The sequence below is a fragment of the Leopardus geoffroyi genome (assembly GCF_018350155.1).
Source record: "Leopardus geoffroyi isolate Oge1 chromosome D3 unlocalized genomic scaffold, O.geoffroyi_Oge1_pat1.0 chrD3_random_Un_scaffold_47, whole genome shotgun sequence".
NCBI lineage: Eukaryota > Metazoa > Chordata > Mammalia > Carnivora > Felidae > Leopardus > Leopardus geoffroyi.
Window position 1 is genome coordinate 56,517 of NW_025543559.1, and position 144,179 is coordinate 200,695.

General features: G+C 45.7%; 2 protein-coding genes and 2 pseudogenes across 2 annotated transcripts; 3 read left to right on the forward strand and 1 right to left on the reverse strand.

Moving 5' to 3' along the window:
- Positions 1–58,563: 58,563 nt before the first annotated feature.
- LOC123595683 lies at positions 58,564–72,156 on the forward strand (annotated as a pseudogene).
- Positions 72,157–72,883: 727 nt separating this feature from the next.
- LOC123595682 (liprin-alpha-1-like) lies at positions 72,884–83,962 on the forward strand. The gene is made up of 5 exons (XM_045473356.1): positions 72,884–72,902; positions 74,746–74,825; positions 77,945–78,086; positions 82,786–82,937; positions 83,603–83,962. The coding sequence occupies exons 2-5, from the start codon at positions 74,764–74,766 to the stop codon at positions 83,769–83,771; spliced, it is 525 nt and encodes a 174-aa protein (XP_045329312.1). The 5' UTR covers positions 72,884–72,902; positions 74,746–74,763; the 3' UTR covers positions 83,772–83,962.
- Positions 83,963–88,971: 5,009 nt separating this feature from the next.
- LOC123595684 (liprin-alpha-3-like) lies at positions 88,972–108,429 on the reverse strand. The gene is made up of 9 exons (XM_045473357.1): positions 108,318–108,429; positions 107,939–107,967; positions 107,698–107,766; positions 92,329–92,430; positions 91,947–92,057; positions 91,165–91,302; positions 89,498–89,644; positions 89,211–89,267; positions 88,972–89,101 (listed from the first exon to the last, which is right to left on the reverse strand). The coding sequence occupies exons 1-9, from the start codon at positions 108,427–108,429 to the stop codon at positions 89,087–89,089; spliced, it is 780 nt and encodes a 259-aa protein (XP_045329313.1). The 3' UTR covers positions 88,972–89,086.
- Positions 108,430–112,095: 3,666 nt separating this feature from the next.
- On the forward strand, positions 112,096–112,214 carry LOC123595685 (annotated as a pseudogene).
- Positions 112,215–144,179: the final 31,965 nt, after the last annotated feature.

Here is a 144,179-nt window from a genome sequence, read left to right on the forward strand (position 1 = left end):
TTGCATATAAACAAATGTGTCCTGCATGCACCTATACATACATGCACATATACTTGCACACACACACACAGACATATGTAGATATGTGAGTGTGCATAGTACAGGAGTTGGCCTTACTTGGTTGCTACTGGCATTGATTTTTAGAGAATATGGTAATGGTTTTAGTAATAAAATCATCACTGAGTTATGTTACCATGACCTGTCCTGCTGGTAAGTGATGTACTAACAAATATCCACAAGCTGCCTCTAAACATACATTTATGTTGATTAATTAATCAGTTAATATCGTTAATAATGTCAACATGCCCGGTTTCTCTAGGCCTTTGAAATGATTTTGTTTTTATTGGAATGGAAAAGGAGCTCTTTTATATAGCCATCTACCCAATCAGGATATTGCTGTTAATAGGATGTGATTTTGTAAAATTATAATTGGGAGAACGAAATGAAAAAGGAGTTCTTTTTTGTAGTCCTGAGTATGGCTGTAACTCTCCGTGGTGCTGAGCACAACACAGACCTGGGTTCATGGCCAGAGGGACCCAAAGAAAGTTGTTGATAATTTTATGTTGGTTGACCACCTCTGGAAGTTTGCAGATCCGTGAAACGTCCCTCTCAAAATGCTCAATGTCCCGTTCTATAAAATGCTGAAACAGTGTTGGCATTGCCACCAGTATACGGACATGACCCCTCTTTGTGAAGCGTAAATTTGCATTTTCTTGCTTAAATCGCTGTGCTGTTTGCATTAACAGCTTTAGCCTAACGTCTCCACGCCTTAGACCCTGCACTAAGAGTTTTGTTTTCTGGGAGAAAGTAGAGGAAAGGGATGGGTGTTGGCAGGGCCCTGTGCAGTTGCAGGTACACTCCTCCTGTGATTTGTCGCGTCTTTGATTTTAACAACCAACGTGGTAGAAATGTGTCTTTCTGATGGCAGACCTTTTGCTTTTCATAGAGATTCTTTTTCTCCTTCGCTCACACGGACTGCAGTACTAGGTTCAAAGACCGACCCTTCCTTACTTGCATTTTAATACCACCTAAATATCATTGCATTGAATGTCAAATACACTTTGATCAAGTTATGCCATGCTGAGTTAGTTTCTCAGGAGGTTTATAGAGGATTGCTAAATAATGTTATGTTTAAGGTGTTTTGAGAATTCTTTTTGTTTTGTTTTGTTTTGTTTTGTTTGTAAACTCAGAGAGTCCAACTTGTCAGGAAAGTACCCTTGATTAAGCCCAGGGAGGATTGATTGATTTCTGCTCTGCTCTGTTAGAAGTGGACGAGTGGAGTCTGTTGAGAGAGCTGGAGGCTGCCTGTGGCATCATGGGGACGGAAGGCTCTGGGGCACTGCCTGAGCCACTTACTTGCCACCTCTGACTGAGTCGGATAGGATGCCCTTTGGAAATGCAGCAGAAAGTGCTCAGTTGCCCAGATGCTATTTATTCTATGATAGAACTTAAGATTTATTATATGCCTTAAAACAACTTCAGATGGAGTCTATAAATATCCTAGTTAAAATGTCTCGTGCTTATATCCCACATCTGTAGTCTTACGGATGTATATTTGTAGATTAAAGATGGTATTTTTGAATGTAGGTTAATTTTTTTTTCATATGGCTTGGTCTATTTTGAATATGGTTTATTTTATGGGGAAAAACCATATTAGTGTAGCAAAAGTCAGATTTCATTTTTGTTGGTGAAATTGTATTTTTGTCCTTTATTAGTGATTAAATAAGATAGGGATATATTTAAAAATTAATAGCTTGTGTCTTGTAAATAGAAAGAAAACAAACACTGGACATTTTTGACAATATGAAAATTAAAAAAAATAGGTTAAGTAAGGCCTTGATGTGAGATGTGAACTTTCTTTTGCAGGTGAGAAGAATCTCTATGCATATAAAACACAAAACTGTACTTACTATTTATAGATGAAAGAGTAGTTTATATTGTATCTCTTGGACTCTATTTGCACTGACTTGTCTATGAGCCAGTGTCCTTGTCAGCTACTAAAGATCATTTTCTTGCTTTCTTTTCCCAGCTAACAATTAGGGCTAATGTAGACGGGAGTGTCGAATTCTGCGTGTCTCTCCATATCTTCCTGCCTATTCAGTGACCTCAAGTACATATGTCTCCATGCCTGTGGCTGATCATGATCATGGATGCTTTGGATTATGATGTTGGGTGGTTATATGTTTTAAGACAAATTAGGTAAAATGAATTCCAATCCAGGAATTCTTTAATATCAGATCTTTATAGAATTATCATTTTTATTGGATTTATTTGTGGGCTTGAAAGATTTATTTGAAAGATTGGTAACATCTTCTGTATTGCTCTCTTGTCTTCCTCCAAGCTTTCACTTTTGTTTTGGAGACATCCTAGGAATTACCTTGATTGTTTTCTTCGTGAAGACGGTGATTTGCTCCTGATTGTGCAAATATCTGTAATAAATTCTTAAAGTTAACTGTAAATGACCCCCATGGCTTTCAGGCCTGGCAGGGGAGATGATCCACGTTCCCTGGATCTGGTCAAGCCAGAGTTCTGTATATCATGTATTGATTGGAATGTTCATTTGTTCCTTTGTTTACCCATCTCTTCGACACGTGTTTACTCAGTGCCTGATGTGTGCTTGGTGTGGGGTTCAGCTGTGAACAGAGCCAGCCGTGTGTCTGCTCTGACAGAGCCCCCTCATCTTTAGGAGGGTCAAAATCAACACGACCCAAGACCATGTAAGGGGGAGTGTTCCGAAGTAGTGTCACCTCTTTGGAGAAGCAGAAATCGGGGAACAGGATTGAGAGTGGGGACGGGTGGGCATGGTAATTTTATTTCAGATGAGGGGACTACTGAGTCTGGTCCCTGCAAGGCCTACAGGGGCAGTGGGGGGCGGAGAGGAGGCCCTCTGGCACATGCACCTGGCCTTCACTTGTAGCCTCCAGCTGTGCAGGCAGATGTGTTGACAAGTTTAGTGTCTTCCCCCCAAACCATGCTGTGGATTCCACGAAGACAGAGACAGTACTTGTTCTCTTTACTCAGTACGCTTCTAACACTTAAGAGTGAGTTCCTGGTTGGGGCGCCTGGGTGGCGCAGTCGGTTGAGCGTCCGACTTCAGCCAGGTCACGATCTCGCAGTCTGTGAGTTCGAGCCCCGTGTCGGGCTCTGGGCTGATGGCTCGGAGCCTGGAGCCTGTTTCTGATTCTGTGTCTCCCTCTCTCTGCCCCTCCCCCGTTCATGCTCTGTCTCTCTCTGTCCCAAAAATAAATAAACGTTGAAAAAAAAAATTAAAAAAAAAAAAAAAAAAGAGTGAGTTCCTGGTAAATAGTGTCTAATAAGTGGATTTTAGGTACCTTAGAATACCTCAGTATTTTAAGAAGTCAGGGTGTCGTGGGCTTTTTTGAGGAAGACTTCTCGTCCTTTGAAAACCACATGGTGCCCTTTTTGTAGTGGTCTGATGCGTTTACACATTTAACGTGACCTTCTCTGCCTGGAATGGCTGCCTTCTGGGGGGTGGGCGGAGCCTGCTTTGGGGTGTGTGTGTGTGTGTGTGTGTGTGTGTGTGTGTGTGTCTCCTGCACCTGGTGCCATGCTGCCCGTGTGACGCATTCCATCGTACTTCATCACTGCTTCAATGATGCAAATTGTCACAGCAAGCTAAATGAGTGTCCAAAACCAGCCTGAGTTCAGGTTCATTGGGAAAAACCTTTCTAGTAAAAATGTTTAAATGTGGATACTACATCCACTTTTACTGGCACCATCTCTGTTCTTTCTAACTTTGAACAGTTTTCTTATTTCTCAAATTACTGTTGTGCATGATGTTACCTAAAAAAGGCGTGAAGGTTTCATCATGGTGAAAGAAATAATAGAAACAAATTAAAAATTCCCAAATTAGTGCTGTTTTTTTGATAAAATTTTTATAAGTATGTTTAAAGACGGAGTTACCGTTTTTAGTAATCTGGCACGAAAAATCAGTTTAAATTTATATGCCACCATATGACTAATAAAAGGAAACAGTGACTTACGCTGGCTTTTAACAGATGGTTGTTTTACCGATTATAGAGGCCTTTTGTGGGCATTGCGTCCTATGGCACACGGGCATAGAGAGATTCGTTTCTGATTTTCTAGTAATCCCATAGTTATTGTGCACTGTGGTTTGACAATCTTGCTTCAGAATTGCTTTTTATCTCTGTTTTAAAGCCTGTTTATAACCTAATTGTGACTTCTGCTTATAACTGTTGTGGTTTTAAGTAAATGAGGGGTGCCTGGGTGGCTCAGTCGGTTAAGCGACCTGCTTCGGCTCAGGTCATGATCTCACAGTTCGTGGGTTCGAGCCCCGCGTCGGGCTCTGTGCTGACAGCTCGGAGCCCGGAGCCTGCTTCGGATTCTGTGTCTCCCTCTCTCTCTGCCCCTCTCCCCACTTGCACTCTGCCTCTCTCTCTCTCTGTCTCTGTCTCTCTCAAAAGTAAATAAACATTGAAAAAAATGTAAGTGAATGAGAAGCATGTTGCTTCAGGTGTATTCCTAGGACTGGTAAAGAATCACGAGTTGTGGCCCATCAGCCTTCTGCCTGTTGACCTTTTTCTTTTGGGGCCCCCTGATCAGTTTTGAAAGGGAGAGCTGGTCACAGCCCTTTCTGGGGGAGCCTGCCTGGTGTGATGGCAGGTTCAGATCAAGCCCAGAAGTGTCTTCTCGTCCTTCGTTCGCATGTTCTGCCAGCTTGCTGTATGGCTGCCACAACAGTAACCCCGCACGCGGCCTGATTGGTGAGGATTTACATGTGTGCTAATTAGAGTGGAATAAATGAGTGGCTGTTTGCTGCATTGCCATAAAGGGTGCCCAGATGTACACACTACATGAACATAATGTGCCCGGGCATAGCACATCAAAGTTTGTCAGCTGCATTACCTCAGCAGGCTCGGGGCCTGTCGCAGAGAATTTGCTGATCACCGTCCCCTATGATTTAGTGTCTTACTTGGTGAAAGTGAAAGACCTCAAAATCAAGTCTTGGCAACAGAATGTTTGATCCTTTAGGAAAATAACAAAATATGCTCAAGCTTAACTGGGAATAATGAAGAGATGACCTTAAGCAATGTATATTCAAAAGATGATTTATTGTATTTTGAAATATTTTCCAGGAAAACAAATAAAATATCAAGTAAATTGGCATAATTGGACAAATTGAATTTTTGAAAATTGTACAAACATCAGTCTTTTAGGTTGAATCAAGCTATGTTAAAATCACCCATGCATAGATCTGATGAAAGATGTAGCAGGGAATGATTTCATTTAAATTTCAAAAACACACTCGTCTAGAACTTAAACATCACTGGGCATAAAGTGTCTCTCTATGTGTTTATAAATCTGTAATATCTCTTCTTTGTAAGTGTACAATTAATACGCAAAATCCCCCATGTTGCATTTATGCACAAAATCTGTAATATCTGATTACCTTGACAAGTAATTTTGTAGTTACATGTTCATGATATTGATAATGTATTAATGTACAATGATTAAATGGTTAAGCTGCCACATTAAAGTTATGAGCAGGAACATTTATCCAGCACAGCGAGGCAGGAACAAAGCCTGTCCGTTTACAGATGGCGTTATTCAATCTCTGTGTCACTCTCAGATGTTAGCCCGAGAGCATTGATTCTTAGCTTTGATACTGGGCTGCACCCGGATGACCCAATACAGTTCAGTGATAAGGTTAAGTTAATTACCGGATCTGGGCTTTGCAGCTTCCGCATGATTACTGCCGAGAAAGATTTTGATGCCTTTTGCTTTAATTAAGCAAAAGGGAATGAACAGATATAATTGGGTTTTGAAATAATCCTGTCACTATCAACAAGCCTTCTGCCTTTCCTCCAACTTTGTTATATGTACGTCTAGAGGCAAAAATTCTGAGGAGGGAATGAAGTTTCTCCACTATTGTCTGCATCGAAATGTTACTCTATTAACATTAATGGAGACATATGAACAGTTCAAATAGTATATCTTAAAAGAATTTCGACCTCAAAGTCTGTTTGTAACTTCTGTTCAAAAAGATAATTATTTTGCTGATTCATATAAAGACACTAAAAATGTAACTGTCATTGAAATTTTGTGCTTTTACATTTGGTGATATTTTTCAGTCAGTTTTTAATGAGGACAGGTAAATTTTAACTTTAAAAAGTTTACTGCAGTATTTAAGCTTCCAGGGCTTTTGCACATAATCTCTGTTGATTTGATTAGTCCTGCAGAGTTTACACAGAATTAGTAGAAAAGTAAAAAGAAAAAACTGCTATAAAATTTTCATTTTTTCCTCATGTAGGAGTGTTGATTCTCGTGTTAATACTCTCTTTAAAATTCTGATTGATTTAGATTTCTCTTATTGTTTGAGTAGAAGTGTATAATTACACATTTTCGTCATGAATTTTTTCTAATGAGCATCTCTAAAATATGTGCCTCGTGTAGTCTCGGGAAATGTTGTGATGCTTTTACTGAATTTAGGTTTTTCCCCCTCTATCCTTAATAGGTACCGTTCATTTTCCCACAGCCATTCCAGTGTTGTGAGTACGGTCCTCGTGGGCTGACGCAGGGCGCGTGCATTGTGGGATTGTCCACATCGCCTCTTTTCTCTGGCTGTCATTGAAAAATGTGAGCAGTATTTCTCTCAATGTACCTCACAGTGATGCCAGAGTCCAGTGAGGTTATAAGAATACATCTTAAGCAGGAAAGAGCTATAAGTTTTAGTCGTTTAGTCTTATCACCTGGTACTTATTCACTGATGTTCACTAGGTTTAAGTTGACCAAGTGAGTTAATCATTGTCTTTGACCTTCACCCTGTGCATTTTAAGTAAGTAGGTGAACCTGAGTGGGGAATGGAAAAACAGTCTCTGCAAACAAAGGTTAGAGCAGTCACACTTAGTCTACGCGTGAAGTCATAGTTACAGATAGAATGTCACTGATTCTTCATTTTGCTCTCTGATTGTAAAGAGTCTTTTAAAGTAAGATACTTTATTTTTATATTATAAAAATATTATACTATGATTACTAGTATACTGTTATATACTATTATAAAGTAAGATAGTTTTTCTAATGTCCAATTGAGACAACGTTTTAAAATAAATGAATGGTCTCTGTTCTCCATGGACCTGGTTTCATGAGGAGTGGGTGTGAAACTTCCAAATTAAGTTTAAATTTTAATTAGTATCCACTTAAAAAAATTTTTTTTAATGTTTATTTATTTTTGAGAGAGAGAGAGAGAGAGAGAGAGAAAGAGAGTGTGAGCAGGGGAGGGGCAGAGAGAGAGGACACACAGAATCCAAAGCAGGCTCCAGGCTCTGAGCTGTCAGCACAGAGCCCGACATGGGTCTCAAACCCACGAGCTGTGGGATCATGACCTGAGCCAAAGTTGGATACCCAACTGACTGAGCCACCCAGGCACCCCTAATTAGTATCCACTCTTAATCTGGGTTGTTTTGGTTTGTAGAATGATGCGACTGTCTTTCCCCCTGCTCCCCCAAGGCAGATGATGGCCACGTAGCAATCCCTGGAAGCTGTGACTGGATTCTGTTACTTGGCAACGGGGAATTAAAGTTTCAGTGGAACTCATGGTTGCTGTTAGTTTACCTTAAAGTGGGGAGAGTATAGTGGATTTGGGGTGAGCCCAGTGTAGTCACAGGGGTCCTTACATGTGGGGGTGCCCTGACGAGGAGGTCACAGTGATAGAATGTGGGAAGCACTCCCCCACCACTGCTGGCTTTGTAGATGGAAGAAGGGGCCCTGAGCTAACAAGTGTGGGTGGGACAAGAACAGGGATCCTTCCCTAGAACTCCCAGAAAGGGTTCTTCAGAAGTATAGATCTGGGAGATAATACATTTGTATTATTTTGAGCCACTAAATTTGTTGTAATTTGTTACAGCAGCCCTAATGCATTTATTTATACTCCAAAGCAAAGTTATCCATTAAGATTTTATTTATTTACTTATTTATAAAGTTTATTTATTTTTATTAAAAAGATTTTTTTTAATGTTTATTTATTTTTGAGAGACAGAGAGAGACAGAGCATGAGCATGGGAGGGGCAGAGAGAGGAGGAGACACAGAATCCGAAGCAGACTCCAGGCTCTGAGCCGTCAGCACAGAGCCCGATGTGGGGCTCGAACCCACGAGCTGTGAGATTATGACCTGAGCCAAAGTTGGACACCCAAACGACTTAGCCACCCAGGCGCCCCAAGTTTGTTTATTTGTTTGTTTATTTATTTTTTAATGTTTATTTTTGAGAAAAAGGGTAGACAGAGCATGAGTGGGGGAGAGGCAGAGAGAGAGGGAAACACAGAATCCAAAGCAGGCTCCGGGCTCTGAGCTGTCAGCACAGAGCCTGACGTGGGGCTCAAACCCACGAACCGTGAGATCATGACCTGAGCCAAAGTCGGACACTTAACCGACTAAGCCACCCAGGCGCCCCAGGTTTATATATTTTTAAAGTCTGTTTATTTGAGAGAGAGAGGATGTGCGCGCACGCACACGTGAGCAGGGGAGGGGCAGAGAGAGAGGGAGAGAGAATCCCAAGCAGGCTCTGCACTGTCAGTGCAGGGCCAGAAGTGGGGCTCAAGCTCACGGACCATGAGATCATGACCTGAGCCAAAATCAAGAGCCAGATGCTTAACTGACTGTGGCACCCAGGAGCCCCTCCGTGAAGATTTATTTAAAAGTAAAACATTTTATTAATGTTTATTTATTCTAATGTTAATTGTAAACTCGAGGAGAAGTTTAATTGTAAACTTAAGGTGTGTGATTTGGCCCCACATGCATTAGACATGTGATGTGTCTCGACCACTTCGTGGCTCCTGTTCTGTGGCCTTGTGTTGGACACCTTTAAAATGTGCTTATGAGGGAGGTAATGTAGTTACAGTTAGAAGTCTTGGGTTCATGTTCCAGCTTGTACATCTTAGTTACAGGAAAATGCCCTTAGTTTCTTCACCTCAGAGTGGAGAGATGATGTGTGTTTAAGTGTTTGATGAGATAATATATGTGTATGTGGCTTCGAAACTATAAAATGCTGTGTCTGCACACACCGTTCCTCAGTTTTCCGTCTTTCGTTGTAGACTTAGCACGGGAAACGGGAGAGTTCTGCATGGCAGTGGTCAGGAAATGCGAGTTCTCTGTCTTCGGTCCCGTGGAGCTGGCATGACTTACCGTGTTGGTTGCCTTTACTTGAAAAACCAGAGAGGTGCTCCCTTCCTTCTCTTTGGTCTGATTTGTATGACGGACTCAGAAGTGAGAGTGCAGCTGTTGGTTTGCCTATTCCCAGAAGTAATTTGCTACTTTTCTTTTTCATGCTTGTCAAACATTTTAAGTTTAAAGGAAGTGATTATTTTCCATGTATACAAGTTCCTGAAATGCTTTATCTTCCAACAAGCTCAGTGAATTTAAAATTAAAAAAGTTATTGAGCAGTGGCTGTACTGGGCACAAAAAGTGATCCATCCCGGTCCGCGCCCTTGTGGTCCTCAATGACACCAGCAGTCAGTCCCAAGGTCCTGGCACTGACAGAGCACGTATCAGGGCCAGTAACTGGCTTGGCCTGGGCAAGTCACAGACAATATCATAGACACGCTGAAGACACACGGGAGCTTCCTGTGTGCAGGCAGGAAGCAAAGAAGGCAGCAGGTTGGAAGGCTCGGCTGTGTGAGAACCAGTCAGCAGCTTAGTGTGTGCGGCCCAAAGGACGGAGAAGCACAAAGAGGGAGACTCTGTCAGGGGCTCTGGTGACACAGCCTGCGTGTGGTGTGTGTTTTACTCGGTATTTTTCCTTCCAGTCGTGGTGAAGCCATCAGAGTTGTCTTATCTCCCACCCCCGGGGGTCTGTACGTGAGGAGCCCCCCTGACTGGCCCTGGGGGCCGTTATGTACGTGAGAAGCCTGCCTCGCTACCGTGGGGGCGGTTGTGTCCGCGAGAAGTCCGCCTGCTGACCATGGGGGCTGTTGGAGGGGTGGCCCCTCTGGGGCCAGCGCCAGAGGCTGGAGTTGAAGGCACCGTAGGAGGCAGCAGGGATAGAGTACGGGGACGGAGCCGAGGTGCATGTTTGACGTGGTACGTGTTTGCCGTGCTTGAGCGCCCAACCCAAGGAAGAGGGGGATGAGGGAGAACCGAGAAGAACCCAGAGGACGGACTGGGAGCAGAGAGCCGCGGACTCGCTCCACAGAGGCAGGCTTCGGAGAGGAGAGCAGGACGGATTTGTTTCTGGCTCTGTTGCGTGTTGAGGTTCGTCCACGAAGAGGTTGGAGGTGGGGAGAAGGGTCGGAACGGAGACGCAGGCAGGAGTGACTCTCCGAGACCACCGAGGGGGTTCAGGGCCGAGAGCCGGGCATGTGGAAACACGCACCTGGGCCCCAGCAGGTTCCTGCCTAGTACGTGGCCAACGTGACATCTGAAACGTCTGTCGTTCCCTCCCAAGTGGTGGGGATTAGAACGCGGGGGGCCTCACGTTTGCTGTCTTGATGGCTGCGTGTGCACGGCCGGTGCCGTTTCTCGTCTCCTGCAGCCAGTCTTTGCCTTGGTGATCTCGAGCGCACCTGCCAATGTAAAATCCACGTCTCGTATTTTATTCCAGAGTAGGAAAAAAAAAAAAAAACACGCGAGGGATTTGAAATACGATCTCCCAGATTCTCAAAACTCTAGGCCTTTTTATTGAAGTAAGTCTTGAATATATATTAACACCCTCACAGACCCCTTCAGATCAGGAACCGACATGAGGGCAGTGCTCGTTAAAAAAAAAATCAATCCCATTATTTATTTGTTAGAGTCCTGAGAAAAGCTTACCAGATTTAACTAATGTGCCATTTTTATATAATGTGGTGAAAATGTACATTACGTGAACATTATTATGTGATTAAAACATAACCTAAGCTAAATTTTAAGGCAGTAACTAATAATTTAACTATTTTTAACTCTTAGCTGTTTTTCAGACACCCTCCTCCAGTAAGCAAATTTGACCTAGGCATTTGGGAAATGTGGCTCAGGCTGTTTTGTCCTGATACATTAACATTCACCATGAAATAACTCTTTGGGCTTTAATGTGGGGGATGTTTACTAAAAGAGAAATGTCCTCCTGCTCTCTGTCTTTTAATGAATAAAACAAAACATAATAGCTCCCAAATTTTGTCGCATTTATATGAAGATACTACTGTGTTATGGGGAATAGCTTATGTTTTAACAATGCATGACGCCCTACTGTTTTATTACTGTTGGCTGTATGACAGTGACGGTCATTGCAAATATTTTAAATTCAGAACAATTTACACCTTGCAGATAAATTATTGTGCAATAGCCATTTCTTTTAAGTGACAGTTATAGGACTTATCCTTTGAGTGCTATGTTTAGCATAATATAGCAGAAGAAAAAGTAATGATCAAAAGACTAAGGTTGGTATGTGACATTTCCTAAAAGGCTTGAAATACCTTGGCATTGTATACTAACATTCAGAAAACACAGTCATGCCTCCACACATTAAGCTGCTTATGTATTTCAGCTGAGGCGGTGATTTTTACTTTTGGACATATTTTAGAAAATCGATTTGAAAAGTTAACTTTCTTACACCAACTGACGCCTTTACAAGAGTTTGATTAGTTTATTGTAAGAATATTTTCTTGCCTCTTTTTAATAAGATAGGATAATCATAAGCAGTAGCTTCATTTATTGTTGGAAAAAGTGTAATTGCAAAAATTAACTTGTCATACACCACAGCTCGGCAAAGTAACTTTCTTATAAGTCCATGGTCACAGTATGTTTTTGCAATTCAGCATCTGGCTCTGTGGGATACTGATGGCTTCTATGAAGAAAAGTACCAGGGTGAGCAATTAAATGCAAAATGACAGCATAAAATATGATCATTATGGTTATACAAAAGACACATTTATGAATTTTGCAGATAACTGTCATTTTTCTACTCATATTTTCCCTTGCTTTGTTAGCTTAATAATTTTAGTACAATTTATTTTTTCTTTTACAAAGTGAATAGCACCATTTTTATTATCGTGGCGCTTGTTTATATGTCTGTTTTGTTCGTCAGCTGTGAAGATTAATGATAACTCTTTCACTGTCTTTTGACACAATACTTTCAACTTTATTTCAAAATTGAAGAATTTGACAAAATTACATAGCAATTGTATTATAAGAGTAAAATTTCTTAGGATTGTTGAGTATTTTATTATATGCAGTTTGAATAGTATTCACCCCCTGGAAATAGGTTTGCCAGTATTCCCTCATGGTATGAGGTAGTGTTTTGAAGTATTTTTTACAGGATCCCCTCTTTCATTTGGTAGGGGGTAAAACAGTGTTGACATCGGGAGTCGTGTGGATGTGTGGAAAACCGGAATTTCCTTTGCTTTTACTTGCAATACAGGGAAACCACTGGCCATTGGGAAGAGGGGTCACTCTTGGAGGCAAAGCTCCCTTGTGACCCTGGGGCGCCCCGTTGTTACCCCCGGCTGCTCCCCTGCAGCCCTGCCCCCCTTTCCAGCGATACGTCTCACTCTCCTTCATAAAAAGATCTACCTGTTAACTAGCTGCCTTTACCATTGATGTCTGGGACCCTGCTCTCTCATTTGCTTTTACTTCCATAGTACCCCTATTTCCCGGGATATTTTTTTTTTTAATCATTTGGTTACATTCAGCCTGAACTTGAAGGTATGGTTCAAACCCTACCCTTTCTGTGAAGACTTTGCTAGTCTCGGCAGTCAATGGGAACTTCTTTCTTTGTGGTCCTGTTATATTTTGTGTGTTTATTATTGTTATTATCAAACTGTGCTTTGCAGACAGAACATAGCTTGTGGTTTTTTTCATTCATTAAAAAAAAAAAAATTCCATGTTTATCGAACTCCTGCTCCATGCTGGGTATCGTGCTGGACTCTGGGATATTGTGGTGAAAGTTTATTTCTTCTGCTCCAGACGGTCGCGTGGTCTGGTCAGAGGCAGTGTAGTCAGCACCGTGGTGGGGGGACTGGGCGTGTGGGAATGCCTAGCAGAGCACCTCTCCCGCCTATGGCTCTTCAGCGTGGAGGCTTGGAGGAGGCAGCACAGCCGAGACCGAGGACAGGGGAGCACAGCCACGGAGCACGTGGGCCTCCTCTGCCAGCACACTGAGTACGCCACTTGGCTAAGGGACCAGAATCCTTGAGGACTTACCTCTCACAGCCTCCCTCTCCCTCCCTCTCTCTCTCTCTCTCTTAATTTATTTTGCATGAGAATCTTTGAAGAATTAACTTCTTAGTTTTCGGCTGTTAGAACGTTCCCGTAACGCGATTTAATATTGCCTTAATGACTCAGCATTATTATTGTGTACATTTCCAGGTTGGGCTCTAAGAAATCATGTCCTGTGGGCATTTTGACCTGGAGAACTATGTTTTTAAACACTGAGTGATTCTTGCTTTTTTGAAAGGTTTTCTATCTGCTTTTTCTAGTTTTTCTTCCCTTTTCTAGTTTTTCCCACTTGACTCTTCTCAGTGACCTTGTCTGTTGTGGTACAAGCACTGCCCATTACTTGCCCTCAACAAGAAGTCAGGGACTCAGGCTTATCAGTATCCGGAGGGGGTGATGGGTCTGGAGAGACAACAGACTTGGCTTCAAACTGAGTACCTAAATGCAGACATTCTCTTTAAATGTATGTTTTGCTGCTCCAGGCCCTTTTGACATGTTTCTTACTTTTAGCTAAGTCTTGGTGGGGATGTTTTTGCCTTGGTGAGTTTTTGATAGCTGAGTTGTTATTTTCTCCTCCGACATGATTCAAGTCATTTTGTTTTCATTGCTCTCCTGACATGGTCTATCTTGTTTTGTCTTGCTACATAAATACTCTTATATGGTTTATGTTTTGAGAATTAATAGACAGGGTTTATTTTATCCATTTGTTCTTATAAGCCTTTTTTCAATGATGGTATCACAGCAGGCATTTTTTTATTGTGATCAATTTTGAATAAAGTATATCAGTTTCATTCATTATTAATTTTATTTATTAATGGAATCAGGTTCATGAATGATGAGTTTAGGAATGAGTGCCACCCTGTGAATTAATTGCTCTGTTAATTCCGCAGTAACGTATCGCCAGGACCCTATCATGCATATATCACTGTGTGTGTATTTTAATACAGAGATATACTGTCTGTTATTAATGTCATTCTTGTCTTTACCTTTTTCTGAATTTTTATTTTTTAAGTTTATTTATTTTGAGAGAGAGAGAATGAGTGGGAGAGGGGCAGAGAGAGAGGGACAGAGAGAATCCCAAGCAGCCTACATGCTGTCCGCACAGTGTCCGATGTGGGGCTTGAACTCATGAACTGTGAGATCATGACCTGAGCTTGAAACCGAGAGTCATACAGACACTTAATTGGCTGAGCCACTCAGGTGCCCCTTGTCTTTACCTTTTAAAAACATATACATACACACATATGTGTGTGTGTGTGTGTGTGTGTGTGTGCGCGCGCGCGTGTGTACTTACATATCTTTTAGCATTTTCAAATTGGCCCAGGTGATTCTAATCAAATGTTTTTGCCAGAATTTTAGGAATGTAAAAATGCTCTATAAAAGCAGTAATTGAAACGCAGTCATTCTGTTTCATAGTGCAATTACTTATTGTGACAATTCCTATTAAGGAGGAGTCTGTTTTCGTCAGCATTGCTTTGGACAGAAAGATTGTAAGTCTAGACTGTACCCTGAGTCTGTTAGGTAGTGACACTTTTTTTTTTCTGCTTAAATGTTAGAGTAGCTTTGCATTCTGTGATTCTTTGGAGTACACAGACATGAAATATTCAAGGTGAATCAGAGAATAAAATTTACTTGTTTTCCATATGATAACAGGTGCTGTTTTCAGTCATAAACTGAATTCTATATACAGATCTATGAGGTCATTTTTTTCTATAGTCGTAATTATATCATTTGTTTGTGTGACTTGTTTTTATAGTAAAACCTATGAGGCATTTACCTCTTACACTCAGCACAGATTCAAGGTTCAAAACAAACAAATTAAAAGAAACAAAACTAGAGCTCTTTAAAAAAGTGTAACTTGTTTACACTTAAAATTTTCCTCTGCGTTTAAATTTTATTACTTACTTTTAAGCAGGTGTGTAAGGCTTATTTACTTTTAAAACCCTTGTGCATTCATTCACTTATTCTTTCTGTTTGTTTCTTTCCTTGATGGCCCTATTGCAGAATGACTGTAGTGTGGAAAGCGGCACCCATTTACAGTGCACAGTGCGATGTGTTTTGACCGTTGTCTATTCCTCCAAAAACATTGACAGAAACAAGATAAAAGAGCATTTCTGTCACCCCCAAATATCCCTGTGCCTCTTTGCAGCCCACCATCCTTTCCTGGCTGCCACAGGGAACTAGTGACCTGCTTTTTGTCACTGTAAGTTAATTTGCTATATCGTTTAGTATGGACTCTTGTGTAAGTCTTTGTGTGGACATATGTTTTCGTTTCTCAGGCGTAATTACCCTAGGAGGGAAGTGACTGGGGTGTGTGTGACGACTTTTTGCTTAACGTTTTTACAAGCTGCCAGTGAGTCGTCTTCAGTTTCTCTCAGCTGTGCTCTGTGCTCTATAGCCTTTAGTGTGTGGGCCTCGCACAGGTTTTGGTTAAATTTATGTTCGCCCTGTTTGAAATGGAGTTGTGCGTTGTTAATATTTTAAAGTGTAATTGATTTTTGTACATTAACTTTTCTCTTGTGAATTTCCTAAATTCACTCATTTGTTGCAAGGTGTTTATAAATACAAATATAAATAAATATATAGCCCAGACTGAGGATTTTTGTATGTAAATCACATTTTCTATGGATGGAAATAGTTTTGCTTGTATTTATCCAGTACTTATGCCTTCACTTTTTTGTCCTGCTTCATTTTCAGTAATATCTTCTTCGTGAAGTTGATTAGGTGTGACATTAATATGCCCACTCTAGCTGTTTGGTGGTTACTTGATTGTATGGAATGTTTTTTCCGGTCTTTTATTTTGAAAATATTTGTCTCTGAAAGTGTGTCTCTTACAGCACATAGCTTTGGTCATTTCCTTTCATAGAGTCTGATAAGTCATTCTTTTTAACCATGGTGTTCATTTTACTAACGTCTAATGTAATATACTGGTTGGATTTTTCCTTTGTGTTTTGCTCTTTATTCTTGTATGTCTTTGTGTCTTTTTTTCATCTGTTGATCCTTTGCTGCCTTGCTCTGCATTGAGGTGAGCCCTGTTCGTTTTTTTTATCTGGAAGTGTCTTTGTTTCCTCTTTGTTATTGAAGTATAGTTTTGCTGGATATAGAATTCTTTATTGATAGTTTTTCTTTCAGCACTTTCATTATATTGTTCTTCTAGCTTTTAGCCTCTTGATTCTGATAAGTCAGCTCTTTTTTTTTCTTTCCACTTCTATGTGAAGCAGTCACTTGTTAAACATGTAGCTGTTCCCTTCATGTGATGAATTTTCTTTTGTTCTTTGATTCTGACGTTTCCAGGTGTGAGTATTTATACTTTGAGTATTTATACTTTTTGATGTTTTCAAACTTCTTATATTTGTAGGTGAATGTATTTCATCAAATTTGGGAAGTTTTCAGTCATTATTTAACAAAAATTTTTCCTGCCCCTTTCTTTTCTCTCTTAGTAGGATTCTTACTGCACATTTGTTGAAATACATCATACTTCAAATTGTCATAGAGGTCTCTGAGGCTCTGTTCATCTTTCCTAACATTTTCTTTTATTTTTAATCTCTTGATTAGTTAATATCATTCTTTCTTCCATTTTCCTCTTTCCTTTGCCTTCTCAATTCTCCTGTTCTCCCACATAGTAATTTTTTATTTCTGCTAAGTACTTTTTATCTCTAGTATTTCTATTTAGTTCTTTTTTTTTGTAATTTCGACTTCCTTATTAATATTCCTTATGTAGTGAATTGCTGTCATTATATTTTTCTTTAATTTTTGAACATTAAAAGAATTCTTGGAGCATCTTTACAGCAGCTAGCCGAAGACCTCTTCTGCCTCTGGGCATTGGCATCATCTGAACCAGTTTTCTACTTTTCTATTAACTTTTTTTCTTCCTGAATCTGGATCACAGTTTACATTTCCTTTCAAACACATATTGTGATTTCTTTTTATTGTCATTGTTGCAAATGGACATTTTATTTAGTGTGGTGTGGTAAGTTTGGATTTTGATTCACTTTTCAAAGAATGTCTTTTTTTCCCTTAAATTGCATGATCCACGGCCTTAAAACCATGGAATTTTATCTCCCCATGGTGTATAGCCTCCAGTGTTTCTATTCAGTTTTTAAATGATTTAAATATTTATTTTTATTTTGATTTTTTGGGTGTTTCCTTTGTGAATGTGAGACGAAGTGGTCAAACAGTGATTTGGGCAGTGTTTGTTTCAAACACCTTGAGCCTAGTAAGGTCTTTGCTTTCTGCCCTTCTTTTCTTGTGTGCGTTGAGGCACATTCAGAGTTTACCTCTTTGTGAAGCTTTTCTTGGGGCTTTTGCTAACTGCTCTGTTCCTTTGGGTTTTCTTTGCGCCTCTGCTTAGTCCACCAGGAATGTGGGGTGAGCTTCATCTCGTCCTCTCATTGGTCTTTCTTTTATTGGATCTCCTTGCTAAATTTCTTGCGAGTCTTGCCAGTTCCCCAAACTGGGCTCATACCTCTCGGTATCTGTGTTATAAAATCGTAGTCGTTTGCGTCCTACCAGTTCTGTCACTTTGATCTGACATAGCTGTGTGGTTTTGCTTCCTGCTTGAAATCGTTTCCTCCCTCCACCACCTTGGCTCACAGTCACAGCTCCTGTGTTTTAGTAGCAGACATATGTTAGCAGGACTGCCATGCTCCATCACCACGTCAAGGGGTAGGTCGAAGGAGCAGTAGCATCCCAGGCAGGTGTCTTTCCACTTGTCACCTGAATCTGATGTTCAGAATCATGAATTATGACTGCTAATAATGGTGTGCAGTTCTAGTCTTGTTTTTGAGGAGAAGGTTTGGTGGCCTCTTTTTAATTGTCAAAGCTGGATGTTCCTCTCTGAGCCCCATTTTCTTCCTCTCTCTCTTTTCCTTCCAGGACTCTAGTTACTTAACTATATGTTAGATCTTTTGTACTTGTCCCTTAGGTAGGTCCGTAAGTCTCTCTTGCCTTTTTTTTTTTAATTCTTTTTTTTTTTTCCTTTCTCTTCTTCATATTGGGTGCTTGCTCTTGGTCTGTCCTCAACTCACTAATTATTTGTCATCTCTTTTTTGTTACTAAGCCCATTTTTTAAAAACCTGTATTTATTTTTGAGAGAGAGAGAGAGAGAGAGAGAGACAGACAGACAGACAGTTCACGAGCAGGGAAGGGGCACAGAGAGAGGGAGACATAGAGTCCAAAGCAGGCTCCAGGCTCTGAGCTGTCACAGCAGAGAGCCCAATGAGGGGCTCAAACACACGTACTGTGTGTGAGATCATGCCCTGAGCTAAAGTTGGATGCTTAACCAACTGAGTCACCCAGGCTCCCCTTTAGGCCCATTTTTAATTCTAAATATTTTATATTTTGTTTCTAAAATTTTCTTTTGACTTTTGAAAAGATAATTGCTGAAATTTCCTTTCTTTTCATTTGTTTGAAGCGTATTTCCTTTACCTCATGTAGTATAGTTATAATAGCTACTCTGAAGTCCTTTTAAAATAATTACAGCATTTTGATCATCTTATTTGCCATATATCTTTTTACTTGAGGTTTGGTCACATTTTTCTGCCTATTCCTAAGTCAAGTAATTTCTTATTGTATCCTGGACATTTTGAATGTCATGTTGCTTGGTCTCTGGATTTTGTTTTAGTGCTGCTGATACTGTTGGTGTTTTCATTTTGGCTAGCAGTTAACTCAGTTACCTTCAAAATAGCGTCTTTCATGTTTGCGGTGGGCAGCTGCTCGAATCTCATTTCTGGTATTTAAGTTTTTATTGTTTTTTTAAATTATTTTTTATTGTTCTTTTAGATGTTTATTTTTGAAGGAGAGAGAGGGCACCGAGCCTGAGCTGGGGAGAAGCAGAGAGAGGAAGACAAAGAATCCTAAGCAGGCTCCAGGCTCTGAGCTGTCAGCACAGAGCCCCGTGCGGGACTCAAACCCATCAATGGTGAGATCATGACCTGAGCCCAAGTCAGACCCTTAACTTGACTGAGCCACCCAGGCACCCCTCTGGATTTAAGTTTTAATTGCAGTCTGCTTGAACTCTTCCTTGTTCGTACATGGTTTCCTTACTCCGGGCTTTTTCGTAGAATCAGGTGTTCCTTTGGCTACCCTCTCTTTTGGTGTTTCCTTCTTACTCTTCAAGTCTGTCCCTGCATTGAGACACCTCCTGGCTGATCCAGCTGCTTTTCCCACTGAGCGCCTCGCTGCCTACCTGCCTTCAGGGGGCTCTGACTCTGGCGTCCTCTGGGGAAAGCTGCCAGGAGGGAGTGGGGCTGGGTTCACCTGTCACTATCTGCTTGCTTCGGGCCTTATCTCTGCTCTAAAACTTCTAGCTTTCGGGGTGCCTGGGTGGCTCAGTTGGTTGAGTCGACTTCGGCTCAGGTCATGATCTCACGGTTTGTGGGTTTGAGTCCTGCGTCGGGATCTGTGCTGACAGCTCAGAGCCTGGAGCCTGCTTCGTTTCTCTGTCTCCCTCTCTTTGCCCCCGTCACTCCCTGCCCCAACTCATGCTCTTTCTCTTTCTCAAAAATAAAATAAACATTAAAATAGATAGGTAGATAGATAGATAGATAGATAGATAAAAAATCTAGCTTTTGTGGAGTCTCCAGAACTATTAAATGGTTATTTATTTATTTATTTATTTATTTTAGCATTCTGTCTGGACTTTATAGCTGTTGTTTGTAAGAGATCTGGTTTGCTAGAAGCTTATTACTTCATACCAGATGCGTATGAAGTTAAAAGAAAAACCTCTAATTTATTTAAAAAAAAAAAACTCTTCTAACTTTTATTCTCAAGGCATTGTGTACTCATTGTGGGAAATTGCGAGGAGGTAATAAATTGTAATGAATGTGAAAAAAAAAATCCCCCTTAATCCACTCTAACATTTTTGATGTAATTCTTTTGGTATTACACAATGGAATGCTATGCATAAAATTTTTAAAATCTGCTTTTGCTTAAAATTACATGAGAAATGTTTTCCCATGCCATTAAAATATTCTTGATAGGTGTTTTTATGGAAGTATAACATTCCATATATATGCCTAGAACATTTTATATTCATCTTTGTGTATACGTTATGGTGCCCTTTTCATATTATTTCCTTGGCATGCCTAGGAGTAGAAACATTGGATTTCAAAGTGACTGATGCTATTTGAAGTCTTTCTCACATACGACTAAATTGCTTTTTAGAAAGTCTTATCTGTTTAACACTCGTGAGAGTATGTCCCTTACTGCATCTTCCAGCCATTATCGGTAGATTTTTGATATTTTCTCATTGATGGATGGGAACTTTCCTAACCTATTTTTGGTGGTTTTTGATGAACTGTTTGGTCAAACGTTTTCACGCCATTTAAGAATATTTACATTTACCTATTTTATATTTAATTAGAAAATATTTGTATATTTATTTATTTAGAAAGAGTGCATACACTTGAGTAGGGGAAGGGCAGAGGGTGAGGGAGAGAGAGAATCGCAAACAGGCTCCATGCTGTTGGTGCAGAGCCCGATATGAGGCTTGAACTCAGGAACTGTGAGATCATGACCTGAGCCAAAATTAAGAGTTGGATGCTTAAGTGACTGAGCCACCCAGGAACCCCTCTACCTATTTTTAAATGATTTACTTGTATTCAGTGCCTATTAAACATATATTTTGTTCTACTTTAATAACTGATTCTAGAAATATTTTTCTGGTAGGTGAAACAGAACCTAATCTCATACTTGTAATATTTATTAACAACGAAATACCGATGCTCCTAAGTTTGTGTTTGCTGTATCATTTACTCTCCCTAGTATTCTGAAGTTTACTAAACCTGATGGAACATAAGCACTAGACTCTAATTGAAAACAAAATGATTGGACTTGGGTTGAGATTTAAAAGCAACTTCAGCCTCTTATAGTTTTTCATTAGGGTTTAGAGAGGTCATTTTCCATTGTTATAAAATGTGAAAAGCTGCTTTCTTTTGATTTAAATGTTTTCATATGTGCTTTCATATTTGAGTAGGTGGTATTTAACTGAAAAATAATTATAATATTTCAAATAGTGTCCATTAATTTTTTGGTGAAAATATGCTTTGTTAATGATACAAAATTCATGCTGTCTTTCTACATGAGGAAACTTCTTCTGTGGGACAGTCCGTTGGCACACTATTTGATGTTGGTTTTTACTTGGATCCTTCTATGTGTGTACAATGTTTTGGACATGTCTTTGGGGGTTGGGGAGAATTAGAGGGGTATTTTTACTTCTCTGTTTCTCTGGACAGTTTGCGGTCAGCTATTTGGAGGGCGGTAGTGAAGTAATGATAATACATTTTATACAGTATGTTTTTACATAGAACTCTTGTTCAGTGACATGAATTGAGACCTCTTTTCCCTTTTACTGTTTGACCGTCCGCCCTCGCACTTAGCACTCACTGGAGATTCGTTGCACCTCATCCTCTTGGGTCCATATTGTTTGCCACTGTGTTTTCTTTGTCCAAGAGTCATGTCTAAGAGTGTGTTCAATTATAGACACCATGATGGATCATCTCATTAAACAAGAGTGATTGCAGCTAATACCTCACACAGTATATTTGCTGTGTGGAGAATTGTACAGGACCGACCACCACATCTGAATCATTAGAGCCAATAATTTATGTATAAGCCTGGGGATGCTGTGCGTGGAAAGAACAACTTTACCTTTGATAACAACATTGAAAAGTAGAACAAAATATGAAGATGCGTAAACTAAATTACATGGAAAAATGAAGCAGCAATGTACATTGGGTTAGAATTTCAGAATATGTATAGATATATTGACTTTAATTTACTCATCAGGGAATTTTGTTAACATGCCTAGTTTTGCTACCACTGACCCTTTTTCTCATAGTATTGTCAATTATAGTGTACCGTGCACATGGAATTAAAGTGCGGCCCACTTAGAGGTCCTAATTTGGCTGGACCTTGAATTATAAATCATGGGCTATTTAATTAATGCACATTAATTTTCATATTCATAGGGAAATACTCAAATCTTAATCCTACAGAAATCTCCAGATTCTAGATTCCCTGTACTCCATATTGGAATTTACCATTTAACTGTTACTTAACTATGTAACTGTTCCTTAAAGGAAAGGCCAGTTGTGACTATTTTACATGGCCCTTAGCATTTGTGGCGTCTCAGTCCATGTTTTGAGGTGAGTAGAAATTCTAGTCATTTTATAAGTCAATTCCTGGAGAAACCTAGGAATTTTTATATTTTCTACGTGTCTCTTAGGAACTAAGGATCATTTCCTAACTTCATTCATCAACAGTTAGGATTAATTTACTCCATTCTGCTCTACAAACATTAGCTTTCCATTATGTGCCAAGCACTGAGCCAGTGCAAGGGATATCATAATAGATGCAGTATGGTTTTGTCCTTCTGAATGGGACCTAGAGAAGCAACATTTAAATCGCCATGAAAAGGGGAGTGAGGTAGTAGATGCCTCAGAAGGGATGTTAGACCTGAGGTCAGGTTCATGCCCCAAAACGGAGGTGAGGAAGGCTCAAAAGGAGAGTGAGGAGCAGTGCCTCCTGGAAGGTTCAGGACGTCTCAGAGCTCCAGGACTCTGTGTTCTGCTCGGGTCTTCTCCTAGCCGGGCCCCTGGGGACAGAGGCGCTTTGGCAATTCACAATTGATTGGATTTTAGGAAGTGTACAGGTTTTGTGTGCTGCATCGTAAATAACTCCAGGCACTCTCCAGGGTAGCATTCTGATCTGATTATCAACAATTTTTCTATGGTTACTGAAGCATATTCAACATAGGTGGGGTCAGCGAAGCTTCTGAACAGCCTCGTGTCAGTTCCAGTCTGGTTTCCCCCCCAGCTGATTTTAAAAGATGAAACTTTCAGTTTTTATATTACTTTTCGGATTTCAGAATTGTGGCTAAGGGATTGTGAAACTTCCCAGAATGTACACTGAAAGGGTGGTAAGAGTAGAGATATAGACAGCAAGTTACCCAGCGGGCAGGTAAGTAACTTAGAATTCACCCTGTGGGTGTTGGGGAGTCAGTGAAAGCGCCAGGTGGAAGATACACTTGAGGACAGACTCATGAAAAGTTGATGAGCAGAGGAGTGGAGAAGCTCAAGCAGGACCTCTCTTAAATTACCTCTCATGAGTGGGCTCAGTGTGGACAGAAAAGAAGAGGTTGAAGGGCCAGGCAGGGGCTTTTTGCTGCTGTGTTCGGGGGAAGATAACGAAGGACAGGAGAGCGAATACAGCGGTGAGATATAGCACATGCACTGAAGAAACATTGGAACAAACTCTTAAGATCTGGCAGTTAATTTGGTGTGGGAAGTCAAGGAGACAAACAAGTCAAAGGCAGTCCTGAAGTTCAAAGTGAATGATTGAGAGAATGCTTAGAAAACCAGGCGTGAGGGGATTACCCTGCGAGGTTTTGAAAATCTGAGGAACGAGAAGCCTTGATTTGTGAGATGGACCCTGAGCTGTCTGAGCATCAGGAACGAAGCTGGTTGGTGGCTGTGTGACACAATGGGGAGAGCACTAGTCTGGGATTAGCTCCGGCCCCTCGGCCACTGTCTTTACCTGCTTTTTACTTAGTTTTCCTAACTTAGGGATTAGTACATGCCCTCTAAGATCCCTACGCATGTTGATTCCTGGTGTGTTCGGTTTTATGAATATATAAATAAGTATGTTGATGGACCATCCACTTCTACTTAATAGGGGGAGATGTTAATGAAGCGCCTAGGAAAGCCGCTGAGATTCGCCTGAAAGGTCCAGACCTGGAAAGCATACTTCGTTCTTACCTCATCGAGATGGTAGTTGAAGTCCTGGCTAGTGAATGTGGTTGTACATATGGAGAGTGTAGTGTGAGATAGGGGGTTTGTGGTGGTCACTTGGGTGATGGGTCAGTCACACACAGGGGTATCAGAGCAGGGCAGAAGAGTGAAAAATGGGGAAGATGCCATGTAGACGTAGAACCAGAGAGGGCCCTGAAGATGTCACTCTAGCCAGCAGTAGTGACTGATGTTCAAGTTCAAAGAAGATAAGGAGGAGGGTTTCTCCCTAAGTCTCCTACTTGGCATTGCATTTACAGCATGCTTCTGTTTACTGTTCTTTCAGGACTTTGTGTTCACTGGTTTGTTCTCCCCGTGCTGCTTCAGAAGGTAGTACATCCAGCGTTTTCTCGCGTAGGTGCCAAGACAGGTTTGGATTTGAATATATAGACTCTAATCCGAATTGCTGGTTCATACAGTAGCTCTTGGTGTCTTAGTATTATGGTCATTGCCCACTATTTACTTTAGAGGTAATTTGTTGCTTCTACTGAAATGAGGGCGAGTGAATAGCTATTATGAAGGGACCATCAGAGGAGGAGAACCAGCAGCAATTTGGTATTAATTATTTACTATTAGCTGGTAGTTATTGAACATCTGCCCAGGACTTGGGGAAGGGCTAGCTGTTGGCACACTGAGAGATGAGAAATCACTTGGACACTCTCTTGGTCTCTCTTATAGCTTCTATCTCCCTTGTTCTTGGTGCCCACGAATTAATTTTTCTAGAGAGTCTTTTCCCAACTAGAGGAATGGTTTGGATCATATGGATTCTTCTGTTCTAAATGCGCCAGGGAAGAAAGATGAATTGTGAATTTGCATCACGTGTCTTATTTCTCTCATTTGTTCATGAACTCTGAGTTTACTGTGTATTTTGGTAGAGGACTCAGCATGCTTATAATATGTCAGATACCGTGGGGATAGGGAGTAGGGATTAAACAAAGTCATTAGTAAGATATGGATTAATAAATCCACTGTGGTATACAGAAGCCATATATATAGAAACTATATATATGATATGGATTAATAAATCCACTGTGGTATACAGAAGCCATATATATAGAAACTATACTCTTAAAAAAAATCCTTCTGAACCTGTTGATTTTATACGTGGAGTGTTTCCTTATATTCAGTGTAAATCTGAGCACAGTGAAAAGAAACATTTTTTGAACTAGTTTTAGAAGTATGCATAAGAGGATAAAATTCAAAAAATGATTATCATTGTGATATTTTTGGTGGGCAGTGTTTGTAGACGTAGTTTAATAGCGCGTGTGTGTGTGCGCGCGCGCACACGCGCGTGCGTATGATGCTTTGAAGTTCTGAGTGGCCTCCTAGAAGGTGACACTTTTTAAACAAGTGTCATCTCTTCCAGTAGGGTTGGAAAGACCAGTTTGTTGTGGTATGATCCAGTATGCATTCAACGGATGCCTACAGAACACGGGGTACCCGGCAGTGTTCTAGGTGCTGGGAGACAGCATCTGTTAGATGATGTGCAGGACCGAGGCATCTACTACTCTTGGGTGCAGTGGTAGGAAATGATGCATTAGAGATGACGTGGAATTTTCAGTATTTGGGAAGTTCTATGCATTCCAGTTTTAATATTTTCCCTCAGTTTTCTCATTTCTTCTTTTTAATGTTCTCTCTATAGCTTCTCTAGTGTGAATATTTTCTGAAATGCAGATTACTTTGCATTCCTGGGCAGGTTTAAAATGCAAGAAATGCTCGTTTTCTCTGAAACGTGTGCACCGTGATGAATCATTCAGCTCATTCCCGTTAATACGTCGACGTTTCTCAGGATGCCGCAATCCCTGCCCTGTACTCTTCGCTTTCTGAGCTAGCTGTTGCCTTTCATGACGACTTGTCCGTCTAGATCTACATTCACTTCATTTGTGGTTGGCTTCACCACTGCTTTTAGTTTTGTGGTCACTGGTAACTGTCTTTTGACCTTGTGCTTTAGTGGTATTGTGATGAGCATTGACAACGTGAGATGGAGTTTGAGCATTACCTTGTAGTGTATCGGACCACCGGCAGCTGTGACGTTTGACGAAAATTCTTGTTAGTCTGTGAATGTATTCATGTTTTCACTGTTCTCTAAAGGACCCTTTGGGATTATAGGAGAAACGATGTATTATGTCAAAAGTTTTTCCAATGTAGATACATCAGAAGGGATCGTTTAAATAAGGATTGGTCACTTGTTTGTAAAGTGAAAGTCGAAGGAGAATGTAAGTCATGAATATTTCCCTTGAGTCATTTTTTGATCTTTGTTGTTATATATGAGGTTTGTTTTCCTGACTAACCTGTTCATTAGCCTGTTTAATTGTGAAAGAACTTACATTTCAATCTTAATTATGGGATGTAACATCTCTCACTCTCTTTCTTCCTCCTCCTCTATGAGGTGAACAGAATGTTCTTGATGATTTTCTTGATGGCCTATAGGACAGTCTTATTAATGACATACTTTTTTTCATACCTAGAAGACCCCAAAATGTTGCATCTTCTTCTGCACAGTATAAATTCCCATCAACTATTATTAGTATCTAGAATCACTGTATTTCTTGGCATTGATTTGGCAATTCATGAAAAAAATAGTGGAATTATAGAATTTGGGTGAATAGAACTATATACTCATTAAATTTGTTCGAAAGGGATGGGCTGCTTTACACAGTACGTGTTTCCTGTAAGAGGAAGAGGGTGCCCTTGTTAGATGTGATTCAGGGGTGTCACTCATGGAGCCAAACTAGTTGGATAAGACCCTATCTGGCTATATGATCTGAGAATTCTGTAAGTTGGTTAGTTCATTGAGTTTTTCTTAGGTAAATTTATCAGATTTCACTAAAGCCCAACAAAATCGTCACCTCCTTGTAATAAGTGAAGAAGAATAATTTTGATTTTATTTTTTGGGGTGAAGTTTATCAGCCTTTTGAGGCTAAACTCACTTATGAAATGCAAGCACGTGTTCAGTTACTAATAAGAAGGAGTAATGGAGTCAGAAAACTCTGACTTCGGCATCCTGTGTTTTGGAAAGATGACTGCTAATTGGTGTTCAAGTTCTTCCCCCCACTCCCGGTGTTTCTGTTATGTGGCCTTTATTTCTGATGGTCAGAAGTTTATTACACACGCTCTTTTGAGAGAGCAGAGTCACAGGGGAGTCACTGTCCACCTTGAGTGTGAGGCATCAGTGCCTGCGGAATGGTGCCGAACGTCTCCATGATTCAGTAGGTGCAGATCTGGATCCCAAACCTTGGGTGACCCAGACGTTACCGAGGGACAGATAATGTAGAACAGGTGCTGCCTCCCAGAACGGGAAGAAATCTTCAAGTTCACGGTCACCTGGTCTGAATCTCTCACTTTACAGATAAAGATGCTGGCCCTCATGGAGGCAAAAAGGGCCAACATCACCCACAAAATAACCCCGGTGGGCAGTGCCAGAACTGCGGGGTCCCCACTGTGTCAGAACCTCTCAAGTGCCTCCCTCGAGACTTCCATAGTTAGCCGTATTTGAATTCAGATAGGTACGATTTGGGAATTGACTGAAATCTAAATAACAAGCCGTTTTGTGGACATCTTATGAAAAGAAATGGACCTACTTGACACTTTTTCAACATTCAGAGTCTTGTTGAAACTACTCCTGCAGACTGTCTCGTGTTTCCAAAGCAACGTTTGTTTAGTTTTACTTTTCCTGTGCTCTTTAAGAACAGACTAAGCAGAACTACTTCTAAAAGCTCTCACCTAGCCTTTGGACTTGATGCTAAAGACTCCCGGTACTGTCTGGTGGACATGAACATCATGCTTCGAAAGCATCTGCAGAGGCTAGTAATTAAGGAAACAGGTGTTAACCGTCCACTGGAGGGGACTGTCTCCGAGCCACGATTAAGGCAGCCTTCCTTCCTTCCTCAACAGAACAAACAAGGTGTATGGATGGCAGTTGTCGAATTAGAAAGCAAGGTTTCCCTTGGAGGTACACCAGTTCATGTTATTCCCCAGTGGGTAGTCAGGAGCCGATTGTAAATGCGTTCTAATTCTTATAGAATTTAATGGAATAGTGAACGTTTTTATTTTAAAGTACGTGGAAAGGATTACTCTGCTTTTGTTTTTCAAAGTTAATAAAAGTAAGCTGTCAGGTATTTTTTTTTTTTTTGTCATCACACTGTTTCCTCTTCTCCACGTGTGTTTAAGTCATATTTTCACTTTTTAAAAAGAATCTGAGTGTTTGCAGTATGTAACATTTAGAAATCTATTAAATATGGAAAGTGAGTAATTATAAAATCTCCTGTATGACTGGGTTCAATTTTAATCAGTTTAATTTTCTATACTGTTTCTATGTAGATCAGTCCAAACATTGAAATAGTTTCAAAGTTAAACAAGATTTACAGTATTTCCATTTAAATACAGGAGTTACACATAGGCTTACGGTTCACCATATTTTTCTGCTTCAAGTAAAAAAATGTTTAACTGTTGAATTATCAATTAAAATACTAGTTTTTATCTCCATGGCTTTTTTACAAGATATAATAAGCAAGGTAATTTAAAGTTACTTAATGTAGTTTTGAATTACTGCATCAGAAATGTGCTTTATGCACTTGATTAGCTTATGGAAGAATTGAAATGCTGCAATAATTGTAACTTACAATATGTAATACTCAGACCTGTTTCTGTACTAAGCACTCTTAACAAATTGAAACACTTTAGCAACATTAAATCATTCATGGAGTACATACGACAGAAACTTAATATTATTCCTCAATTTTTTTATTGTAAGATTTTTAAGTTGATGCAGTAACCGCATCCAATTTCTTAAAAATCGTATTGCCAGTCATTTTCTCGGTGTCCCATCACTAGAATAAGAAAAGCTACACCAAGAAAATAATAATGAGAAACACTAGGCTGTTGTACTCGAGGTTTGTTATTTCCACTTAAGAAGTACGCAGCGTGCGAAGTGTCTCTTCGGCGCGTGCTGTGCGGTGACCCTCAGGATTTTCGGTCTTTTGTGATCTGTGAATGTCTTCTGTCATCTCCAGTCACGTTACTGCCCGTGAGCCTGCACTATGGGAACTGAACTGTGCTGCTTTGCTGCAGGTCAGCTTTCGTGGACAATTAGTGTCGTAACAGGACTTTGGTCACAAGTTGTCTTAAGTGTTTACCGTGAAGACCTCATCTCGGCGTTGAGCGGCAGTGTTCCGAGAGCTTTATCTTTTGTGAAGCGTTTCATGTTAGCCTTTTCTTTGAGACAAGTCAGGCACCTGCTCCCTTTCCATGCCCGGCATCATTTGTGTGCGTGTGTGTGTGTGTGTGTGTGTGTGTGAGAGAGAGAGAGAGAGAGAGAGAAGCCTGAGGCCCTTCCAACTTACTGGATATTTTTTTCTCCTTTCGCTCATCTTGTTTGCTCTTGTCCCCTCGCGGTAACTGTCAGAGCCCGCATCGGTTTGTTCTTCTGACGAGAATGGAAACCGCCGTCTTCCTGCCGTTTGGCTCCGTGTCAGTATCGACAAGTCGCGCGTGTTTGACGCCGTGGGAGGTGACTGGTCCCAGCAGTCTGCGGAAGCCAGCCAATAAATCCTCAACGTCGCTCCGCTTACTGCCACTTGATTGCTCTTTTGACCCTGATCTCACCACGGAAGCAAACACTTCGAAACGAGGTGCCCCCCACCCCCTGTCCCAGAACACTCCACAGTTATGCGGGTACTCGAAAAGGTCGACTCCCCTACCTCTGTTGGCCTTCTGACATTATCAGGGGGTACCTGTGAAGACCTGTGTACCCGGAGTATACCTCAGTTTGGTTTTACCATTCTTGCGCCTTTGTTTCGGAAAGTTGTTTCTGTGCGTGGTTACAGAGTCAAGACAAAAATGATCTTTAGTGTGGTAGTTTTCTTTCCACACGCACCTAATCTTTCATAGAGGACCTTAATTTAAAAAAGAGACTGCATCTCATTGATATGTTTGGGATTTAAGAATGATGTTTTTAGGCACCGGGAAGTGAACTGAATGTCCTCAGAGAAGATAAAAGTACACACACACACACAGTTATGAGTCGGTGTTTTACAGGTATGTGTAGATACATAGAAATATCAGTCATGTAATGATTACATATATTCACCCCTGTAGTACTCCTCCCAAGTAAATTCTTTTTCTTTAAAACCAGGAATTCCTTAGCAGGCCGAGGTTCCAGTTCATAAAAGGTCCTGGATTGTGTAGATTGAGGGGAGACATGACTTCGTACGTGGGAGTTTGACAGACACAAACAAGGCTGGCATTCGGTTCTACCGGTTGAGTTGAGCAATCTCAGTGAAATGATTTGTCTCAATATTATTATTTTCTTTTTTTGGATAACTTCTGAGATACCATAGATTCATTTTCTTTCTGGCATAGGAGTGGCCTCTTTTTTTCCTCTCATACATTTTCATAAGTGAGTGTTGAATATATTGTCCTTCACATGTTGGCCGAGTTCAGCAGTAGGACATTGGTTGATATGAAATTAACATTTCTGTACTAGTAACCGCAGAGGTATTTTCCTTCAGTCCTTATTGTAAATTTTGAAAACAACCACATTAGGGAAAATACTATAGATTTTTTAATAGTCTGGTTTTCTTGTGATTCACCAGCCCTTAAATTGGTACTTGTTTTTGAGGCCCACTTTGTATATTCCAAGGCTTTCGGTTGTGCAGTATGTGTGGGATATTTTCTGTGACCTATTATGTTTTTGTTCCGTGCCTCCCGGCTAATGCAATTAAGATGGGCCAGTGGGCCTCACTGTAGTTTAGTAAATACGCTCGCTTCAAAATGGATATGTGCTAAAGGAAAAGATAATTCATTTCAGTTGTGAGAACTGTAAGCCATGATAAATGATTTTCCTTTACAAAATTCCCCATCTCTGAGACAGTATTAGTTTTTACTTTAATTACCGGCTGCCGTAATGTTTCCTATCCATAACTGTCGACAGAATAGACTGTTCCCGAGCAGAGGGTATGGCCTGTTTACTCAACCGTTGCGAAGAGTGCCCAAGTTCTACCAAGTCTGAACTGCTGCACAGGAGAGTGTCCTTCATTTAAATATTTAAATATTAATGTTTAATTGTATAGGCAGAAAACTTCCATGTCATTTTAAGGAGACGCAACTTTACCCCAGAGTCTTTGTCCATTATAAACTTTGGGGCCCTGTCTTGTATCTTCACGTCATTTGGAGGGATGCAACTGTGCGGCCATATTGGAAAGTTTGAATGTTTTCGTCTTTTTATTTTCTTTTTCACCTCATTTTAGAAACAACAACGGAAGAGCTGTTGTCAAGGGTGGCTCTCTCAAAAATGGCTTAGTTGACATTAGCTGAAGATGAGCAGAACGACACTAACTACTAATTGATTACAGTAATTACCAGTCTTTGGCTAGTTTGTATTGGCAAACTCTATGTACTCCTGGAATAAATGTGAACTTGCAGAACGCAAGGAAAAGGTCACTCTCATTTGCATGATAGGCTTCATTAGAATATGCTAAGGACGAGACCTAGTGTTTTATGACTTCAGGTGATGAATAGCTACCATATTACTCTGCTAGATGAAAGCATGTTTCAGTCACCTTAATTTACATGCTTCCCCCCCCCTTTTTTTTCTTTCTTAATTCCAAGAAAAATCTTTTAGGTTATGGCGAGAGAGGAGCTCATTGTGTTTTGAACTGAATTATTTTGTGTGTACGTGTGCTTTTGGAAATAGCAGAATCTTGTGGGTAGAATTATTTTGAAGGATACTTTTAATGGCACGATTAGAATAATTATAAAGCTTTTTCTACATTAGATCTTCTAGTGTTATAACTTTTGTCAGTCATAAAAGAAAATGGTTTTTTAGTGGTTGTTTGAATAAAATATAGGTTAACTCGTTGGAGCCTAGTTTTAGATTTTAGCCTACAGTCTTTAGTATGCAGTGGACTTATTACCTGGTGAGCTTTACTGAATCCTAGGATACATTGATTTTCACTTCAAAATAATGCAATTTCATCACTTCATTAATTTTTTCCTCTTAACATTTATGCTTACTTAGTACTGTTTCTGCACTGAGATTTTGTAAAATATAAAGTGTTGGGACCACTGTTGTATAAATGCCCATTTTTACTGAAAACCAGGGCACACAAGATGCCTTTGTCCGTTGTTCTCATGGCATTTGTTTAGGGAAAAGTTGTGAGGGTTTATGTAGAAGTAAAAATGATTCTCTGCAACCTATATTTTTAAAGTTAAGAATTATGTTTCCCATTATATAAATGTTCTCATTTATGGCCTCTGATCATATACTGATGGCTCCTATTAGCTGTCATTATCCTCATATTCTCATTATGAGAGAAAAATACTCTTGGCTCCTAAAAGTATCTTTATAAGAAGTATCAGCTCCTAATTAGCAGTGACTATAATCTGTTGGAACACAGGGTTAACACTTCCTAGATCTGTTGCTATTATAAAGTTTCTTCATCTTTGAGAAGCTATCCCTGCTAGTAAAACTATGTAGAGGATGAAAAAGTGGACAGTTTTTTTCTTTTATCAAATGTGGTTTCGTAATAAAATTGTACAATGAGCTTGCACAAGCTTTTTAAAATATCATTGCTGCCACTGAATAGGTCTGTAATTTATTTATTCAGGAATGTTGGAGGCATTTTTGATTTATTTGTTTTTAGAGAAGTTTTGTTAAGCGAGATAATGAGCAGAGCTGGTGTTAATCATTTACTGTGCAACTCTAAGGAATGGAAATTTTGCATATCTTTAGCACTGTTGGGGAAAATAAATTCACTCAATGCTAATGGTCTGTTGGTATAATTTTAAAAAATACTATCTTCTCTGGAGAAATGCAATATACTCTTGTGTTTTGCTAAAAGCTAAACTAATCAATATGTAATTATACACTTATATGTACATATGTACTAAGCAATCATGATTATTTGTTATCTGTAGAGATGAAAAATTCATTTGTTGTTGGTTAGTGTCATAGGTGACTACCGTACTTCTCGTCTATACCTTTAGGTATACATTTGCAACAAAGAACCACAAGTGCATGTGTATGAGGGTGTGTGTTGTGCGTGCACACATGTGCATATGTGTATGCTCTTACATGTGTATGGGTATATATGAGAATCGCAGGCAGTTTTTTTGTGGATATTACAACTGGGAGTAAGACTGATTTTTAAATTCTTGGGGAGTGGTACATATTCTAGGTTTAAAACCATCATGGTAAAATTAATTGTGGGTATTTATAATACTAATTATGCATGACAGAGTATCCCTTGTTATATTTGAGAGCATTTAAATATCTGCTTAAGAAATGCAATGGTGGGGGCGCCTGGGTGGCGCAGTCGGTTAAGCGTTCGACTTCAGCCAGATCACGATCTCGCGGTCCGTGAGTTCGAGCCCCGCGTCAGGCTATGGGCTGATGGCTCAGAGCCTGGAGCCTGTTTCCGATTCTGTGTCTCCCTCTCTCTCTGCCCCTCCCCCGTTCATGCTTTGTCTCTCTCTGTCCCAAAAATAAATAAACGTTGAAAAAAAAAAAAAGAAAGAAATGCAACGGTGGTTTTCTAAACATACAGAGAGATTTATTTCAAAATCTCTAACTTTATTTTATTTTATTTTTTTTTTTTAATTTTTTTTTCGACGTTTATTTATTTTTGGGACAGAGAGAGACAGAGCATGAACGGGGGAGGAGCAGAGAGAGAGGGAGACACAGAATCGGAAACAGGCTCCAGGCTCTGAGCCATCAGCCCAGAGCCTGACGCGGGGCTCGAACTCACGGACCGCGAGATCGTGACCTGGCTGAAGTCTGACGCTTAACCGACTGCGCCACCCAGGCGCCCCTCTAACTTTATTTTATATTGAAATTCATGAGTTTGTTGGATTTCCTTAGACACTAGTCGAAACTATGAAGAAAAGTGTACAATAAAAAATTGAAGTTTGAAAATGGATTAAAAATCAGATACCGTGCAATGGTAACCATGTCTTACATAGAGTCGGTGTCTTTTTTAATGTTCAGTGTTTGATTAAGAAGGAGAGTTTAGGCATTGTTTTCCATTTGAGTCTCTGGATGAATAGAGTAGTGCAGAAGAACACTTGGAAGATGAATACTGCAACTTCTAAACCTAGTTGCATAGAAAGTATAAGTTATTTTCAGGAGATTTGAAAAGGTATATGAACTTCTCTGAAGTAGAGTCAAATATTTGATATCTCGAGTTAACCGTCTCTTGGTCAACTTATAATTTAAAAGCCCCCTCACATTTGCATGGCACTTTTTACGTGAGAATATTAATAACTTACCTGAATTTTGAGACACCCATTCCTTGTCATTTTGGTATACGCCATATGGTTCACTGTATTTATTTAGACTTACTGTAGAACAAATAAAAATCATATGTGATGCTCAATTATATTAGTGGTCGTTAACATGATAGTTTGTCCTGACCCTGTTATCTTCAAGTCTTTTTCTGCATTTCAATGAGATTAGTAGAAGGTCAGACCTACTTACTGTTAAATGGAAAGCGTTTTTATATCTCAGTGTTTGGAGCTGCTCACTTCTCATTTCTTTAGTGCCAAATAAGTTTTTTTTTTTTTTTCTCACCACGAAGTGTATGATTTCACTGATTAATATTTCCTATTGCTAAAGTATTCATATCCCTGAAGCTATGGTGTGCATCAGATTACTGGTTTGAATATTTGAATTTAGGGTTATCTGGGAGGGAATGCTTAGAACCCTAACTGTTTCATTAGCAGTGTCTCCTCCTTGACATGCCCCCCTCCCCGGAGGTGGGGGCTAGAAGGGAAGAGAACCAGGTAATTGATTGAGTTCTGAGACCTCTCAGCTCCAGTTGCTAGGGGATCAGCGGTCAGACATCGTGCACAAAGGACATGTTTCTGTTGGCAGCAACTGAAAAGTAGGGGCTCTCTGAAACAGATATCTTCCTTCCAGAAAACGTCCTGACATTTGGACTCTGCCTTTTTTTTTTTTTTTTAAAGCTCATTTCCAGCTTAACTTAGAGGGAGAACATGTTTCTGACCACCCTTTTCCAGTCTAGGCTAATACTCCTGGAAGGCAGAACATGATTGTAAGAATACTCACTGAACTTAATTAACTCCAAAAATACACTCTGAAGTAGGACTCACACCAATTATAAAACTTTATAAAATGGTCCAGCATGTTTTAATTTTCTAGGATCAAAAAAAAAAAAAAAAAACAACACCCACATGCTTACTTATAAATAAAAATGAAAAAAGTAGAATGTGAGGGCTTAAAAGAACTAGCTTTTATGATATTTTTTACACTGAATTAAAGGGAATTCTGTACATTTAAAAATGTATGTAATGCCCAGAATGTCATTAAGGACTTTATGTTTGTTTATTTAACTTTGTACTATGATACGTTTTTATAGAGTTTCAGTTTAGAATATATCCTATAAATACTCTCGGCAAAATACGAATCTCTCTCGGCTTCCTGTGGATACTGTACCAAACTACCAGATACTTGGCGGCTTGAAACAACAGAAGTGTATTTTCTCTCAGTTTTGGAGGCTGAACGTCAGACATTGGCATCACTGGGCGAAAATCAGGATGTGGGCAGAGCCACACTCCCTCTGTGGCTGGCACGGTTCAGCTGTGGGGACCTTATGCCAGTCCCCACCTCCCTGGTTCCTGCTGTCTCCTCTTGCCTGTCACATCTCTCTTTGCCTCTTATACAAGGACACTTGTGATTGCTCTTAGGGCTCTGTCTGATAACCCAAGTGAATCTTCCCAACCTAGACCCTAATCTAATAGCATCTGCAACTCCCCCCCCCCCGCCCCTTTCATATTGGGTAACATTTTCAGGTTTCAGGGATTAGGACCTGCTGTCTTTGGTGGTGGCCCCTCTGCCCTCTACAATGTGTATGGATACCTCCTTTAGGTCTTGCCCACCAATCATTTCTCCCTTATAGGTTCAGTCCAAAGAACTAAGGTGCTGTGTAGGCTCTTCTGTCTGACATGCACAGGGGATCGTAGCATTTGGATCGAGGACAGCTCCATTACTGCCTGTGTCCAACTGCACTGTGGAGTTCAGGGCTAAGCGATAGCATTGTCCAGAAGGGCTTTTGGGAAATTGATTCAGGTACTCCTTTTGTGTTGATATCTTGCCTCTTCTTCTGGTCCCCGAATCTTCAACCCAGACAAAGCTTTAGATCTCCCTGTTGGGAGGTGAATGGTTACTAGAGCAGACTCAGGGGCTTCCCCTAGTAGTCTGGTCTCCCCTCCCTGGTATCAATGCTGAAGTTGTAACCCAGTGAATTCTCTTTTGGCTTTTCTTCCATTGTACAAAGGTGATTATTGCTGGGGCTTGTGGATTAGCTCTGTACCCGTCTATCACTGTCACTCATTTTCCTGGGAAAGTTGGCAGATAACCGGTGTCTTTTCTCACTAACAGATGACAAGCAGCTTCATCATAGGAAGGTTGAGCTCATCACTGGTCACGTGATGTAAAAAGGAGTGGCTGTTTTACATGAGGTGGGTTAGGAGAGTCAGTGGGTAATGTCTAAGATGTTAGGCAGTAAATCCATTGAGAAAAGTGTAGGTGGGATAAATCATTAAGACCTTTCCTGCAATCATATCTGGAAAGTTTTATATGCACTCGTATACACATACATGTGTGTAAATGTATATCTGTGCATGTGTATAGGTAAAGTGTACAGGTATGTATAAATGTGTATATTCAGGTGTACACGATGCATGTTAATGTACACATGCATGCACATGATTTGGATAGTTACATAATTACCTCTAAATTAGCATCAGACAGCCTTAGAATTTAATTAAAGTGACTGTTTAGGACCAGGATGTAATGAAAGGTAGCTGTAATCTAAGTCATTTATACTATAACCTCTCTGAGTAAGAGTCATATTGGTAAAAGGACGGTAGTCTACATCAAATCCCAAACCAGGTAAACACAAAGCCAAGAGTTTTTAAAGCATTGAAATAGGACACTGTAGCGATGAGGACCATCATGTTGGGTATCTTTATTACCGTAATAAGGAAAGTGGCTCTTTACTCTGTATCCTCATGAATCAGCCTTGTAATTATAATTTGACTTCCCATAATTAGAGCATGCTAATCAGTCAAATATAAGGAGTCTGGTTTATTTAGTGTTTTTTTAATGGTATTTATCCAATATGACAGTACCCTGATTTATTCATCTTTTAATAAATTTTTAAAAATCATTTGGTCAAATCTAAACACAGTGTGAAGTCACATTATTGGGACCCCAGAGTTGGAGGATTGGTTCTTGGACTTGAGATTTTCTCTGACATTGACTTTATCTTTGAATTCAATAATATATACCTGATTTTTATCCACAATAGATTCTATATCTTTTCTATGTCTGATCTTTCTTTCTTTTTCTTTCTTTCTTTCTTTCTTTCTTTCTTTCTTTCTGTCATTCTTTCTTTCTTTTTTTTAGAGAGTGTGAGTGGGAATAGAGGGGCAGAGAGAGAGAGAGAGAGAGAAAGAGAGAGAGAGAAAGGGAATTTCTTAAGCAGGCTCCATGCGCAGGTGGGAGCCCAACACAGAGCTTGATCCCACAACCGTGGCATCATGACCTGACCTGACTTCAACAGTTGGATGCTCTACCGACTGAGCCACCTAGGCATACTTGATCTGTACATTTCAAATGCTAGTAATTGCTCTTTCTCTTTTTTTAAAAAATGTTTATTATTTTTGAGAGACAGTGTGTGCATGTGGGGGAGGGACAGAGAATCCCAAGCAGGCTCTGTGCCACCAATACAGAGCCCGATGTGGGGCTCAAACCCACAAACCGTGAGATCATGACCTGAGTAGATATCAAGAGTCGGCCGCTTCACCGACAAGCCACGCAGGCGCCCCATCTAGCAATTGCTCTTGGTTGTCAAATTTACACACCTAGGTCTATATAACAGTGGACAGTGCCAGCCACCGGCGTGAAAACAGCCTCTCTAATACCCTTGATGGAGGCTATAAACACATGGAAAGTGCTGTCTGAATAAACCACCCAGCTGGATCGCACAGTTCTTTCCAACTCTAGAATTAGGAGTGAAAACCTGGAATGAGGAAAAGTTTACGACGCAAGAGCAGTGTAGTTCTCCTCTGGAATTCCACACCTGATGGGAAAGCTGACATGACAATTAAAAGAATTCCTGAAGTGCTTTTTAAATGTCCATTACATCGTGGGACAGTTCTCTCTATATTCCTCTCTTTAGCTCATTAGTTGTGGATGGTAATCAAAGCCTTGCTTTTTTATTTTAGTGGAAAAGAAAGTTGGAAGACTTTATTTATTTTTAAGATAGTTCAAGAGAAATGAGAATATTCACAGAAAACTTTTTTTTTTTTTTTTTTACAAAAAATACCCAGATACTATTGGGTAAGGCAATCCTATCTTTCCCCTTACTGTAATATTTAGGAGGACATATTTTAAGTGCAAAAACAGAACTCTGCTAAGAAATTAGCAGTCTGATCGAGCTGTGAAGTACTTGTCCTTCCTAAATAGACAATGAAAAATAATTTAAAGAGAGAGGAGACCAGTACCTTAATTAGGTTGAGATACATGAAATTGCTGACTTTGACTGCATTTTTCCTATTAAAAAAAACACAGTTTTATTTTGTTCAACCCAACATTTTTCAGAGATGTCCTGATTCGTGCTTTGTTCTGTTTTGAATACCTGTTGACATAGTACTCAGTTGTACTCTTTGTTTGCTGTTTTGTTTAAAGTCAGAAGTCAGAAATGAAAATAACCATTATTTTGGTGGACTCTTTTATATTATTTTAGGAGGAGCGATAGGGTGTTCAGATGTTTTCTTTTGTTTCGTCCTCATTTGTAGAACATAGCTCATGGTGTCTATTCTCGCCAGGTTTTCTACTGAAGCGACAGAGAAGCTTCGTCTCTGATGTCTTAGCGTCTTGTCTGGTGTCCCCTCTTTCTGTCTCATAAGTGCTGTGGTTTGGATAAAATATAATGTTGTTATCCCGTACATAGTATGTCTTCAGGACACTGAATTTAGAATAATTATAGGCATCGAGGCCGGTTAGGATCCTTAGTTTAATTTGTTCAGCAAATGGATGAGGACGCCATTAAGTAAGGAAACACAGACTGATGGCGGAGGAGGTACACCCAGGAGGCGCACAGCTGGGCCTTGGTAAGTGACAGCGTGGGTGTGAGTTGGCGCAGCGATAGTTGACTTCAGATTTGTGATCTGGATGCTTGGCTACAAAATGGTGTTTCTTTAGCCAAGAGAGAGAACACTGGAGACGGGGCAAGTTCCAGGGACTTAGGGATTGCAGTGTGGGAGACAAGAGGACATGTTCAGCTTTATTTGTGCTGAATTTATAGTGACCGAGTATTCAGGTGCAGGTACATAGCAGGCGGCGGAAATTAGATTGCAGCTGCAGAGAGGGAGTCAGGCTTCAAGTATGTTCGTCTGTGTGTGTGTACATACAAGTGAAAATGTAGTTAAAAATCATTCTTACTTGGTTGTGGAGCTGTGGCCGTGATATCACCAGATAGAATAACTACTATAAAATGGGAACACAATTTGTTTTTCTCTTTGATACTCAGAAGGAACACGAATGTGTTGGTCAGGATTATGCTGTCATATCAGATCTGTGTGTGTGTGTGTGTGTGTGTGTGTGTGTGTACGTACAGGATACCGCAATTCTTGTTTAATGTTTTGGTTCAGCTTTAGTTAACTGTAAGACAATATGATACTACGAAGCTTTCATATTTATAAAATAGGAGATTCTCTCTGAGTTTTTAAATTACTAAATAAGATAAGGACCATCATAAGGTTTATTTGAAGTATATAATATTCCCTTTAAGGATGGGTAGTGATAAAATCCTAATGAGTTGTCACTGTTTTAAGATCTGTGAAGTTGCCTAATTGGTATTCATACAGGTATTTTTTAATGGCAAAAACCTGTAGCAATGTAAAATGTGAAAGAAATTTTACTATACTACTTCTGCCTTTACCTGGGACGTTTTGTTTATTTAGATATTTATATATTGTGTGTTATTGTGTGTTTATTGCCTCTAAAAGAATAGGTATATTATGATTTATTACTTGATTCCTGCTTATGACAAATATGTTTTTTCATATTTTAACATTTTGAAATTGCAATGTGTTTATAGAGTTCATTGGAGCATTAATTTGATGTTTTTTCACCTTTGGAAAAGGTGTTAGTAAATCAATTGTGTATCTCAAAATCAATACCCACAATCAGAATCAAGTAAATACACTAAATTATTATAATGCACTGTAGCGGGCATTTACTGTCGTCAGGGGCACTTGGATGAGCTGATTCCACCTCTGGCTCTTCAGTTATTTTATAGTACTGAGTTTAGTGTTTAACCTCTGGCTGGAAACGCAGTACATGAACACTGAGAATGTCTTAATGAACTCAGTATTCCTCTAACAATCTTCCCTCGGTCTGTCACCTACTTAGGGGAGTGATCCCCCCAGTTGTTATGTGCTGACTCCCCTCATGAAGCTGTAAGCCTTCCCAGTGTTTTGGTTATTTTCATTCATCTTTGTATTTCCAAGGCTAGGGTCTTGACTTAGCACATGCTAAGTGTGAACCTGAAAGTGGCTCACGACCTTTGACCCGACCGACCCATGGCCCAGTACCAGCTTTGCTTTGTGGTGGTCCAAGATTTCTGTGGACTTGCTAGGTCTCCACCTCCATAGTCGGTGGGATGAATTTTGTCACTCAGAATGCACTCGTGTGGATGATCTTCTGTTTAAATAGCATGAGAATGTTTGAGGAGATACCAAGAAAAATGTACTTACCTGTATTTATTAATATAATCTTAGATTTCAGATTATTGCATTGAGGACATCAATTAGAGACTATTTGGAAATTAAAGAAAATCTTCAGCAAAAGTTCTGTCGTAGTCTTACTGCACAGCAATAATCAGGGTGAATTTTTTTTAAGTATCTATTTAAAAAAAAATTTTTTTTTGAATGTTTATTTTTGACAGAGAGAGAGAGACAGAGCATGAGCATGGGAGGGGCAGAGAGAGGGAGACACAGAATCTGAAACAGTCTCCAGGCTCTGAGCTGTCAGCACAGAGCCCAGTGCGGGGCTCGAACTCACGGACCGCGAGATCATGACCTGAGCCGAAGTCGGATGCTCAACCGACTGAGCCACCCAGGCGCCCCTTTTAAGTATCTATTTTTGAGAGAGAGAGAGAGAGACACGGGCAGAGAGAGGAGAGAAGGAATCCCAAGCAGGCTCCACACTGTCCATGCACAGCCTGATTTAGGGCTCAGATTCAGGAACCATGAGATCATGACCTGAGCTGAAGTTGGGTGCTTAACTGACTGAGCCACCCAGGTACCCCAAGGGTGAATTTTTTCATATATATATTTATATTTATTAAATTTATATATTTATTAAATTATTTTGTCTACATTTATAAGTGACATGCAATTAAAGACAGTCAGACCCCTCCGTGCGGGTGGGGTGCCGGTGTGGGTGGTGTGTCAGGAAAGGTGCAAAGCTGGGCTGTGGCTTCCAGTGGCTGCAGTGGGATTTGGCCGGGTACCGGGAGTTGGGTGCATGCCCCTTTCAAGTGCCATGGGGTGTGCGGGCTTGGGGGTGGGGCGGGGCGGCGAGGCCAGGCGGGGCCAACCAGGCACAGGCAGCCTTGCTGGATCCCTGGGAGGCTCTGAGGGAGCAATGGCTGGGGTGTGTTTGGCCCCAGCAGCGGCCCTCCCCGGGGAGACAGGGACACAGGCAAGGAGGGGGGAGGGGCCGCGGGCGCCTAAGGAGAGGGGAAGGAGGCCAAAGGCTTAAAGAGGCAAAAGCCTACAGCACCCGGTATTCCCAGGCCGTCTCCCATCCAAGTGCTAACCAAGCCCGACCCTGCTTCCCTTCCCAGAGAAGACGGGGTCGGGCGCGTTCAGGCCACTATGGCCTAAGAGGCCAGTGGCTGCCGCTGGGCGCTTCAAGAGCTTGCTCCACGCGTCCCAAGCCAAGCGGGTGCCACGTTTCACCCATGCACGCACCTGCCTGCCTGCCTGCCTGCCTGCCAGCCTGCCTGCCTGCCACCCTGCTGCCGCCCTCCGCCGCGGGCCCGGGCTGGTGGCAGAGGCCGCACAAGAGGACCCTGGCAACGCGCTGTGGCGCAAGCCCGGGCGTTCTCCAAACCCGGGACTCTTGCAGGCTGCTCCTGGCTTGGCCCCACGCCCGCCTCCTCTTCCATCCCGAAACGCACCACAAGGCACCTCGCAGCCCGGCACCACACCACGCTGGGCCGCTCACTGGGAAGTTGGTGGAGCCAGCTTGGGGCGTCAGGCCGCTCCTGCCTTCCGGGCCCGCCCCACCAGGTTCTCAGGGCCTCCTCCCCAGCCCTAGGGCCAGCGCAGCCAGCCACCAGGCCCTTCCCTCTGGTCTGCCTCACCTGGTGCAAACCCACCCCGGAGCCCCCAGGCCAGGAGTGCATGAAATATACGCAGATAGTAGGCTATTAGAGCATTTCCTATCCGGAAAACCTACTCTAACAAGATAAAACGTATCATTTTGCACACAGAAACTGACCGTAGGTACATGGTGCCATTTGCAGTCAAGAGAAAGGCAAACACCTTCAATGCAATCCCCATCATAATTGTGCCACCATTCTTTTCAAAGCTAGAACAAATAATGTTAACATGTGTATGGAAGCACAAAAGACCCCGAATATACAAAGTAATATTCAACAAGAAAACCAAAGCAGGAGGCATCACAGTCCCAGAATGTAGCCTCTGCTACAAACCTGTTATCATCAAGACAGTGTGTATGGGCACACAAACAGACACATAGGATAATGGAACAGAACAGAGAACCCAGATTCAGACCCACAAATGTATGGCCCGGCCCACTAATCTTCCACAAAGCACGAAAGAGTATCCAATGGAGAAAAACCAGACTCTTTAACCACTGGTGCTGGGAGAACTGGACAGCAACATGCAGAAGAATGAAACTAGATCACTTTCTTACAGCATACACAAAAATGGACTCAAAGTGGAGAAAGGACCTGAATGTGAGACACGAAACCTTTAAAACCCGAGAGGAGAAAGCAGGACGGAACCTCTCCGACCTCAGCTGTGGCAATTTCTTACGTGACACGTCTCCAAAGGCGAGGGAATTAAAAGCGAAAATGAACTATTGGGACCCTATCAAGATAAACACCCTCTGCACTGCAAAGGAAACAAGCAACAAAACAAAAAGACAACAGATGAAATGGGAAAAGGTATTTGCAATTGACGTATCAGACACAGGGCTAGTATCCAAACACCTATAAAGAACTCACCAAACGCCACACCTGAAAACAAATAATCGGGTGATGAAATGGGCACAAGACACGAATAGGTACTTTTCGAAAGAAGACATCCAGATGACCAAGAGACATATGACAAGATACTCAGCGTCACTCCTCATCAGAGAAATACAAACCTAAACCACACTGAGATTCCACTTCACATCGGTCAGAGTGGCAGAAATGAACAAATCAGGACAAAACAGATGCTGAAGAGGATAGGAGAAACAGGAAGCCTCTTGCATTGTTGGTGGGAAGAAAAACTGGTGCAGCCGCTCTGGAAACAGTGTGGAGGTTCCTCACTACGTTAAAAATAGATCTACCCTATGACGCAGCAATAGCACTGCTAGAATTCAGGGGATTCAGGAGTGCTGATGCACAGGGGACTCGTACCCCAATGTTTATAGCAGCGTTTTCAACAATAGCCACATGCTGGAAAGAGCCTAAATGCCCGTCGATGGACAAATGGATACGGAAGATGAGGTTTCTATATACAATGGAATACTACTTGGCAATGAGAAAAGATGAGATCTGGCCATTTGTAGCAACGTGGAAGGAAGTGCAGGGTGTTCTGCCAAGTGAAATGAGTCAGGCAGAGAAAGACAGATACCATATGTTTTCATGCATACGTGGATCCTGAGAAACTTCACAGGAGACCAGAGGGGAGGGGAAAGGGGGAAACGAGTTGCGGAGAGGGAAGGAGGCATACCATAAGGGACTCTTAAATACTGAGAACGAACTGAGGGTTGATGGGGGGTGGGGGAGAGGGGAAAGTGGGTGATGGCCATTGAGGAGGGCACCTGTGGGGATGAGCACTGGGTGTTGAATGGAAACCAATTTGACGATAAATTATATGGAATACAAGAAAAAAGAAAAGATGCTCAAAGTCACTCCTCATCAGGGGACTACGAATCAAAACCACACTGAGATGCCACCTCACACGGATCAGAGTGTGCCTGTGGGCGGGCAGTCAGCACTGCTGCTTTGCTGGGACACAGTGTGTCCTCCAAAAGCGACAAGGGGTGGGGGGTTCTCGCGCTTTGGGAAACATGGACAGTCAGGAGCAGCGAGGCTGCAACGTAGCCCAGGGTGTCCCGAAGCTGGCCCAAACGTGGCCCATCAACGGCATCGGGGCTCTTACAGGCTCCCGAGCCCCCGTCGGTGGCCGAGGAGGGGGGTGGGGGAGGGGCTTGGCAAGAGCACAGACTTGGGTTATGATTGCACGGAGGCCCGCCCATGCATATTTTTGGGGGTGGTTTTGGCTTCTTGGCTACTTTTCTAGAGCAGTTTCAGCAAATGTGACAGGAAGCTCCAGAGATTTCACACACATACCTGCCCTTGCTGAGGCCCAGCCTCTCCCCCGAGCAGGTATCCGAAACCCCCACCAGGGCGAGGCCTTTGTCACAGCCCCAAACCTGTGCTGATGTGTGTCCATCGCCCAAGGTCCGCAGCTGAGATCGGGTTCGCCTCTGACGTTGTAACCCAGTGCGTCTGGGCGGGTGCGTGTTGAGGATTCTCTGCCGGTGCAGCGTCCCACCCGGTAGTCTTTCCTCCCTGACGCAGTGGGTTCCGTTGGTGCTGGCGCCACAGCGCATTTGCCAGGCGGAGAGGTGGGCGGGAGGCCGGCAGGTTCTTGAAGGCGGCGGGAGCCCGCATGCGCTGTGGAGGGCGAGGGCGGTGCTCTTCTGAGCCTCCGGCTTCTCCCTTGCTAGAAGTCTTCCACCTACGAGGATGTCGCCGTGGGGCCCCTGTTTCTCCCAAGACCGTCCCGTTCGAGGCAGGTGAGTTCTGGTGGACCCGGCGCCGCTCGGACTCCCGCAGAGGCCGCAGTGCCAGCCGTGAGAGGCCGGGTGGTTCGGGGCGCCCTGGTTCTGCTCACTTGGGGGACAGCGTTTGGCCCCCCTCGGGAGGAAGGCCGGCCTGTCCGTGTGGACGCCCGCAGGCTCCCGGGAGTCGTGGTGGCCGCTCTGTGGCGGTGGGGTGTGTGGGGGGGCGCCTCCCGTGGCAGTGCTGGCTTAACCGCTCGGCAGGCGGTAAGGGCCCTTCTCCCTGCCGGTAGTGGCTTCTGGGAGGTTCTCCGGGTGCCCGCCTCAGCCGCGGCTGTCGTGTAAGGAGGCGTGTGCCGCCCGCCCTCGCAGAGGCTGTCGGAGACCTTCCCGCCTTGTCCGTCCCCTGACCCCGCACAGGCTGCACACGTTCTGTCCCCCGAGGCGGCTGCCACGAACAAAGGCCGCCTTAGGCCCTTGCGTCCTGTGGGCCAGGCCCTAGAGAGTTTGGTGAGCTGGGGAAACCCTATAGAAATTGGGAAGTTGATGAGAAGAAGGGGAGAGTGTCCTTTGTTCCCTGGGTCAGTGTTTCTCAGACTCGGTGGTGTCGGGACACTTGGACATCAGGGGATTATTGAGGGCCCCAGAGAGCCTTCGAGTGTGGGGGTTGTGTCTCTTGATCTCTACTGTGGTGAGGTTGAACCGAGAATTGAAGCGGGCGCCTGGGTGGCTCTCTGTGTTAAGGGTCCGACTCTGGCTCAGGTGGCGATCTCACAGTTGATGGTTTAGAGCCCCATGTGGGGCTCTGTGCTGCCAGCTGCCAGCCTGGACTTGTGTCAGATTCTCTGTGTCCATCTCCCTCTTCCCCTCCCCTCACGTGCCCTGTGTCTCTCTCTCAAAAACAAACATTAAGGAAACCAAGCCAAATCCGAGCATCTCAGATGTGATGAATTCACTTAAAGACAATAAAGTAGTACAGATTAACGTACTCATACCTTTCATGCAAAAAATACGTACATTTTCAGAACAACACCGTGTAGAAGCGTGGCATTGGCGTTGGCATTGGCATTGGCTTAGGGCAAGATCTTTATTCTTCCAGCCGCTTCTGCATTCAGGGTCTTGTGGCCAATTATGTTGAGGAAGGCGACGTGGACTCCCCCAGATGAACAGCTGGAGGCGAGTAGGGTGTGGCGGTAGCTCCTCGGGTGTCCGGATGCCCTTTCCTGATTCCGCACTCAGATGGGTGGGGCTTCCTTGCTTCTCTTGGGGGTTAGCTGCCCGCACAGAGCTGCATTTTTGTGTGGCACGCGGTGGACGTTTGGAACATCCTAGGCCACTACTTTCAGCTGATCTTCCATATCTTTCCCTCAGCGAACACGTTCTTGGAACCACCACCTGGATGAAGAAATGGAACCTTCCCGTGCTTCCTACCTCCTACTGACTCCCACCGAACGTCCCCCAAAGGTAACCACGGTCTTGACTTTCACCAGCGATTGCTTTGGCTTGTTTTTCGCTTCATGTTGAGCCAACCCTTGAGCGCTGTGTGTGCGCAATGCACCTGCTTTCCTTGCGTGGCTGTGCTGGTCCTCCCCTGCTGTCGAAGGCCCAGTGTGTGAGCACAGCACGCTTTATTCTTTCTCCTGTGGGTGCTCCGTTTTGTGCAGAGGCTGCCTGCAGATCCACATGCATCGTATTGGGTTGCCTTGGAGGAGCAGGGCGTGAGTGGTGGCACGTGTCTGTTCCCCACGAGCAACGGCGTGCGGGAGCTCAGGGCTGGCTGATGCCTGGTATTGCTTCTTCTCGTGTGTTAGCTGGTTGCTGGGGCTCAGGTGCTGGGAGGTATGGTGTATTCGTGGGACCCGCCCCTGTGTGTGTCTTGGCCACTCACGTGTTTCTTTTGTGAAAGAATTGCCTTTTGGAAGCCACTTTGTGATTAGGTTGTGTGTTTTGGTTTTTGTTGATTCGCATGAGTTCTTTCTATGTGTGTGGAATACATCTGTGAATGGCAGAGGTTTTCACATTCTTGTGTATGTCTGCCTTACATTCCCTGTGTTGCCTTGTGGTAAGTGTCTTTTGTTTCTATCCAATAGTATAACCATTGGTATGTTTCTTGCCTTGGATTGGCTAGGGCCTCCAGTACTGTGTTGAATGGAAGTGGTGAGAGTAGGTGTCCTTGTCTCCTTCCAGATACGAGAGAGAAGGTTTTCCTAATGTTTTGTATACTTAATATTTTTTAAAGTTTCTTTCTTTCTTTATTGATTTAGAGAGCATGCATGGGAAGGGGAGTGAGAGGGGGGAAAGCGAGTGGATCCCAAGCAGACTCCGCACTGTCAGCACAGAGTCTGATGCGAGGCTTGAACTCAGGAACCGTGAGATCACGGCCTGAGCTGAAATCAAGAGTCAGACGCTTCGCCGACTAGAAGCCACTCAGGTGCCCCAAAGACTTCAGTATTTTAACACTACATATGACACTTTCCGTGGCATTACTGGTAGATAGTTGGATCAAAACATGAAAATTCTCCTCTATTTCTAGTTTGCTCTGATTTTTTAACAATCGTCAAAGAAATCATAATACTAAGTTTTCTGAAATGTGTTTTGTGCATCTTTGGGGACAAGTGATTTGTTTCAATGTTGTGGTTTAACTTGAAACAACTTTTGCCCTTCTAGAATAAATCAAACCTGAGGTCTATGCATTCTCTCTTCACTGGATTCCATTTGTAAATCGTGTGCTTTGGATCCTTGCGTGTGTATTCAAGAGAGAGGTGGGTGTTCCCTTGCACCCTCTTGTGCTGTCCTTGCTGGGTTTGGGTTCCAGGTCGTGCTGGCCTCCTAAAACAACGTAGGGAGAAGCACTCCTTGTGCTTTCCCAGGAGAGTTTGTGTGTGTGTTCTTTTCTTTTGGGAAGAAGTGCTAGGCCAACAGCTGGTGTAGGGTTTTCCTTGTGAGAAGGGTTCTCATCGCAGATTCCTTTCTTAAGTGGAAATAGGATGTTTCTGATTTCCCATATCTTCTTGTGTCTATTTAGATGAGGCATTTTGTTTTCTAGGAATTTGCTCTGACCTCCCAAACTTTCCAAGGAGTAAGTGTCAACTGGTTTCTAATATCCCTCCTATCTGCAGCATCTGGTGTGATATTTGCTTTAGAACTTCTTGATATTGGTACTTTGTGCTTTGTTTCTTTTTCATAGAACCAACTTGGGCTTTTTTGATTTCTGTCATTTACTATTTGTTTCCTGCAGCACTGATTTCTGCCCTTTTGTTTTCCATCTACTTGGTGATTGTTTGCTGTCCCATCTTGTAGTTCTTGAACTAAATCCTTCATTTGATTTTTAGCCTTTGTTCCTTTCCAGTATGTGTATTGTATTTATTTGCTTATTAGTGTGTTGATTCATTTTAGAATGAGAGCATGAGCAGGGCAGTGGGTCAGACGGAGAGGGAGAGAGAGAGAGAGAGAGAGAGAGAGAGAGAGAGAGAGAGAGAGAGAATCTCAAGCAGGCTCCTCACTCAGTGTGGAGCCAGGCTGGGGATTGATCTTGTGGCCGTGGGATCATACCCTGAGCCAAAATCAAGAGTTGGTCACCAAGCAACTGAGCTATCCTATGATATATGTATTCTAAAGCTATGAGCCTCCCTTTAAGCACACCTTTACTGATCTCACAAGTTTTGATAAGCCAAATGTTTATTATCTTTTATGTGAAACTATTTCCTAACTTTCATTGTGGCATCTTTTTCTTAATTCATCACAATGTTTAGGAGCATAACACATCTTGATGTTTCGGGGGATTTTCTCGTTCTCTTTGTGCGGATTTCTAGCTTAATTCCATGAAGGTATCTGTCTCCGTGTTTTGGGGTGGTTGTAACAAAATACCATAGACTGGCTGCCTAATAAGAAACAGAAACTTCTTTCCTACAGTTGAGGAGACTGGGAAGTTCTCAAGATGAAGGCATCTGCAGATTCAGGGTCAGGTGAGAGTCAGCTTCCTGGTTCATCAACAGCCTGCTTCTCCCCGTCCTCCTGTGGTGGCAGGGGTGACGGTGCTCTCTCAGCCGCCCAGGACTGGTCATCACCGGAAGTCTCCCTGTCTTCATCCCATCACTGTGGGCTTGATGAATTGTTGGGGGAATTGAACTGTGAATCTAATGCAATCCCTAAATATGCCCTGCAGTATTTCAGTCCTTTGAGATGAGCTGACTTCCCTAATGGCCTGGCATATATTCGTTTTCATGAACTGTTCCTCGGGCACGTGAAAATAATGTGTGTTGGGGGAATGCAGTAGTCTCTATTTATAGGTTAGATGAAGTTTGTTAATGACAGAATTCAGATTTTAGTAACCACTTGAAACCAAGTAAGGAATAGGCGAGAATGAGTTTAATAATATAACTAACAGGCATATCCAAAATATCATTTCAGCGTATAGCCGGCGTGAGAAAAAATTATGAATGATTTTGAATTCTCTTTGATCACGTTGTCTTTAAAATGTGGTGTGCATTTTATACTTTCCACACGTCGCACACTGAGGAGCCGCGTTTCAAGTACTTGCAGTAGAGCACGTGACCGCATATTGGACAGCCCCGTCCCACTGCCTTGAGGTTTCTGTTGTCGTCAGTTCTGTCAGATACTGAGAGATGTATCGTCAAGTCTCCCATCGTGCTTATGGATGTGGCTCTTTTTCCTTTTCTATGTTTGTCACTTTTTCTGTGTTTTGAGATTGCTTAATTAGGTATATGCAAGGTTGGAAGTCTTGTTCTCTTGGTAGATGGAACTTCCATATCGCGAAATGTGCCTCTTTGTCTCTAGTAGAGCTTTTTGCTATAGAGGTTACTTTCTTGGAGGGTCCCAGTGGCCACATCAGTTTTCTGTTGGGTAGGGTTTGCCTGGGGATCTTTTACTTCCACCTGTCTGTGATCTTACGTTTTAAGGTGTACCTTTGTGACCAGCGTATGCTTAGTTTCCTTCTAATGAATTTGAGAGTCAACCTTTTCCTTGCAGCATTTGTGCACATGTGATGACTGATAGGTTCGTTTACACGTACCGTGTTATTAGTTTCTTCTTTGTCCCAGCTGTTCTGTGTTCTTTTGGTCTCTAGCCTTCCTTTAGAAGTAGGAGGGAGTTTTTAATTGTACACTGATCTGTTAGGTAATTGGAATATATCTATTTCTAGAGGCAGGTGCATTTTAAACTGACCCCTGCCTGATTCAGGACTTGTACTGCTTCCCAGACACTGCTCTCTCCTTTTGTCTTTTCTTTGCTTTAAGATTTATTTGTTTTTTGAGAGAGACGTAGTACAATCGGGTGAGGGGCAGAGCAGAAAGGGAGACACAGAAGCTGAAGCAGGCTCCAGGCTCTGAGTCATCAGCACAGAGTCTGACGCGGGTCTCCAACTCACAAACCGTGAGATCGTGACCTGAGCCAAAGTCGGACACTCAACTGACTGAGCTACCCAGGCGCCCCTGCTCTTTTCTTTGACACTTGAACCACACTGAACTCCTCTTCACCTTTTGTTGGCTCATATTTTTAAGTCTTAGATGGATTTTGGCGTTGTTGTCATTGTTTCGTGCACTTAATGCTTGTGAAGGTTTGTTCTCATAGTTACCCTTTCTGTTGTGACGTTGTTCTGCAAGCCTTGTTTTTTCATATTTCTTTCAGAGACTACATTTCTTTTCTGCAACAAGCTGCTTTAATATTGATTTTAGTTTGTGTCTGTAGTTGATGTGTCGTCATGGTTTGTGTGTGTGTGTGTGTGTGTGTGTGTGTGTGTGTGTGTGTTGTTTTTGTTTGTTGTTTCTGTTTTTATTTTTGTTTTTGCTTCTGTTTTGCCTGAAAAACATCTTTACTTTGCCTTCACTGTGAAGAATGTTTCTGTTAGGTAAAGACTTCCAGGTTGGTGGCTATTTTAGTTCACCTTTCATACATGCCAATCCATCATCTGGCTTCATTTGCTTTTCTTGAAGAGTCAGCTGGTAGTGTTGTTGTTGTTGTCCCATGGAAGGCGGTATCTTTGTCCTCTCGTGACTGTTAACATCTTTTTGCCTCGGGTGTTCTTTGTGGAGTCACTCTCATGGTTCTTTTTATCAGTTTTGATTCTTATCTTTGTAGCGAAGTGGTACTACCCATTCTGTGTTTCCTCTACTTTGTGGGTTCCTATTGGACCTTTGTACCATATCTTCTGTGTCTTTTGGGCTTCTGTATTTTCTGGACGTTTTCTCTGTGTATGGTCTAGGTATATTTTTACCTACCTATCTTTCAGTTCACTGAGTCTATTCACCTGTGTCTAGTCTGATGTGAAACCCACAGACTGAGTTCTTAATGCCATTAACAAGATTTTTTAGTCTTTTAATTATGTTAGAGAGCTAGACAGACTGGGAGCAAGGGAAGAACAGAGAGAGAGGGAGACACAGATGCCGAAGCAGGCTCTAGGCTCTGCACTGTCAGCACAGAGCCCAACGCGGGGCTCAAACTCCCGAATCACGAGATCATGACCTGAGCTGAAGTCAGATGCTTAACCAACTGAGCCACCCAGGCACCTGGAGATCTTAAGTTTAGCTCTGATAATTTGCAGTTTGAGAATCTGTTTTGAGTCTCTGAAAATTTCCCATTTGTCAAGAATGGTTTTTGGACAGTTGACTTTTGCATCCAATAACTCCAGTCTATGTGTCTCCTCTTGGTCTGTTTCTCTTCTTTCTTCTTTGGGTCGTTATGATGTAAAACCTGTTGTGTGTTTTTTTTATGTTTATCTACTTATTTTGAGGGAGAAAGAAAGTGAGAGCAGGGGTGGGGGTAGAGGACGGGGGAGAGAGAGACACTGTTGAGGAGAGGCTCTTTTCTGTCAGTAGAGAGCCCAACACAGGGCTCAAACTCACAAACGTGAGCCGAAACCAAGTGTTGGTCACTTAAACGAGTAGACTGAGCTATCCAGGTGCCTCTCTTTTTTTGTTTGCTTGTTTGTTTCTTTCCTTTTCTTATTAAAAGAATTTTTTTGTTAATATTATTTACTTTTGAGAGAGAGAGAGAGAGAGAGAGAGAGAGAGAGACAAAACTTGAGCAGGGGAGGGGGAGACAAAGTGGGAGACACAGAATCCAAAGCAGGCTCCAGGCTCTTCACTGTCACCACAGAGCCCGATGCGGGACTCAAACCATAAAGCGTCAGATCATGACATGAACCAAAGTGGGATGCTTCCCCGACTGAGCCACCCAGGCATTCCTTTCATTTCCTGGCCTTGCTTTGCCTTGCCTTGCCTTGCCTTGCCTTGCCTTGCCTTGCATTTCCCTTCCTTTCCTTACCTTTCCTTTCATTTCCTTTCCTTTCGTTTCCTTGCCTTTCCTTTCCCTTCATTTCGTTTCCTTTTCATTTTTTTTCTTTTCTTTTCTTTTCTTTCCTTTTTTCTTCTTTTTTCTTCTCTTTTCTGTCTTTTTTTTTTGTCTTGTCTTTTCATTTCTTCTTTGTTTTTATTTTTGTTCTGGACTGTATGGAGAAGCATAGAGGCTCTTCGTGTGGTTGTATTCCTTCAGCATTTCATCCCACACACCCCGAGTGCGGCGGTTATTGGGCCCACTCAGGCGTGAGTGAGTTGAGACTGGGGCTCAGTCTTTGTAAGGTGCAGTGTGAGCTGGGCTCACGCTGTCCCCCACCCCCGTGTAGACCTCCAGGCTCTCCATTTGGAGGCCTGGAGTATTTCCGAGGACCCGTCCTTGATGCTAGGTCCCAAAGCCCAGTTATTTTCTCCACAGCACAATGACATGATGGAAGGGTCAGCTTCTCAGGCAGTGCTTGCCGAGTGCCGGGCTCATTTTCTGTGCCTCCCTGTGCTGTCCAGAGCTCGGTTAGCTGCGACTTTCTGCTGGCCTTTCTGTTAGGTTTCCTTTGCAGCTCGTTGGTATATTGCCTCCAATCCCTGAGGAAATTCAGAATCCTCACATGTCTTGAGGGAGAGAGAGGACTCTGAACATTAGAGTTGGCTCAGCGGGCTTCCCTTTTGTTGGGGTCTCAGTCCTTCCAGTGGTGACTGCCTCGGGGTCTCCTTGATGCCTTCAAACATGCTTCAAATTGAACTCATCTTTCCTAGTTCATGATGTGTTGATTAACAGGCTACTCACATGTATAAGAGCAAGCCAGGGAAGACTGAGAAGTCGTAGTAAACATTTTGGTCATCAGCATTTGTTACAGGAGAAAACGAAACCCAGTAGTCCTTGCCTAGTACCCGTCGTTCTTCTAAAATGACCATCCAGTTTGCCCACGCTCAGCCAGCGTCCATGGGGTGGTGATGGTGTCAGCCTCCCAGCTCCCTATCCCCCACTGCCATGGCCGCCCTCCTCCCCTGTCAGGTGCCTGCCCAGGGCAGGCTTTGTGATGACGGGCTGGCTATGGCAGGGCAACGAGATGAAGTGGATCGCTTAAGTGACAGTTATTCTGGGAGTGTTTGATCGGTGTGGTTTGTTTTCTAATTTTCGTAATGTTTATTTACTATTTAGAGAGACAGAGAGTGTGGCCAGGGGAGGGGCAGACAGAGGGAGAGCCAGAATCTGAAGCAGGCTGGGGCGGGATGCCCCTCAAGCGTACAGGGTAGCCCCCCCAAAAAGGGCTTCTGTGTTGGTGCACCCGAATCATCTGCAGAGACACAACCACCCACCCTTGTTGAGCCCTTTTGTGACTCTGCCCCATTGTGGTCGCCAGGCTCTGGCTGCTGTGCTCCTCGGAGACGGTGGTGGAGGCACATCTGAGAAGAGTGTATCTGGACGAGTGAAGGGGTTAGGAGGAAATGTCGCTTACTTGCGCACTGTGGTTCCGGAATGGCCTTTTCCGGAGAGGTCGCTCGGGAGCTGAGGCTGACCGAGCACTCTCCCAGCAGTCTGACTCCGAGGCCAAAGGCCGGGGTCAAGGAGGAGCTTGGCTTTGTTGTGAGCGATGGAAGCGGAAGCGGAGCCAGGTGAGGCACCGGGCAGCTGGTGTTGGGACAGAACCTACCCCGTAAGGAGTTGGGTTTTCAGATAAGGGCCTGGGGTCGTTGTGTCCTCAGGGGGAAGGACCGGCATGATGTTGTTGAATTTTTTTATGTTTATTTATTTTTTTCAACATATGAAATTTATTGTCAAATTGCTTTCCATACAACACCCAGTGCTCATCCCAAAAGGTGCCCTCCTCATTACCCATCACCCACCCTCCCCTCCCTCCCACCCCCCATCAACCCCGTTTGTTCTCAGTTTTTAAGAGGCTCTTATGCTTTGGCTCTCTCCCACTCTAACCTCCTTTTTTTTTTTTTTTTTTTTTTTCTTCCTGTCCCCCATGGGTTTCTCTTAAGTTTCTCAGGATCCACCTAAGAGTGAAACCATATGGTATCTGTCTTTCTCTGTATGGCTTATTTCACTTAGCATCACACTCTCCAGTTCCATCCATGTTGCTACAAAGGGCCATATTTCATTCTTTCTCATTGCCACGTAGTACTCCATTGTGTATATAAACCACAATTTCTTTATCCATTCATCAGTTGATGGACATTTAGGCTCTTTCCATCATTTGGCTATTGTTGAGAGTGCTGCTATAAACATTGGGGTACAAGTGCCCCTATGCATCAGTACTCCTGTATCCCTTGGGTAAATTCCTAGCAGTGCTATTGCTGGGTCCTAGGGTAGGTGTATTTTTAATTTTTTGAGGAACCTCCACACTGTTTTCCAGAGTGGCTGCACCAATTTGCATTCCCACCAACAGTGCAAGAGAGTTCCCGTTTCTCCACATCCTCTCCAGCATCTATAGTCTCTTGATTTGTTCATTTTGGCCACTCTGACTGGCGTGAGGTGATATCTGAGTGTGGTTTTGATTTGTATTTCCCTGATGAGGAGCGACGTTGAGCATCTTTACATGTGCCTGTTGGCCATCCGGATGTCTTCTTTAGAGAAGTGTCTGTTCATGTTTTCTGCCCATTTGTTCACTGGGTTATTTGTTTTTTGGGTGTGGAGTTTGGTGAGCGCTTTATAGATTTTGGATACTAGCCCTTTGTCCGATATGTCATTTGCAAATATCTTTTCCCATTCCGTTGTTTGCCTTTTAGTTTTGCTGGTTGTTTCCTTTGCTGTGCAGAAGCTTTTTATCTTCATAAGGTCCCAGTAATTCATTTTTGCTTTTCATTCCCTCGCCTTTGGGGATGTGTCGAGTAAGAGATAGCTACGGCTGAGGTCAGAGAGGTCTTTTCCTGCTTTCTCCTCTAGGGTTTTGATGGTTTCCTGTCTCACATTCAGGTCCTTTATCCATTTTGAGTTTATTTTTGTGAATGGTGTGAGAAAGTGGTCTAGTTTCAACCTTCTGCATGTTGCTGTCCAGTTCTCCCAGCACCATTTGTTAAAGAGACTGTCTTTTTTCCATTGGATGTTCTTCCCTGCTTTGTCAAAGATGAGTTGGCCATACATCTGTGGGTCTAGTTCTGGGGTTTCTATTCTATCCCATTGGTCTATGTGTCTGTTTTTGTGCCAGTACCATGCTGTCTTCATGATGACAGCTTTGTAGTTGAGGCTAAAGTCTGGGATTGTGATGCCTCCTGCTCTGGTCTTCTTCTTCAAAATTACTTTGGCCATTCGGGGCCTTTTGTGGTTCCATATGAATTTTAGGATTGCTTGTTCTAGTTTCGAGAAGAATGCTGCTGCAATTTTCATTGGGATTGCATTGAATGTGTAGATAGCTTTGGGTAGTATTGACACTTTGACAATATTTATTCTTCCAATCCATGAGCACGGAATGTCTTTCCATTTCTTCATATCTTCTTCAATTACCTTCATAAGCTTTCTATAGTTTTCAGCATACAGATCTTTTACATCTTTGGTTAGAGTTATTCCTAGGTATTTTATGCTTCTTGGTGCAATTGTGAATGGGATCAGCTTCTTTATTTGTCTTTCCGTTGCTTCATTGTTAGTGTATAAGAATGCAACTGATTTCTGTACATTGATTTTGCATCCTGCAACTTTGCCGAATTCAGTATCAGTCCTAGCAGACTTTTGGGGGAGTCTATCAGATTTTCCATGTATAGTATCATGTCATCTGCAAAAAGGGAAAGCTTGACTTCATCTTTGCCAATTTGGATGCCTTTGATTTCCTTTTGTTGTCTGATTGCTGATGCTAGAACTTCCAACACTATGTTAAACAACAGCGTTGAGAGTGGGCATCCCCGTCGCGTTCCCGATCTCAGGGAAAAAGCTCTCATTTTTTCCCCATTGAGGATGATGTTAGCTGTGGGCTTTTCATAAATGGCTTTTATGATCTTTAAGTATGTTCCTTCTATCCCGACTTTCTCCAGGGTTTTTATTAGGAAAGGGTGCTGAATTTTGTCAAAGGCCTTTTCTGCATCGATTGACAGGCTCATATGGTTCTTATCTTTTCTTTCCTTACTGTGATGTATCACGTTGTTTGATTTGCGAATGTTGAACCAGCCCTGCATCCCAGGAATGAATCCCACTTAATCATGGTGGGTAATTCTTTTTATATGCTGTTGAATTCGATTTGCTAGTATCTTATTGAGAATTCTTGCATCCATATTCATCAGGGATATTGGCCTGTAGTTCTCTTTTTTTACTGGGTCTCTGTCTGGTTTAGGAATCAAAGTAATACTGGCTTCATAGAATGAGTCTGGAAGTTTTCCTTCCCTTTCTATTTCTTGGCATAGCTTGAGAAGGATAGGTATTATCTCTGCTTTAAACGTCTGGTAGAACTCCCCTGGGAAGCCATCTGGTCCTGGACTCTTATTTGTTGGGAGATTTTTGATAACCGATTCAATTTCTTCGCTGGTGATGGGTCTGCTCAAGCTTTCTCTTTCCTCCTGATTGAGTTTTGGAAGAGTGTGCGTGTTTAGGAATTTGTCCATTTCTTCTAGGTTGTCCAATGTGTTGGCATATAAGTTTTCATAGTATTCCCTGAGAATTGTTTGTATCTCTGAGGGATTGGTTGTAATAATTCCCTTTTCATTCATGATTTTATCTATTTGGGTCATCTCCCTTTTCTTTTTGAGAAGCCTGGCTAGAGGTTTGTCAATTTTGTTTATCTTTTCAATTTTTTTTTTCAACGTTTATTTATTTTTGGGACAGAGAGAGACAGAGCATGAACGGGGGAGGGGCAGAGAGAGAGGGAGACACAGAATCGGAAACAGGCTCCAGGCTCCGAGCCATCAGCCCAGAGCCTGACGCGGGGCTCGAACTCACAGACCGCGAGATCGTGACCTGGCTGAAGTCGGACGCTTAACCGACTGCACCACCCAGGCACCCCTTGTTTATCTTTTCAAAAAACCAACTCTTGGTTTCGTTGATCTGCTCTACAGTTTTTTTTAGATTCTATATTGTTTATTTCTGCTCTGATCTTTCTTATTTCTCCTCTTCTGCTGGGTTTAGGCTGCCTTTGCTGTTCTGCTTCTATTTCCTTTAGGTGTGCTGTTAGATTTTGTATTTGGGATTTCTCTTGTTTCTGGAGATAGGCCTGGATCGCAACGTATTTTCCTCTCAGGACTGCCTTCGCTGCATCCCAAAGCGTTTGGATTGTTGTATTTTCTTTTTCGTTTGTTTCCGTATATTTGTCAATTTCTTCTCTAATTGCCTGGTCGACCCACTCATTCTTTAGTAGGGTGTTCTTTAACCTCCATGCTTTGGGAGGTTTTCCAGACTTTTTCCTGTGGTTCATTTCAAGCTTCATAGCCTTGTGGTCTGACAGCATGCATGGTACAATTTCAATTCTTGTATACTTATGAAGGGCTGTTTTGTGACCCAGTATATGACGTATCTTGGAGAAAGTTCCATGTGCACTCGAGAAGAAAGTATATTCTGTTGCTTTGGGATGCAGAGTTCTAAATAGATGTGTCAAGTCCATCTGATCCAATGTATCGTTCAGGGCCCTTGTTTCTTTATTGACCGTGTGTCTAGATGATCTATCCATTTCTGTAAGTGGAGTGTTAAAGTCCCCTGCAATGACCACATTCTTATCAATAAGGTTGCTCATGTTTATGAGGAATTGTTTTCTATATTTGGGGGCTCCTGTATTCGGCGCATAGACATTTATAATTGTTAGCTCTTCCTGATGGATAGGCCCTGTAATTATTATAAAATGCCCTTCTTCATCTCTTGTTACAGCCTTTGATTGAAAGTCTAGTTTGTCTGATATAAGTATGGCTACTCCAGCTTTCTTTTGGCTTCCAGTAGCATGATAAATAGTTCTCCATCCCCTCACTCTCAATCTAAAGGTGTCCTCAGGGCTAAAATGAGTCTCTTGTAGACAGCACATAGATGGGTCTTGGTTTTTTATCCATTCTGATACCCTGTGTCTTTTGGTTGGCGCATTTGGTCCATTTACATTCAGTGTTATTATAGAAAGATATGGGTTTAGAGTCCTTATGATGTCTGTATGTGTACAGTGTAGCCCCCCCAAAAAGGGCTTCTGTGTTGGTGCACCCGAATCATCTGCAGAGACACAACCACCCACCCTTGTTGAGCCCTTTTGTGACTCTGCACCATTGTGGTCGCCAGGCTCTGGCTGCTGTGCTCCTCGGAGACGGTGGTGGAGGCACATCTGAGAAGAGTGTATCTGGATGAGTGAAGGGGTTAGGAGGAAATGTCGCTTACTTGCGCACTGTGCTTCCGGAAAGGCCTTTTCCGGAGAGGTCGCTCGGGAGCTGAGGCTGACCGAGCACTCTCCCAGCAGTCTGACTCCGAGGCCAAAGGCCGGGGTCAAGGAGGAGCTTGGCTTTGTTGTGAGCGATGGAAGCGGAAGCGGAGCCAGGTGAGGCACCGGGCAGCTGGTGTTGGGACAGAACCTACCCCGTAAGGAGTTGGGTTTTCAGATAAGGGCCTGGGGTCGTTGTGTCCTCAGGGGGCAGGACCGGCATGATGTTGTTGAATTTTTTGAAAGCTGGTGCTGGTTCTGTGTGGATAGTGGGTTGGGGGAGGAGACAAGAATGGATGCAGTGTGGACGTCATTGGGTAGAGTGGCTCCTTCTATCGTGTGGGTTGAGCTCTAAGATTCGTGCTTTAGGCAACAGGTACAAGCCCCTCACATCACCCATCACATAAAGCACAGGACAGTGTGCGTCTTTATATCCTTTACAGAACTACGTAATGTGTAAAAGCAGCGTGTGTAATATTTACGTGTGTGGGTACAAGGCGTACACTAAAGCATTCACCTGTTCTGGAGAGCGTGGCAGGCACTGTACTAGGTGCTGAACGCTATGTGCTGCAGTTACCTCGCCCAGAGACGTATGTGGTTTTACGGAGAGCAATAGAAGGGCATGGGAGTGTGTGGTTCGGTGGAATAGGAGGAACGTGTGCACAGTGCGGCCGCAGGATGGCCGTTTTGTCCCATGGGTCGGCGTGGGTCAGACTCGGGGAGGCGGTTTTCCTTGGGAGGTTCGGCTGCCCTGTGTTCATGCACCCCACTCTGTCTCCCGGACGCCTTTCCAAGCACCTCGTAGTGAAGCTCCATCTGGGCGGACTGTGGGCTCTTGAGCTCCACACGGGCCACCACCCTCCTCCCCACACCTGTGCCTCCTCCTGGGAACAGAGCAGCTTGCTCCCTGGTCCGGTGGTCAGAAGCCAGGGAGATGGCTTTGCCTCTTTCCTGCTCTTCCCTCTCCCTGCTGGTCCGTGGGTCCTGTGGCGTGGAGCTTGCCTGTCTCAGAAGCCATCTGTGAGGTCTCTGGAGATCTGTACCCTGTCATCACTTGGGTGGACTCGGGGAGGGCCCGAGTCCTGCGGTCTTCCCTGCGCCGGCCCCACTCACCTCGCAGCAGCTTGGCTGTGGGGCGGGGGGCGCTTCCTGCTGTGCAGAGATGCTGGCGTCCTGCCCCATCCGTGTACAATACGCCTCGCTCTCTGAGAAGACGGCCTTTCTTTCTGAATCTGTGTCCTGCCTGCTGGCCCTTAGTGCCGGGTGTTGCCGAGCAACTTGGTCACTGACTCCTTTGGGGAAACACGTATGCCTTGTGTACGAGGACCGTCTAAACTTCTCCTTTTCTGCTCCTAGGTTGCTCAGTCAGTTAAGCGGCTGACTTTGGCCCCGTCATGAACTTTTTCTTGGCGAGGTAACCCCCGAGACGGGCTCTGAGCTGACAGCCCAGAGCCTGGAGTCTGCTTTCAATTCCTTGTCTCCCTCTCACTCTGCCCGTCCCCTGCTGCTCTCCGTCTCTAAGAAATAAAGAATGACATTAAAAAATTAAAACAGAAAATCTATTTCTAGTTTACTCTTTTCTGTTGTTCACAAAGGTCGTGCTTGCTTCGTTCTTCCCCAAGGATGAGTAGAGCTGACCGTGGAACAACTTGGTGTTCGGGGTTCCACCCTGCCCACGATTGAAAATCCGTGTATAACGTTTGGTCCCCAGAACACTTAACTGTTCAAACTCTCCTGTTGTCCAGTAACCTGAGTAGAAACAAAAACAGTGCATTAGCACCTGTGTCTTGTATGTGTTCTATACTCTATTCCTCGAGTCAAGTAATCGAGAGAAACAGTTTTACGTCACAGGGAAATAGGTGCACAGCTCTGCGCTGTATTGATCCCTAAGTGTATTCTCCGTTTGTTTCTAGAATGAATTGTCTATCAGAACCCACATCAGTGCTGCCTCAGGTGACACACTACGCTGTTGTTACGTGTATCATTAGCACTATGCGTCCGGAATGGGAGGAATTGGAAAGATTCCTGTGTATTCACGGATGTCACAATTCATGCGTTACCAGTGAAGGGTGAATGCTTCATGATGGCCTGGTGTAATCAGTACGATTGCTTCGTCATGGCCTAGGAGATACACGGGGGAATGAATGGTTACAAAGCTTTGCTAGCCTGCAGTTTTACAGCCCTATTCCTAATACAGCCTGGACACATTGTTACATTACAAAGACAGCCTGTGATAGTAGGCTGAGAGGCATCTTCTCTGGGCGGGGACAGAGAGAGGCCTGCCAGAAGGAAATGTCATGTTTGGAAAGCCAGGTTATGGAACAACACGTTATTCGTTTTCTGTCAGATCTTACTGCCCTTATGCCCGTGTGAGGATAGGCTGTCCGAGTGCACACAGTTCTCGCACACGATGTTCCTCCTGATGAACGCTTAGGTGGTGGTGACACACATGCGCCCCGGGCGGCCTGGCTGCATGCTCCCTCGATTTTCACGCACAGACGTGTGCATGGCAGGCGAAGTGGTTCACTGAGCACCTTGGTGAGGATTTGCTGTCTGGAAAGTGGGGGTGGGTCCTCACAAATGTGCTGATATGCAGACCTGCATGGGGTGGGGGGGACCCGCTAGCTGGGGCAGGCTTGGGCCTTGGGGCCCGGCGATACGTATGGGGGTGGAGGCGGGCACTGTCTGTGCAGCTTTCCAGAAGGGCCTTTCTGTTCCTGGCCAATGTTTCCGTAGACGGCTGGCTGGCTTTAGTCCCAGCGCCCTTGTCGTGGAAGGGTCCATGTGGGAAAGGAGCCGAGACTCTGCCGGATCACTCCTGGTGGCAGCGTGCTTTCCAGCGATGACACTTCCATGCCGCCTTCCTCGCCCTCCGTCTGCTTCGCCAGATCTCCTCTCTGTGCTGTCTTCTTCTGTGACCTCCTCTGGGCTTTTCTCTGTGCGCGTGACCTTCTGTAGGATACGCCTTTTGAATCCCTGCATCCCCCAACTCTTTTTCTTTTTCTTTTTGCCATATGCACAGTCTCATTCATGAGTTTCCTGATTGGCTGTGTCATAGGTCCTGGAAATCACGCACGTCGTATGGACAGTCATCTCTAGCAGGGATTTCTTGATTGTGTTGGGCTTGATGGTTTTCCCAGAGTGTTTTGTAACGTCCCTTGGCATCTTCCTGACTTTCATAATGTTCCCTCTGTGGCGGTTCTCTTTGGTAGCATTGACTGTCCTTCTTGTAAAGTGCCTGTGTCATGAGCCTCACAGATCCTCGTGGCCCCTGGTCCGCAGGCTGACTGAGACCCGCTGCGCTCCGGAGCGAGTGAGCCGCCAAGACACGATTGGTGGTGACCCGTGGGGTTCTGGGTGGCCAGGACTTTGTCCGATGTCAGAAGAACTTTGGAGGACAGTCCCTTGCTTTCAGCGTGCTTCCTGAGTTGAGGGACAGAGCCGGGATGGAACTGGTCCGGGGCAAGGGCTCTGGCTGTGCAGCCAGACCACTGGCCACTGGGACTTGTTGCCTTCAGGACCCTGGGGTGAGCTTCCTGCACAGGGCCAGCCGCCCTGATCACACCCCCGCCTGTATCCGCTCGGTCGGTAGCTGCTTCACCCCTTCCCACCCAACATCTTGGTGCTCACTTGTCTTTCTCGTGAATAAATGTCGTTTGTGGCATTTTCCCCCCGACGGGGCACCTCCTTCTGCACGAAAAACCTGTGCAGGCAGCCATGGTCTCCTCAACTGATTTTCTTGGGTTTTCACTTTTTGTGTTGGAGAGGTCGACATGCGGTGGATGGTAGTTCCTTCTTCTCTGCAATCTTCTCTGGGGCGTCTGGGAAACCGTGTGCTTCCTCTTCGTGGTAGAAGCTGCTTCTCCTATCGTCTGGACCATTTTAAAAGCCAAACCCCTTTCTAAAAGCACCAAGCTATCCTGTGCCTGCAGTGAAATGTGCCAGTTTTCGATCCTTCCCTTCCTTCTGCCTTACGTCGTGATGTCAGGTCTTCACTTGTCTTGCAGTTTGAGTTGAGTCTGCAGGTGTGCCCGTCTCACAGCAGTCCTACATCCACAGAGATGCCACATCTTCCACGCGAGACACAAAGATGTCTCACAAATAGCACCAGGTTTTTGCATGGGCTGGGGTAGCTGCAACGAGAGCTTCGAGAATTTCCCTTTCTTTGTGCCTCCGTGGTCCTCACGCTGGCCGGCTGGCAGCTGCAGCTGTGGACCTCGGTACATGTCAGGCCATTCAGCCTTTTCTTGTCATACCACGAGTCTTCTCTGCATCGCGGGAGCACGTCCAGCATCCCTGGGGACACTTCAAACGGGTCCCAGGCTGTAATTCAGGTTCATGGTATTGCCCTTAACACGGCGAAAATGACGCAGGAACCCTGAGAAATCACTTTTCCTGTGGTGCTTGATTTACTGGAGAAAGGAAGTGCTTACCAAGAGCCGAGTAGCAGATTTGTGGATTCGTGCAACACTTGAGGGGACCTCAATAGCAACAGGAGGTGGTGCACACTTCCCCCAGAGGACAGCGTCTGCTACAGCTCGTGTGATGCGGTTAGGACTTAATCCTGCGTCTCCACGTTTGTTTGCCTTTCTCTTGACTGCAAATGGCACCATGTAGGTACGGTCAGTTTCTGTGTGCAAGATGATACGTTTTATCTTGTGAGAGTAGGTTTGTGTATGTTTTCCCGATAGGAAATGCTCTCATAGCCTACTATCTGCGTATATTTCATGCACTCCTGGCCTCCCTTTTACTTACTAGTTTTGATACTTCGTAGCTGCTCAGCTCATCTGCCAGTCTTGCCAAACGTCACACATCTCCAGAAAAGTTTCCAATGTATTTATTGGAACAAAAATCCCCACATAGAAATGGGCCTGCACAGTCCTACATCAAGGATCAGATAGGCTTCTGTGGGTTCACCTTGTCAAGTCAGATTGCAAGGAACGTGGTCAGTTCTGTGGTAACATTCCCGTTGATTTGGAAAGGGCTGATTTATGAAGGAACTTGAAGTATGTCACCAGTTTGTACTTGGATTTTCTAGAATTGCTGAAATCAACCACTCTCTCTTTGGAATGTCAGTTGATAAGTAAACCTTATCCCCTCATTTGTCCTACAGAGACAAAAGCTCTGGGGCGCCTGGGTGTCTCAGGGCGTTAAGCGTCTGACTCTTGGTTTCAGCTCAGGTCATGATGTCATGGTTCACGGATTGAGCCCTGTACCGGGCTCTGCGCTCGACTGACTGCAGAGTGTGCGTCCACCTCCTTGGAGCCCACCTGTACGCCATGTCCTGGTCGGGCGCCCAGTATTGGCGAGAGAGAAGCCCCACGCGGGGTGGTGGGCCCTGGCATCACTCTCCTCAGAAACCCTTCCTCCCTAAGATTTCCTGCTTGACTAAGGAAAGAAGTCGTAAACTCGCCCTTTCGCCAAGAGTCCTACCATCCTTTGTGAAAAGTCCATTGGGTATGGTTGAGTCTGATTGAGCCAGGTGTTCAGGCTAAGACAGCAGCTTTTGAGTACCGTCAGCCTTTCCCCACTGCCGCTCCACAAGCCTGCTTGCCAGACGAGGCCAGAGGCCGGGGACGGGCAGGAGGCTTCTCGGCCTGTTGCTCCCGAGTCAGCAGAGTTCCTGAGTCCTAGACCTGCCAGGCACCTGAAAATGTCTGTCCCCTTGAGTGTCGGTCCCTCCGAAAATCCCCGGGACTCCTGTGGGTGGTGAGGAGGGGACTGGTGTGTGTGATGCTACTTGAGGGTGGTGGGTGCTGGGACTCTGGAGGGCCACGGAGGCCTGGTGTGCTCTGGTAAAGACCCCCTGTGTCTCTCCACTTTTGTCCCCTCGCCGACCCCAGGAGTGTGCAGCTCTCGCTGCAGAGCTCCACACCTGCAGGGAGCAGCTCGTGCAGAGAGAGGAGGAGATCGCCAACCTGAAGGCGGAGAGAAACAACACCAGGGTCAGTAGGCGCACTGCCAGTGTCTTTAAACACAGGACACCATTCGCTCCCCTTGTCCACGTGTCCCCGTGGAGTTGGCCGGGACCTATTGTTCTCAAACCTTGTTTGATCCGTGAGGAGGAGTAAGGCTATTTTAACACATTCGAGGGGGTGGCTCCCTACCTGGGAACTGAATTGAAGGGATTCAGACTTGGTTTTGCATTTGGTGACCTTGAGGCCCGGAATTGAAGGTGTTCTTGAAACACGGTTTTCCTTTTGCCTCTCCCGCCAGCTGCTGCTGGAACATTTGGAGTTGCTCGTCTCCAGGCACGAGAGAGCTCTTCAAAAAACAGTCATACGGCGACAGGCGAAGCCTCCGGCCGGCGTGTCCAGTGAGGCGGAGGTGCTCAAGGTGCTCAACTCCATATTGGAGAAGGACAAGACCGAGGCTGAAACGGTGTGCCTAGCCACGGCGGTCCTCAATTTGTGCACATGCTGTGTGTTGTGGGCACACTTTGTGTGTTTGTGTGACTGGAGTTTCCTTTTCATCTTCTCGAATTCTTGTAAGAAGACAGGTCTGTATGGTCAAAAAGCAGTAGTTGGTGGCAATGTTGTGTGTATCGATTGGCTAGTACAAATTGCATAATGTAATTTCTTTCGGGGAAGATTTGTCTCCCATGTAAAATTGAAAGCGGTTAACAGGCAAGTTTGTGAACAGGAGCATCCGTGAAAACCCTTCCCAGCATTCTGTCATGTTATTTGAGGCGAAGGGGATCTTAGGGTAACTGTATAGTAAGGACTAACGAAACACCTCTGTGTACAAACTCAATCCCTTTGTTTTTCCAGGTAAGAGAGCAGTTACGTGTGGCACTGGAGGGGTGTAGTTTCGTAGAAGAAGAATTAGGGGCCACACGCAGAGTTCAGCTCCAGACCTCATCCCAGGATTTGGTTGGAGGGGGTTTCCTTTTTATCCATTGTTTTTAAAACAACATATGAAGACTAGCAGTGGGGGCCCTCACACGTTGCTTCCCTTTCTGAGTTTCAAAGGTGCAGAGCCAGATGAAAGAGCTCCTGGCTACCCTGTGCACTCTCGTGGCCAAGCTGGAAGAGGACCTGGACGTCTCCAGGAAAGACCTCATCCTTTCGGAAGCAATGAACACCATATTACAAAGAGATGTCCGTGAAGTGAGTGTCAGTTGAAGTGGCCACGCCGTCGTCGAGCCAAACGTGGGGTGTTTGGTTCGGCCTTGCCCAGCGTGTCCTTCGTCTCCCACGGGTTTTGAACGTTTGGAGTTTGGTAGAAGTAGCAGCAGAACGGGACGTGACTCCGGGGCCTGGGCGGGCTGCCTCCCCGTCTGCGTGGTGGCATCTGTCCTCCCTGGGCTCTCCCCTGCAGAGGCCTGGCGGGCAGGCGGCGGAGTGGCCTCGGGTGTGGAGTGTGGGCCACCTGAGCTCGGCCCATGCCGTGCTCTCGGTCCGTTTTGGGAACACACTCGGCACGTAGGAACCAGCGTGGTGCTGCCAGGTCGCTTCCGGGGGCACGACCGTGCGAGGGCGGCTCTGCCGAGGGGCCGTCACGGCCGCCTCTGCCGCCCTGCCCTCCTCCCGGGGGTTCCGTGCTCCTGGTCGTGGCGGTCAGAGTGAGCGAGGGGCAGCCCGCTGGTCCCGGTGTAAGGTCATGGAGGAGTGCGGCCGCTTCTGCACGTGTGGTCGTCGATGGGAATCTGATCATTGTCACAGAAACTAGTAAGGGTAGGATGGTTTCTCTGTGCCTCCTCCTGTCACTGTGAGCTGCCCTTTGCAGACAGTCCCCGCACACCCCACCCCCAGCCCGGCAGTGCCACCTCGGGAAGACCCTGTCAGACCCTCGAGGGTGTACGTGCACGAGCAGTCTGTTTAGTACCTTAGTGTGGGTGAGGTCGTGTCAGAATTTAAAACAAAAGTATTTGCAGAAATTATATAACCCGTTCAGTGAAGTTGTTGTTTGGCAAAGGTGGGGAGAGACCCCTCAGCAGAGTTCAATATGCAGAGAATTCAGAAAATCATTTCTTAGGACTCATCACTTTCACTCTTGAGCCTGCTGACATAAATTGCTTAGTAAACACGGAGGGCTGGAGGAGGAATCCTTCGGGTGGTGGACAAGAAACGCAGGGCAGGACGTCCTGGTTCCATTTGCAGTGTCAGATAGCATGGGATACAATGTTGTTACAGGGTTAGGCTATAGAAGATGACTTCCAGTTATATGAAAGGTGGAGTTTGGCTTCCATTTGTTAACCCTGCTGCTTCAACTTTGTGGTCATTGGATGAGATTTCATCCACCTTTTCCCCGGAAAAAGGATGGTTGTCTCATGGTGTGTGCCTCCAGAGGCAAGTCGCTGTTGTGTGCAAAGCTCAACGGTGTCCGGAGGCAACCGAGGTTGTGACTTCCGGGAGGCTCTATTATCCGTTTGTCTTTGAACACATGGGAAAGAATAAGCCTGGGTAACTGGTCAGAATCCCGAGCAGCCTCCGCACTGTCGGCACAGAGCCTGACGCGGGGCGCCAACTCACAAAGCGACACCGGCTGAGCCACCCAGGTGCCCCGAGGATGCTACTTTTCTGTTTGTTTGGAAAATGAGGACTTCGCCCGGTTTTTGTGTCTGGAGTGTGTTAATGTGGCGTACGCTGATTCTTTCCCTGTTTTCCCTCTGAAATACCTGCTGTAGGCCACGGCCCAGAAGGAAGACATGCAAGAGAGGATCACTACCCTTGAGAAGCGCTGCCTCAGGGCACAGCAGGAAGCCACCTCTCTGCACGACCTCAAGGATAAACTTGAAAACGAGATCGCAAAGAAGGACTCTCTGCATCGACAGGTCGTTGGTTTCGTTGAACTTCATTCCACTTTTATTAATTATTTTTGAGAGAGGGAGCCAGAGTGAGAGAGAGAGAGCGAGCGAGCATGAGCAGTGGAGGGCCAGAGAGGGAGAGAGGGAGACACAGAATCCAAAGCAGGCTCCAGGCTCTGAGCTGTCAGCACAGAGCACGAGGCGGGGTTGACCCCATGAGCTATGAGATCATGACCTGAGCCGAAGGTGGACGCTTAACCGACTGAGCCACCTCGGCTTCCCTAAAAGTCCTTTAACAAAAAATCTCGTGTCTATGTTTTCCACGTTGAAGTTTTCCGCGTTTTTGGTCAAGAGGGAGAGTGTTTTTGTTGAATAATGGTACACTTCCAAAAAGAACTCAACTGGCATCAGGCATGCTCTCAGAAGCTCTGTGCTGGCTGATGTGCCCACCTCAGAATGTCCTATGTAGCGAGCCCTCGGACCACAGTATAAATATGTTTACGAAGGGTTAGGACCGAACCCTTCTCTCCTTAACTGGTCAGGAAGCACGAGCAAGCTCCTCCAGAAGATGGGTTTTCTTTAATGTGTGGGAACTTTGTTGAAGATACTGAAGAAGAGCAAAGAGTTGGGCAAGACATGTTTTGCGTAGTGAAACGAGGACCAAGGCAGTGGGTGACTCCTTGCAGAAAGGAAAGGGTTACTCTGAAGCACCTACCAAACTGTTGGCTTCAGTCAGAACTAACAGTAGATCTCTGCATTTAGATTTTGTTTCACTTTATTGAAAATGGAAACGGAGAGAAGACTTGCTACGCTTTGATGCTTTGCCTTCATTTCCTAGACTGAGGCTCAAAACCGCCAGTTGCAAGAGCGCCTGGAGGTGGCGGAGCGGAAGCTGCAGCAGACCCCGAGGAAGGCCAAGTCGCTGCCCGAGGTGGAAGCCGAGCCGGCCCAGAGGGTGGCCACCCTCTGCAAGGTGGGGCCCCCGTTTCCTTCTGGGTCCCATGGTGGGAATGTCATTTTCATGGCGGTCCGTTCTTGTATCTCATCTCTCACCGGTAACGTCGGCGTGCCAAATTCCACGAACCGGCTGAGATCTGGTTTCGGTGCTACTTTGTCTGAGATTGGAATGCTTTTCAAACGGCAGGCATCATCCCCAGTTTTGTTCCCTCCGGTTTTGTCCGACGTGTGCTGTTTGCCGTTGGTTGCATCCAAGACTCACTGCTTTTCAGAGTTAAGTCAGCGACTCAAAGCTCAAGATAGTAGCCTTGGGTAAGAGAAGGACAGGGGTGCCTGGCTGGCTCAGTCAGTGGAGCTTGGGACTCTTGATCTCAGGGTCATGAGTCTGAGCTCCCCGTTGGGTGTAGAGCTTACCGAAGGAAAAAAAAAACAAAAAAAGCATAGAATTTTTCCGAGAAATGAGAAAATCCTATCCTCTTTTAAACAGAATCGTTTTTATGTGAAACATTCTTAAATGTTCATTTATTTTGAGACAGACAGAGAGAGCGAGCATGGGCACATACATGAGCAGGGGAGGGGCAGAAAGAAGGAGATAGAATGCCATGTAGGCTCCATGCTATCAGCACCGAGCCTGACACAGGGCTCGAACGCCCAAACCTTGAGGTCATGACCTGAGCTGAAGCCAAGAGTCAGAACCCGACTGACTGCGCCACCCAGACACCCCTGTAAGAAATAAATCTTTAAGGAATTCCCTCGGAGGTTCCACAAATAGAGTCGAGGAACGTGCCCGACACAGTCCCTGCCCTCCCAGTTCTCACAGCCCTCACCACCCACAGAGGAAGGCAGCAGTTGAAGAGGGAGTTTCCAGATATGATGTGGTCGGTGCTGGGATCGAGTGATGCACACAGGACTAGGGAGCCCGTGACTGGGCAGCCAGTCCATCCTTCCAGAACCTGGGCTGAGGGAACCTGTAGCAGGGAGCCTGTCGGTGCTTCTGTGTCACCGGTTCGAGTGCAGTGAGGGTCCCAGTGGGAAGGGGGTGGGGTCGTCACGGGATAATGACCCTCAAGGCTGCCATCAAGTCGGGCAGGCGGCATTGGGCGCCCACAGGCCCAGGCTCCAACAGAGCCTCTCCTCCTTGGTGATCTGCATGTCAAGTCTCCGTTTCTTTTCTCGCCTGTCCTGTCTCCTGTTCCTGGTCAGCCGTGTAGCCCGACCCTTTGTCTTTGGACACTCTGCTGCTGAGGAAGCTAAATTGTTGGAAGTAACTTCCCAGCTTAGGAAGGCAGCACGCCTGTTTGCTCTTTCCGCTTGCTGCTTCCTCCTGTCCGTGCTGAGTGGACAGGGGTGTCTCCCGGGGGACGAGGCACCGTCCAAGGATCCGGGACCCGGGGTGGGGACGAGACCATTGCCTACCCCCGGTCACCAGCATGGAAGCCCACTGCTTCCCACTGGCAGGCATGAGGCCTGTAGGGACTGTGAGCAGGCAGAAGGCCGCTCACAGCATGTCGTGCGTAGGCACAGCGTGTGGTGTGGGGCAGCCAGCTCTTCTGACCCCGCTGTCGCCCACAGGCCGAGCAGAGGCGTGGCAACATCGAGGAAAGGCTGCGCCAGATGGAGGCCCAGCTGGAGGAAAAGAACCAAGAACTGCAGCGGGTACGTGTCCGAGCGGAGCAGCCGCGCACCTGGCAGTGGTTGAGGATGAGGCGCAGGCTGGGGGTGTGGGGGTAGGGAGTGGTCCCTTGTTGCCCACTTCTCCCCATGTGGACGCCAGGCCCCTTCTCGATCCCGTCAGGGGTACCGTGGACTCTTGTGCGAGTTGGATGCTAGTGAACACTCCTAGCCTGTGGACAATGTTCTCTGGACGCTGGGGCCCCGTAGGCAGTGCCGCCTAGGGGTGGAGGCACCCGCACAGCCCACCGTGCCCACCAGCTCATTAGCAGCTACTCACGGTTGACGCGGGACCTCGTGGGTGTCCCTTGGCCAAAGCGGAGGTACCGGCCTGGGGTAGGGCAGCCTAGAGGAGGGGTCTCCTTCCTTAGGACATGACACTGAGGTCCTGAAATCAGGTCACGGGCCTGACCTTGGTCCCCACATCCTGAATTTCTACTTGAGGTGTAAAGGCACAGGTCGGGGTAGATGTTCCTAAGAAGAGGAATAGCGTGATCGAGCCTTGACGAAAGGGAGGCCCGTGTCCCTTGAATCCCCTGAGAATTTTCCCTGCGGGAGCTGGTCGGACGTCAACATGAAACACCCAGGAGACAGACCAGGCAGCAGCCTCCCCACCTTGGGACGTCCATCCAAGGCCATCAGGTTTTGTTTTCACCAGAAAACTCAAAACACTCACCCTTAACTTACACCAGAAACTCGTGTGCTTGGCCCTCGGGGTCAGAGAATCAAACATGAGTTTCCGCGGAGTGAGGCTTCTGATGCCAGCGTGACGGCTCGTGTCGGCCGACCCCAGCCTGCCATGACACATGCACACAAGCGAGCACAACCAGACGCTAGCCTCTTGGGCCGAGAATTCGACCTCACCTACTTAGAGAAGCACTTCATTGCCTTTAGGACTGTATGGTAGTTTGGAGGGACAGGTGTTGAGATAAGGATTCTATTATAACTGAGACAATTCCAAGGACACTTTTAAGCTGCTTTGCTGGAAAAATACTTGGGTGCTGATCCCTTCTTGTGGGGTGGCCAGGGTCTTTTCCAAGTGATGGCCGTTGCTGCGTGTGAGGTGTGGTGGTCGTGCTTTCTGTTGCCTGCTCCCAAGGAAAGAGGTGCCAGCAGGTGTGGCTTAGAGATGAGGAAGCCCGAGCCTGGAGGGACTGTCCATTGCCTAGCCTGCGGGTGTGTCCTGTGGGCTCTTCCTCTTCCCTGGGCCCCCCGACTGCAGGGCACATGTGTACTCCGTACCCCACGGCCCTCCGCCCGGCAGGAGCCCCTGAATCCTGCCGGCCTGTCCTCGCCGCTTCTGTTTTGGGTTAATTCAGGATATGCGGTAGAAACAAGTTTTTAAACCATACGATCGATGAGAGTTCTATAAAACACAGACCCGTGAACCTTGCGGTTACGTTCGGAAATTACTTGAGGTAAATACAAGTTTCCATTACAAAACGTTCAGGAGATGTGTGAATTTCACGAAAAACAGGTGAAAGTCTTTCTCACCACTGAATCTTTCCCAAAGTGGATTTTTTTTTTAATCTTTCGGTTTTGTCAATGGATTCATTTCTTTCCCCCTGAGGCCAGATCCGAGCTTCTGTTTCCGCCCCGGAATATTCCTCCTCCCGTGTGTAGATGAGCTGATCCCCTTAAGAATATGCTCTTTCCTGCATGTGCATCTGCCTCCTGAGCCCATCTGAGAGCTAATAATGAGGACATTCGTGAGGGCCCATGCGTGTTTTGTTTCCCAGAAACAAAGGGACCTGCTAAGTGATGACCCCTGGGAAGCAGGTTCCTGCGTTTCTGTGCCCCGCTAGGTCGGTGCTGGCAGTGACGCACAAGCACGCCAAAGAGTGCCGTGGGAAGGGGCAGCCGAGGACGGCGTGCGTGTGGGTCACACCGCTGGTCATTCGCACGCCTGAGCCGGTGTTCGCACTTTGGCTTGAAGCCTGCGTCTTCTCTTTCAGGTAAGGCAGAGAGAAAAACTGAAAGACGAGACTAATCAATGTCTCTCAGACACTATCGACCAACTCCTTGACGACTCGGACCAGCGTCTGAAGCGTCATCTGAAAGAAAGAATGGCTGCCGTGGAAGATAAGGTAGGACATGAGAGACAGCGGCTGAGTGCCCCCGTCCTCACAGAGGAGACGCTCACGTTGTGATCCTGAGGAGCAGCGTGGAGCAGAGGCTAACAGCCACTGTAGAAAGTAGAAATGATTCTTTCACGCGGAAAAACTGCAGGCTGTTAGCCACTGTCTGCGTTAAGTTCCCAGTGTCCTGTCCCTGCCCGACGTATGTGTGCGGGAAGGTGCGTCTCACTGTCTAGAAGAGGAGTATGGTCTGGGGAGAGCCCGAGAGGAAGTATTTTAGGCTTTTACTAACTGAGACGTAAGGAGTAAGCTAGCTTCATGCTAATCAAAGATGGGCACAGAACCAGCCATAGGCAGTATATAACTAAGGGGAGGGGCCGTGTGCCGATAACCCTTTGTTGCTAGGACCCGGCGGTGGCTGGATGTGGTCGGCAGGCCCTCGTTTGCCACCCCTGTGCTGGAACCTTCGGCCTGGTTCTTGTCTGGGGAGCTAATTTCTACCTCTTTTGTCCAGACGGACCGCTAGGAGTGCGCAGTTGTGTCAAGCACTTAACCAGCTGAAAACAGAGTTTCTCCTGTTCCATCTCCTGCCTTCCCTCTTTTCATCTGGGTTGGAAAGAGTCTAAGGCTGGACTCTTACACCATCATAACGGATACACTTGAGGTGTAACGGGAGGGAAGCAGTATCATAGGATCTCTGTGAGAGAAGCTCTGGTGGTGACAGTTGGACGCGGACCTGATACTACCGGTTCTGGTTACACCTGTGTCCCTGTAGATGAGCCCAGAATCTTCCCTCAGATTGGCACTTGCAGACACCAGTGAGCAATGCTAATTACACGGCACACTTGTTTTGGGTAAAACCCATCATGAGGTGCGTTATTATACCCCACGTGAGGTTCTACCTTGATCACTGGGGCCAGCCTTTCGGTAGAATAGTTGTATGTGAGATTGGAAGTATATGTACGAAACTTAGGTCAGGTTTCCCAAGTGACTGAGGCATCACAGACCCTAAAAGCTAGTACAAACCAGTGTACCTGCTGCAAGTAAACTTAGGAACCTGTCACACTTACAGTCAGACGGTGATCCGTGAAGAAATTGCACATGGACAAAGTATGAGTAAAGGCTGTTACTGCAGTTTCACAGACAGCATTTCACTCTGTGGTCATGTGACCCTGTTCGTTGGTATGGCCATCCGCTCCATGCCTTGTCTGTGGCGCTGCGTTATCGTAAAGAGAAACGTAGGCATGCTCTAGCATGTGGAACGTTTGAAAGAATCAACACTAAAGGACTGTCAGTACCTTTCTCAGAAGTCTCTGTTAGGAGAAGTTGGCAATCTGAAACCAGTTAGAAGAAACGCAACGTGAGAAGGTATTTCCATCTCTCACTCATTCAGTGATCGGTTGAGACTGGAAAGGAGCAGGTGTCCTGTGGGGCTCACACTTCCTCCAAGGCGAGCCACCAATGTGCTTTCGAGCGGCCCCACGCTCGCAAGTCTGAATAGCACGCATGTGGCGGACTTGGAGCCGAGCAGCCTATGGGGTTCAGATTTCTGAGTCCCTTCGGGGGTTCGCTCGAAAGCTAAAATGTTCGCGTAAACCGTTCGTTGAGTGCAGCGTTGCCCAGCAGGAAGGTAACAGGTGACACGGGCGTCATCCCAAGGGTTCTCGCGGCTGCATTTGAAATGGTCAAACAGACGGGTGATGTTAGTTTTCATGTAGCCCGATGCAGGCAACATGTTATTGTGTCATGTAAATAGTGTAGACGTGAAGGAGCTACTCTACAATGTTTTTCCACATTCAGCCCTTGCAACCCACGGGGCGTCTCACAGTTCCATCCCCTGTGGTCGGGACCAGCCCCATTTTGGGCGCTCAGTTAGCCACGTGCGGCGGTGTCTCCGGCCTGGGACGGCACTGCCCCTGGGGTAGTTGTGTGACCGAAGCTCCTCGTCGGTTTTGCTCCCTGGGGCTGCGTGTGCAGACGTGAGGCTGGGCTGCAGAGGGTCCACGACGGAGCACGTGCCTATTGCACAGAAGGGCTATTCCCCCACCGCCCAGAAAGTCCTGCTCCTCTCTACATAATTAGGAAGAAGTCCCAGTGGCTCGGTGTTTCTCCTCTGTAACCTTGCTATGCCTGAGACCTAACTGTTCAGTAGGGTTTAGGACGTCCACTTGGTGATCCGGGTGTTTACTGGAGGACTCTCGGAGAGAACGGTCTTGGGGTTTGTAACTGCTGAATTTACCCATCGTGGTTATGATGGTCAGCATTTCAGCACACTTGATGCAACTAGTGCTTTCCATTTTTTCTTGAATTCTAATGAACCTACACTGTTGTATCAGTTTCAAGTAGACAGCATACCGTTTCAACAATTGCACACGTAACTCTGTGCTCGTCACCATCGCTGTGGTCACCGTGTGTCACCATACAGGGTCCTTAGGGTATCACGGACCGTATTCCCTGGACTGTGCTTTTCATCCCCGAGACGGCCTTATTTGATATCTGGATGCTGATGCCTCCTAATCACCATCATCTCTTTTGCCCATCGCCCCTACTCTCCTCTCCTCTGGCCACTACCAGTTTGTGCTCTGTGTTGAACGGACTCTTGATGCAAAGAATCGTTAACCTTGCTTGCAACGAGTGTCGTTGTCGTTTGCTGCTTTGCAGGATCGCCTTCTACGGAAGATGGAAGCAGTGAGTGGTATATTAAAGCGGGCAAGACCAAGAGGCTCTTCACTTCACCACGGGTATGACATTTCCCGGTTCACAGATCTGTTTGAGATGCGGCTGGGGGCGGCTTCCCTCTGTCACCAGTATGACCCGAACCAGCTCATGGTTCCAAAGTAGAACCGTGGGTGTGCTATGGTATGACCCGAACCGGATCAGAGTTACACACAATAACCCTGAGTGTGTTGTAGTCTGACGCGATCCATTTTCCAGGTACCAGCTAACTGATGATGGGGCGGGGCTGGGGGGGACACTGCCCTTCACCATGCCTAACATGAACCACCTCACAAACACATACGTTAGCACCTGCTGTGTATCTTCCAGAGGAATCCCTTGGCCGAATGGGCAGAGTGACTGGATGTAGCTCAGGGAGCCGGTAGCTTAGTAGTTGGCAAGAGGGAGAAGTAAAACCTCATTCCAGACGTTAGGTTTGGAATCTCAGGAGACCGGGAGGCATGACAGAGCTCACAGCCATGGGAGGAGGAGTGGAAGTTAGGGGAAGTTCTGTTCGTGTTTGGGTGGGTTTATTTGCGGCCTCCCTCCACCGAGTGTGGCGGTGATGGTGTGGGGCTAGGAGGGGTCCAGCGTGCCAGGTTCGGCCCAGCATCCCTGGAAGCTATGGTCCCTTCCGCAAGGCCAGTGGGGTCACCATGGGAGTGCACACGTGGCCATGGTTGTGAAGGTCACCTTGACATTGGTGGGGTTAGCGCAGTGCTCGCAGTTTCTTATATTTTTGAAAAGACTGGAGAATGACATGTAATCGCCGTAACTCTGTCGGGACGTTGGTGAGTCGCCTGTGAGGGCGCGGGTCAGCCGGCTTGTGAGCTGCGTCCCGCAGACAGTAATTGTCAGCAAGGTATTAAAAGGTTTGCTTGCTTCTTTGTAGGAAATGGGTACCATGTGAGAGTCATTCTGGTGTGACGGTGCCTCGAGTAGCTGACTGGGCCCCCTTAGGTGCAGGGGGCAGGCTCCGGCTCCAAAGGCAGGCCCCCTCAGGCCTCACTGGGGTCTGTGCGGCTGTCGACGGGGGCTGTCGGGAGAGTCGAGGGTGTGCTGCGGCTGTCCTTGTTGAGCCTGCTTGTAGGAGAGAGAAGTCAGTGCAGGTAGAGTCACAAGCGGTGCTCCCTGTCCATGGAACTACTGGTGGCACAGCGAATGTGTGTCCGGAGAGAGAAGCACACGGGAAGATCCGGGCACAGAGCAGCCTCTTGGGTGGCTGACGGAGATCCTGGCCAGCAAGACACCCGTGTGCTGAGTGTCACCGTTCCAGGGCTTGAAGACGGGTATGTGTGAGGAGGCCAAGGGAGCAAACAGTGGATGCGGTGCAGGCCCCTCGAGTGCATGTTGGAGTTCTCAAGGGAAGGGGCTGTGCAGGCCCCTGGAGGGTGGCACCCTGGGGCAGTTGCCATAAGAGGGACGTCCACGCCCGGCACCCGCCTGAGGTGAGCTGGCCAAGGAGAAGGATAGAGAGGATCGCAGTGCTCCGGTGGTTGCGGAGGCATTGGCCGCGGTCACAGGTGGCCTTGTGGTCAGAAGACCCCGGGCAGGAGACCGGCTGAGGAACAGGGTGTGTTTGAAGCCGTCTCACAATGTGGTCTCTCGTGTGGTGGCAGAAGAGAGGCTGGTGGGAGCTGTGTCACCGTGAGCGGCCGGGGGCCGTGGGGACGAGACTGAGAAGGCGGCAGGCAGGCTGGACAGCTGAGCCCTCCTGGCACGACCTCACAGCCACGTCTTCTGTTTGGGTCCTCCTCTAGCAAGATGACACGGTCTGGGTTGCAGAGGAAAAGAAAGGTGACGGACCAACTTCCACACGCAGGCGGGGCAGATGGGAGAGAGCTCTGGGATAGGACTGGATGCAGGGTGGTGGGGTCGGGAGCCAGGGAGCCTGAGATAGGGTGTCAGAGTCAGGGGACACACGCGAACCTCGGAGGAGCCACGGACCATGCCAGGTCACATGCGGGGTGGCGTGTGTGGCTCTCCCCGATTGGCGATGTGTCGGGGCCCCACAGCGGTGAAGCTAGACCACCTGAGCTCAGGTGAGCAGTTGTTCTGGCAATGGGGGGACCAGAGGAGGGGAAGATGGTTGTGGCCAGTGGGCAGTTCTGACTTGGCTGTCTTAGAAACAATCAGTACCCTGAGGCAGCACGTGTCAATGACGTTTCTTGAAAGGCCGCAGAGAAGAGCTTGAAGCACCACAGAGGAGACGCCCTGTCGTGGTGGCTCTGTCTCCAGGCCACAAGGGGTGACGCCGGGGGCCCCCTCTGTAGTTGATGTGAAGCAGATGGGCGTGTTCTGTCTCCCGAGACCATAAGGATTTGTGAAATGGAAGGCAGCCTCTCTTCTTTTCCAGAGAGCAAGGAGCCACTGGACTCCGGTGCAGGGTTCAAGTGTGGAGGGTGAGCCCGTGGCTGAGGCCGGGCACGTGGGCTGGCGGGTGCTCCTTCACAGCTGCTGACCGCTTCGTGCCCAGAGCCTTTGCTGAGGGGAGCAGCTGACAGCCCAATTAAGTGACTCCCCCTAGGGGCTCGGGGCTCCATGGAACTTTTCTGGAGACTTCTATGGCCAAGGGGGACATTTGTCTGTTAGTCTACCTGCACAGAGGCCAGAGACGCTTTTGCCTCGGAAACACCGGGCACACTGCCACCTCCTGTCTACGGGAGGTGCGAGGTGTGGTTCCCGAGGATCCTGCCGCGGATGCCCCTGGGGCGCCCGATACTGGTTGGAGGAGGGAAACCTGGGGTCACCTGGCATCACAGCGAAGGCCTTGGCACACGTGGTCCGATGGCAGGTGAAGGCCAGAGGGACGTACAGGAGTGCTTTCCGGTCAGTTGGGCAGGAGGTGGTGCAGACACGCAGGATGACAGCTTGACTGGGGGCAGGCGCTGCTCCACCTCGGGGACGTCAGGGCCGCGGGGATGCGTTGCACCTGCTGGGCCCGGGAGACCCTGTCTCCACAGGTCCCGGCTAGCGGGCTTGCACTGGAGCCAGGGGCAAGGATGCCTTCCATGGAGACCTTTTTCTGTAACCTCATTTTCCCAATTGACGGGTTCTGGCCTGGCTGACAAAGTCCACTTTTCTTTAGATGACAACCTTGGTGTGTGTGTGCGTGTTTGTTTGATTGTTTCCGTCCGTATTTCAGGCGGACGCACGTCGGCAGCGTCCCAGCTTCCAGGTTCCGTCTGGCGGACAGCCCCACGGATGCCAGCAGCAGCAGCAGCAGCGCGGTGTTGCGGCGCCGCCAGAAAGGCCGTGTGGCCCGTCTGCGACATGAGCCTTCCAAGGCAAGGACCTCCATCCTCTGGGGGCTCTCATGGGACCCACCTGCCTGCTCCAATGTCACCTGCCTTTTCCTCTGTCTGTGAGGCTCTTCTGGAACTAAAGAACCGATAGGCTGCTTTCTCTTTTCAGCTTCCCCCATTCTTCTTTGGCTGCCTTAGAATTTACTTTTGAGAGCTTTTGTTCTCTCTTTGTATAAAGTAGCAATGTGGATTAAGATAGGACCTAGTGTTAAGCACAGCACAATGCAAATTAGTAAGGGTTTGAAACGCTAATGAAGGTGAAGGGAACACGTGTATTCATCCTTAAACAACAAAGAAGTCACCTTTGGAGTTTAAGGACTTTCGTCCTTTGGCTCTTCAGCCGCGTATATTTTTATATATTTGGGTAAGTTTTGAGCACCTGTAGTCATGGAACAAGTTTGGTGCAGACATCGTCCCAGAGCTAGGGTGCAGCATGACTGAAAAACCCAGATGAGGGGCGCCGGGTGGCTCAGTCGGTCAAGCGCCCGACTGCTGATTTCTGCTCATGTCACGATCTCTGGGTTTGTGAGATCGAGCCCCGGAGCCCAGCAGCCCCGCATGGGGCTCTGCGCTGACCGCGCCTAGAGCCTGCTTGGGATTCTCTCTCTCTCCCTCTCTCTGCTCCTCCCCCACTTGAAATAAAACAAAGAAAACAATAAATAGCTAAAAAGTCAGAGGAGAGGCCTGCACCCCTCTGTGTGCACAGTGTAGTGAGGGGAGACCAGCAGCGAACGGGAAGTAAAAGGTGATATGTGTGTTAGTTCTCTATTTCTGTTTGACAGATGATTGAAAAGTCCCTAGATGGGCACCTGTGGATAGCCCCAGAGTCCAAGGGGGGCTCTCTGGGCACTGCCCAGTGTGGCAGTGGAGAGAGAGAGACAGAACTGTGTGACCAAGCGGTCACAAGGGGGAAGGAGCTCAGTGAGCCCGGTGCTCGGGGAAAGGGAGACCGGTGGCCTGGTCATGCTGGGTGGGGCCAGGCAAGGTGGAGGCCGAGGACCACGGCAGTCTGGTCCAGGAGCCCTTGCGCTAAAGCCAACTCACCCGAGTTCCAGAGTCTGTGTAGACACAGTAGGGGCAGCTTTCTGGAGAACTTGAACTCTGGTTGGGAGCAGAGACACAGTGCTAGCTGGAAGGAGACACAAGGTAAAAGTTCTGCGGTTTGTGTTCTGTTATTTTGTTGTTTTGCCCTGGAGGGTCTGTGGTCAGTCGTGGCTGGCTCGTGTTGTTTCTCCTGTACCTTCATTTGTCAGTAGACAGTGGGGTTTTGCCCCAATAGTGATCAATTGTCGTTAGCGTATCACTGTATAGTACAGGTGGATACGGGTATGATCTAGATAATAATTTGTAAACGAAGCGTTTCTTCAAAAGAGATAAGGCACTGACCGTAGATGAACGGAAGCTCGATACAGACAGCACGCTCTGTGGTGCCGACACTCGTGTTCAGGACTCCAGATCTCATGGGCTTACTGAGCACAAGTACTGCCTTCTACACTGAAACTCAGGACTCCTACAACGTGAAGCTGTCACCTGCCCCTCAGCCCGTTTTTATCACGTACCTGCCCAGGGCACCCTCCTGTAACCAGCACGGCGATTCGTGAGAGGTTGTCAATCAAATTCTAGGTCAGGATTTCACATTCACGTCCAGCAGGGCGTTAACAGAGTGGGTTTGTTTGGTGTTACACAAGGTGTTGCGGGAACTTCGGCATCCCCTAGGGTGATACTGTAAAAGTGTAACTTGGTTGTCAACAAGGAGAACAGTTACAGGAAAGTTTAGAATAGGCACCTGTTAGATGTCTTTGTTCTACAAGATGCCGTGTTTTAATAAGTTGTGTATGTTGTGATGGAGTTTTACGTCCCTGAGTGATCATTGGTAGTGTCTCTGGTCAATGTCGAATAACCTATTACGTTCAGATGTGTGGTGGAACAAAGTTCTGCTTCCAGTCGTGGTTGTTTCTAAATCTTCTCTCAATTGTATCCATCCTGCTGTTCTCTTTAAAATATGTTTGCTCGTTTGGTCTTGGAAATGGTAACTTCCAAGTGTGCAGTAAATGTGATTTCTCTTCCTTCCTTTGCATGCCTCTGTCAGCCTAGTGATGTCAGGAAGCATCGGAGAAAGCGAAAGTGCTTAGGAGTGCAACCTAGCTGTGTTTGTCTGTGGTGTGGGGGAGAGTGCCCGTCTCTTCACAGTGAGCACCACAGCTGGGTAAGGACGAGCGGCTGGCGTGTGCGGGGAAGTCCAGGAGCCACTGGGGGCTCGAGCGTGGCGGCCGGTTTCCACGGTACCTGCGACGGCCACCAGAGCTCACCGTTGTCTCTCGTTTGTCTCTTGCTCGCTGCGAACGTTGTTCCGTGAGACCTAGAAGTTTCTAGGAAGAGAAATTACGGAAGCAGTGCCGTAGAGTTTCGATTTCGGGATCACCACTTTTGACAGCCGTAGCCAGCAGCATTCAGAGAGCTCTTAGGGTTCGCCACCTGGTGTGTGCAGTGGTTTAGGATCCTGTGACCTGGCCCTCACAGACATCCCCACGAGCCACAGCTTGTGTGGTTAGCCCATTTCCAGATGTGCAAGCAGAGCCTGAGAGCCCGGGTCCTGTGCATGAGGACACTTTGCAGGGCAAACACTGGCCGCGACACCACTCTGCCACATACCCCACCTTTGCTGGGGCGCCCTTCTCCCATTTACAGTGCCCCTCGCCGGGACAGGACACCTCCTGTGTCCAGAGGACAATGATGTGGGTGTGCCCATTCTCAGGGGAAGCTCCGTGCCTCGGGACGGAACCCTCGACCAGAGAGTCCGCCTCCTAACTGGGATGCCTTGCTCCCTGGACCGTACCCCCATCCCAGACCTTCCCAGCCATGCGCCGACAGGGCCGTGCCTCTGATACAGAGCTGGGCGACAGCTGGGGGAGCCCCTCCGCTGCACAGACGGTGTGTCCGTTCAGTTGAATTCTTGCGTTCAAGTGCCAGTTCGGTCACTGGTTGTTTTGTGACCGGGGTGTCTTCATCACCGTCTTTTTTTCCTGCTTTGCTCTCCTGGTAAGTGAGGACAGCGAAAGGTTCATGGCCCTTGGGGTGTCCACACACTGCCCATCGGTGCACGGTCCTCAGAGAACAGGAGCTCACACCGGCGCCGGGGCACAGAGCACGCCCTGCATTCTGCTGGCTCGTGCTGCCTTTTCCTCTGTAGCAAGACTTTCTCAAGGAACAGAGGGTCGTGTGATGAACACCCAGGCAGGACGGCCTGCTCCCGCAGCTCACTGATGGCTACTTGGAGGGCTCTTTGGAGGTTTTGGGGGATGAAGTCTAGGTGTACGGGCAGTGGGTGTCAGGTCCATGCGGACAGGGCCAGCACGGGCGTTGCACTTCCCAGCCTCGCGGGAGCCTCCCGTTTTGGTTGAGACTGAAATGGCCCATAGGCACAAGTCTGGCAGGACCCAGTGCTGGGCGGGGGCCTGTGCGTGGACTGCGCTGTGACACAGGGGAGGGTGTGCTCCCAGAACCCTCCGTCTCTGCTCACCTCATAGCCTGGTTGCTGGTGTGGCTCCCTGTCCTGTTCCCTTTTGGTGTTTGTCTTCTCCATATCTTTGCTTCCACCTGGGTGTGAAATCTACTTGTGTTGACTGAGTCTGACCCTGTTTGGTTTTATGTGGATAATTTGTAGCCTGTTAAGGTAGCCTTTTGTTGTCTGATGATTGTCAGGAAATCAGGAGAGGAGGCAGGAGTTCTGGAGCTGTTGGTTAAGCTTGTGTCTTCCCTGAGCTCAGCTCCGCTTGGTGCTGACCGCCATGGGTGTCCCGAGCCCCACGCAGCTTCGGAGGTCCTGGTACGAACCCAGTTGGCTGTGCCTGTCTCGCCAGTCCTACACGTGTGTCTCATGAGATCCGGCCCTGCCTCACCACCAGGACCTGTCAAGGGTCATAACGCTGGTGGGTCCGTGGCCCCACGGTCCTTTCCAGGGCCCACAGCCACATAGCCGCAGACCCACAGCCTGTCACAGAAGGAAAAATGGAATCTGAAGGGGTTCATTTGTCGTGACGGCAGCCAAGGGACACTGTGTCTCAACCGTGTCGAGCAGACTGTCTGTAAGCTGCAGATGAGTCCATCAGTTTGTAACATCAACCGAAATGTCCCCGAGAAGCAGAAGTCAGACCCGAGTGTGGGGTCAGGGGGTTGGGTGCCTTGTCACTTTACACACGTCCCCGTAGATTCCAGCCTTGCATCGCTACCAGAAGTGACAGTGGATTAGGCCACAAGCTCCCTCCACTTCCCCCAAACAAAGAGCTTTGGACCATCGTGCGTGGGAGGGCTCCGTGCTCGCCAGGGTTTGCCCTGAATGCCGTCAGGAAACAAACACCTTCCTTCTCAGCTGGCCGTGGTGTACGGTGACATGGTTTGGGTCTCCGCCTCTACCTTCGGTGGCCGGGCTCCTGGTGGGGCGAGGTCCTGGGGAGGGTACACCCCTCGGTGCAGATGGGCTGGGGGTCTCAGTGGGCCCACTGCCTGGACGCGAATCCACCCTTTCGCCTGGCGTTAGGCCGATCCTAGGAAGGCGTTTTGGACGCTGCACAAAGCACAGCTCATAGCTTTTCAAATGAGTTGCTGGCTGTGATTTCAGGGCTGTGTGCTCCTCTGTCTGGGTGCACGGTGAACTCATGTCACTCTCCTCTCCACCCCACAGTTGCTGCCTTTGGAGGAGGAGTCACAAGACAGGGTGACAAGGACACGATGTGTACCATCAGCTCCTTCTTCCCAGAGGTCCCTGAGCTTGGACAGGCTGCAGCAAGGGGCACTGCACAAAGCCAGCCACGAGGACATCAGGGACGCCACAAAGTAAGGGGCACAGGCATCATAGGAGACATGCCTGTGCGCTGGTTTTCAGCTCTGAGAAACCTTTGATCTCTACATGGGGGAGAAAGGGTCGGAACAGCGATTCCAAGGAAAGGCCAATGAACTGAGTTTACGTGCACGGCGTTCTTGGGATACCTGCCTGGGTGCCCTGGGTGTGGCCAGCAGAGCAAAAGGCAGGTGGGAAAGACCAGAGTCTTGTGATGCTGGTGGCTGTAGGGCAGCCTCGTTTGCTCAGATCCTACGCACCAGCCGTCCTGAGACCTCCCTTTTCCTCCCGGTGGATCCTGGGTGACATGCTCCCTAGGGCTCCTCCCCTGGGCCGCACTGTGCCCTGTGGGGCTGTCAGGAGCCATGCTCTCTTCCCCCCACCCCCACCAGGCAGCTCCAGCAGCCTCTCTGTTACTCACACCACGTCCTGGGGTGGCTCAGGTGTGCGTGTCCTCCGTGCTCCCGGGTCACGGCCAGGGAGGGGTGCTGAGCGTTCTCAACCCAAGGCGCTTAGACTCCAGATATACTTGGGAGGGAGAGAGTGTCAGCTCCCAGGGCGCAGCCCTCCCTAGAAGCTGGGGGATTGTGCTTCTAATCACGCGGGGCGGTGTGTCGGGTGACGAGCACGCGTGGAAGATGCTCTCCTGTGCGTCCCCCAGATCCTCGGGCTCTCAGGATGGCCCCTCGAGCAACGTCAGCAACACTAACAATTGCCAGGACTCACTGAACAACGCCCCCAAGAAGAAGGGCATCACCAAATCCATCCGCTGGTTGCTCGCCAGAAGACAAAAGGTCCACCCCAGCCACACTAGCGACGAGCCTGCGTGACCAGGTTGGTGTCCCCTGCGTGTTTCCAGCGTGTGGGTGGTCTTACTGGCCTCATTCCTCTAGATCCGTGGTCTCTCTGCCTGCAGACCCCTCCCCGTGTCGGGAGACCTCACGTGGCTGTGGACACCCCCCACCTCCCATTTCATCACTCTGCTTCCCCACAGCCACTGAATTGCAGCCACTGAATTGAAAACCCTTCCCAGCGTGCCCTGGGACTCCGCAAATTGGGCGGACAAGCTGAAAAACACCAAAAACTTTAAAAAATAAGCGTTGTGTTTCTTGTCACCTTGCTGAGCACTTTTCAGCTGTACCTGTTTTGAAAGCAGTAGCTGTTCGTTTGCTCAATAGACTCTATAGCGGCAGAGCAGTATTATGGCCTCCACGCTGAACCTGAGGCTCTTCTTCAACTGTGGGTCCTGGAGGACGTAGAGCACGTATGAAATCTTGAAGGGACTCACATGGATTCCCAGTGCACCTTGAGAAGTTGTGCACGGAGGATATGTTGTGGCTCACGTGAGGGTGTGGCCCCAGCGCACTTTCGTCTGAGCCTGGCTCCTGCACAGATGGGTTTGGGGGTCTGGGCAAAGTCCATATTAGCATTCCCGTGCTTCCGTTTTCTCACCTGTACCTGGGAACAGTGGGAGCACTTCCGTCACATGGCTTTCAGGAGTGTCTGCATCTAAATATCCACGAGATACTTTGAACACAGAAGCTCCATCACATTATGTGTAACTGCAGCCCCTGTGAGGACCTGGTCACCAGCATTCGGAACCTGTCATTCATGCTGGTGATCTCTCTGGCGTCCTCACTAGGCTGCCCCTGTGTTTCTTTCCCCTGTAGTGTTTGAGTTTCTCTTCAATAGACTCTGACCTTTGCAGTCTAATCAGTACATCTTATTTTCAACTGGTCTTGATTCTGACAACGAGTAACAGCAGAGGGTTTCGTTTGCTACCAAGCAGCTGAGGCGCTGTGATGCCCGGGATGGGGGCCCAGAGGAGCGGTGCGGGCATATCTCTCGGGGCCTTTCCACTGCAGAGCATGTCGCACGTGGGTTGACTGTGTCCCAGAGCTGAGTTAAGTGGATGAAGGAGGCAGGTTGAAACCATATCCCAGTGATCCCACAACTGATTAAAAGAAGTGAGCTCTTTTCAACAGAAGAGATGGTTTGCAGCCTAGCGCAGTGGAGCAGGAGGTGGGCCACGGGGGTACATTGGAGATGGTGGGACGACGGGATGGGGCCTTGAGCCAGGGCAGAAGTCAGTGGGCTCTGTGATACACCGGACATTAGGCAAGGCGTGTGGCCACTCTTCCGTGCCCTGAGAGCCTGCAAGGTCTGGAGCGGGGTGCCTCACGTCCACAGTGGGCCCACAGGGCGCCTTCCCGCTAGAGGCTGTTTCCCCGTCAGTCCCCGGACTTGTCCATTGGTTTGTCTTTCTGTCTGCCTCAATCTAGTCTCCTTCTCAGAACTCATAATAAGGATCATGACTGGCACACTCAGTTGTACTTCAGTTGAAATGCCGTTATTTGTGTTACTGCTCACAATTCAGTAGGAACCCTCAGGTTTTTGGTTCCCTGGGAATGGAAATTTGTGGAAACTGTTCAACAGTGGTCTGATTTGAATGTCCCTATGTTTGAAGTGTATAAAAGTGTTTTACAATAACTTGGATAGTTGCCACCTGGCCATGTGCAATTTGATACTGAAAGTAGACCTTTTGCTCCTGGAACCATGCTGGGAAAATTCTGTCCCTTAGATGTTGCTGATGTGTTTTCTTTCACATCCTTATACTTTCTGTAATGAAAACAGTAAGATTCGTGGTAGTGCCTTCTGGTTCTCCCACCCCACTGCTCCCCGAAATGTGTATTTTTGCAAGTTGAGAGGTAACAAAAAGTGTGGGTTGGCTGCTTTCTGCGTGGAGCCTGCTTTGGGTCCTCTTCCTCCTTTCTCTCTGCCCCTTTCTCCTCATACACACTCGTTCTCTCTCTCTCTCTCTCTCTCTCTCTCAAACTCTAAAAAGAGGGGCGACGGGGTGGCTCAGTCAGTGAAGCATCTGAGTCTTGGTTTCGGCACAGGTCATGTTCTCACACTTGGTGAATGTGAGCCTTGCAGTGGGCGCAGAGCTGACAGCGGGGAGTTTGCTTAGGATTCTCTCTCCCCCTAACTCTCTGCCCCTGCTCCACTCTTGCTGTTTCTGTCTCTTTCAAAAATGAAAAAAAAAACTATAAAAAATAAACAAACCAATTAGCTATTGAGGAACCAATAGTTTCACAGAGATGAGGAGTTTGGTTTCTTTCCTTTTTGCTATTTGACACTGATAGTCTTCAGAAATATTTTTGACATCATAACTCGCTGGCTGCAGCCTGGGAATAGAGCCTGTAAGTTGTGTTTGGGGGGTAGCCGGATATCTCACTGCAATCCAGGGCCCCGTGCTCTGGGGGAATGTTTCAGTTATTTATTTGAAAAGACACAAAACGTTGCATTCTCCTTCTACAAAACCGGGACTGATTTCCTCCCACACCACCACTTAAGACTGTCGTCATTGCCATAAGAACCAACCCATGCTTGTGAGGAGAACAGGGCAAGGGCAAGGGTGCTGTGGGACTGTCCCAGCGTGTGGCACTGTCTGCAGCTTAAAGACTATTTGGAAAATGAAAAGGTAGTATCTTCTATGGCAGGGAGGTGATTTCACATAGACGGTGGAGCAGGCCCAGGCAGCCCAGGGCTCTGCTGACTTGTGCCCAGTCAGGGTGCTGGCACAAGTGTGGCCCTGTCTCCCTTTACCCCCTGGGGCTGCCTTCTGGGCAGGGGGCCCGATGGCTGTCAGGGATGTGGGTAAATACCTGTAAACAAAATTGCAGAGCGAGGTCATTTTAAAGGGCTGTAACTTTAGTATACACTTTTGTGTTTTAATTTCCAATCAGTCTTGATTTCTGGATGATGACAAAACTTTAGGAAGGCACCTTCTTGGAGAAAACAATGTAGACCAAAGGACATTTGTGACTTAGCTGCTGGGTCAGCAGAGACTTTCCCTGCAGACTTTTGGGTCACTTCCCCTCTGTCCTCTATGCAGCCAAAGAAGATGCAGCTGGTCGTCGGTCCGTGACATGCTGACCTGCCCCAGCCCCTCGGCGACGGCGCCATGAGAGGCTCTTTGACCGGAATGTGAACAATGGTGGACAATGGCCGACTTCGTATGTAACAAGGCTGTGGCCCGCTCAGGCTTCAATGATCTAAGATGACTCCTAACTTCTGCTTATCTGCTTGAACATTAGTGTGCTCTTCCACCTACCACAGCTAGGCATCGTGGGTGTCCTCAGTGCGTGGGCTCTATCAGAGCCTAGTCCTGGGGGCCTGGGCAGCTTGCCTGGAGTGACCCGAGGAACCTGGGAGCTGGGGCCGCGGCAAGCCTGGGCGGGGGGACCTGGGCACGTCCTCCCCCCATCCCTGCCCCACGCCCACCCTGAGCTCCCTGGCACCCGAACTCTCAGAAGACCAATCAAGAAGCACTGGGCTCCCACCGTGGGGCAGGGTGCTGGGTGTGCACCCAGGAGGAAGGCGCGAGACCCTGGAAATAATGTCGTGCAACACTAATAAAGGGCTTACCGTTCTTATGGAAATCAACTTTTTACATTTGTTTTTTGAACAAGTTTCAAGAGTGGACCTCATTCTCCATTTGTAGATTTTCCTTAAGTTTTTTATGTTTATTTATTATTGAGAGACAGTGAGACAGAGCATGAGCATGGGAGGGGCAGAGACAGGAGAAGACACAGATTCCGAAGCAGCCCTCACGAAGCCACCTCAGGAGGCTCTGGCACAAGATCCCTCATAGCTCAGGCAACTCTGGGATGGTTCCTTCCCTCCCCGCCACAGAGAGCTTACGGCCATTGGGTCAAGGGATGGACGCCCTGACCCGTGGGCCTTGTGTGGAGGGCACAGCTGACAATCGCTGGGATTTCCTCTTCCTGTACTGTCTCTCCCGCCAGGGCCGATGTTTACTAACTGTGAAGGATACATAGTTTCTTTCTGTGGAGTAAGACTTCCCTTCTCCTTTCTGTCAGGGCATAGTTAGGTCATTCTGTGTCTTCCTGTTCAGAACCTTTGCTGGCTGATCTGTAGTTTCTGCACTTCCTAGTCCTCAGTGTTAAGTGTGAGGTTTGGAACAACAAAGTGCTTCCCTGCGTTTTACATCCAACATTCTGTTTTTTCCCCACCAACGCTGGGCAAGCCTTAGGCATCTGAGACTTTCTGGAAACAGACCAATTCCCCACAGGTACATTAGGTTGCACACGGTTTATTAAAACTTGATTTGGTGAATCCAATTATGCTTAAAAAAGAAATGTCAATTGAGAAACAGACCAAGCACCGAGCAGATGTCCGAGGGGTGTGGCCTCTCTGAGAACACGCGTTAGCCATCCTTGGCTGTGCTCGCCCCATACCGAATGTTCCGGGGCTTGCAGGCCTTTCCACAGACCCGCCAGGTCCCACCGAATACCCTTGACTCTCCTACCGCTACACGCTCCTCCTTGAGGCCACTCTACCCTCCTCACTGCTGCCCTTAAGGTCCTTTCTTGTGTGTCACGTCGAGTGTTCTGAATGTAATTGTGACTTCACACTTTCCTCCTCGCCTTTTGCTGGCCGAGTCCTGCCACCTCCCAGGTGGGTGCTCTGCGGTACCGGGAGGGGTCTGTCCCCATGGCCCCTGCAGAGGGGCAGCAGGCGCATGCCCAAGAGGGGTTGTTGCCTCCTTCCTGATGATGTGGCTTCACTTGATGGTGTTTCTCAACATCTCTGACGTTCTGCTTTCTCTTCCCCCCCTGTCGCTTGAGTCCTCGGTGGGAAGAAGTGGCGTGGATTCTGCTGATTCTCCTGCTTGTCTTCCTGCGGCACCTTTCCCAGTCCTGACTTGAGGCCAGCGCTGTGTCCACACCACCCGGTGCGTGGGCAGATTTCAGCGGGAGCAGGGAGGCTCCATCCTGCCCAGCTTCGGTGCTTGCTGGCCCCCGTGCCCTGTCCCTTCTCGGTGCATCTTACCTGACTCCTCTTTGAAGAACATTCATCCGTGTCCTCCCCAGCCCCCTCCCCAGGGAGTCCAGGGGGTCTCCAGGTCCTCCACGTGCTGTACACGTAGTCTCTCATGATCTGCCTTTTACACTCATGATTTGGAACATCTTATGTGCTCTCAAACAGCATTCCAGGTGTCATTTTAATGGCCTCCTAGTATTTCACTTTGATCATCATTTTGGGTCGACTGACACATTTGACAAACACACCAGGCAAACTCAGTCTGTTTCCAAGAAGCTGGATGTGGTTTTCCTGTTCAATGCCGGATGACCTGAGACAACCAAGGAAGAGACGTGCTGCTTCCCAAAACACAGGGTCTCACATCCTCACGCCAGACTGTGCTTCTGCACCTGCCATTCCCCCCGATCTCAGGTACTAACCAAAATGGCCAGCTGCCTACACATTCCCGGCCACTCCCTACTCCTTTGGAAACAGTGCTAACAGGCAACAGAGTAACGTGCATGTAAGACAAGACAAAGAAGGAATCAAGGAGGATAGCCCCATCACATGCTTCCATAAAAGTCGAAAGAATTAAACCCTGGACGTTGAGGTAACCCCGCTGGTCAACACAAGATTCTAAGATCCTAAAACCTTGACATTGACACTTGGTCCTTAACTTGACTTGTAATTAATAAAAGTGGAATGAAGTTCAACGAAAACCAACGACCTGTCGATGCAGAGAGTCCTTCTTTGCGATCTCGTTTTCAAGTTTATCCTTGAGGTCGTGCAGAGAGGTGGCTTCCTGCTGTGCCCTGAGGCAGCGCTTCTCAAGGGTAGTGATCCTCTCTTGCATGTCTTCCTTCTGGGCCGTGGCCTACAGCAGGTATTTCAGAGGGAAAACAGGGAAAGAATCAGCGTACGACACATTAACACACTCCAGACACAAAAACCGGGCGAAGTCCTCATTTTCCAAACAAACAGAAAAGTAGCATCCTCGGGGCACCTGGGTGGCTCAGCCGGTGTCGCTTTGTGAGTTGGCGCCCCGCGTCAGGCTCTGTGCCGACAGTGCGGAGGCTGCTCGGGATTCTGACCAGTTACCCAGGCTTATTCTTTCCCATGTGTTCAACGACAAACGGATAATAGAGTCTCCCGGAAGTCACAACCTCGGTTGCCTCCGGACACCGTTGAGCTTTGCACACAACAGCGACTTGCCTCTGGAGGCACACACCATGAGACAACCATCCTTTTTCCGGGGAAAAGGTGGATGAAATCTCATCCAATGACCACAAAGTTGAGGCAGCAGTGTTAACAAATGGAAGCCAAACTCCACCTTTCATATAAGTGGAAGTCATCTTCTATAGCTTAACCCTGTAACAACATTGTATCCCATGCTATCTGACACTGCAAATGGAACCAGGACGTCCTGCCCTGCGTTTCTTGTCCACCACCCGAAGGATTCCTCCTCCAGCCCTCCGTGTTTACTAAGCAATTTATGTCAGCAGGCTCAAGAGTGAAAGTGATGAGTCCTAAGAAATGATTTTCTGAATTCTCTGCATATTGAACTCTGCTGAGGGGTCTCTCCCCACCTTTGCCAAACAACAACTTCACTGAACGGGTTATATAATTTCTGCAAATACTTTTGTTTTAAATTCTGACACGACCTCACCCACACTAAGGTACTAAACACACTGCTCGTGCACGTACACCCTCGAGGGTCTGACAGGGTCTTCCCGAGGTGGCACTGCCGGGCTGGGGGTGGGGTGTGCGGGGACTGTCTGCAAAGGGCAGCTCGCAGTGACAGGAGGAGGCACAGAGAAACCATCCTACCCTTACTAGTTTCTGTGACAATGATCAGATTCCCATCGACGACCACACGTGCAGAAGCGGCCGCACTCCTCCATGACCTTACACCAGGACCAGCGGGCTGCCCCTCGCTCACTCTGACCGCCACGACCAGGAGCACGGAACCCCCGGGAGGAGGGCAGGGCGGCAGAGGCGGCCGTGACGGCCCCTCGGCAGAGCCGCCCTCGCACGGTCGTGCCCCCGGAAGCGACCTGGCAGCACCACGCTGGTTCCTACGTGCCGAGTGTGTTCCCAAAACGGACCGAGAGCACGGCATGGGCCGAGCTCAGGTGGCCCACACTCCACACCCGAGGCCACTCCGCCGCCTGCCTGGCAGGCCTCTGCAGGGGAGAGCCCAGGGAGGACAGATGCCACCACGCAGACGGGGAGGCAGCCCGCCCAGGCCCCGGAGTCACGTCCCGTTCTGCTGCTACTTCTACCAAACTCCAAACGTTCAAAACCCGTGGGAGACGAAGGACACGCTGGGCAAGGCCGAACCAAACACCCCACGTTTGGCTCGACGACGGCGTGGCCACTTCAACTGACACTCACTTCACGGACATCTCTTTGTAATATGGTGTTCATTGCTTCCGAAAGGATGAGGTCTTTCCTGGAGACGTCTAGGTCCTCTTCCAGCTTGGCCACGAGAGTGCACAGGGTAGCCAGGAGCTCTTTCATCTGGCTCTGCACCTTTGAAACTCAGAAAGGGAAGCAACGTGTGAGGGCCCCCACTGCTAGTCTTCATATGTTGTTTTAAAAACAATGGATAAAAAGGAAACCCCCTCCAACCAAATCCTGGGATGAGGTCTGGAGCTGAACTCTGCGTGTGGCCCCTAATTCTTCTTCTACGAAACTACACCCCTCCAGTGCCACACGTAACTGCTCTCTTACCTGGAAAAACAAAGGGATTGAGTTTGTACACAGAGGTGTTTCGTTAGTCCTTACTATACAGTTACCCTAAGATCCCCTTCGCCTCAAATAACATGACAGAATGCTGGGAAGGGTTTTCACGGATGCTCCTGTTCACAAACTTGCCTGTTAACCGCTTTCAATTTTACATGGGAGACAAATCTTCCCCGAAAGAAATTACATTATGCAATTTGTACTAGCCAATCGATACACACAACATTGCCACCAACTACTGCTTTTTGACCATACAGACCTGTCTTCTTACAAGAATTCGAGAAGATGAAAAGGAAACTCCAGTCACACAAACACACAAAGTGTGCCCAGAACACACAGCATGTGCACAAATTGAGGACCGCCGTGGCTAGGCACACCGTTTCAGCCTCGGTCTTGTCCTTCTCCAATATGGAGTTGAGCACCTTGAGCACCTCCGCCTCACTGGACACGCCGGCCGGAGGCTTCGCCTGTCGCCGTATGACTGTTTTTTGAAGAGCTCTCTCGTGCCTGGAGACGAGCAACTCCAAATGTTCCAGCAGCAGCTGGCGGGAGAGGCAAAAGGAAAACCGTGTTTCAAGAACACCTTCAATTCCGGGCCTCAAGGTCACCAAATGCAAAACCAAGTCTGAATCCCTTCAATTCAGTTCCCAGGTAGGGAGCCACCCCCTCGAATGTGTTAAAATAGCCTTACTCCTCCTCACGGATCAAACAAGGTTTGAGAACAATAGGTCCCGGCCAACTCCACGGGGACACGTGGACAAGGGGAGCGAATGGTGTCCTGTGTTTAAAGACACTGGCAGTGCGCCTACTGACCCTGGTGTTGTTTCTCTCCGCCTTCAGGTTGGCGATCTCCTCCTCTCTCTGCACGAGCTGCTCCCTGCAGGTGTGGAGCTCTGCAGCGAGAGCTGCACACTCCTGGGGTCGGCGAGGGGACAAAAGTGGAGAGACACAGGGGGTCTTTACCAGAGCACACCAGGCCTCCGTGGCCCTCCAGAGTCCCAGCACCCACCACCCTCAAGTAGCATCACACACACCAGTCCCCTCCTCACCACCCACAGGAGTCCCGGGGATTTTCGGAGGGACCGACACTCAAGGGGACAGACATTTTCAGGTGCCTGGCAGGTCTAGGACTCAGGAACTCGGCTGACTCGGGAGCAACAGGCCGAGAAGCCTCCTGCCCGTCCCCGGCCTCTGGCCTCGTCTGGCAAGCAGGCTTGTGGAGCGGCAGTGGGGAAAGGCTGACGGTACTCAAAAGCTGCTGTCTTAGCCTGAACACCTGGCTCAATCAGACTCAACCATACCCAATGGACTTTTCACAAAGGATGGTAGGACTCTTGGCGAAAGGGCGAGTTTACGACTTCTTTCCTTAGTCAAGCAGGAAATCTTAGGGAGGGAGGGTTTCTGAGGAGAGTGATGCCAGGGCCCACCACCCCGCGTGGGGCTTCTCTCTCGCCAATACTGGGCGCCCGACCAGGACATGGCGTACAGGTGGGCTCCAAGGAGGTGGACGCACACTCTGCAGTCAGTCGAGCGCAGAGCCCGGTACAGGGCTCAATCCGTGAACCATGACATCATGACCTGAGCTGAAACCAAGAGTCAGACGCTTAACGCCCTGAGACACCCAGGCGCCCCAGAGCTTTTGTCTCTGTAGGACAAATGAGGGGATAAGGTTTACTTATCAACTGACATTCCAAAGAGAGAGTGGTTGATTTCAGCAATTCTAGAAAATCCAAGTACAAACTGGTGACATACTTCAAGTTCCTTCATAAATCAGCCCTTTCCAAATCAACGGGAATGTTACCACAGAACTGACCACGTTCCGGGCAATCTGACTTGACAAGGTGAACCCACAGAAGCCTATCTGATCCTTGATGTAGGACTGTGCAGGCCCATTTCTATGTGGGGATTTTTGTTCCAATAAATACATTGGAAACTTTTCTGGAGATGTGTGACGTTTGGCAAGACTGGCAGATGAGCTGAGCAGCTACGAAGTATCAAAACTAGTAAGTAAAAGGGAGGCCAGGAGTGCATGAAATATATGCAAAACTAGTAAGTGAAAGGGAGGCCAGGAGTGCATGAAATATACGCAGATAGTAGGCTATGAGAGCATTTCCTATCGGGAAAACATACACAAACCTACTCTCACAAGACAAAACGTATCATCTTGCACACAGAAACTGACCGTACCTACATGGTGCCATTTGCAGTCAAGAGAAAGGCAAACAAACGTGGAGACGCAGGATTAAGTCCTAACCGCATCACACGAGCTGTAGCAGACCCTGTCCTCTGGGGGAAGTGTGCACCACCTCCTGTTGCTATTGAGGTCCCCTCAAGTGTTGCACGAATCCACAAATCTGCTACTCGGCTCTTGGTAAGCACTTCCTTTCTCCAGTAAATCAAGCACCACAGGAAAAGTGATTTCTCAGGGTTCCTGCGTCATTTTCGCCGTGTTAAGGGCAATACCATGAACCTGAATTACAGCCTGGGACCCGTTTGAAGTGTCCCCAGGGATGCTGGACGTGCTCCCGCGATGCAGAGAAGACTCGTGGTATGACAAGAAAAGGCTGAATGGCCTGACATGTACCGAGGTCCACAGCTGCAGCTGCCAGCCGGCCAGCGTGAGGACCACGGAGGCACAAAGAAAGGGAAATTCTCGAAGCTCTCGTTGCAGCTACCCCAGCCCATGCAAAAACCTGGTGCTATTTGTGAGACATCTTTGTGTCTCGCGTGGAAGATGTGGCATCTCTGTGGATGTAGGACTGCTGTGAGACGGGCACACCTGCAGACTCAACTCAAACTGCAAGACAAGTGAAGACCTGACATCACGACGTAAGGCAGAAGGAAGGGAAGGATCGAAAACTGGCACATTTCACTGCAGGCACAGGATAGCTTGGTGCTTTTAGAAAGGGGTTTGGCTTTTAAAATGGTCCAGACGATAGGAGAAGCAGCTTCTACCACGAAGAGGAAGCACACGGTTTCCCAGACGCCCCAGAGAAGATTGCAGAGAAGAAGGAACTACCATCCACCGCATGTCGACCTCTCCAACACAAAAAGTGAAAGCCCAAGAAAATCAGTTGAGGAGACCATGGCTGCCTGCACAGGTTTTTCGTGCAGAAGGAGGTGCCCCGTCGGGGGGAAAATGCCACAAACGACATTTATTCACGAGAAAGACAAGTGAGCACCAAGATGTTGGGTGGGAAGGGGTGAAGCAGCTACCGACTGAGCGGATACAGGCGGGGGTGTGATCAGGGCGGCTGGCCCTGTGCAGGAAGCTCACCCCAGGGTCCTGAAGGCAACAAGTCCCAGTGGCCAGTGGTCTGGCTGCACAGCCAGAGCCCTTGCCCCGGACCAGTTCCATCCCGGCTCTGTCCCTCAACTCAGGAAGCACGCTGAAAGCAAGGGACTGTCCTCCAAAGTTCTTCTGACATCGGACAAAGTCCTGGCCACCCAGAACCCCACGGGTCACCACCAATCGTGTCTTGGCGGCTCACTCGCTCCGGAGCGCAGCGGGTCTCAGTCAGCCTGCGGACCAGGGGCCACGAGGATCTGTGAGGCTCATGACACAGGCACTTTACAAGAAGGACAGTCAATGCTACCAAAGAGAACCGCCACAGAGGGAACATTATGAAAGTCAGGAAGATGCCAAGGGACGTTACAAAACACTCTGGGAAAACCATCAAGCCCAACACAATCAAGAAATCCCTGCTAGAGATGACTGTCCATACGACGTGCGTGATTTCCAGGACCTATGACACAGCCAATCAGGAAACTCATGAATGAGACTGTGCATATGGCAAAAAGAAAAAGAAAAAGAGTTGGGGGATGCAGGGATTCAAAAGGCGTATCCTACAGAAGGTCACGCGCACAGAGAAAAGCCCAGAGGAGGTCACAGAAGAAGACAGCACAGAGAGGAGATCTGGCGAAGCAGACGGAGGGCGAGGAAGGCGGCATGGAAGTGTCATCGCTGGAAAGCACGCTGCCACCAGGAGTGATCCGGCAGAGTCTCGGCTCCTTTCCCACATGGACCCTTCCACGACAAGGGCGCTGGGACTAAAGCCAGCCAGCCGTCTACGGAAACATTGGCCAGGAACAGAAAGGCCCTTCTGGAAAGCTGCACAGACAGTGCCCGCCTCCACCCCCATACCGCCGGGCCCCAAGGCCCAAGCCTGCCCCAGCTAGCGGGTCCCCCCCACCCCATGCAGGTCTGCATATCAGCACATTTGTGAGGACCCACCCCCACTTTCCAGACAGCAAATCCTCACCAAGGTGCTCAGTGAACCACTTCGCCTGCCATGCACACGTCTGTGCGTGAAAATCGAGGGAGCATGCAGCCAGGCCGCCCGGGGCGCATGTGTGTCACCACCACCTAAGCGTTCATCAGGAGGAACATCGTGTGCGAGAACTGTGTGCACTCGGACAGCCTATCCTCACACGGGCATAAGGGCAGTAAGATCTGACAGAAAACGAATAACGTGTTGTTCCATAACCTGGCTTTCCAAACATGACATTTCCTTCTGGCAGGCCTCTCTCTGTCCCCGCCCAGAGAAGATGCCTCTCAGCCTACTATCACAGGCTGTCTTTGTAATGTAACAATGTGTCCAGGCTGTATTAGGAATAGGGCTGTAAAACTGCAGGCTAGCAAAGCTTTGTAACCATTCATTCCCCCGTGTATCTCCTAGGCCATGACGAAGCAATCGTACTGATTACACCAGGCCATCATGAAGCATTCACCCTTCACTGGTAACGCATGAATTGTGACATCCGTGAATACACAGGAATCTTTCCAATTCCTCCCATTCCGGACGCATAGTGCTAATGATACACGTAACAACAGCGTAGTGTGTCACCTGAGCCAGCACTGATGTGGGTTCTGATAGACAATTCATTCTAGAAACAAACGGAGAATACACTTAGGGATCAATACAGCGCAGAGCTGTGCACCTATTTCCCTGTGACGTAAAACTGTTTCTCTCGATTACTTGACTCGAAGAATAGAGTATATAACACATACAAGACACAGGTGCTAATGCACTGTTTTTGTTTCTACTCAGGTTACTGGACAACAGGAGAGTTTGAACAGTTAAGTGTTCTGGGGACCAAACGTTATACACGGATTTTCAATCGTGGGCAGGGTGGAACCCCGAACACCAAGTTGTTCCACGGTCAGCTCTACTCATCCTTGGGGAAGAACGAAGCAAGCACGACCTTTGTGAACAACAGAAAAGAGTAAACTAGAAATAGATTTTCTGTTTTAATTTTTTAATGTCATTCTTTATTTCTTAGAGACGGAGAGCAGCAGGGGACGGGCAGAGTGAGAGGGAGACAAGGAATTGAAAGCAGACTCCAGGCTCTGGGCTGTCAGCTCAGAGCCCGTCTCGGGGGTTACCTCGCCAAGAAAAAGTTCATGACGGGGCCAAAGTCAGCCGCTTAACTGACTGAGCAACCTAGGAGCAGAAAAGGAGAAGTTTAGACGGTCCTCGTACACAAGGCATACGTGTTTCCCCAAAGGAGTCAGTGACCAAGTTGCTCGGCAACACCCGGCACTAAGGGCCAGCAGGCAGGACACAGATTCAGAAAGAAAGGCCGTCTTCTCAGAGAGCGAGGCGTATTGTACACGGATGGGGCAGGACGCCAGCATCTCTGCACAGCAGGAAGCGCCCCCCGCCCCACAGCCAAGCTGCTGCGAGGTGAGTGGGGCCGGCGCAGGGAAGACCGCAGGACTCGGGCCCTCCCCGAGTCCACCCAAGTGATGACAGGGTACAGATCTCCAGAGACCTCACAGATGGCTTCTGAGACAGGCAAGCTCCACGCCACAGGACCCACGGACCAGCAGGGAGAGGGAAGAGCAGGAAAGAGGCAAAGCCATCTCCCTGGCTTCTGACCACCGGACCAGGGAGCAAGCTGCTCTGTTCCCAGGAGGAGGCACAGGTGTGGGGAGGAGGGTGGTGGCCCGTGTGGAGCTCAAGAGCCCACAGTCCGCCCAGATGGAGCTTCACTACGAGGTGCTTGGAGAGGCGTCCGGGAGACAGAGTGGGGTGCATGAACACAGGGCAGCCGAACCTCCCAAGGAAAACCGCCTCCCCGAGTCTGACCCACGCCGACCCATGGGACAAAACGGCCATCCTGCGGCCGCACTGTGCACACGTTCCTCCTATTCCACCGAACCACACACTCCCATGCCCTTCTATTGCTCTCCGTAAAACCACATACGTCTCTGGGCGAGGTAACTGCAGCACATAGCGTTCAGCACCTAGTACAGTGCCTGCCACGCTCTCCAGAACAGGTGAATGCTTTAGTGTACGCCTTGTACCCACACACGTAAATATTACACACGCTGCTTTTACACATTACGTAGTTCTGTAAAGGGTATAAAGACGCACACTGTCCTGTGCTTTATGTGATGGGTGATGTGAGGGGCTTGTACCTGTTGCCTAAAGCACGAATCTTAGAGCTCAACCCACACGTTAGAAGGAGCCACTCTACCCAATGACGTCCACACAGCATCCATTCTTGTCTCCTCCCCCAACCCACTATCCACACAGAACCAGCACCAGCTTTCAAAAAATTCAACAACATCATGCTGGTCCTTCCCCCTGAGGACACAACGACCCCAGGCCCTTATCTGAAAACCCAACTCCTTACGGGGTAGGTTCTGTCCCAACACCAGCTGCCAGTGCCTCACCTGGCTCCGCTTCCGCTTCCATCGCTCACAACAAAGCCAAGCTCCTCCTTGACCCCGGCCTTTGGCCTCGGAGTCAGACTGCTGGGAGAGTGCTCGGTCAGCCTCAGCTCCCGAGCGACCTCTCCGGAAAAGGCCTTTCCGGAAGCACAGTGCGCAAGTAAGCGACATTTCCTCCCAACCCCTTCACTCGTCCAGATACACTCTTCTCAGATGTGCCTCCACCACCGTCTCCGAGGAGCACAGCAGCCAGAGCCTGGCGACCACAATGGTGCAGAGTCACAAAAGGGCTCAACAAGGGTGGGTGGTTGTGTCTCTGCAGATGATTCGGGTGCACCAACACAGAAGCCCTTTTTGGGGGGGCTACACTGTACACATACAGACATCATAAGGACTCTAAACCCGTATCTTTCTATAATAACACTGAATGTAAATGGACCAAATGCACCAACCAAAAGACACAGGGTATCAGAATGGATAAAAAACCAAGACCCATCTATGTGCTGTCTACAAGAGACTCATTTTAGCCCTGAGGACACCTTTAGATTGAGAGTGAGGGGATGGAGAACTATTTATCATGCTACTGGAAGCCAAAAGAAAGCTGGAGTATCCATACTTATATCAGACAAACTAGACTTTCAATCAAAGGCTGTAACAAGAGATGAAGAAGGGCATTTTATAATAATTACAGGGCCTATCCATCAGGAAGAGCTAACAATTATAAATGTCTATGCGCCGAATACAGGAGCCCCCAAATATAGAAAACAATTCCTCATAAACATGAGCAACCTTATTGATAAGAATGTGGTCATTGCAGGGGACTTTAACACTCCACTTACAGAAATGGATAGATCATCTAGACACACGGTCAATAAAGAAACAAGGGCCCTGAACGATACATTGGATCAGATGGACTTGACACATCTATTTAGAACTCTGCATCCCAAAGCAACAGAATATACTTTCTTCTCGAGTGCACATGGAACTTTCTCCAAGATACGTCATATACTGGGTCACAAAACAGCCCTTCATAAGTATACAAGAATTGAAATTGTACCATGCATGCTGTCAGACCACAAGGCTATGAAGCTTGAAATGAACCACAGGAAAAAGTCTGGAAAACCTCCCAAAGCATGGAGGTTAAAGAACACCCTACTAAAGAATGAGTGGGTCGACCAGGCAATTGGAGAAGAAATTGACAAATATACGGAAACAAACGAAAAAGAAAATACAACAATCCAAACGCTTTGGGATGCAGCGAAGGCAGTCCTGAGAGGAAAATACGTTGCGATCCAGGCCTATCTCCAGAAACAAGAGAAATCCCAAATACAAAATCTAACAGCACACCTAAAGGAAATAGAAGCAGAACAGCAAAGGCAGCCTAAACCCAGCAGAAGAGGAGAAATAAGAAAGATCAGAGCAGAAATAAACAATACAGAATCTAAAAAAAACTGTAGAGCAGATCAACGAAACCAAGAGTTGGTTTTTTGAAAAGATAAACAAAATTGACAAACCTCTAGCCAGGCTTCTCACAAAGAAAAGGGAGATGACCCAAATAGATAAAATCATGAATGAAAATGGAATTATTACAACCAATCCCTCAGAGATACAAACAATTCTCAGGGAATACTATGAAAACTTATATGCCAACACATTGGACAACCTAGAACAAATGGACAAATTCCTAAACACGCACACTCTTCCAAAACTCAATCAGGAGGAAAGAGAAAGCTTGAGCAGACCCATCACCAGCGAAGAAATTGAATCGGTTATCAAAAATCTCCCAACAAATAAGAGTCCAGGACCAGATGGCTTCCCAGGGGAGTTCTACCAGACGTTTAAAGCAGAGATAATACCTATCCTTCTCAAGCTATGCCAAGAAATAGAAAGGGAAGGAAAACTTCCAGACTCATTCTATGAAGCCAGTATTACTTTGATTCCTAAACCAGACAGAGACCCAGTAAAAAAAGAGAGCTACAGGCCAATATCCCTGATGAAGATGGATGCAAGAATTCTCAATAAGATACTAGCAAATCGAATTCAACAGCATATAAAAAGAATTACCCACCATGATTAAGTGGGATTCATTCCTGGGATGCAGGGCTGGTTCAACATTCGCAAATCAATCAACGTGATACATCACAGTAAGGAAAGAAAAGATAAGAACCATATGAGCCTGTCAATCGATGCAGAAAAGGCCTTTGACAAAATTCAGCACCCTTTCCTAATAAAAACCCTGGAGAAAGTCGGGATAGAAGGAACATACTTAAAGATCATAAAAGCCATTTATGAAAAGCCCACAGCTAACATCATCCTCAATGGGGAAAAACTGAGAGCTTTTTCCCTGAGATCGGGAACGCGACGGGGATGCCCACTCTCAACGCTGTTGTTTAACATAGTGTTGGAAGTTCTAGCATCAGCAATCAGACAACAAAAGGAAATCAAAGGCATCCAAATTGGCAAAGATGAAGTCAAGCTTTCCCTTTGTGCAGATGACATGATACTATACATGGAAAATCTGATAGACTCCCCCAAAAGTCTGCTAGGACTGATACCTGAATTCGGCAAAGTTGCAGGATGCAAAATCAATGTACAGAAATCAGTTGCATTCTTATACACTAACAATGAAGCAACGGAAAGACAAATAAAGAAGCTGATCCCATTCACAATTGCACCAAGAAGCATAAAATACCTAGGAATAACTCTAACCAAAGATGTAAAAGATCTGTATGCTGAAAACTATAGAAAGCTTATGAAGGTAATTGAAGAAGATATGAAGAAATGGAAAGACATTCCGTGCTCATGGATTGGAAGAATAAATATTGTCAAAGTGTCAATACTACCCAAAGCTATCTACACATTCAATGCAATCCCAATGAAAATTGCAGCAGCATTCTTCTCGAAACTAGAACAAGCAATCCTAAAATTCATATGGAACCACAAAAGGCCCCGAATGGCCAAAGTAATTTTGAAGAAGAAGACCAGAGCAGGAGGCATCACAATCCCAGACTTTAGCCTCAACTACAAAGCTGTCATCATGAAGACAGCATGGTACTGGCACAAAAACAGACACATAGACCAATGGGATAGAAAAGAAACCCCAGAACTAGACCCACAGATGTATGGCCAACTCATCTTTGACAAAGCAGGGAAGAACATCCAATGGAAAAAAGACAGTCTCTTTAACAAATGGTGCTGGGAGAACTGGACAGCAACATGCAGAAGGTTGAAACTAGACCACTTTCTCACACCATTCACAAAAATAAACTCAAAATGGATAAAGGACCTGAATGTGAGACAGGAAACCATCAAAACCCTAGAGGAGAAAGCAGGAAAAGACCTCTCTGACCTCAGCCGTAGCTATCTCTTACTCGACACATCCCCAAAGGTGAGGGAATGAAAAGCAAAAATGAATTACTGGGGCCTTATGAAGATAAAAAGCTTCTGCACAGCAAAGGAAACAACCAACAAAACTAAAAGGCAAACAACGGAATGGGAAAAGATATTTGCAAATGACATATCGGACAAAGGGCTAGTATCCAAAATCTATAAAGCGCTCACCAAACTCCACACCCAAAAAACAAATAACCCAGTGAACAAATGGGCAGAAAACATGAACAGACACTTCTCTAAAGAAGACATCCGGATGGCCAACAGGCACATGTAAAGATGCTCAACGTCGCTCCTCATCAGGGAAATACAAATCAAAACCACACTCAGATATCACCTCACGCCAGTCAGAGTGGCCAAAATGAACAAATCAAGAGACTATAGATGCTGGAGAGGATGTGGAGAAACGGGAACTCTCTTGCACTGTTGGTGGGAATGCAAATTGGTGCAGCCACTCTGGAAAACAGTGTGGAGGTTCCTCAAAAAATTAAAAATACACCTACCCTAGGACCCAGCAATAGCACTGCTAGGAATTTACCCAAGGGATACAGGAGTACTGATGCATAGGGGCACTTGTACCCCAATGTTTATAGCAGCACTCTCAACAATAGCCAAATGATGGAAAGAGCCTAAATGTCCATCAACTGATGAATGGATAAAGAAATTGTGGTTTATATACACAATGGAGTACTACCTGGCAATGAGAAAGAATGAAATATGGCCCTTTGTAGCAACATGGATGGAACTGGAGAGTGTGATGCTAAGTGAAATAAGCCATACAGAGAAAGACAGATACCATATGGTTTCACTCTTAGGTGGATCCTGAGAAACTTAAGAGAAACCCATGGGGGACAGGAAGAAAAAAAAAAAAAAAAAAAAAAGGAGGTTAGAGTGGGAGAGAGCCAAAGCATAAGAGCCTCTTAAAAACTGAGAACAAACGGGGTTGATGGGGGGTGGGAGGGAGGGGAGGGTGGGTGATGGGTAATGAGGAGGGCACCTTTTGGGATGAGCACTGGGTGTTGTATGGAAAGCAATTTGACAATAAATTTCATATGTTGAAAAAAATAAATAAACATAAAAAATTCCACAACATCATGCCGGTCCTTCCCCCTGAGGACACAACGACCCCAGGCCCTTATCTGAAAACCCAACTCCTTACGGGGTAGGTTCTGTCCCAACACCAGCTGCCCGGTGCCTCACCTGGCTCCGCTTCCGCTTCCATCGCTCACAACAAAGCCAAGCTCCTCCTTGACCCCAGCCTTTGGCCTCGGAGTCAGACTGCTGGGAGAGTGCTCGGTCAGCCTCAGCTCCCCAGCGACCTCTCCGGAAAAGGCCCTTCCGGAAGCACAGTGCACAAGTAAGCGACATTTCCTCCTAACCCCTTCGCTCGTCCAGATACACTCTTCTCAGATGTGCCTCCACCACCGTCTCCGAGGAGCACAGCAGCCAGAGCCTGGCGACCACAATGGGGCAGAGTCACAAAAGGGCTCAACAAGGGTGGGTGGTTGTGTCTCTGCAGATGATTCGGGTGCACCAACACAGAAGCCCTTTTTGGGGGGGCTACCCTGTACGCTTGAGGGGCATCCCGCCCCCAGCCTGCTTCAGATTCTGGCTCTCCCTCTGTCTGCCCCTCCCCTGGCCACACTCTCTGTCTCTCTAAATAGTAAATAAACATTACGAAAATTAGAAAACAAACCACACCGATCAAACACTCCCAGAATAACTGTCACTTAAGCGATCCACTTCATCTCGTTGCCCTGCCATAGCCAGCCCGTCATCACAAAGCCTGCCCTGGGCAGGCACCTGACAGGGGAGGAGGGCGGCCATGGCAGTGGGGGATAGGGAGCTGGGAGGCTGACACCATCACCACCCCATGGACGCTGGCTGAGCGTGGGCAAACTGGATGGTCATTTTAGAAGAACGACGGGTACTAGGCAAGGACTACTGGGTTTCGTTTTCTCCTGTAACAAATGCTGATGACCAAAATGTTTACTACGACTTCTCAGTCTTCCCTGGCTTGCTCTTATACATGTGAGTAGCCTGTTAATCAACACATCATGAACTAGGAAAGATGAGTTCAATTTGAAGCATGTTTGAAGGCATCAAGGAGACCCCGAGGCAGTCACCACTGGAAGGACTGAGACCCCAACAAAAGGGAAGCCCGCTGAGCCAACTCTAATGTTCAGAGTCCTCTCTCTCCCTCAAGACATGTGAGGATTCTGAATTTCCTCAGGGATTGGAGGCAATATACCAACGAGCTGCAAAGGAAACCTAACAGAAAGGCCAGCAGAAAGTCGCAGCTAACCGAGCTCTGGACAGCACAGGGAGGCACAGAAAATGAGCCCGGCACTCGGCAAGCACTGCCTGAGAAGCTGACCCTTCCATCATGTCATTGTGCTGTGGACAAAATAACTGGGCTTTGGGACCTACCATCAAGAACGGGTCCTCGGAAACACTCCAGGCCTCCAAATGGAGAGCCTGGAGGTCTACACGGGAGTGGGGGACAGCGTGAGCCCAGCTCACACTGCACCTTACAAAGACTGAGCCCCAGTCTCAACTCACTCACGCCTGAGTGGGCCCAATAACCGCCGCACTCGGGGTGTGTGGGATGAAATGCTGAAGGAATACAACCACACGAAGAGCCTCTATGCTTCTCCATACAGTCCAGCAGAAAAATAAAAACAAAGAAGAAATGAAAAGACAAGATAAGACAAGACAAAAAAAAGACAGAAAAGAAAAGAAAAAAGAAGAAAAAAGAAAGAAAAGAAAAGAAAAGAAAAAAATGAAAAGGAAACGAAATGAAGGGAAAGGAAAGGCAAGGAAATGAAAGGAAACGAAAGGAAAGGAAAGGAAGGGAAAGGCAAGGCAAGGCAAGGCAAGGCAAGGCAAGGCAAGGCCAGGAAATGAAAGGAATGCCTGGGTGGCTCAGTCGGGGAAGCATCCCACTTTGGTTCATGTCATGATCTGACGCTTTATAGTTTGAGTCCCGCATCGGGCTCTGTGGTGACAGTGAAGAGCCTGGAGCCTGCTTTGGATTCTGTGTCTCCCACTTTGTCTCCCCCTCCCCTGCTCAAGTTTTGTCTCTCTCTCTCTCTCTCTCTCTCTCTCAAAAGTAAATAATATTAACAAAAAAATTCTTTTAATAAGAAAAGGAAAGAAACAAACAAGCAAACAAAAAAAGAGAGGCACCTGGATAGCTCAGTCTACTCGTTTAAGTGACCAACACTTGGTTTCGGCTCACGATTGTGAGTTTGAGCCCTGTGTTGGGCTCTCTACTGACAGAAAAGAGCCTCTCCTCAACAGTGTCTCTCTCTCCCCCGTCCTCTACCCCCACCCCTGCTCTCACTTTCTTTCTCCCTCAAAATAAATAGATAAACATAAAAAAAACAACAGGTTTTACATCATAACGACCCAAAGAAGAAAGAAGAGAAACAGACCAAGAGGAGACACATAGACTGGAGTTATTGGATGCAAAAGTCAACTGTCCAAAAACCATTCTTGACAAATGGGAAATTTTCAGAGACTCAAAACAGATTCTCAAACTGCAAATTATCAGAGCTAAACTTAAGATCTCCAGGTGCCTGGGTGGCTCAGTTGGTTAAGCATCTGACTTCAGCTCAGGTCATGATCTCGTGATTCGGGAGTTTGAGCCCCGCGTTGGGCTCTGTGCTGACAGTGCAGAGCCTAGAGCCTGCTTCGGCATCTGTGTCTCCCTCTCTCTCTGTTCTTCCCTTGCTCCCAGTCTGTCTAGCTCTCTAACATAATTAAAAGACTAAAAAATCTTGTCAATGGCATTAAGAACTCAGTCTGTGGGTTTCACATCAGACTAGACACAGGTGAATAGACTCAGTGAACTGAAAGATAGGTAGGTAAAAATATATCTAGACCATACACAGAGAAAACGTCCAGAAAATACAGAAGCCCAAAAGACACAGAAGATATGGTACAAAGGTCCAATAGGAACCCACAAAGTAGAGGAAACACAGAATGGGTAGTACCACTTCGCTACAAAGATAAGAATCAAAACTGATAAAAGAACCATGAGAGTGACTCCACAAAGAACACCCGAGGCAAAAAGATGTTAACAGTCACGAGAGGACAAAGATACCGCCTTCCATGGGACAACAACAACAACACTACCAGCTGACTCTTCAAGAAAAGCAAATGAAGCCAGATGATGGATTGGCATGTATGAAAGGTGAACTAAAATAGCCACCAACCTGGAAGTCTTTACCTAACAGAAACATTCTTCACAGTGAAGGCAAAGTAAAGATGTTTTTCAGGCAAAACAGAAGCAAAAACAAAAATAAAAACAGAAACAACAAACAAAAACACACACACACACACACACACACAAACCATGACGACACATCAACTACAGACACAAACTAAAATCAATATTAAAGCAGCTTGTTGCAGAAAAGAAATGTAGTCTCTGAAAGAAATATGAAAAAACAAGGCTTGCAGAACAACGTCACAACAGAAAGGGTAACTATGAGAACAAACCTTCACAAGCATTAAGTGCACGAAACAATGACAACAACGCCAAAATCCATCTAAGACTTAAAAATATGAGCCAACAAAAGGTGAAGAGGAGTTCAGTGTGGTTCAAGTGTCAAAGAAAAGAGCAGGGGCGCCTGGGTAGCTCAGTCAGTTGAGTGTCCGACTTTGGCTCAGGTCGCGATCTCACGGTTTGTGAGTTGGAGACCCGCGTCAGACTCTGTGCTGATGACTCAGAGCCTGGAGCCTGCTTCAGCTTCTGTGTCTCCCTTTCTGCTCTGCCCCTCACCCGATTGTATTATGTCTCTCTCAAAATACAAATAAATCTTAAAGCAAAGAAAAGACAAAAGGAGAGAGCAGTGTCTGGGAAGCAGTACAAGTCCTGAATCAGGCAGGGGTCAGTTTAAAATGCACCTGCCTCTAGAAATAGATATATTCCAACTACCTAACAGATCAGTGTACAATTAAAAACTCCCTCCTACTTCTAAAGGAAGGCTAGAGACCAAAAGAACACAGAACAGCTGGGACAAAGAAGAATAAAGATCTTGCCCTAAGCCAATGCCAATGCCAACGCCAATGCCACGCTTCTACACGGTGTTGTTCTGAAAATGTACGTATTTTTTGCATGAAAGGTATGAGTACGTTAATCTGTACTAATTTATTGTCTTTAAGTGGATGCATCACATCTGAGATGCTCGGATTTGGCTTGGTTTCCTTAATGTTTGTTTTTGAGAGAGAGACACAGGGCACGTGAGGGGAGGGGAAGAGGGAGATGGACACAGAGAATCTGACACAAGTCCAGGCTGGCAGCTGGCAGCACAGAGCCCCACATGGGGCTCTAAACCATCAACTGTGAGATCGCCACCTGAGCCAGAGTCGGACCCTTAACACAGAGAGCCACCCAGGCGCCCGCTTCAATTCTCGGTTCAACCTCACCACAGTAGAGATCAAGAGACACAACCCCCACACTCGAAGGCTCTCTGGGGCCCTCAATAATCCCCTGATGTCCAAGTGTCCCGACACCACCGAGTCTGAGAAACACTGACCCAGGGAACAAAGGACACTCTCCCCTTCTTCTCATCAACTTCCCAATTTCTATAGGGTTTCCCCAGCTCACCAAACTCTCTAGGGCCTGGCCCACAGGACGCAAGGGCCTAAGGCGGCCTTTGTTCGTGGCAGCCGCCTCGGGGGACAGAACGTGTGCAGCCTGTGCGGGGTCAGGGGACGGACAAGGCGGGAAGGTCTCCGACAGCCTCTGCGAGGGCGGGCGGCACACTCCTCCTTACACGACAGCCGCGGCTGAGGCGGGCACCCGGAGAACCTCCCAGAAGCCACTACCGGCAGGGAGAAGGGCCCTTACCGCCTGCCGAGCGGTTAAGCCAGCACTGCCACGGGAGGCGCCCCCCCCACACACCCCACCGCCACAGAGCGGCCACCACGACTCCCGGGAGCCTGCGGGCGTCCACACGGACAGGCCGGCCTTCCTCCCGAGGGGGGCCAAACGCTGTCCCCCAAGTGAGCAGAACCAGGGCGCCCCGAACCACCCGGCCTCTCACGGCTGGCACTGCGGCCTCTGCGGGAGTCCGAGCGGCGCCGGGTCCACCAGAACTCACCTGCCTCGAACGGGACGGTCTTGGGAGAAACAGGGGCCCCAGGGCGACATCCTCGTAGGTGGAAGACTTCTAGCAAGGGAGAAGCCGGAGGCTCAGAAGAGCACCGCCCTCGCCCTCCACAGCGCATGCGGGCTCCCGCCGCCTTCAAGAACCTGCCGGCCTCCCGCCCACCTCTCCGCCTGGCAAATGCTCTGTGGCGCCAGCACCAACGGAACCCACTGCGTCAGGGAGGAAAGACTACCGGGTGGGACGCTGCACCGGCAGAGAATCCTCAACACGCACCCGCCCAGACGCACTGGGTTACAACGTCAGAGGCGAACCCGATCTCAGCTGCGGACCTTGGGCGATGGACACACATCAGCACAGGTTTGGGGCTGTGACAAAGGCCTCGCCCTGGTGGGGGTTTCGGATACCTGCTCAGGGGAGAGGCTGGGCCTCAGTAAGGGCAGGTATGTGTGTGAAATCTCTGGAGCTTCCTGTCACATTTGCTGAAACTGCTCTAGAAAAGTAGCCAAGAAGCCAAAACCACCCCCAAAAATATGCATGGGCGGGCCTCCGTGCAATCATAACCCAAGTCTGTGCTCTTGCCAAGCCCCTCCCCCACCCCCCTCCTCGGCCACCGACGGGGGCTCGGGAGCCTGTAAGAGCCCCGATGCCGTTGATGGGCCACGTTTGGGCCAGCTTCGGGACACCCTGGGCTACGTTGCAGCCTCGCTGCTCCTGATTGTCCATGTTTCCCAAAGCGCAAACCCCCCCACCCCTTGTCGCTTTTGGAGGACACACTGTGTCCCAGCAAAGCAGCAGTGCTGACTGCCCGCCCACAGGCACACTCTGATCCGTGTGAGGTGGCATCTCAGTGTGGTTTTGATTCGTAGTCCCCTGATGAGGAGTGACTTTGAGCATCTTTTCTTTTTTCTTGTATTCCATATAATTTATCATCAAATTGGTTTCCATTCAACACCCAGTGCTCATCCCCACAGGTGCCCTCCTCAATGGCCATCACCCACTTTCCCCTCTCCCCCACCCCCCATCAACCCTCAGTTCGTTCTCAGTATTTAAGAGTCCCTTATGGTATGCCTCCTTCCCTCTCCGCAACTCGTTTCCCCCTTTCCCCTCCCCTCTGGTCTCCTGTGAAGTTTCTCAGGATCCACGTATGCATGAAAACATATGGTATCTGTCTTTCTCTGCCTGACTCATTTCACTTGGCAGAACACCCTGCACTTCCTTCCACGTTGCTACAAATGGCCAGATCTCATCTTTTCTCATTGCCAAGTAGTATTCCATTGTATATAGAAACCTCATCTTCCGTATCCATTTGTCCATCGACGGGCATTTAGGCTCTTTCCAGCATGTGGCTATTGTTGAAAACGCTGCTATAAACATTGGGGTACGAGTCCCCTGTGCATCAGCACTCCTGAATCCCCTGAATTCTAGCAGTGCTATTGCTGCGTCATAGGGTAGATCTATTTTTAACGTAGTGAGGAACCTCCACACTGTTTCCAGAGCGGCTGCACCAGTTTTTCTTCCCACCAACAATGCAAGAGGCTTCCTGTTTCTCCTATCCTCTTCAGCATCTGTTTTGTCCTGATTTGTTCATTTCTGCCACTCTGACCGATGTGAAGTGGAATCTCAGTGTGGTTTAGGTTTGTATTTCTCTGATGAGGAGTGACGCTGAGTATCTTGTCATATGTCTCTTGGTCATCTGGATGTCTTCTTTCGAAAAGTACCTATTCGTGTCTTGTGCCCATTTCATCACCCGATTATTTGTTTTCAGGTGTGGCGTTTGGTGAGTTCTTTATAGGTGTTTGGATACTAGCCCTGTGTCTGATACGTCAATTGCAAATACCTTTTCCCATTTCATCTGTTGTCTTTTTGTTTTGTTGCTTGTTTCCTTTGCAGTGCAGAGGGTGTTTATCTTGATAGGGTCCCAATAGTTCATTTTCGCTTTTAATTCCCTCGCCTCTGGAGACGTGTCACGTAAGAAATTGCCACAGCTGAGGTCGGAGAGGTTCCGTCCTGCTTTCTCCTCTCGGGTTTTAAAGGTTTCGTGTCTCACATTCAGGTCCTTTCTCCACTTTGAGTCCATTTTTGTGTATGCTGTAAGAAAGTGATCTAGTTTCATTCTTCTGCATGTTGCTGTCCAGTTCTCCCAGCACCAGTGGTTAAAGAGTCTGGTTTTTCTCCATTGGATACTCTTTCGTGCTTTGTGGAAGATTAGTGGGCCGGGCCATACATTTGTGGGTCTGAATCTGGGTTCTCTGTTCTGTTCCATTATCCTATGTGTCTGTTTGTGTGCCCATACACACTGTCTTGATGATAACAGGTTTGTAGCAGAGGCTACATTCTGGGACTGTGATGCCTCCTGCTTTGGTTTTCTTGTTGAATATTACTTTGTATATTCGGGGTCTTTTGTGCTTCCATACACATGTTAACATTATTTGTTCTAGCTTTGAAAAGAATGGTGGCACAATTATGATGGGGATTGCATTGAAGGTGTTTGCCTTTCTCTTGACTGCAAATGGCACCATGTACCTACTACGGTCAGTTTCTGTGTGCAAAATGATACGTTTTATCTTGTTAGAGTAGGTTTTCCGGATAGGAAATGCTCTAATAGCCTACTATCTGCGTATATTTCATGCACTCCTGGCCTGGGGGCTCCGGGGTGGGTTTGCACCAGGTGAGGCAGACCGGAGGGAAGGGCCTGGTGGCTGGCTGCGCTGGCCCTAGGGCTGGGGAGGAGGCCCTGAGAACCTGGTGGGGCGGGCCCGGAAGGCAGGAGCGGCCTGATGCCCCAAGCTGGCTCCACCGACTTCCCAGTGAGCGGCCCAGCGTGGTGTGGTGCGGGGCTGCGAGGTGCCTTGCGGTGCGGTTCAGGATGGAAGCGGAGGCGGGCGTGGGGCCAAGCCGGGAGCAGCCTGCAAGAGTCCCGGGTTTGGAGAACGCCCGGGCTTGCGCCACAGCGCGTTGCCAGGGTCCTCTTGTGCGGCCTCTGCCATCCGCCCGGGCCCGGGGCCCGCTCGGAGGGCGGCAGCAGGGTGGCAGGCAGGCTGGCAGGCAGGCAGGCAGGCAGGCAGGCGCGTGCATGGGTGAAACGTGGCACCCGCTTGGCTTGGGACGCGTGGAGCAAGCTCTTGAAGCGCCCAGCGGCAGCCACTGGCCTCTTAGGCCTTAGTGGCCTGAACGCGCCCGACCCTGTCTTCTCTGGGAAGCTAAGCAGGGTCGGGCCTGGTTAGCACTTGGATGGGAGACGGCCTGGGAATACCGGGTGCTGTAGGCTTTTGCCTTTTAAGCCTTTGGCCTCCTTCCCCTCTCCTTTGGCGCCCGCGGCCCCTCCCCCCTCCCTGCCTGTGTCCCTGTCTCCCCAGGGAGGGCCGCTGCTGGGGCCAAACACACCCCAGCCACTGCTCCCTCAGAGCCTCCCGGGCCAGCAAGGCTGCTGTGCCTGGTTGGCCCCGCCCCGCCTCGCCGCCCCCCCCCACCCCCAAGCCCGCACACCCCATGGCACTTGAAAGGGGCGCGCACCCAACTCCGGGTACCCGGCCAAATCCCACTGCAGCCACTGGAAGCCACAGCCCAGCTTTGCACCTTTCCTGACACACCACCCAAACCAGCACCCGCTCCGGGGGAGGGGGGGGTGGTGGTGCGGTGTGGGCGGAACCGGAGGCTGGCCCCTGGGGGCTGGAGGGTGGGGGCTGGGTGGGTGGATACAAGACCCTAGGAGCGGGCTGGAGGGGCAGCGCGAGCCCAGACTCCGCATCCGCCACAGGCCTGGGCTCCCTGGGTCCTGGACCTCTTCCCTCCCTCGAGCCCTCATCCCCAGGTCCCCTGGCATTTCAGGAGGCCCAGCTAGGGCAGCGGACTCGGGGCTGGTGGTGTTGTCTGGGGGCGCTGGGGGCTCCGGGGTGGGTTTGCACCAGGTGGGGCGGGCGGTAGGGAAAGGCCGGGGGCGGGGGGAGCGTGGGGTGCTGGTTGCGCTTGCCCTGGGGCTGGGGAGGAGGCGCTGAGAACCCAGTGGTGGGGGCCCGGAAGGCACGGCCCGCCAGGTGCCCCACGCTGGCTTCCACCCTCTTCCCAGTGAGCGGCCCGACGTGGTGCCGTGCCGTGCGGTGCGGTGCGGTGCGGTGCGGTGCCGGTTGGAAGCGGAGGCGGGCGTGGGGCCAAGCCGGGAGCAGCCTTCAAGAATCCCGGGATCGGTGAAGGCCGGGGCTTGGGCCACAGCGCGTTGCCAGGGTCCTCTGGCGCCGCCTCCGCCACCCGCCCGCGCGCGCGGCGGAGGGCGGCGGCAGCCAGGCAAGCAGGCAGGCAGGCAGGAAGGCGCGTGCATGGGTGAAGCGCGGCAGCCGCTGGGCTTGGGACGCGTGGAGCAGGCTCTTGAGGCGCCCAGCGGCAGCCGCTGGAGTCTAAGGCCATACCACCCTGAACGCGCCAGATCTCTTCTGATCTAGGAAGCTAAGCAGGGTCGGGCCTGGTTAGTACTTGGATGGGAGACCGCCTGGGAATACCGGGTGCTGTAGGCTTTTGCCTCTTGCCCTGTGCCTTTTTCTTTTGCCTCTGACCTCCTTGACCTCTCTTAGGCGCCCGCCGCCCCTCCCCCCTCCCTCCGTGTGTCCCTCTCTCCCCGGGGAGCGCGGCTCCTGGGGCCAAACACACCCCAGCCACTGCTCCCTCAGCCCCTCAGGGATCCTCAAAGCGGCCTGGCCTGGCCTGGCCTGGCCTGGCCCCGCCTGGCCCCGCCCCGCCCCCCCAGCCCTCAACCCCAGGGCACTTGACAAGGAGCATGCTCCCAGCTCCCCGCACCAGGCCAAATCCCACTGCACCATCTGGAAGCCACGCCCCAGCTGTGCACCTTTCCTGACACACCACCCACACCGGCACCCCACCCGCACGGAGGGGTCTGACTGTCTTTAATTGCATGTCACTTATAAATGTAGACAAAATAATTTAATAAATATATAAATTTAATAAATATAAATATATATATGAAAAAATTCACCCTTGGGGTACCTGGGTGGCTCAGTCAGTTAAGCACCCAACTTCAGCTCAGGTCATGATCTCATGGTTCCTGAATCTGAGCCCTAAATCAGGCTGTGCATGGACAGTGTGGAGCCTGCTTGGGATTCCTTCTCTCCTCTCTCTGCCCGTGTCTCTCTCTCTCTCTCAAAAATAGATACTTAAAAGGGGCGCCTGGGTGGCTCAGTCGGTTGAGCATCCGACTTCGGCTCAGGTCATGATCTCGCGGTCCGTGAGTTCGAGCCCCGCACTGGGCTCTGTGCTGACAGCTCAGAGCCTGGAGACTGTTTCAGATTCTGTGTCTCCCTCTCTCTGCCCCTCCCATGCTCATGCTCTGTCTCTCTCTCTCCGTCAAAAATAAACATTCAAAAAAAAATTTTTTTTTAAATAGATACTTAAAAAAAATTCACCCTGATTATTGCTGTGCAGTAAGACTACGACAGAACTTTTGCTGAAGATTTTCTTTAATTTCCAAATAGTCTCTAATTGATGTCCTCAATGCAATAATCTGAAATCTAAGATTATATTAATAAATACAGGTAAGTACATTTTTCTTGGTATCTCCTCAAACATTCTCATGCTATTTAAACAGAAGATCATCCACACGAGTGCATTCTGAGTGACAAAATTCATCCCACCGACTATGGAGGTGGAGACCTAGCAAGTCCACAGAAATCTTGGACCACCACAAAGCAAAGCTGGTACTGGGCCATGGGTCGGTCGGGTCAAAGGTCGTGAGCCACTTTCAGGTTCACACTTAGCATGTGCTAAGTCAAGACCCTAGCCTTGGAAATACAAAGATGAATGAAAATAACCAAAACACTGGGAAGGCTTACAGCTTCATGAGGGGAGTCAGCACATAACAACTGGGGGGATCACTCCCCTAAGTAGGTGACAGACCGAGGGAAGATTGTTAGAGGAATACTGAGTTCATTAAGACATTCTCAGTGTTCATGTACTGCGTTTCCAGCCAGAGGTTAAACACTAAACTCAGTACTATAAAATAACTGAAGAGCCAGAAGTGGAATCAGCTCATCCAAGTGCCCCTGACGACAGTAAATGCCGGCTACAGTGCATTATAATAATTTAGTGTATTTACTTGATTCTGATTGTGGGTATTGATTTTGAGATACACAATTGATTTACTAACACCTTTTCCAAAGGTGAAAAAACATCAAATTAATGCTCCAATGAACTCTATAAACACATTGCAATTTCAAAATGTTAAAATATGAAAAAACATATTTGTCATAAGCAGGAATCAAGTAATAAATCATAATATACCTATTCTTTTAGAGGCAATAAACACACAATAACACACAATATATAAATATCTAAATAAACAAAACGTCCCAGGTAAAGGCAGAAGTAGTATAGTAAAATTTCTTTCACATTTTACATTGCTACAGGTTTTTGCCATTAAAAAATACCTGTATGAATACCAATTAGGCAACTTCACAGATCTTAAAACAGTGACAACTCATTAGGATTTTATCACTACCCATCCTTAAAGGGAATATTATATACTTCAAATAAACCTTATGATGGTCCTTATCTTATTTAGTGATTTAAAAACTCAGAGAGAATCTCCTATTTTATAAATATGAAAGCTTTGTAGTATCATATTGTCTTACAGTTAACTAAAGCTGAACCAAAACATTAAACAAGAATTGGGGTATCCTGTACGTACACACACACACACACACACACACGCATCTGATATGACAGCATAATCCTGACCAACACATTCGTGTTCCTTCTGAGTATCAAAGAGAAAAACAAATTGTGTTCCCATTTTATAGTAGTTATTCTATCTGGTGATATCACGGCCACAGCTCCACAACCAAGTAAGAATGATTTTTAACTACATTTTCACTTGTATGTACACACACACAGACGAACATACTTGAAGCCTGACTCCCTCTCTGCAGCTGCAATCTAATTTCCGCTGCCTGCTATGTACCTGCACCTGAATACTCGGTCACTATAAATTCAGCACAAATAAAGCTGAACATGTCCTCTTGTCTCCCACACTGCAATCCCTAAGTCCTGGAACTTGCCCCGTCTCCAGTGTTCTCTCTCTTGGCTAAAGAAACACCATTTTGTAGCCAAGCATCCAGATCACAAATCTGAAGTCAACTATCGCTGCGCCAACTCACACCCACGCTGTCACTTACCAAGGCCCAGCTGTGCGCCTCCTGGGTGTACCTCCTCCGCCATCAGTCTGTGTTTCCTTACTTAATGGCGTCCTCATCCATTTGCTGAACAAATTAAACTAAGGATCCTAACCGGCCTCGATGCCTATAATTATTCTAAATTCAGTGTCCTGAAGACATACTATGTACAGGATAACAACATTATATTTTATCCAAACCACAGCACTTATGAGACAGAAAGAGGGGACACCAGACAAGACGCTAAGACATCAGAGACGAAGCTTCTCTGTCGCTTCAGTAGAAAACCTGGCGAGAATAGACACCATGAGCTATGTTCTACAAAAGAGGACGAAACAAAAGAAAACATCTGAACACCCTATCGCTCCTCCTAAAATAATATAAAAGAGTCCACCAAAATAATGGTTATTTTCATTTCTGACTTCTGACTTTAAACAAAACAGCAAACAAAGAGTACAACTGAGTACTATGTCAACAGGTATTCAAAACAGAACAAAGCACGAATCAGGACATCTCTGAAAAATGTTGGGTTGAACAAAATAAAACTGTGTTTTTTTTAATAGGAAAAATGCAGTCAAAGTCAGCAATTTCATGTATCTCAACCTAATTAAGGTACTGGTCTCCTCTCTCTTTAAATTATTTTTCATTGTCTATTTAGGAAGGACAAGTACTTCACAGCTCGATCAGACTGCTAATTTCTTAGCAGAGTTCTGTTTTTGTCCTCCTAAATATTACAGTAAGGGGAAAGATAGGATTGCCTTACCCAATAGTATCTTTGTAAAAAAAAAAAAAAAGTTTTCTGTGAATATTCTCATTTCTCTTGAACTATCTTAAAAATAAATAAAGTCTTCCAACTTTCTTTTCCACTAAAATAAAAAAGCAAGGCTTTGATTACCATCCACAACTAATGAGCTAAAGAGAGGAATATAGAGAGAACTGTCCCACGATGTAATGGACATTTAAAAAGCACTTCAGGAATTCTTTTAATTGTCATCTCAGCTTTCCCATCAGGTGTGGAATTCCAGAGGAGAACTACACTGCTCTTGCGTCGTAAACTTTTCCTCATTCCAGGTTTTCACTCCTAATTCTAGAGTTGGAAAGAACTGTTCGATCCAGCTGGATGGTTTATTCAGACAGCACTTTCCATGTGTTTATAGCCTCCATCAAGGGTATTAGAGAGGCTGTTTTCACGCCGGTGGCACTGTCCACTGTTATATAGACCTAGGTGTGTAAATTTGACAACCAAGAGCAATTGCTAGATGGGGCGCCTGCGTGGCTTGTCGGTGAAGCGGCCGACTCTTGATATCTACTCAGGTCATGATCTCACGGTTTGTGGGTTTGAGCCCCACATCGGGCTCTGTATTGGTGGCACAGAGCCTGCTTGGGATTCTCTGTCCCTCCCCCACATGCACACACTGTCTCTCAAAAATAATAAACATTTTTTAAAAAAAGAGAAAGAGCAATTACTAGCATTTGAAATGTACAGACCAAGTATGCCTAGGTGGCTCAGTCGGTAGAGCATCCAACTGTTGAAGTCAGGTCAGGTCATGATGCCACGGTTGTGGGATCAAGCTCTGTGTTGGGCTCCCACCTGCGCATGGAGCCTGCTTAAGAAATTCCCTTTCTCTCTCTCTCTTTCTCTCTCTCTCTCTCTCTCTGCCCCTCTATTCCCACTCACACTCTCTAAAAAAAAGAAAGACAGAAATGACAGAAAGAAAGAAAGAAAAAGAAAGAAAGATCAGACATAGAAAAGATATAGAATCTATTGTGGATAAAAATCAGGTATATATTATTGAATTCAAAGATAAAGTCAATGTCAGAGAAAATCTCAAGTCCAAGAACCAATCCTCCAACTCTGGGGTCCCAATAATGTGACTTCACACTGTGTTTAGATTTGACCAAATGATTTTTAAAAATTTATTAAAAGATGAATAAATCAGGGTACTGTCATATTGGATAAATACCATTAAAAAACACTAAATAAACCAGACTCCTTATATTTGACTGATTAGCATGCTCTAATTATGGGAAGTCAAATTATAATTACAAGGCTGATTCATGAGGATACAGAGTAAAGAGCCACTTTCCTTATTACGGTAATAAAGATACCCAACATGATGGTCCTCATCGCTACAGTGTCCTATTTCAATGCTTTAAAAACTCTTGGCTTTGTGTTTACCTGGTTTGGGATTTGATGTAGACTACCGTCCTTTTACCAATATGACTCTTACTCAGAGAGGTTATAGTATAAATGACTTAGATTACAGCTACCTTTCATTACATCCTGGTCCTAAACAGTCACTTTAATTAAATTCTAAGGCTGTCTGATGCTAATTTAGAGGTAATTAGGTAACTATCCAAATCATGTGCATGCATGTGTACATTAACATGCATCGTGTACACCTGAATATACACATTTATACATACCTGTACACTTTACCTATACACATGCACAGATATACATTTACACACATGTATGTGTATACGAGTGCATATAAAACTTTCCAGATATGATTGCAGGAAAGGTCTTAATGATTTATCCCACCTACACTTTTCTCAATGGATTTACTGCCTAACATCTTAGACATTACCCACTGACTCTCCTAACCCACCTCATGTAAAACAGCCACTCCTTTTTACATCACGTGACCAGTGATGAGCTCAACCTTCCTATGATGAAGCTGCTTGTCATCTGTTAGTGAGAAAAGACACCGGTTATCTGCCAACTTTCCCAGGAAAATGAGTGACAGTGATAGACGGGTACAGAGCTAATCCACAAGCCCCAGCAATAATCACCTTTGTACAATGGAAGAAAAGCCAAAAGAGAATTCACTGGGTTACAACTTCAGCATTGATACCAGGGAGGGGAGACCAGACTACTAGGGGAAGCCCCTGAGTCTGCTCTAGTAACCATTCACCTCCCAACAGGGAGATCTAAAGCTTTGTCTGGGTTGAAGATTCGGGGACCAGAAGAAGAGGCAAGATATCAACACAAAAGGAGTACCTGAATCAATTTCCCAAAAGCCCTTCTGGACAATGCTATCGCTTAGCCCTGAACTCCACAGTGCAGTTGGACACAGGCAGTAATGGAGCTGTCCTCGATCCAAATGCTACGATCCCCTGTGCATGTCAGACAGAAGAGCCTACACAGCACCTTAGTTCTTTGGACTGAACCTATAAGGGAGAAATGATTGGTGGGCAAGACCTAAAGGAGGTATCCATACACATTGTAGAGGGCAGAGGGGCCACCACCAAAGACAGCAGGTCCTAATCCCTGAAACCTGAAAATGTTACCCAATATGAAAGGGGCGGGGGGGGGGAGTTGCAGATGCTATTAGATTAGGGTCTAGGTTGGGAAGATTCACTTGGGTTATCAGACAGAGCCCTAAGAGCAATCACAAGTGTCCTTGTATAAGAGGCAAAGAGAGATGTGACAGGCAAGAGGAGACAGCAGGAACCAGGGAGGTGGGGACTGGCATAAGGTCCCCACAGCTGAACCGTGCCAGCCACAGAGGGAGTGTGGCTCTGCCCACATCCTGATTTTCGCCCAGTGATGCCAATGTCTGACGTTCAGCCTCCAAAACTGAGAGAAAATACACTTCTGTTGTTTCAAGCCGCCAAGTATCTGGTAGTTTGGTACAGTATCCACAGGAAGCCGAGAGAGATTCGTATTTTGCCGAGAGTATTTATAGGATATATTCTAAACTGAAACTCTATAAAAACGTATCATAGTACAAAGTTAAATAAACAAACATAAAGTCCTTAATGACATTCTGGGCATTACATACATTTTTAAATGTACAGAATTCCCTTTAATTCAGTGTAAAAAATATCATAAAAGCTAGTTCTTTTAAGCCCTCACATTCTACTTTTTTCATTTTTATTTATAAGTAAGCATGTGGGTGTTGGTTTTTTTTTTTTTTTTGATCCTAGAAAATTAAAACATGCTGGACCATTTTATAAAGTTTTATAATTGGTGTGAGTCCTACTTCAGAGTGTATTTTTGGAGTTATTAAGTTCAGTGAGTATTCTTACAATCATGTTCTGCCTTCCAGGAGTATTAGCCTAGACTGGAAAAGGGTGGTCAGAAACATGTTCTCCCTCTAAGTTAAGCTGGAAATGAGCTTTAAAAAAAAAAAAAAAAGGCAGAGTCCAAATGTCAGGACGTTTTCTGGAAGGAAGATATCTGTTTCAGAGAGCCCCTACTTTTCAGTTGCTGCCAACAGAAACATGTCCTTTGTGCACGATGTCTGACCGCTGATCCCCTAGCAACTGGAGCTGAGAGGTCTCAGAACTCAATCAATTACCTGGTTCTCTTCCCTTCTAGCCCCCACCTCCGGGGAGGGGGGCATGTCAAGGAGGAGACACTGCTAATGAAACAGTTAGGGTTCTAAGCATTCCCTCCCAGATAACCCTAAATTCAAATATTCAAACCAGTAATCTGATGCACACCATAGCTTCAGGGATATGAATACTTTAGCAATAGGAAATATTAATCAGTGAAATCATACACTTCGTGGTGAGAAAAAAAAAAAAACTTATTTGGCACTAAAGAAATGAGAAGTGAGCAGCTCCAAACACTGAGATATAAAAACGCTTTCCATTTAACAGTAAGTAGGTCTGACCTTCTACTAATCTCATTGAAATGCAGAAAAAGACTTTAAGATAACAGGGTCAGGACAAACTATCATGTTAACGACCACTAATATAATTGAGCATCACATATGATTTTTATTTGTTCTACAGTAAGTCTAAATAAATACAGTGAACCATATGGCGTATACCAAAATGACAAGGAATGGGTGTCTCAAAATTCAGGTAAGTTATTAATATTCTCACGTAAAAAGTGCCATGCAAATGTGAGGGGGCTTTTAAATTATAAGTTGACCAAGAGACGGTTAACTCGAGATATCAAATATTTGACTCTACTTCAGAGAAGTTCATATACCTTTTCAAATCTCCTGAAAATAACTTATACTTTCTATGAAACACCTGCAACTGGGTTTAGAAGTTGCAGTATTCATCTTCCAAGTGTTCTTCTGCACTACTCTATTCATCCAGAGACTCAAATGGAAAACAATGCCTAAACTCTCCTTCTTAATCAAACACTGAACATTAAAAAAGACACCGACTCTATGTAAGACATGGTTACCATTGCACGGTATCTGATTTTTAATCCATTTTCAAACTTCAATTTTTTATTGTACACTTTTCTTCATAGTTTCGACTAGTGTCTAAGGAAATCCAACAAACTCATGAATTTCAATATAAAATAAAGTTAGAGGGGCGCCTGGGTGGCGCAGTCGGTTAAGCGTCAGACTTCAGCCAGGTCACGATCTCGCGGTCCGTGAGTTCGAGCCCCGCGTCAGGCTCTGGGCTGATGGCTCAGAGCCTGGAGCCTGTTTCCGATTCTGTGTCTCCCTCTCTCTCTGCTCCTCCCCCGTTCATGCTCTGTCTCTCTCTGTCCCAAAAATAAATAAACGTCGAAAAAAAAATTAAAAAAAATAAAATAAAATAAAATAAAGTTAGAGATTTTGAAATAAATCTCTCTGTATGTTTAGAAAACCACCGTTGCATTTCTTTCTTTTTTTTTTTTTCAACGTTTATTTATTTTTGGGACAGAGAGAGACAAAGCATGAACGGGGGAGGGGCAGAGAGAGAGGGAGACACAGAATCGGAAACAGGCTCCAGGCTCTGAGCCATCAGCCCATAGCCTGACGCGGGGCTCGAACTCACGGACCGCGAGATCGTGATCTGGCTGAAGTCGAACGCTTAACCGACTGCGCCACCCAGGCGCCCCCACCATTGCATTTCTTAAGCAGATATTTAAATGCTCTCAAATATAACAAGGGATACTCTGTCATGCATAATTAGTATTATAAATACCCACAATTAATTTTACCATGATGGTTTTAAACCTAGAATATGTACCACTCCCCAAGAATTTAAAAATCAGTCTTACTCCCAGTTGTAATATCCACAAAAAAACTGCCTGCGATTCTCATATATACCCATACACATGTAAGAGCATACACATATGCACATGTGTGCACGCACAACACACACCCTCATACACATGCACTTGTGGTTCTTTGTTGCAAATGTATACCTAAAGGTATAGACGAGAAGTACGGTAGTCACCTATGACACTAACCAACAACAAATGAATTTTTCATCTCTACAGATAACAAATAATCATGATTGCTTAGTACATATGTACATATAAGTGTATAATTACATATTGATTAGTTTAGCTTTTAGCAAAACACAAGAGTATATTGCATTTCTCCAGAGAAGATAGTATTTTTTAAAATTATACCAACAGACCATTAGCATTGAGTGAATTTATTTTCCCCAACAGTGCTAAAGATATGCAAAATTTCCATTCCTTAGAGTTGCACAGTAAATGATTAACACCAGCTCTGCTCATTATCTCGCTTAACAAAACTTCTCTAAAAACAAATAAATCAAAAATGCCTCCAACATTCCTGAATAAATAAATTACAGACCTATTCAGTGGCAGCAATGATATTTTAAAAAGCTTGTGCAAGCTCATTGTACAATTTTATTACGAAACCACATTTGATAAAAGAAAAAAACTGTCCACTTTTTCATCCTCTACATAGTTTTACTAGCAGGGATAGCTTCTCAAAGATGAAGAAACTTTATAATAGCAACAGATCTAGGAAGTGTTAACCCTGTGTTCCAACAGATTATAGTCACTGCTAATTAGGAGCTGATACTTCTTATAAAGATACTTTTAGGAGCCAAGAGTATTTTTCTCTCATAATGAGAATATGAGGATAATGACAGCTAATAGGAGCCATCAGTATATGATCAGAGGCCATAAATGAGAACATTTATATAATGGGAAACATAATTCTTAACTTTAAAAATATAGGTTGCAGAGAATCATTTTTACTTCTACATAAACCCTCACAACTTTTCCCTAAACAAATGCCATGAGAACAACGGACAAAGGCATCTTGTGTGCCCTGGTTTTCAGTAAAAATGGGCATTTATACAACAGTGGTCCCAACACTTTATATTTTACAAAATCTCAGTGCAGAAACAGTACTAAGTAAGCATAAATGTTAAGAGGAAAAAATTAATGAAGTGATGAAATTGCATTATTTTGAAGTGAAAATCAATGTATCCTAGGATTCAGTAAAGCTCACCAGGTAATAAGTCCACTGCATACTAAAGACTGTAGGCTAAAATCTAAAACTAGGCTCCAACGAGTTAACCTATATTTTATTCAAACAACCACTAAAAAACCATTTTCTTTTATGACTGACAAAAGTTATAACACTAGAAGATCTAATGTAGAAAAAGCTTTATAATTATTCTAATCGTGCCATTAAAAGTATCCTTCAAAATAATTCTACCCACAAGATTCTGCTATTTCCAAAAGCACACGTACACACAAAATAATTCAGTTCAAAACACAATGAACTCCTCTCTCGCCATAACCTAAAAGATTTTTCTTGGAATTAAGAAAGAAAAAAAAGGGGGGGGGGAAGCATGTAAATTAAGGTGACTGAAACATGCTTTCATCTAGCAGAGTAATATGGTAGCTATTCATCACCTGAAGTCATAAAACACTAGGTCTCGTCCTTAGCATATTCTAATGAAGCCTATCATGCAAATGAGAGTGACCTTTTCCTTGCGTTCTGCAAGTTCACATTTATTCCAGGAGTACATAGAGTTTGCCAATACAAACTAGCCAAAGACTGGTAATTACTGTAATCAATTAGTAGTTAGTGTCGTTCTGCTCATCTTCAGCTAATGTCAACTAAGCCATTTTTGAGAGAGCCACCCTTGACAACAGCTCTTCCGTTGTTGTTTCTAAAATGAGGTGAAAAAGAAAATAAAAAGACGAAAACATTCAAACTTTCCAATATGGCCGCACAGTTGCATCCCTCCAAATGACGTGAAGATACAAGACAGGGCCCCAAAGTTTATAATGGACAAAGACTCTGGGGTAAAGTTGCGTCTCCTTAAAATGACATGGAAGTTTTCTGCCTATACAATTAAACATTAATATTTAAATATTTAAATGAAGGACACTCTCCTGTGCAGCAGTTCAGACTTGGTAGAACTTGGGCACTCTTCGCAACGGTTGAGTAAACAGGCCATACCCTCTGCTCGGGAACAGTCTATTCTGTCGACAGTTATGGATAGGAAACATTACGGCAGCCGGTAATTAAAGTAAAAACTAATACTGTCTCAGAGATGGGGAATTTTGTAAAGGAAAATCATTTATCATGGCTTACAGTTCTCACAACTGAAATGAATTATCTTTTCCTTTAGCACATATCCATTTTGAAGCGAGCGTATTTACTAAACTACAGTGAGGCCCACTGGCCCATCTTAATTGCATTAGCCGGGAGGCACGGAACAAAAACATAATAGGTCACAGAAAATATCCCACACATACTGCACAACCGAAAGCCTTGGAATATACAAAGTGGGCCTCAAAAACAAGTACCAATTTAAGGGCTGGTGAATCACAAGAAAACCAGACTATTAAAAAATCTATAGTATTTTCCCTAATGTGGTTGTTTTCAAAATTTACAATAAGGACTGAAGGAAAATACCTCTGCGGTTACTAGTACAGAAATGTTAATTTCATATCAACCAATGTCCTACTGCTGAACTCGGCCAACATGTGAAGGACAATATATTCAACACTCACTTATGAAAATGTATGAGAGGAAAAAAAGAGGCCACTCCTATGCCAGAAAGAAAATGAATCTATGGTATCTCAGAAGTTATCCAAAAAAAGAAAATAATAATATTGAGACAAATCATTTCACTGAGATTGCTCAACTCAACCGGTAGAACCGAATGCCAGCCTTGTTTGTGTCTGTCAAACTCCCACGTACGAAGTCATGTCTTCCCTCAATCTACACAATCCAGGACCTTTTATGAACTGGAACCTCGGCCTGCTAAGGAATTCCTGGTTTTAAAGAAAAAGAATTTACTTGGGAGGAGTACTACAGGGGTGAATATATGTAATCATTACATGACTGATATTTCTATGTATCTACACATACCTGTAAAACACCGACTCATAACTGTGTGTGTGTGTGTACTTTTATCTTCTCTGAGGACATTCAGTTCACTTCCCGGTGCCTAAAAACATCATTCTTAAATCCCAAACATATCAATGAGATGCAGTCTCTTTTTTAAATTAAGGTCCTCTATGAAAGATTAGGTGCGTGTGGAAAGAAAACTACCACACTAAAGATCATTTTTGTCTTGACTCTGTAACCACGCACAGAAACAACTTTCCGAAACAAAGGCGCAAGAATGGTAAAACCAAACTGAGGTATACTCCGGGTACACAGGTCTTCACAGGTACCCCCTGATAATGTCAGAAGGCCAACAGAGGTAGGGGAGTCGACCTTTTCGAGTACCCGCATAACTGTGGAGTGTTCTGGGACAGGGGGTGGGGGGCACCTCGTTTCGAAGTGTTTGCTTCCGTGGTGAGATCAGGGTCAAAAGAGCAATCAAGTGGCAGTAAGCGGAGCGACGTTGAGGATTTATTGGCTGGCTTCCGCAGACTGCTGGGACCAGTCACCTCCCACGGCGTCAAACACGCGCGACTTGTCGATACTGACACGGAGCCAAACGGCAGGAAGACGGCGGTTTCCATTCTCGTCAGAAGAACAAACCGATGCGGGCTCTGACAGTTACCGCGAGGGGACAAGAGCAAACAAGATGAGCGAAAGGAGAAAAAAATATCCAGTAAGTTGGAAGGGCCTCAGGCTTCTCTCTCTCTCTCTCTCTCTCTCTCTCTCACACACACACACACACACACACACACACACGCACACAAATGATGCCGGGCATGGAAAGGGAGCAGGTGCCTGACTTGTCTCAAAGAAAAGGCTAACATGAAACGCTTCACAAAAGATAAAGCTCTCGGAACACTGCCGCTCAACGCCGAGATGAGGTCTTCACGGTAAACACTTAAGACAACTTGTGACCAAAGTCCTGTTACGACACTAATTGTCCACGAAAGCTGACCTGCAGCAAAGCAGCACAGTTCAGTTCCCATAGTGCAGGCTCACGGGCAGTAACGTGACTGGAGATGACAGAAGACATTCACAGATCACAAAAGACCGAAAATCCTGAGGGTCACCGCACAGCACGCGCCGAAGAGACACTTCGCACGCTGCGTACTTCTTAAGTGGAAATAACAAACCTCGAGTACAACAGCCTAGTGTTTCTCATTATTATTTTCTTGGTGTAGCTTTTCTTATTCTAGTGATGGGACACCGAGAAAATGACTGGCAATACGATTTTTAAGAAATTGGATGCGGTTACTGCATCAACTTAAAAATCTTACAATAAAAAAATTGAGGAATAATATTAAGTTTCTGTCGTATGTACTCCATGAATGATTTAATGTTGCTAAAGTGTTTCAATTTGTTAAGAGTGCTTAGTACAGAAACAGGTCTGAGTATTACATATTGTAAGTTACAATTATTGCAGCATTTCAATTCTTCCATAAGCTAATCAAGTGCATAAAGCACATTTCTGATGCAGTAATTCAAAACTACATTAAGTAACTTTAAATTACCTTGCTTATTATATCTTGTAAAAAAGCCATGGAGATAAAAACTAGTATTTTAATTGATAATTCAACAGTTAAACATTTTTTTACTTGAAGCAGAAAAATATGGTGAACCGTAAGCCTATGTGTAACTCCTATATTTAAATGGAAATACTGTAAATCTTGTTTAACTTTGAAACTATTTCAATGTTTGGACTGATCTACATAGAAACAGTATAGAAAATTAAACTGATTAAAATTGAACCCAGTCATACAGGAGATTTTATAATTACTCACTTTCCATATTTAATAGATTTCTAAATGTTACATACTGCAAACACTCAGATTCTTTTTAAAAAGTGAAAATATGACTTAAACACACGTGGAGAAGAGGAAACAGTGTGATGACAAAAAAAAAAAAAATACCTGACAGCTTACTTTTATTAACTTTGAAAAACAAAAGCAGAGTAATCCTTTCCACGTACTTTAAAATAAAAATGTTCACTATTCCATTAAATTCTATAAGAATTAGAACGCATTTACAATCGGCTCCTGACTACCCACTGGGGAATAACATGAACTGGTGTACCTCCAAGGGAAACCTTGCTTTCTAATTCGACAACTGCCATCCATACACCTTGTTTGTTCTGTTGAGGAAGGAAGGAAGGCTGCCTTAATCGTGGCTCGGAGACAGTCCCCTCCAGTGGACGGTTAACACCTGTTTCCTTAATTACTAGCCTCTGCAGATGCTTTCGAAGCATGATGTTCATGTCCACCAGACAGTACCGGGAGTCTTTAGCATCAAGTCCAAAGGCTAGGTGAGAGCTTTTAGAAGTAGTTCTGCTTAGTCTGTTCTTAAAGAGCACAGGAAAAGTAAAACTAAACAAACGTTGCTTTGGAAACACGAGACAGTCTGCAGGAGTAGTTTCAACAAGACTCTGAATGTTGAAAAAGTGTCAAGTAGGTCCATTTCTTTTCATAAGATGTCCACAAAACGGCTTGTTATTTAGATTTCAGTCAATTCCCAAATCGTACCTATCTGAATTCAAATACGGCTAACTATGGAAGTCTCGAGGGAGGCACTTGAGAGGTTCTGACACAGTGGGGACCCCGCAGTTCTGGCACTGCCCACCGGGGTTATTTTGTGGGTGATGTTGGCCCTTTTTGCCTCCATGAGGGCCAGCATCTTTATCTGTAAAGTGAGAGATTCAGACCAGGTGACCGTGAACTTGAAGATTTCTTCCCGTTCTGGGAGGCAGCACCTGTTCTACATTATCTGTCCCTCGGTAACGTCTGGGTCACCCAAGGTTTGGGATCCAGATCTGCACCTACTGAATCATGGAGACGTTCGGCACCATTCCGCAGGCACTGATGCCTCACACTCAAGGTGGACAGTGACTCCCCTGTGACTCTGCTCTCTCAAAAGAGCGTGTGTAATAAACTTCTGACCATCAGAAATAAAGGCCACATAACAGAAACACCGGGAGTGGGGGGAAGAACTTGAACACCAATTAGCAGTCATCTTTCCAAAATACAGGATGCCGAAGTCAGAGTTTTCTGACTCCATTACTCCTTCTTATTAGTAACTGAACACGTGCTTGCATTTCATAAGTGAGTTTAGCCTCAAAAGGCTGATAAACTTCACCCCAAAAAATAAAATCAAAATTATTCTTCTTCACTTATTACAAGGAGGTGACGATTTTGTTGGGCTTTAGTGAAATCTGATAAATTTACCTAAGAAAAACTCAATGAACTAACCAACTTACAGAATTCTCAGATCATATAGCCAGATAGGGTCTTATCCAACTAGTTTGGCTCCATGAGTGACACCCCTGAATCACATCTAACAAGGGCACCCTCTTCCTCTTACAGGAAACACGTACTGTGTAAAGCAGCCCATCCCTTTCGAACAAATTTAATGAGTATATAGTTCTATTCACCCAAATTCTATAATTCCACTATTTTTTTCATGAATTGCCAAATCAATGCCAAGAAATACAGTGATTCTAGATACTAATAATAGTTGATGGGAATTTATACTGTGCAGAAGAAGATGCAACATTTTGGGGTCTTCTAGGTATGAAAAAAAGTATGTCATTAATAAGACTGTCCTATAGGCCATCAAGAAAATCATCAAGAACATTCTGTTCACCTCATAGAGGAGGAGGAAGAAAGAGAGTGAGAGATGTTACATCCCATAATTAAGATTGAAATGTAAGTTCTTTCACAATTAAACAGGCTAATGAACAGGTTAGTCAGGAAAACAAACCTCATATATAACAACAAAGATCAAAAAATGACTCAAGGGAAATATTCATGACTTACATTCTCCTTCGACTTTCACTTTACAAACAAGTGACCAATCCTTATTTAAACGATCCCTTCTGATGTATCTACATTGGAAAAACTTTTGACATAATACATCGTTTCTCCTATAATCCCAAAGGGTCCTTTAGAGAACAGTGAAAACATGAATACATTCACAGACTAACAAGAATTTTCGTCAAACGTCACAGCTGCCGGTGGTCCGATACACTACAAGGTAATGCTCAAACTCCATCTCACGTTGTCAATGCTCATCACAATACCACTAAAGCACAAGGTCAAAAGACAGTTACCAGTGACCACAAAACTAAAAGCAGTGGTGAAGCCAACCACAAATGAAGTGAATGTAGATCTAGACGGACAAGTCGTCATGAAAGGCAACAGCTAGCTCAGAAAGCGAAGAGTACAGGGCAGGGATTGCGGCATCCTGAGAAACGTCGACGTATTAACGGGAATGAGCTGAATGATTCATCACGGTGCACACGTTTCAGAGAAAACGAGCATTTCTTGCATTTTAAACCTGCCCAGGAATGCAAAGTAATCTGCATTTCAGAAAATATTCACACTAGAGAAGCTATAGAGACAACATTAAAAAGAAGAAATGAGAAAACTGAGGGAAAATATTAAAACTGGAATGCATAGAACTTCCCAAATACTGAAAATTCCACGTCATCTCTAATGCATCATTTCCTACCACTGCACCCAAGAGTAGTAGATGCCTCGGTCCTGCACATCATCTAACAGATGCTGTCTCCCAGCACCTAGAACACTGCCGGGTACCCCGTGTTCTGTAGGCATCCGTTGAATGCATACTGGATCATACCACAACAAACTGGTCTTTCCAACCCTACTGGAAGAGATGACACTTGTTTAAAAAGTGTCACCTTCTAGGAGGCCACTCAGAACTTCAAAGCATCATACGCACGCGCGTGTGCGCGCGCGCACACACACACGCGCTATTAAACTACGTCTACAAACACTGCCCACCAAAAATATCACAATGATAATCATTTTTTGAATTTTATCCTCTTATGCATACTTCTAAAACTAGTTCAAAAAATGTTTCTTTTCACTGTGCTCAGATTTACACTGAATATAAGGAAACACTCCACGTATAAAATCAACAGGTTCAGAAGGATTTTTTTAAGAGTATAGTTTCTATATATATGGCTTCTGTATACCACAGTGGATTTATTAATCCATATCATATATATAGTTTCTATATATATGGCTTCTGTATACCACAGTGGATTTATTAATCCATATCTTACTAATGACTTTGTTTAATCCCTACTCCCTATCCCCACGGTATCTGACATATTATAAGCATGCTGAGTCCTCTACCAAAATACACAGTAAACTCAGAGTTCATGAACAAATGAGAGAAATAAGACACGTGATGCAAATTCACAATTCATCTTTCTTCCCTGGCGCATTTAGAACAGAAGAATCCATATGATCCAAACCATTCCTCTAGTTGGGAAAAGACTCTCTAGAAAAATTAATTCGTGGGCACCAAGAACAAGGGAGATAGAAGCTATAAGAGAGACCAAGAGAGTGTCCAAGTGATTTCTCATCTCTCAGTGTGCCAACAGCTAGCCCTTCCCCAAGTCCTGGGCAGATGTTCAATAACTACCAGCTAATAGTAAATAATTAATACCAAATTGCTGCTGGTTCTCCTCCTCTGATGGTCCCTTCATAATAGCTATTCACTCGCCCTCATTTCAGTAGAAGCAACAAATTACCTCTAAAGTAAATAGTGGGCAATGACCATAATACTAAGACACCAAGAGCTACTGTATGAACCAGCAATTCGGATTAGAGTCTATATATTCAAATCCAAACCTGTCTTGGCACCTACGCGAGAAAACGCTGGATGTACTACCTTCTGAAGCAGCACGGGGAGAAAAAACCAGTGAACACAAAGTCCTGAAAGAACAGTAAACAGAAGCATGCTGTAAATGCAATGCCAAGTAGGAGACTTAGGGAGAAACCCTCCTCCTTATCTTCTTTGAACTTGAACATCAGTCACTACTGCTGGCTAGAGTGACATCTTCAGGGCCCTCTCTGGTTCTACGTCTACATGGCATCTTCCCCATTTTTCACTCTTCTGCCCTGCTCTGATACCCCTGTGTGTGACTGACCCATCACCCAAGTGACCACCACAAACCCCCTATCTCACACTACACTCTCCATATGTACAACCACATTCACTAGCCAGGACTTCAACTACCATCTCGATGAGGTAAGAACGAAGTATGCTTTCCAGGTCTGGACCTTTCAGGCGAATCTCAGCGGCTTTCCTAGGCGCTTCATTAACATCTCCCCCTATTAAGTAGAAGTGGATGGTCCATCAACATACTTATTTATATATTCATAAAACCGAACACACCAGGAATCAACATGCGTAGGGATCTTAGAGAGCATGTACTAATCCCTAAGTTAGGAAAACTAAGTAAAAAGCAGGTAAAGACAGTGGCCGAGGGGCCGGAGCTAATCCCAGACTAGTGCTCTCCCCATTGTGTCACACAGCCACCAACCAGCTTCGTTCCTGATGCTCAGACAGCTCAGGGTCCATCTCACAAATCAAGGCTTCTCGTTCCTCAGATTTTCAAAACCTCGCAGGGTAATCCCCTCACGCCTGGTTTTCTAAGCATTCTCTCAATCATTCACTTTGAACTTCAGGACTGCCTTTGACTTGTTTGTCTCCTTGACTTCCCACACCAAATTAACTGCCAGATCTTAAGAGTTTGTTCCAATGTTTCTTCAGTGCATGTGCTATATCTCACCGCTGTATTCGCTCTCCTGTCCTTCATTATCTTCCCCCGAACACAGCAGCAAAAAGCCCCTGCCTGGCCCTTCAACCTCTTCTTTTCTGTCCACACTGAGCCCACTCATGAGAGGTAATTTAAGAGAGGTCCTGCTTGAGCTTCTCCACTCCTCTGCTCATCAACTTTTCATGAGTCTGTCCTCAAGTGTATCTTCCACCTGGCGCTTTCACTGACTCCCCAACACCCACAGGGTGAATTCTAAGTTACTTACCTGCCCGCTGGGTAACTTGCTGTCTATATCTCTACTCTTACCACCCTTTCAGTGTACATTCTGGGAAGTTTCACAATCCCTTAGCCACAATTCTGAAATCCGAAAAGTAATATAAAAACTGAAAGTTTCATCTTTTAAAATCAGCTGGGGGGGAAACCAGACTGGAACTGACACGAGGCTGTTCAGAAGCTTCGCTGACCCCACCTATGTTGAATATGCTTCAGTAACCATAGAAAAATTGTTGATAATCAGATCAGAATGCTACCCTGGAGAGTGCCTGGAGTTATTTACGATGCAGCACACAAAACCTGTACACTTCCTAAAATCCAATCAATTGTGAATTGCCAAAGCGCCTCTGTCCCCAGGGGCCCGGCTAGGAGAAGACCCGAGCAGAACACAGAGTCCTGGAGCTCTGAGACGTCCTGAACCTTCCAGGAGGCACTGCTCCTCACTCTCCTTTTGAGCCTTCCTCACCTCCGTTTTGGGGCATGAACCTGACCTCAGGTCTAACATCCCTTCTGAGGCATCTACTACCTCACTCCCCTTTTCATGGCGATTTAAATGTTGCTTCTCTAGGTCCCATTCAGAAGGACAAAACCATACTGCATCTATTATGATATCCCTTGCACTGGCTCAGTGCTTGGCACATAATGGAAAGCTAATGTTTGTAGAGCAGAATGGAGTAAATTAATCCTAACTGTTGATGAATGAAGTTAGGAAATGATCCTTAGTTCCTAAGAGACACGTAGAAAATATAAAAATCCCTAGGTTTCTCCAGGAATTGACTTATAAAATGACTAGAATTTCTACTCACCTCAAAACATGGACTGAGACGCCACAAATGCTAAGGGCCATGTAAAATAGTCACAACTGGCCTTTCCTTTAAGGAACAGTTACATAGTTAAGTAACAGTTAAATGGTAAATTCCAATATGGAGTACAGGGAATCTAGAATCTGGAGATTTCTGTAGGATTAAGATTTGAGTATTTCCCTATGAATATGAAAATTAATGTGCATTAATTAAATAGCCCATGATTTATAATTCAAGGTCCAGCCAAATTAGGACCTCTAAGTGGGCCGCACTTTAATTCCATGTGCACGGTACACTATAATTGACAATACTATGAGAAAAAGGGTCAGTGGTAGCAAAACTAGGCATGTTAACAAAATTCCCTGATGAGTAAATTAAAGTCAATATATCTATACATATTCTGAAATTCTAACCCAATGTACATTGCTGCTTCATTTTTCCATGTAATTTAGTTTACGCATCTTCATATTTTGTTCTACTTTTCAATGTTGTTATCAAAGGTAAAGTTGTTCTTTCCACGCACAGCATCCCCAGGCTTATACATAAATTATTGGCTCTAATGATTCAGATGTGGTGGTCGGTCCTGTACAATTCTCCACACAGCAAATATACTGTGTGAGGTATTAGCTGCAATCACTCTTGTTTAATGAGATGATCCATCATGGTGTCTATAATTGAACACACTCTTAGACATGACTCTTGGACAAAGAAAACACAGTGGCAAACAATATGGACCCAAGAGGATGAGGTGCAACGAATCTCCAGTGAGTGCTAAGTGCGAGGGCGGACGGTCAAACAGTAAAAGGGAAAAGAGGTCTCAATTCATGTCACTGAACAAGAGTTCTATGTAAAAACATACTGTATAAAATGTATTATCATTACTTCACTACCGCCCTCCAAATAGCTGACCGCAAACTGTCCAGAGAAACAGAGAAGTAAAAATACCCCTCTAATTCTCCCCAACCCCCAAAGACATGTCCAAAACATTGTACACACATAGAAGGATCCAAGTAAAAACCAACATCAAATAGTGTGCCAACGGACTGTCCCACAGAAGAAGTTTCCTCATGTAGAAAGACAGCATGAATTTTGTATCATTAACAAAGCATATTTTCACCAAAAAATTAATGGACACTATTTGAAATATTATAATTATTTTTCAGTTAAATACCACCTACTCAAATATGAAAGCACATATGAAAACATTTAAATCAAAAGAAAGCAGCTTTTCACATTTTATAACAATGGAAAATGACCTCTCTAAACCCTAATGAAAAACTATAAGAGGCTGAAGTTGCTTTTAAATCTCAACCCAAGTCCAATCATTTTGTTTTCAATTAGAGTCTAGTGCTTATGTTCCATCAGGTTTAGTAAACTTCAGAATACTAGGGAGAGTAAATGATACAGCAAACACAAACTTAGGAGCATCGGTATTTCGTTGTTAATAAATATTACAAGTATGAGATTAGGTTCTGTTTCACCTACCAGAAAAATATTTCTAGAATCAGTTATTAAAGTAGAACAAAATATATGTTTAATAGGCACTGAATACAAGTAAATCATTTAAAAATAGGTAGAGGGGTTCCTGGGTGGCTCAGTCACTTAAGCATCCAACTCTTAATTTTGGCTCAGGTCATGATCTCACAGTTCCTGAGTTCAAGCCTCATATCGGGCTCTGCACCAACAGCATGGAGCCTGTTTGCGATTCTCTCTCTCCCTCACCCTCTGCCCTTCCCCTACTCAAGTGTATGCACTCTTTCTAAATAAATAAATATACAAATATTTTCTAATTAAATATAAAATAGGTAAATGTAAATATTCTTAAATGGCGTGAAAACGTTTGACCAAACAGTTCATCAAAAACCACCAAAAATAGGTTAGGAAAGTTCCCATCCATCAATGAGAAAATATCAAAAATCTACCGATAATGGCTGGAAGATGCAGTAAGGGACATACTCTCACGAGTGTTAAACAGATAAGACTTTCTAAAAAGCAATTTAGTCGTATGTGAGAAAGACTTCAAATAGCATCAGTCACTTTGAAATCCAATGTTTCTACTCCTAGGCATGCCAAGGAAATAATATGAAAAGGGCACCATAACGTATACACAAAGATGCATAACGTATCCACCACAAGGTCACGGGGGAAAGTAAAAGTGGTAAACAACCAATGAGAGAAGCTTTAAGAAACAGTCATATAAAATGTTCTAGGCATATATATGGAATGTTATACTTCCATAAAAACACCTATCAAGAATATTTTAATGGCATGGGAAAACATTTCTCATGTAATTTTAAGCAAAAGCAGATTTAAAAATTTTATGCATAGCATTCCATTGTGTAATACCAAAAGAATTACATCAAAAATGTTAGAGTGGATTAAGGGGGATTTTTTTTTTCACATTCATTACAATTTATTACCTCCTCGCAATTTCCCACAATGAGTACACAATGCCTTGAGAATAAAAGTTAGAAGAGTTTTTTTTTTTAAATAAATTAGAGGTTTTTCTTTTAACTTCATACGCATCTGGTATGAAGTAATAAGCTTCTAGCAAACCAGATCTCTTACAAACAACAGCTATAAAGTCCAGACAGAATGCTAAAATAAATAAATAAATAAATAAATAACCATTTAATAGTTCTGGAGACTCCACAAAAGCTAGATTTTTTATCTATCTATCTATCTATCTATCTACCTATCTATTTTAATGTTTATTTTATTTTTGAGAAAGAGAAAGAGCATGAGTTGGGGCAGGGAGTGACGGGGGCAAAGAGAGGGAGACAGAGAAACGAAGCAGGCTCCAGGCTCTGAGCTGTCAGCACAGATCCCGACGCAGGACTCAAACCCACAAACCGTGAGATCATGACCTGAGCCGAAGTCGACTCAACCAACTGAGCCACCCAGGCACCCCGAAAGCTAGAAGTTTTAGAGCAGAGATAAGGCCCGAAGCAAGCAGATAGTGACAGGTGAACCCAGCCCCACTCCCTCCTGGCAGCTTTCCCCAGAGGACGCCAGAGTCAGAGCCCCCTGAAGGCAGGTAGGCAGCGAGGCGCTCAGTGGGAAAAGCAGCTGGATCAGCCAGGAGGTGTCTCAATGCAGGGACAGACTTGAAGAGTAAGAAGGAAACACCAAAAGAGAGGGTAGCCAAAGGAACACCTGATTCTACGAAAAAGCCCGGAGTAAGGAAACCATGTACGAACAAGGAAGAGTTCAAGCAGACTGCAATTAAAACTTAAATCCAGAGGGGTGCCTGGGTGGCTCAGTCAAGTTAAGGGTCTGACTTGGGCTCAGGTCATGATCTCACCATTGATGGGTTTGAGTCCCGCACGGGGCTCTGTGCTGACAGCTCAGAGCCTGGAGCCTGCTTAGGATTCTTTGTCTTCCTCTCTCTGCTTCTCCCCAGCTCAGGCTCGGTGCCCTCTCTCTCCTTCAAAAATAAACATCTAAAAGAACAATAAAAAATAATTTAAAAAAACAATAAAAACTTAAATACCAGAAATGAGATTCGAGCAGCTGCCCACCGCAAACATGAAAGACGCTATTTTGAAGGTAACTGAGTTAACTGCTAGCCAAAATGAAAACACCAACAGTATCAGCAGCACTAAAACAAAATCCAGAGACCAAGCAACATGACATTCAAAATGTCCAGGATACAATAAGAAATTACTTGACTTAGGAATAGGCAGAAAAATGTGACCAAACCTCAAGTAAAAAGATATATGGCAAACAAGATGATCAAAATGCTGTAATTATTTTAAAAGGACTTCAGAGTAGCTATTATAACTATACTACATGAGGTAAAGGAAATACACTTCAAACAAATGAAAAGAAAGGAAATTTCAGCAATTATCTTTTCAAAAGTCAAAAGAAAATTTTAGAAACAAAATATAAAATATTTAGAATTAAAAATGGGCCTAAAGGGGAGCCTGGGTGACTCAGTTGGTTAAGCATCCAACTTTAGCTCAGGGCATGATCTCACACACAGTACGTGTGTTTGAGCCCCTCATTGGGCTCTCTGCTGTGACAGCTCAGAGCCTGGAGCCTGCTTTGGACTCTATGTCTCCCTCTCTCTGTGCCCCTTCCCTGCTCGTGAACTGTCTGTCTGTCTCTCTCTCTCTCTCTCTCTCTCTCAAAAATAAATACAGGTTTTTAAAAAATGGGCTTAGTAACAAAAAAGAGATGACAAATAATTAGTGAGTTGAGGACAGACCAAGAGCAAGCACCCAATATGAAGAAGAGAAAGGAAAAAAAAAAAGAATTAAAAAAAAAAAAGGCAAGAGAGACTTACGGACCTACCTAAGGGACAAGTACAAAAGATCTAACATATAGTTAAGTAACTAGAGTCCTGGAAGGAAAAGAGAGAGAGGAAGAAAATGGGGCTCAGAGAGGAACATCCAGCTTTGACAATTAAAAAGAGGCCACCAAACCTTCTCCTCAAAAACAAGACTAGAACTGCACACCATTATTAGCAGTCATAATTCATGATTCTGAACATCAGATTCAGGTGACAAGTGGAAAGACACCTGCCTGGGATGCTACTGCTCCTTCGACCTACCCCTTGACGTGGTGATGGAGCATGGCAGTCCTGCTAACATATGTCTGCTACTAAAACACAGGAGCTGTGACTGTGAGCCAAGGTGGTGGAGGGAGGAAACGATTTCAAGCAGGAAGCAAAACCACACAGCTATGTCAGATCAAAGTGACAGAACTGGTAGGACGCAAACGACTACGATTTTATAACACAGATACCGAGAGGTATGAGCCCAGTTTGGGGAACTGGCAAGACTCGCAAGAAATTTAGCAAGGAGATCCAATAAAAGAAAGACCAATGAGAGGACGAGATGAAGCTCACCCCACATTCCTGGTGGACTAAGCAGAGGCGCAAAGAAAACCCAAAGGAACAGAGCAGTTAGCAAAAGCCCCAAGAAAAGCTTCACAAAGAGGTAAACTCTGAATGTGCCTCAACGCACACAAGAAAAGAAGGGCAGAAAGCAAAGACCTTACTAGGCTCAAGGTGTTTGAAACAAACACTGCCCAAATCACTGTTTGACCACTTCGTCTCACATTCACAAAGGAAACACCCAAAAAATCAAAATAAAAATAAATATTTAAATCATTTAAAAACTGAATAGAAACACTGGAGGCTATACACCATGGGGAGATAAAATTCCATGGTTTTAAGGCCGTGGATCATGCAATTTAAGGGAAAAAAAAGACATTCTTTGAAAAGTGAATCAAAATCCAAACTTACCACACCACACTAAATAAAATGTCCATTTGCAACAATGACAATAAAAAGAAATCACAATATGTGTTTGAAAGGAAATGTAAACTGTGATCCAGATTCAGGAAGAAAAAAAGTTAATAGAAAAGTAGAAAACTGGTTCAGATGATGCCAATGCCCAGAGGCAGAAGAGGTCTTCGGCTAGCTGCTGTAAAGATGCTCCAAGAATTCTTTTAATGTTCAAAAATTAAAGAAAAATATAATGACAGCAATTCACTACATAAGGAATATTAATAAGGAAGTCGAAATTACAAAAAAAAAGAACTAAATAGAAATACTAGAGATAAAAAGTACTTAGCAGAAATAAAAAATTACTATGTGGGAGAACAGGAGAATTGAGAAGGCAAAGGAAAGAGGAAAATGGAAGAAAGAATGATATTAACTAATCAAGAGATTAAAAATAAAAGAAAATGTTAGGAAAGATGAACAGAGCCTCAGAGACCTCTATGACAATTTGAAGTATGATGTATTTCAACAAATGTGCAGTAAGAATCCTACTAAGAGAGAAAAGAAAGGGGCAGGAAAAATTTTTGTTAAATAATGACTGAAAACTTCCCAAATTTGATGAAATACATTCACCTACAAATATAAGAAGTTTGAAAACATCAAAAAGTATAAATACTCAAAGTATAAATACTCACACCTGGAAACGTCAGAATCAAAGAACAAAAGAAAATTCATCACATGAAGGGAACAGCTACATGTTTAACAAGTGACTGCTTCACATAGAAGTGGAAAGAAAAAAAAAGAGCTGACTTATCAGAATCAAGAGGCTAAAAGCTAGAAGAACAATATAATGAAAGTGCTGAAAGAAAAACTATCAATAAAGAATTCTATATCCAGCAAAACTATACTTCAATAACAAAGAGGAAACAAAGACACTTCCAGATAAAAAAAACGAACAGGGCTCACCTCAATGCAGAGCAAGGCAGCAAAGGATCAACAGATGAAAAAAAGACACAAAGACATACAAGAATAAAGAGCAAAACACAAAGGAAAAATCCAACCAGTATATTACATTAGACGTTAGTAAAATGAACACCATGGTTAAAAAGAATGACTTATCAGACTCTATGAAAGGAAATGACCAAAGCTATGTGCTGTAAGAGACACACTTTCAGAGACAAATATTTTCAAAATAAAAGACCGGAAAAAACATTCCATACAATCAAGTAACCACCAAACAGCTAGAGTGGGCATATTAATGTCACACCTAATCAACTTCACGAAGAAGATATTACTGAAAATGAAGCAGGACAAAAAAGTGAAGGCATAAGTACTGGATAAATACAAGCAAAACTATTTCCATCCATAGAAAATGTGATTTACATACAAAAATCCTCAGTCTGGGCTATATATTTATTTATATTTGTATTTATAAACACCTTGCAACAAATGAGTGAATTTAGGAAATTCACAAGAGAAAAGTTAATGTACAAAAATCAATTACACTTTAAAATATTAACAACGCACAACTCCATTTCAAACAGGGCGAACATAAATTTAACCAAAACCTGTGCGAGGCCCACACACTAAAGGCTATAGAGCACAGAGCACAGCTGAGAGAAACTGAAGACGACTCACTGGCAGCTTGTAAAAACGTTAAGCAAAAAGTCGTCACACACACCCCAGTCACTTCCCTCCTAGGGTAATTACGCCTGAGAAACGAAAACATATGTCCACACAAAGACTTACACAAGAGTCCATACTAAACGATATAGCAAATTAACTTACAGTGACAAAAAGCAGGTCACTAGTTCCCTGTGGCAGCCAGGAAAGGATGGTGGGCTGCAAAGAGGCACAGGGATATTTGGGGGTGACAGAAATGCTCTTTTATCTTGTTTCTGTCAATGTTTTTGGAGGAATAGACAACGGTCAAAACACATCGCACTGTGCACTGTAAATGGGTGCCGCTTTCCACACTACAGTCATTCTGCAATAGGGCCATCAAGGAAAGAAACAAACAGAAAGAATAAGTGAATGAATGCACAAGGGTTTTAAAAGTAAATAAGCCTTACACACCTGCTTAAAAGTAAGTAATAAAATTTAAACGCAGAGGAAAATTTTAAGTGTAAACAAGTTACACTTTTTTAAAGAGCTCTAGTTTTGTTTCTTTTAATTTGTTTGTTTTGAACCTTGAATCTGTGCTGAGTGTAAGAGGTAAATGCCTCATAGGTTTTACTATAAAAACAAGTCACACAAACAAATGATATAATTACGACTATAGAAAAAAATGACCTCATAGATCTGTATATAGAATTCAGTTTATGACTGAAAACAGCACCTGTTATCATATGGAAAACAAGTAAATTTTATTCTCTGATTCACCTTGAATATTTCATGTCTGTGTACTCCAAAGAATCACAGAATGCAAAGCTACTCTAACATTTAAGCAGAAAAAAAAAGTGTCACTACCTAACAGACTCAGGGTACAGTCTAGACTTACAATCTTTCTGTCCAAAGCAATGCTGACGAAAACAGACTCCTCCTTAATAGGAATTGTCACAATAAGTAATTGCACTATGAAACAGAATGACTGCGTTTCAATTACTGCTTTTATAGAGCATTTTTACATTCCTAAAATTCTGGCAAAAACATTTGATTAGAATCACCTGGGCCAATTTGAAAATGCTAAAAGATATGTAAGTACACACGCGCGCGCACACACACACACACACACACACACACATATGTGTGTATGTATATGTTTTTAAAAGGTAAAGACAAGGGGCACCTGAGTGGCTCAGCCAATTAAGTGTCTGTATGACTCTCGGTTTCAAGCTCAGGTCATGATCTCACAGTTCATGAGTTCAAGCCCCACATCGGACACTGTGCGGACAGCATGTAGGCTGCTTGGGATTCTCTCTGTCCCTCTCTCTCTGCCCCTCTCCCACTCATTCTCTCTCTCTCAAAATAAATAAACTTAAAAAATAAAAATTCAGAAAAAGGTAAAGACAAGAATGACATTAATAACAGACAGTATATCTCTGTATTAAAATACACACACAGTGATATATGCATGATAGGGTCCTGGCGATACGTTACTGCGGAATTAACAGAGCAATTAATTCACAGGGTGGCACTCATTCCTAAACTCATCATTCATGAACCTGATTCCATTAATAAATAAAATTAATAATGAATGAAACTGATATACTTTATTCAAAATTGATCACAATAAAAAAATGCCTGCTGTGATACCATCATTGAAAAAAGGCTTATAAGAACAAATGGATAAAATAAACCCTGTCTATTAATTCTCAAAACATAAACCATATAAGAGTATTTATGTAGCAAGACAAAACAAGATAGACCATGTCAGGAGAGCAATGAAAACAAAATGACTTGAATCATGTCGGAGGAGAAAATAACAACTCAGCTATCAAAAACTCACCAAGGCAAAAACATCCCCACCAAGACTTAGCTAAAAGTAAGAAACATGTCAAAAGGGCCTGGAGCAGCAAAACATACATTTAAAGAGAATGTCTGCATTTAGGTACTCAGTTTGAAGCCAAGTCTGTTGTCTCTCCAGACCCATCACCCCCTCCGGATACTGATAAGCCTGAGTCCCTGACTTCTTGTTGAGGGCAAGTAATGGGCAGTGCTTGTACCACAACAGACAAGGTCACTGAGAAGAGTCAAGTGGGAAAAACTAGAAAAGGGAAGAAAAACTAGAAAAAGCAGATAGAAAACCTTTCAAAAAAGCAAGAATCACTCAGTGTTTAAAAACATAGTTCTCCAGGTCAAAATGCCCACAGGACATGATTTCTTAGAGCCCAACCTGGAAATGTACACAATAATAATGCTGAGTCATTAAGGCAATATTAAATCACGTTACGGGAACGTTCTAACAGCCGAAAACTAAGAAGTTAATTCTTCAAAGATTCTCATGCAAAATAAATTAAGAGAGAGAGAGAGAGAGAGGGAGGGAGAGGGAGGCTGTGAGAGGTAAGTCCTCAAGGATTCTGGTCCCTTAGCCAAGTGGCGTACTCAGTGTGCTGGCAGAGGAGGCCCACGTGCTCCGTGGCTGTGCTCCCCTGTCCTCGGTCTCGGCTGTGCTGCCTCCTCCAAGCCTCCACGCTGAAGAGCCATAGGCGGGAGAGGTGCTCTGCTAGGCATTCCCACACGCCCAGTCCCCCCACCACGGTGCTGACTACACTGCCTCTGACCAGACCACGCGACCGTCTGGAGCAGAAGAAATAAACTTTCACCACAATATCCCAGAGTCCAGCACGATACCCAGCATGGAGCAGGAGTTCGATAAACATGGAATTTTTTTTTTTTTAATGAATGAAAAAAACCACAAGCTATGTTCTGTCTGCAAAGCACAGTTTGATAATAACAATAATAAACACACAAAATATAACAGGACCACAAAGAAAGAAGTTCCCATTGACTGCCGAGACTAGCAAAGTCTTCACAGAAAGGGTAGGGTTTGAACCATACCTTCAAGTTCAGGCTGAATGTAACCAAATGATTAAAAAAAAAATATCCCGGGAAATAGGGGTACTATGGAAGTAAAAGAAAATGAGAGAGCAGGGTCCCAGACATCAATGGTAAAGGCAGCTAGTTAACAGGTAGATCTTTTTATGAAGGAGAGTGAGACGTATCGCTGGAAAGGGGGGCAGGGCTGCAGGGGAGCAGCCGGGGGTAACAACGGGGCGCCCCAGGGTCACAAGGGAGCTTTGCCTCCAAGAGTGACCCCTCTTCCCAATGGCCAGTGGTTTCCCTGTATTGCAAGTAAAAGCAAAGGAAATTCCGGTTTTCCACACATCCACACGACTCCCGATGTCAACACTGTTTTACCCCCTACCAAATGAAAGAGGGGATCCTGTAAAAAATACTTCAAAACACTACCTCATACCATGAGGGAATACTGGCAAACCTATTTCCAGGGGGTGAATACTATTCAAACTGCATATAATAAAATACTCAACAATCCTAAGAAATTTTACTCTTATAATACAATTGCTATGTAATTTTGTCAAATTCTTCAATTTTGAAATAAAGTTGAAAGTATTGTGTCAAAAGACAGTGAAAGAGTTATCATTAATCTTCACAGCTGACGAACAAAACAGACATATAAACAAGCGCCACGATAATAAAAATGGTGCTATTCACTTTGTAAAAGAAAAAATAAATTGTACTAAAATTATTAAGCTAACAAAGCAAGGGAAAATATGAGTAGAAAAATGACAGTTATCTGCAAAATTCATAAATGTGTCTTTTGTATAACCATAATGATCATATTTTATGCTGTCATTTTGCATTTAATTGCTCACCCTGGTACTTTTCTTCATAGAAGCCATCAGTATCCCACAGAGCCAGATGCTGAATTGCAAAAACATACTGTGACCATGGACTTATAAGAAAGTTACTTTGCCGAGCTGTGGTGTATGACAAGTTAATTTTTGCAATTACACTTTTTCCAACAATAAATGAAGCTACTGCTTATGATTATCCTATCTTATTAAAAAGAGGCAAGAAAATATTCTTACAATAAACTAATCAAACTCTTGTAAAGGCGTCAGTTGGTGTAAGAAAGTTAACTTTTCAAATCGATTTTCTAAAATATGTCCAAAAGTAAAAATCACCGCCTCAGCTGAAATACATAAGCAGCTTAACGTGTGGAGGCATGACTGTGTTTTCTGAATGTTAGTATACAATGCCAAGGTATTTCAAGCCTTTTAGGAAATGTCACGTACCAACCTTAGTCTTTTGATCATTACTTTTTCTTCTGCTATATTATGCTAAACATAGCACTCAAAGGATAAGTCCTATAACTGTCACTTAAAAGAAATGGCTATTGCACAATAATTTATCTGCAAGGTGTAAATTGTTCTGAATTTAAAATATTTGCAATGACCGTCACTGTCATACAGCCAACAGTAATAAAACAGTAGGGCGTCATGCATTGTTAAAACATAAGCTATTCCCCATAACACAGTAGTATCTTCATATAAATGCGACAAAATTTGGGAGCTATTATGTTTTGTTTTATTCATTAAAAGACAGAGAGCAGGAGGACATTTCTCTTTTAGTAAACATCCCCCACATTAAAGCCCAAAGAGTTATTTCATGGTGAATGTTAATGTATCAGGACAAAACAGCCTGAGCCACATTTCCCAAATGCCTAGGTCAAATTTGCTTACTGGAGGAGGGTGTCTGAAAAACAGCTAAGAGTTAAAAATAGTTAAATTATTAGTTACTGCCTTAAAATTTAGCTTAGGTTATGTTTTAATCACATAATAATGTTCACGTAATGTACATTTTCACCACATTATATAAAAATGGCACATTAGTTAAATCTGGTAAGCTTTTCTCAGGACTCTAACAAATAAATAATGGGATTGATTTTTTTTTTTAACGAGCACTGCCCTCATGTCGGTTCCTGATCTGAAGGGGTCTGTGAGGGTGTTAATATATATTCAAGACTTACTTCAATAAAAAGGCCTAGAGTTTTGAGAATCTGGGAGATCGTATTTCAAATCCCTCGCGTGTTTTTTTTTTTCCTACTCTGGAATAAAATACGAGACGTGGATTTTACATTGGCAGGTGCGCTCGAGATCACCAAGGCAAAGACTGGCTGCAGGAGACGAGAAACGGCACCGGCCGTGCACACGCAGCCATCAAGACAGCAAACGTGAGGCCCCCCGCGTTCTAATCCCCACCACTTCGGAGGGAACGACAGACGTTTCAGATGTCACGTTGGCCACGTACTAGGCAGGAACCTGCTGGGGCCCAGGTGCGTGTTTCCACATGCCCGGCTCTCGGCCCTGAACCCCCTCGGCGGTCTCGGAGAGTCACTCCTGCCTGCGTCTCCGTTCCGACCCTTCTCCCCACCTCCAACCTCTTCGTGGACGAACCTCAACACGCAACAGAGCCAGAAACAAATCCGTCCTGCTCTCCTCTCCGAAGCCTGCCTCTGTGGAGCGAGTCCGCGGCTCTCTGCTCCCAGTCCGTCCTCTGGGTTCTTCTCGGTTCTCCCTCATCCCCCTCTTCCTTGGGTTGGGCGCTCAAGCACGGCAAACACGTACCACGTCAAACATGCACCTCGGCTCCGTCCCCGTACTCTATCCCTGCTGCCTCCTACGGTGCCTTCAACTCCAGCCTCTGGCGCTGGCCCCAGAGGGGCCACCCCTCCAACAGCCCCCATGGTCAGCAGGCGGACTTCTCGCGGACACAACCGCCCCCACGGTAGCGAGGCAGGCTTCTCACGTACATAACGGCCCCCAGGGCCAGTCAGGGGGGCTCCTCACGTACAGACCCCCG

What these genes read in the sequence shown, in the direction of transcription:
- LOC123595682 (XM_045473356.1), top strand. Translation starts at nt 74,764, where the DNA reads ATGGAAGCAGTGAGTGGTATATTAAAGCGGGCAAGACCAAGAGGCTCT. An exon ending in GGCTCTTCACTTCACCACGG is followed by an intron (nt 74,826 to 77,944) that starts GTATGACATTTC and finishes TCCGTATTTCAG; the next exon opens with GCGGACGCACGTCGGCAGCG. An exon ending in GACATCAGGGACGCCACAAA is followed by an intron (nt 82,938 to 83,602) that starts GTAAGGGGCACA and finishes TGCGTCCCCCAG; the next exon opens with ATCCTCGGGCTCTCAGGATG.
- LOC123595684 (XM_045473357.1), bottom strand. Translation starts at nt 108,429, where the DNA reads ATGGACAATCAGGAGCAGCGAGGCTGCAACGTAGCCCAGGGTGTCCCG. An exon ending in GACCGTCCCGTTCGAGGCAG is followed by an intron (nt 92,431 to 107,697) that starts GTGAGTTCTGGT and finishes CGCCGACCCCAG; the next exon opens with GAGTGTGCAGCTCTCGCTGC. An exon ending in CGGAGAGAAACAACACCAGG is followed by an intron (nt 92,058 to 92,328) that starts GTCAGTAGGCGC and finishes CTCTCCCGCCAG; the next exon opens with CTGCTGCTGGAACATTTGGA.